The 121,896-nt window shown below is 35.0% G+C and overlaps 1 protein-coding gene across 1 annotated transcript; it reads right to left on the bottom strand.

Annotated features, from left to right (window-relative positions):
• Window positions 1–14,052: 14,052 nt before the first annotated feature.
• LOC118986735 (triadin-like) lies at window positions 14,053–112,336 on the bottom strand. The gene is made up of 8 exons (XM_037045833.1): window positions 112,045–112,336; window positions 69,961–70,170; window positions 52,184–52,348; window positions 50,842–50,874; window positions 33,520–33,579; window positions 23,530–23,589; window positions 18,776–18,835; window positions 14,053–15,324 (listed from the first exon to the last, which is right to left on the bottom strand). The coding sequence occupies exons 1-8, from the start codon at window positions 112,064–112,066 to the stop codon at window positions 15,077–15,079; spliced, it is 858 nt and encodes a 285-aa protein (XP_036901728.1). The 5' UTR covers window positions 112,067–112,336; the 3' UTR covers window positions 14,053–15,076.
• Between the last annotated feature and the right edge of the window lie 9,560 nt (window positions 112,337–121,896).

Raw genomic sequence — 121,896 nt, 5'->3', positions numbered from 1 at the left:
ATATATTATCCATCTTTCAAGTTCTGCAGGTGTGTTATTTTCCCTAATGTCAGGGAATCACAGATGTCTTTCCTCTGAAAATTGTAACAGTGTCTGTATAATGCAATCTAACTCAAGTTTAAATTTGTCTGTTGTATATTTGTTCTCTCTTCTTTTTCAAATGATCAGACACTCCAGTTGTTAAAGTCAAGCATCACCTTTCAGTATTCTTCTACTCTCTACTGTGCTGACACTGGGACTGCTGAACGTGAAAAAGATATTCAGCATTTGTACACTGATTTATTTCCCTCCTCCCATCTCCAATGCTGACAGCAACTCTATACTTGGTTCCCTAATTGCCTTCTTCAGAGTTTGCTTTAAGAATTAAATGCGTAAAGCCTGTGAAAATACCTGGCATTAACCTTGGCATTTAGCAGGTCCTTAAAAAATAATGTTTGGATGAGAATCTTTACATAGGCCCCTTTGCAACTGAATAACATCTGTGGCTTTAAGAATAGGTGATGCGTTCAAACCCCACGACCCCCTCTTCTCCAGCCCCACCTACTCCTGTGAGTTTTGACTCTGTTTCTTTACTCCCTATTTAGGGCATCATTTTGGTCTTCCAGGTCGATCATCTCTGAATAATCTCTTTTCTCTCTTTTGGTATCTGTACTAATGTGTAAATCCCACTATTCTGCATCTGTGATATCTTTGAACTCGTCATAATCCTCTCCATCCCATCTCCTAGAATCAAACTCTTCTTTCTCTCCTTGAACTTAGCCTAATTGGTCTTTTCAATTCCAATCTCTCCAAAACATCTCACACAACGTTTCCAATTCAGTTTCTCTTTCTAGGTTCCCTGAGTGCCAACCAAAGTGAACTGCTTGTGGTTTTCCTGTCTATGTCTGAAATGCAGGGAGATCTGATCTTATTCCTGAAGACTTGGGAATTTAGCAAGCTTGGGTTCGAATCTCCTCCCTGCAAGATGAAACACTTAAGCTCTCTACATCTCAAACCTCTCTTCCATAAGACAGACACTGTAATACACTCTTCCCAAAGTTTTATAAGAATTAAATAAGATTAGTTTAAAAGCTTAGCAGAGTAAACACTCAACAACTGATAGTCACAAAAGCACATTTCAAGATATTGTGATTATGCACCTTAATTGATAATCTCTTTAGTCTTTTATGTTTCTATCCTTAATTTTACATAGGCATATCCTATCAATATCTCAAGACCCATTTCAGTTTTTACTTTTTTCCATAAGATCTTCTCTGATAAGTCACACTAGAAGCACTATAGTTTTTTAGTAAACGTCAATAGTTAAAGAGAAAACAAAAAATTGTGGGGTGGGGCATGTACATATATTATTTTAGTCTGTAATTTTAACAACCTTAAGAAATAAATGTTGTGAAAAACTGAGATTCAAAAACAAAAATAAAAATGCAATCAACCTGCCCTGGCTCATGTGACCCTTTCTCTCCTGCTTCGCAGTCAGGCTCCGCTGGAGCCAGGCTCAGTTGTTGAGTTTCTTCTTTTGAGCAAATGTACTTGCTCATAGAGACAGATATGTCTTATCTTATTTTTTCTTATAGGCTGTCCAAGGAACAAATAAAATGTTATTTATTTTTAAAAACAGAATAAAACTCATTCTATCTTGTGATCACCATATAGCACCTTTGAGCAATTTAAAAATCCAAGACCTTGTATAAAATCTGCATGATCTTATTTTGCCTGTGTATCTTGGACATTTTCTATTTCATCAAATTAGGAATTATTTCATTATTACTAGTCAATTATTCCCAGCAATGCTAAAAAAGACTAAAATAGTAAAAAATAGAATAATGACATAATTGTCTAGAAGGATAATGCAATTATCAAATAAATACGTCATGTGTTGTTCCACAGGTTGAGTAAGCAGTGCATCATAGTTCAAGAAGGCACAAGAGGAGCTTGAAGGCATTTTTATGGTCTACTTCTAGTTTCACTGAACACAGCTTAAAATTTAGAATTTTTATTTTTCCATCCATAACCACAAAGTGAAGAAAATCAAGAGAGGAAGACATTTCAGTGATTTAGATGAATCAGAAGATGAACTCAAAAAGACTGATAGCAGTATGCTAAACTTTAATAATTAGGGTTAAACTGAAACTGATCACTCAAGTGAAATCTCAGATCACAAATCTTCAGATGACAGTATATTTTCTCAGATTCAAGAATCAAGTGAATAATACATTTCAAAAGTGAAAAAGGAAATGTGACATTCTCATTCAATTAGTCCTTCAACTAGAAGGACTTGATCATGCAACATTTTGTGGCAAGAAGCTGAACCATCTCATTTAGTTAAAAGGTATGTTGCAGGACTCTTTCATCTTTCATAAAATTGGTGTGCCAAAATTTACAGTTTTAAAGTATACAAATGCTAAAGAAATGTGAAGGCAGGTATAAGAAGAAAATCGATAATGTGTACATTTTAAAAATCATTAGATTTATCATTCTAATTACACATTTAAATATAAAATATATTGCAATTATAAAATAAAAAGGACATAATCTTTTTGAGAAGATTAGGAGCCATCAAAGATTTCAAAAATTCAACTGTTGCTTTTGATGATACAAGTAAGCATATGCTAGAACTTAATAAAGATGTATTGGAAATCTGGAATTGGTGTCTGTAAATAAATACAGTGCGAGTTTATCCATTATAGTTGATGAGCAATTAATTCACTCTATAAATATATCCAATTAGGAGTATATAAACCTTCAAAATCAGGGAATTGATGAAATAAACATTTAGCTTTGCTATGTTTAAGTTCTTATAAAAATTTTATCCTTGGTTAAAATTTCTAATCACCGAAGTTGAATGAATATTTATCCTTGGTTCTGTAACATTATTCTAAACAATTTAAAATATTTGAAAAGCCATTCAGAGGTCCAGGTGGTTATTGGATGTAACTATTTATCCTACTATACTGAGAATAGCATGCATATTTTCTGGGCCTATGTCACATACTTATCAAGTTATCCTTAGTCACGAAATTATTTATTCCGTCTCATCCTTTTTCTGGACTACCAGCTTGGCTAGGAAATTCAACAAACACTACTGAGTATACATCAACACTTCCAAATCTTTTGTTTTGAGAAAACAACTGGATGTCTGGAACTACTACAGTGATTATGTTTTTGTGAAGCAGTATTTTTTTAGAGGAGTGGGAAGTATGGCGGAATCTTGCTTTTATTTTCTCCAACACTGACACTTGAGCTCTGAAATACATTGGATTAAGCCATTAAGTAAGAGTAAATCTGATACAATTACATTTGAACTCCACTCAGCAGGATCAAACCAAAAATGCAGTTAAATGCCACTGCCGTTCAAGAAAATGTTCTTAATACAAGGTGAGTACAAATGAGGGTACTAATTCCTTGACGCTCTGTCTAGCTGTGGATTTAAAGCCCGTAGAATTGAAACGCCGGAACATAGGCTGCCAAACATACCTTACTGTAGTCAAAAAATTTTGATGGCTGAATATCTTCAGTTAGAAGAAAAACACAGAAAGTGGAATAAATTATCTTGACATAAAATAAACCTAGGCTTAAGTAAAAGTAAGATAGTAGCTGGGATTTCAATAGTTCGATAACTTCTTAGGAATAAACTTTAACTTATATTGAACTTTAATCATAATGGCTACAGACATAGAAAGCTGAAAAAAAAAAGTGTTACAATTACTAAACCAAAGCACTAGCCTTGGGCCTTGTGCTGGGAATTTAAATCGATTTATTTATCGATAGGAAGAGATAAAGAGATCTGTGAGCCATGTGAATTTTACTTAGAGAAATTTGTTTACTTTGTTGACTCTGCTGAGCAATGCAGGCAATTCGTTTGGTCCAGATAGAAGATGATGAAAAGAAAATATGAAAATGCCTAGCAAGATCATGATTTTCTTCTTAAAGACCTTACCTTAAAAAAAAACTGTTGGTATGGCTGTCACTTAAGAAAAAGGTGCATAGACACAAAGTATTAAAAAGAAAATTGGAGTCAAAAAGTCGATGAAGATAAATCTAAAAGAATATATCTTGACTATGTGTATTATTACTTCTAAAAATCAAAAGAAATTAAGACACACACACACAAAAAACCCTTAAATAAATAAAATATATTTTTAAAAAGCCCTGGCTGGTGTAGCTCAGTGGATTGAGCATGGGCCTGTGAAGCAAAGGGTACCTGGTTCGATTCCCAGTCAGGGCACATGCCTGGGTTGTGGGCCAGGTCCCAGGGGGACACATGAGAGGCAACCACACATTGATGTTTCTCTCCCACTCTTTCTCCTTCCCTTCACCTCTCTCTAAAAATAAATAAATAAGATATTTTTAAAAACCCACAGTGAATTGAGCCTCAGTATTGCAGCTAATGTCTACCTTAACCAGTTTTAATAGATCTCTCATAAGATAATGACAACTAGACATTAGGCCTAAAGTAAAAGTGGGAGTTACCAGCTTCAAGACAGCCACCGTAAGACGGCAGGGTCTCTCTTTCTCTCTTCTTCTCTCTCTCTTTCTCGTTCTCTCTCTCTCTCTCTTGTTCTCCCTAGCACTCTCAGCCACCTTGAAACAGGTTGGGGGTTATTCAAAACAAATCATGCTGTAACACTGACCATCTACCAGGGGTGTCCAACCTTTTTGTGTCTCTGGGCCACACTGGAAGAAGAAGAGTTGTCTTGGGCCACACATTAAGTACATTGAACACATAATCACAAAAAAATCTTATAATATTTTAAGTAAATTTATGATTTTGTGTTGGGCCACATTCATCCTGCAGGCCACAGGTTGGACACCCCTGAATAATCAAGAGATCTAATGATGGGTTGTTAGGTCATTAAAAGTTAGCATTTCTGGACAGAGGAGCTCTTCAGTGTCCACACAACTCCTAAAAGTATACATTTTAGTGAGCATAGGAGAGAAGGGAGGGAATTTCAGGGGAAAGGGGGGAGGATTTACAGGAACTAGCATAAAGGACACATGGACAACAACTAAGGGGGCGGAAATAGGAGGGAGGTGGGGAGCACTAGGGGGTGGACTGGGATGGGAGTAAAAGACAGAAAGCTGTACTTGAATAACAATTAAATAAATTAAAAAATAAAAATAAAAAACCAAAAAAATAAAAGTATACATTTTAGATATATGTCTATCTACTCCAATTGCCACAGGACCAGTCTTAATGGCACAAACTCACTTCTAGATTTAAATAGTTTTTTCTTATTTTTTTAACTTAATATAGAGTCAGTACAGTAGAATATTAGATATAATGAAATGATCAGATCCTTATACTTTATGCTGGTTTCGTAAATGATCCCCGTCATTGAAGTGCAGATTATTACTACAGAGAATCAAAAAGGGTAATTCAGCTCGCCTTCTGGTATACAGACAAAATCTTAGCTCTAAAAAAATGTTAAGACTATCTTAGAAGTATTCTATTTAACAAGATAAAAGGCAGGTCATGGGGACTTATGTCATAGTGTCAGCATACTTCATTCATGAGGTTTTTCAAATTTGAACAGTAATTTGGAATATTTTGAGGGTTCTACAATATTATGCAAAGGTAATACTATAACCCAGAGGGAAAAATTAAATTATATTGAAAAAACTCATTACCAATAATTAGTAATAAACTTTAGCTAAACAATAACAGGTGTTCCACAAACCCCAAACAGAAACAGATGGAAGCACAAATGTTTTATAAATACTTGATATGTGCAGAGCAATAAACTTGGCAGGAATTATGTTATTCTCTAATTGTCAGTCAGAGTCAAAGTCTTATCAGTTATATTTTTCTCAAATTAATATGCCTAGATTAAATCTTGTTTCTCATTTCTTATTTTTTAAAATGCAAGTCATTAAATACCTTTTCACTCTATCTTATGTGTTATCTCACCAGTGAAGATAACCTTACTAATTTTCCTTCTGTACATTAGTAACGCTTTACATTATTTGTTACATCAAACAAGAGGCTTACCATACCGGTGATACAGGTTTTCCTTCTCCAGGTTCTTCCTTTCCACATTCCCACCCCACAGAAAAATGCTGATCTGCATACTCTTTACTTTTTCATACATTATAGCAATAAATCTTCAAAACCATAATTGAAGGTAGGTGAGATGAATTAAGAAGGCAATTGGAAAGTCAATGCGTAGTATTAGGAAAACTAATCCTATAACACTTTGGAATTATTTGGGGGAGTTAAGGTAAGTAGCATGGCGCTAAGATCGGAATTCACAGCTGTTTAGAGAGTATTCACATGAGACTTCAGAAGGGCTCTCCCTGTAGTGTTTATAGGAAAATCCCCCTTAACTTTTGCAGAGATAGTTTCACTCTGACCATAATATGTTATTAAATTTTCAGAAAGAAATGATTGACATTGTGACTATTAAGCTGTCAGCATGTCTCACTGACTCTGGACATGTATGGTCTTTGTGTCCGGTGATTTGTTTGAGAAATTTTATCTTATGATCAATTAGTAGCTACTATAAAACATTTAGGTAGCACAAGAACACAATTTTTTCTCAGATAATGGAACTTAAATCCTTATGATCAACAATACAGATTCATCTGGTATGTAACTAAACAGTTAGTAAATCTTACAAAAGCAAAATATGTGTAGAACATAACTTTCTTAAACTATCACCGCTGAATAAATTGGGCAACAATTCTATTATTTAAAGTTGAATTAATAGTGTATGTAAACTGGTACTTGTCAAGGCTGAGAAGTTTTCCTCTATGTGGGATGCTCCCTTGGACAGGCAGTGGTGAGATGAATGAATTAAAAAACACAGTCATAGGAGTATTTTGTCATCGTCTATGAGACGCTTTGTCAACAGTCCCACAAGGTTGCTACTCTGATCTCAATTTAAAATGATGAACACTGGAGGTCAGGTGGAGTTCAATGATTTGCTCAAGGTCCAATGTTAAAAAAGGAAGGTGTCAAGAATTATGTCCATATTTGTGTACAAAGCCCTCTATTTTCATCACACTGAACTATCTTCCTGTGTTTACATCTAATTTTACTGTAACACTATGCATATATGTTAACACTAATCATTTTTACTGAGTGAGTTATGCTTTTCAGCGTTTTCCTTCTCATTTCAGTTTCTAACTCATTAAGAAAATAAAAAGAAAAAGAAAAGAAGAATAAGAAAATGAAGAGGAGGAGGAGGGGGAAGGAGAAATAAACTTGAATGTTACTGGAATTCAGTAATTTTTTTCCTGAGAGGGAAAGTTCTCATGATCTTCTAATTTTCTAGGACCTAGATGTATTGTATAGTTGTTCTAGACATGGTATGCCTATTTGCTAATATATGCACAAATTATAACAACACATTTTATAATGATTTCCATAAAAACACTTGGAAAACCAAGATACAGCTTTCTTTAAACAACCTGCTATAATTATGCTAATGTAAATTAGTTCTTTCCTTAACAATACCAACTTCTTAGAAATATTTCCATAGTATCATTAACTTTTAAAACTGCAAAAAGCATAGCACGAGTCAAGCCTCCTTCAACTTGGGGTGGTTAACACACTATGCAATATACAAATAATGTGTTCTAGAACTGTACAGCTGAAACCTATATAACTTTATTAACCAGTGTCAATAAATTTAATAAAATATTTTTAAAGACATAGCACACTCAAGTTACTCATTCTTAATTAAGATGTTAATAAAGAATTATTTGTTATACTCTGAGTAACAAAGATAGAAGAGATAATAGATAAATTTCTGTAAGTAAAAATATAGTTCTCCATTGCATTGATTATTGACTCCAAGGATGACTATCTCCATCAGCAGTAGTTCTCTGAAGTGACTAACTCAAGTTTATACATGTGTGAGATAACCAGTTTTGAAAAAAATTTTAAATGTTTAAAATGTGATGAGTTTTAATATGAATTTTGCTCACTACTAAATAAATATGGATTGTTTTATTGTCTTAGGTGTTTTCTTCTAAGTTTACCAGGTATAAAACAAGATGATTCACTTTTCACTCCAAGATATTATTAAAGATATTAGCATTTTTATATATAAAGATATTAGCACTTTATTTAGCTTTCAGTTGACTACAATAGGCCATGCAGTACTAGAAGCTAAAATTAAAAGCCCTAATGTGGGTTATTACTTCTTTTTATTGATTTTATTCTAGATCTAACCATGCATTTATTCAATATTTAAAAAAAAGAAAATACAGTTTAGTACATAAAAAAGCTGACAATCTTAGAAACAAAGACTATTAAAACAGACAAGTACAAGAATTGTTTGGAATACCTGGTTTTAAATCCCCATGGACAAACATGTCAATCATATATCGACAGAATGCATACTGATCTGACAAGAGTAGAAAGAAAAAGAACAATGAAAAAATGTCATCAACAACTTTCTTTCTTCCTAGGGAGAATTGAGTTAACAAAACAAACAAAATAGTACAATTCTATTTTGGTTACCACAATTCTGTAAAGGAATAATTTCCACTCCTAGGAACACACTGGGGGATAAGACATAATAAACATACAGTTCCATTTATTTCATACAAAAAGAATAATCTTAAAAATTGAAGCAGACTAGTTTAGGGTAATATTATAGTAGTTGTTTTTTCAAATCAAAACCTTTGTCACCAAATATATTACAAAAGCAATTATATTAAAACACAATTTTTCTCATCATTGTCCATATCCTCAAAAATGAAACAGAAGTTTTGCAAGAGGAAATTGTTTCCAACTTGGAATGTTTTACCAAATATTCACTCCCAGCCCTTCTGTTAACTGTCTAAATGAAGCAGCAGAATGTTTTCTAGAAAAGGCAAGCAGGAGGCCTAACCATTTTGCAATCTGCTACAGGTCCTCTGCATGAAAATGCTCTTCATTTAGGAGAAATATTATTTGGTGCAGATTTGCAGTATTAAATAATATCACTGTTAAGCTAATTAATTTAGTAATCCTTATTACAAGATCATTTGTGGTCTTGAAGAGTCTATGGTCTGGGGAAGTGGTGAGGAAGAGAAAGGCATGGGAATTGAGAATTTGGAACAGACTTGCTTAAAAGGATTTTAGACGTGAGTTTGTTTTCTTTTCCCTCTAAATTAAATACATTGTACTCAACTGTAAATTTTCACATAACTTCAGATTTTAATGAGGTCATGCCAACCCAAATCTCAGTTGATGAGTCATTTTATAAGTTTTACCACATCTTTTTTAAAGTTCACATATTCTGAATTGAATCTTGTTCAAGATGAAACAAATCCAAAGTCAGCTTTAGGACCAAGAGAGTTTATTGAATATATACAACATGATACACCCTTAAGTTCTCCAAATTGTGTATAGCAAACATGAAATAATAAACCTTGTTGCTGTATAAATACACATAAAAGGATTTTTGTAAATCTCACTCTTTTTAGAATATTAACTGCAGTTTTGAGTATTTCATTTTATTATTAACCTCTGCAGAATCTTTGGAAAAATAAATGCAGTTATTACAGTTGATGTAAAAATATAATTCTTTTTTTATGAATACCTAAACATGAGTAGGCCAAAACCCATTAGGTTTCAAACATGTGTATGTATTTTGACTGTTTAATTGGAGTATCCTTTCCCACACCTGAGGTCTAAAGTGGGAGGAAGGCTGCTTGTGGTGTAAGTCCAGGAATCTATTTGCTCCTGAAACATACTGAGGGTGATAACACAGGTTTCTGACCCCAGGTCCTGGAAACCCTGTGGTACAGGAGGGACGTGAGATGAAGGTAGGGAGTATTCATCTTTGCTGGACATAACTCTTTTCTTTAGCAAAATTCTGCAATGAGCAATTTATCTCTAAGTTAAAGCTAAAGCAAAAGTTTGTTTTCCTTAAATAGTGGATTTGAGGTTGAGCAAGTATGGATGCCCCGAAATAGCCACTTTTCCCTTTGTTTCAGTAGCATAAGTGACTGGATTCCTTTTAGATTTGTATTTCTTACAATTCAGAAGCAAGCCGACAGCGCTGGACGGGAGCTAGTTAGGGGGTGGAGGGACTGAGCAAAAAAGAGAAAGGACTCACGGACATGGACAATAGTGTGGTGATTGTGGCAGGGAAAGGGATGGAAGTGGGAAAATGATCATGAAAAAATACAATAAAAGAGGCAATGTAAATGTTAGAAAGATGGAGAATTTGCTTAAATGTAAATTTCCTAGCCCCATCACTCAAATATTTTTATCATTCTATCAGTCTGGACCCAAGGAATACACACTTTTAACAAACTTCTCAGAAGAGTCTAATTAGACCATACTTCCAGCATCACTGGCATAAAATCTCTGAACTTTTTTCTCACAGTGATTCCTAGCAGCACTACAGCAGTCAACAACAGCAATGGAGAATGCGTGTGCGTGGCAGAAGTTCAGAATGCAGGGACGACTTAGAATGCGATGGGATTGGACAACCCTCACTGATGAAATATTGTTCTCTGTCCCAAGTTGTGAGAGGGTGTTTATAACTTGTGGAATAGTATATTGAAATAGCTGCAATCTTTATGCTCCAGTGTTTTTCATTTTGCTGAATATTGACAGTATAATGAAAATAGCTTATATGTTAAATTACTAACAAAATAAAGTGCTTATATTAATTATACCAAGCATTTTATAGATCCAAATGCCATTTATTTAATTAATGCACCAACAGTCCCATGAGTTTTCAATTTGAAAAAGAAACTCCCTTATGAATTATAAGAATGTTTCTTTTTGAATCTAGAATAGTGTTTGAGTTACAACACTTAGGTGGTTTCTGTTATGTTTAAATGATGCTATAATTCTGCATTCTAATGCCAACATATCAATAGGAATATGAGAAAAACATTTTAAAACTATTTTAAATTAGAGATTTTTAATATTTTCAATTAGGATGCCTATTTCCACCTGTCTGTGGTGTTGAACTTAACAATACACAAGAATCATAGGCAATTATATTTTGGGTAGTGCCCAGTGTATCTGCTTCGCCCATCTCAGGATAGACTAAAATCACGCTTTTCCAACTTTGAAAGATTTATTTTATAAAAATGTTTTTACACATAATTCAAATATTGAAATGGAAAATTTTTTCTTTGAGAAAATCTGAAGTGTTCTATCATTCTATCTTCAAAGTTANAAATAAAGTGCTTATATTAATTATACCAAGCATTTTATAGATCCAAATGCCATTTATTTAATTAATGCACCAACAGTCCCATGAGTTTTCAATTTGAAAAAGAAACTCCCTTATGAATTATAAGAATGTTTCTTTTTGAATCTAGAATAGTGTTTGAGTTACAACACTTAGGTGGTTTCTGTTATGTTTAAATGATGCTATAATTCTGCATTCTAATGCCAACATATCAATAGGAATATGAGGAAAACATTTTAAAACTATTTTAAATTAGAGATTTTTAATATTTTCAATTAGGATGCCTATTTCCACCTGTCTGTGGTGTTGAACTTAACAATACACAAGAATTATAGGCAATTATATTTTGGGTAGTGCCCAGTGTATCTGCTTCGCCCATCTCAGGATAGACTAAAATCACGCTTCTCCAACTTTGAAAGATTTATTTTATAAAAATGTTTTTACACATAATTCAAATATTGAAATAGAAATTTTTTTCTTTGAGAAAATCTGAACTGTTCTATCATTCTGTCTTCAAAGTTAGGCAATAATAATTCACAAAAGGTAACGTCATATTTGATCACCAGTTCTTAGTATTTTTTTTCTGAAATGAATATCCGTCTAAGGATAACACACTGTCCATTTCTCTCCTTTCTGACTCTCAGGGAACAATGGTGGATGTCATTCACCTGCTGCCTCCTCAGTGCTCCCTGCAGAGTGGCAGCTGAGAAAAAGTGCATTTTGGGTGCAGAATGTCAGCAGGAAGCAAGTTTTTAAAAAATTCTAATGAGGACTGAGCCCATGTGGTCAGTGCTCTATAGAAATTCACATTAGCTATATTTTTCTTCCTGACACACAAATATCTAGATAGTAGTTCCGAAGGAAGGAGGGAAGGATGGAAGGAAGAAGAATGAGCATAGCAGTGGGGAGGTTTGATATTTCCTCCCGCCCAAATTTGCAACAGCCCATCAGAAAATCAGGGAGCAATGTTCGATCACGTCAACCCTTCTCATCTTACTTCAAACAGATTAAGATGGTTATAAAAATTAGATGACATGACATACAATTATGCAGATAAGTTTATGGTAGACATGTATATACTTACAAATCTTATTCCCATCATTTTAAATAGAAATATGTTGTTTATAGAAATAATACTAAGGGCAATCGCATATGAATATATTTGCATGTACACTACACAGGGGTAGGCAAAAGTAGGTTGACAGCTGTGAGTCCATGAAACACAGATTTGAGTCTTGCATTATTATTTATTAACTACTATATTACTTATTTATATTATGACTGTAAATCTACTTTTGTCCACCCTGTATAATTAAATAATTACCAATAAGTGTGTGTTCTCCATGTAGAAATCTCTTTCCAATAAGTAATCTCTTTCCTATATTTATTCAAAAAGAACTATTTAGAAATGTATATGAAAAGAATACCTCAAACTCATTAGGCTTAATTTAAGCTAAGGAAATCAATATTCTCTTTCCCAAAAGAGAACATATTCAACAATTTTACTAAATCATCAGTACAAGAGTCTCAAAATCAAAGCCACCTCACAAGTAGATTATTTTAAAAAGTCTTTATGTTTGGTTAAAATCATAATGTGATTAGATTTCATAAATAAATGCTCTTACATCTTTGCTTAATGTGTCTGAAGAGATATATCAGATGTTAAATTTTTGATGACTTACCTAATGATACATTTATTTAATTGATGGTAGCAGTTCTCAGTGAGAAGGTTCACTTTAGCAAATGCATTTGTTCAGCTGATAAAATCACATTTGTGCTTTTGTTTTTAATTTTAAGTAAAATTTGAATGTCTTTTTAATAGATAAATAGCTCTTCACATGGAAATAAAAAACAATAGATTGAAAGTGAAAATAGTAATATAATTTTATGTTTAATAATTCTTATTATTGATAGAAATAAAATACAATATATGTGACCAGGAAAATAAGTATTTATTTGAAATGTTATTATTTGAAAATGTTCTGGTGATGTGTCTCCATCAGTAATATACACCTCTCCCAAGCCAAATATGCTACAAATAAACATAAAAAACTGTATTCATATTTCTACTTAGTTCTTAGTGGCATTTTTGTCTTGTTTCATGTGATTATTTTCTTTTTTAAAAGACAATTTAAAATGCAATGCATTTTAGGATATTGATAATCATTTAAAATAATGTGTCGATAAATCAGAAGATTAATTTTTCTGTTTACCATCACAGTAAAATTATCCATTCAAAATATTTTTTATTTACTATGTATTTTTTTACTCAAATTATTTCATAAATAACATATAGCTTTAAGAGAGTCAATAATTACTATTTTTAATTTTTAAAAAATAGTATTATATTTAACATTGAAAAATGGTTTGGGGATCCCCAGTTTGAACTCCATTTCTATCTTTAAAAATTATATTGAAATAAATAAAAATTACCTAAGTTAAAAATTGTGTGAATAACTAAAAAATTATTTTTTAGGTTTTAACTTTTTTTTTTAAATATTGTATTTATTTATTTATTTATCTTTAGAGGGGAAGGAGAGAGGGAGAGAAACATCAATGTATAGTTGCCTTTCGTGCGTCCTCTGCTGGGAGTTGGCCTGCAGGGAACCAGACTGCAACCCAGGCATGTGCCCTGACTGGGAATCGAACCGCGATCTTCTGGTTCGCAGGCCTGAGCTCAATCCACTGAGCTACACCAGCCAGGGCCTAGGTTTTAACTTTTTTGTTCCTTCCTTCTATTCCCTTTTTGAATGCTTTTCTTCTTACTCAATATATAAATAAATATTTATGAATATTGCTTTTGAATTCAAGGATAAAATGAGCCAAAAATAAATACAAGAATGGATTGCAAAAACAAATACCATATAGCTGATTTTTATTTGGAATCTTTAAAAAAATGTGTGGATTGCAAATTTTATATCTTACACCTTATAATAGGAAAAGTTACTTTAAATTTCACTGTTCAACTAGCTTATTCAGTAAGTTATAAAATATGTTCATTAAAATATCCTAGAAACCATTTCTTAATTTTAGCCCACAAATAAAAGTATTCTAACCTATCAGAGTAAAGAAAAATATTACTTTGCAACACCCCTAAGAAACCTGCGTAGAAACAGTCACTACAGAGGAGATTCCACATTCTGCCCTGGGAGACTTGGGACCACGTAGCAGCAGCCAGTGCCAGGAATGGACTCAGGGAAGGACAGATTCAGGGAGGAACCGAACTGTGAGACAATAAGGCCTTCAGCTGCCCTTGTAAAACTCCACCCTTTCATGTTTCCCTAGCACCCTTCGATAAAACATGTTTGGGATTGTATTTCATCTCTACTTAAATGCTTTATTACTATCAATAGGGATGTAAGTCTGACATCACTCTTGCTGAGGACCAGCACGATATGTCAGATAGAAGCCTCACATGCATGTAGCCATAGAAGCTGGCAAAGAAATGTGAGAGTTCTTTTCCTTACACCTTCCTGCCTAGTAAATTAACTTAGTTTAATAATTTGATGTATATTCTAAATTATGTGCCCTTGCAGAAGCAACAGGAATGTATGGATACTTTTTATAATGTTTATTCAATACACAGATAAACATATAACCCCTGAAACACTCCATGAGAATGATTATTTTTCCTGATCTACTTTTCTCCAAAGAGTATACACTGACAATTTTTGTTCCACATCTTAATAAAAATCCCACTTTTCAAGAATTCAGTGTTTATCACCGATCTTTAAATAACTTCAGATATTAACTCAAATCCTCTTTTATAAATACTTAAAAGTTCATCTTTAAATATGTGGACACATTTGGGTAGTTCTATGAATAAATTTTAATTCCTAACTTATTATACTTCTTTCCAGGTATATTCATTTATACAAGTATTTCTCTCCCATTTGGTGTCTGATCTCAGTCTTTTTCAGATTACAATTTCACTGTATCTGCTTCTTGCCCATTGTTCCCTTAGAACCTGTAGCAGCCTCATCTGAATGTTTACCTTTCTGTTCATGCTTGGACACAGCTACAGTCTCTTTCTCGTCCTTTTCTTTGGGTTTGGGTGGTGCTTTCTGTACTTCTTTTACTTTGGCAGCTGTTTGCTTCACTTTCTCCTGTTTCCCACCTCTCAGTTCCTTTTTAGTCTTTTCTTCTGTCTTCTCCTTAGTCCTGGTTTTCTTCTCTTCTATGTAGGTGTAAGGAAAGTCGAATTACTTTTGTTCATTTACCAGCACAACATTTCACCCTTTGCTGGTTGTTAAAAACAATTTTAAAAGAAAGAGAGTAGAAAAATAGTACCTTGAGATAAATACTTGACATAAACACCATTATCTGACATTTTTATAGTTTTTATAGTTTTATAAAACTATATTTTTATAGTTTATGAAGTGCCATGCTAGAGAACCAAGTAGAAGGAAGAGGAGGAGGAGGAGGAGAAAATAATGTCGGACTCTTCCCTAATTTGTACATGAAGACATTGTTTTTTCAGGTAGTTAGGGACTTGGTATGGTAATAAGGAGGCATTTAAAATATACAGGGGATATATATACAGGTGTGCTCAATGAAAAACCATTCTCAAACCAAAAAGCTCAATTCAAGAGATCAGTTAAATGGATAGAATCATTTTCTTCCACAATTGAATATCTTAAAAGTCATTCAAGAGACTTAGCTGTCAATACAGTGTTTTTAAAAGATAACTATTAGGAATGCAAATGTAAAATTACTTGCACTGGTGGTGACTAATAGGAATAAAATGACAAAATCCTTTAAACGATGACTCCAAGACATTCATTTTCTAATGACTTGGTTTTAAAGAACAAAAAGGGAGCAAGAATTGACATTAAGTCCTGCCAATCCTAAGTCAGAAATAATAACTAATGACTTTTAAAGTACATAAATTATCTTAGTAAACATGAAGAGCTATAAATTGAAATAGGTATAGATATCTATGAATTAGATTACATATATGTATTTTCTATACAACCATATTTTTATTTTGATATCATGTATATTTGGAAGGAGGAAACTGGGAATACAAATCTCAATTATTTGTTTAAAGCAATAATAATATAGCACACATTTGTGGAAAGTTATTTACAATAGATTCTGCAGATTGGACATTATGTATTCTAAGGGATCACACATAATGAATAGATACCGAAATAAGTATACTACAATGCTGTCCTCTCATGTTATTTATCAGTGTGATAGTTAACCTTTATTGTCACTCATGTTGAAGAATTTGATGAAAATATTTAATCAAGTACCTTGACTTTAGTGCCCTAAACAATAATTTGGAACTAAGACAATATTGAGAGGTCTAGGGAAGAGCAAAGAGAACATTGATAATGCCTGATGATTGCCAAACCAGAATTGTCTGCAGTGCTATATATTATTAAATGGACCGACATACCCCAAAGCACTGTTCCTCAGAAATTTTTCAGGGAGATGTTGATACACATATACATACACATATATACATTTGCATGCATAGTCTGTTTACATCTATGACTTCATAAAAACATAACTATGTAAATAAAGTATTTATGATTTGTGGCAGGCCAGGTTGACTCAACTTAGCCCCAGTGATCCTCACCTCTTTATATTCATACCTTTATATAATCCTTTACCCCTGAAAATGGGTTGGCCTAAAAGTTCACTATTAACCAATAATATGTGACTCCACAATTAGTCTACATAAGATTGTTACCTCCCTCCTTTTGATATCGGTTTCTTTCTTGCTAGGTTTGATGAAGCCAGCTATCATACTAGTGAGACCCACATGACAAAAAACTAAGGATGGTCTCCAGTCCACAATCAGAAAGAACTGGGCCCCTCATTCAACAGGCCTTGAAGAACTGAATCCTGTCAATATATATGTAAATGAACCTGGAAACATTCATTTCCCCAGCTGAGACCTCAGTTGGGACTACTGCCCAGTCTAACACTGCAGTCCTGTGAGTCATTGTGAAGCCAAGACTGAGCTAACCCATGCACAGACTCTTGGGTCATAGAAACTGTGAAATTATATACTTATATTGACTTTAGCCTAAAAATATGTGCTTTTTTTCCTCACGGCAATACATAACTAATATAGTATTAAATACATATTTATTAAAGAAATAATTGAATCATTTATCTTATAATCTTTGGAGAGAATGTTTGATTTATACATAGGTCACTTGGATTTTGTCTTAGTGCTATTACATACTAGTTACATGATCAGGCCACATTGACCTTTTCCTGGAGGTCAGTTTCTTATATATATATTTGTAGATTTATAAATTTATATGAATTTATTTTCATTCAAATATGTCAACAAAGAGAACTAAATAGAATAAAATAACATCTATTTAGTTATAAATATCAACTTGAGACTAAATGCTACCTTCTAGGAAAAAAGTGTCAATTTGCAATTCTACCATCTTAACTTCTATAAAATGATACTTGGTTATCTCATTGAAAAATGAAATAAAATTGTATTTGCCTCAAATATCTAATTATTTAACACTGTATAGATAAACCCATTGAATTTTGAAAATAGATCTGAATTTTAATCTAAATGACTTGTCCCTCAAAAATGCTGGATTAAGATCTCTGTACTGATTACATAAAACTTGTATTTTAAAATATAAAGAGGAAATCAAAATTTAATAGACATTGAACTATCAGGTAGAATTTATATTTTTCTAGCAACAAACAGTTCGTAGACAAATTTAGAATAGTAAAAGCTGGTACATGCAATCCTCCACATACTCAACATTACATTGATATTCTAATTGATTGTTTTGGCTTATCATTAAGAAACTTGGGGTCTTGAATAGTGAAAATATTAATCAAGATGTATGCATTACTTTTTCTTTTTAAAAATTAAATCATAAATTCTAAATTTTAAAAATCAAGCTCAAGGTATAATACTGGTCAAAAGCTATAAAATATATATTGTCTCAATTTCCTATTGCTGTAGTAACAAATTATCAAAAACATCTTCTTCAAACAACTTTCATTTAATATCTATCGGTTTCCATGGTTCGAAAGTCTTGGCACAAGGTGGCTCAACTATATTCTCTATTTAGGTTCCACAAGGCTAAAACCAAGTTTTCAACAGAGCTGCATTTCTTTCCAGAGGCTCTGGGAAGAGTATTGTTGGCAGAATTCTGCTCACACTCTCCACATGCCCTCCTCACTTTTCAAGCCAGCCATGGGGGAAGTGCTTTTCACACTTCAAATCTTTCTTTTTTGCACCTTTGTTATGCTTTTAAATGTTCACAAGATTGCATTGAGCCCATCTGGATAATCCAGGAAAATCTCTGCATTTTAGATCAATCTTAACTATTTCTGCAAACTCCTGTTTGCCATGTACTATAACATAGCCACTGGCGTGACACCAGGGAATGACTGTCACGAGGGCTGACCACCTATGGGAAGGCTCTCTATTCTCCTTTCATATGTTGAGGTGCTCTGTTTTCTTAAGTATTCAATTCTATTCATCTTTCAATATTAAATTTAAAATGTAAGACCAAATTAGTTTTATGTAAGGAAACACTGAATGATTACAATCACCCTACTGTTACCCCAAAATGTAAACTTTAACAGGAAAATAATTTAATTACAGAAATAATAAAGGGAAAATTTACCTTTTGCCACTGTCTTTGTTTCTGGTCTTTCTTTTTTCTCAATTTTTTCCTTGTGAGTTGCTTAAACAGAAAAGTTTATATTAGATTTAGTAGATTTATAGACCAGCCTTTCTCTTTACCTCAGTTTCACAGCTACCAAAATCATGAACTATTTCAAAGACGTATACATTAGTGAGTCTAATTAGGGAATAAAGAGTCACCAACGCAATAATAACTGAATAGAGCCCAGTTTTAAAGAGTTAGCGTTAAGACTTAGAAAGCATTTTGAACACTACTCTCATTTTCCTTTTTAAATTCATTATTACAAACAGATAAAGTTTTCAAGAAAGACAAAATGAGAGAGAGCAATTTTATAAGTATTTGTTGAAAGATATTTTATCAGAAAGAAGTACTCTCTTTAGGATTAATAAAAAAGAAATATTTAAATCAAGACTAGAGCTTTGATTACGCACAGTATTCATCAACAAGGACGCCACTAAATAGATCTCACGAGGTTGGACTGTCTCGTGCATTGACAAAATGCTTAGCTTCTCTGGTCCTGGCTCACCAAATGCCATCCACCCTAAGGAGACTCTGACAACAAAAAATGTTTCCCAATACTTCTTGGGGATAGTAACTTTGGCTGATTTATCTCAATTAAAAAAATAAGTAATTATAAAGAATGAATGCAGCTTCTTAATTAAAGAATATTAAATATGACACCTGAAATATTATACATTTCATTATCTATGTAATGTATTAATAAACCAAGAAGAATTTATTTTATGAACTTAAAGTTTACTTCCATAGACTGGTAAAACTTTGTATCTTTCAATAGTTTAAGGGAAAGAGTCCTGAGAAGTATAATAGCACATGTAGCTTTTTCTTATAATTCAAATATATAAACCTATGTGGTTTGTCACTTACCCAAGTCACCACACATTCTCAACATTTACATACTATTTATTGAAGAAAATAATGATAATTAAATAAATCACAGAAGATTAAATGATAATATAGACTTAATTAAATAGGTGGGGTAAGGAAAGAGCCAAATTATTGCTTAAAAATTGAGCCCAAATTCTTTCCATTTCTCCAACAATATATAATAGTAATGTCTATCAGCTTCACTTATACTATAAAAATATGCTTAAAATATGTGTTTAAGAATTGTTCTTTTAAAGTATAGTCTATACTCTCAGACAATACCCTCAATAAAGGGCTAATACCCAAATACATAAAGAATAAAAAGAACTCAACAACAACAACAACACAATCCAATTTAAAATTGGACAGAGGACCTGACATACACTTTTCCCAAGAAGACACATAAATGGCCAACAGATATGAAAAAAATACTCAACTTCACCAGCTTTGAGGGAAATGAAAATCAAAACCACAATGAGATACCATCTCACAGCTGTTAGAATGGCTATTAACAAGACAAGGGCCCTGGCCGGTGTAGCTCAGTGGATTGAGCCCGGGCCTGCAAACCAGACAATCGCGGTTTGATTCCCAGTCAGGGTACATGCCTGGGTTGCAGGCCAGTTCCCGGCAGGGGACCCACGAGGGGCAACCATACATTGATGTTTCTCTCCCTCTCTCTTTCCCTTCCTCTCTAAAGATAAATAAAATCTTTAAAATAAAAAAAAACAGGACAAGAGATATTAAGTTTTGGAGAGGATATGGAGAATAGGAACCCTCAGACTGCTGGTGGGAATGTAAACTGGTACAGCCACTATTGAAAACAGTATGAAGCTTCCTTAAAACCTTAAGAATAGAGCTACTGTATGACCCAGCAATCCCTCTTCTGGGTATCTCCTCACAAAATTTGACAACATTTCTTCATAAGGATATATGTATTCCTATGTTAATTGAATCATTACTTATGGTGGCCAACCACAAGTATCCTTTAATAGATGATTATATGAAGAAGATATGGTATGTATATATACTATGGAATATTATTCAGCCATAAGAGAAGATGAAATACTGCCACTTGTGACAACATGGATAGATCTTGAGAATAGAATGTTAAGTAAAATAAGTTAGATGGAAAAGAACAAGAACCATATGATTTCACTCATTTGCAGGTTGGGAAAGAGAAAGCAACAGACAAATGAATAAACAAAGCAAAAAAAAATTCTAATTGATGCAGACAACAGTATGTGACTACCAAGAGGGAAGACGGGTTTGGAGGTACAAGAGGGTGAAGGTGATAAATAAATATATGATGATGGATGGAAACTAAAGTTTGGGTGGTAAGCACACAATGTAATATACAGATGATGTATTATAGTACTGTATACTTGAAACATATAATCTTGTTAACTAATGTTGCCTTGATAAATTTGATTAAATCAAATGAGATAGTGCATCTGCTGTAGTAAAAAATAATCACCCATGAATGGTTTTCCCTGAATCTTGCAGATTTAATACCAATCTCATAGCTTACAGCACAACGTCCATCTGAAGACTAAGTGATCCTGGCAGCTGCAGAGCTACCGAGATGGCGCTCGGCTTTCCCTTTGGGGTTTTAGCTGCTCCACCTCTTGGTTTGCACCACAGAAATCTCCAGTACCATTTGGAATTATGGGTAATGACTCGGGCAATAGCTGAAGGAGCGCTACGCCAGGCTAAGCAGGGCACAATTGACACAAGGTGATGGGGCTAAAACATAATAATATCATAAAAACAAACTCCTTTAGTTAGTATACAGTACATAAAAAGGCATTTACCATGGAGCATTTTGTTTCTGATTTTCAATTTAGACAATTTTCTTGCAGCACTTACAATTAAAGGGCAACATATTTTTTAACAAAAAAATTTAGCCACTGTGTAGGCTGAAAAACATCATAAGAAATATCACAGCATTTCATTTGGTTAGAGTACACAGAATCTGATTGTAATAACTCTGCATAACTCAATAGCAGATAGGAAATGGGCACCTATTTCTAGAAAAGAAAAGGTGAAAAGATGGCCCTACTGAAATATGTGGATATTATTAATAAGTGAACATTCATAAAATAACCTTCTAATTCAAATTTTCAATGGTAGGTATAAAGATTGAAGCATGTTTCAACTGATCTGATTCATAAATATCATAAAACATCCCAGCTAAATGGAATGTTCCACAAAACAAGATAATTTAGCAGGTGATACATATTGTGGATACATAAATCAACTGAAATCTAGCCCAAGTATACAAGACATAATCTACTCTAAAACAAAAATAAACAAGTAAAGGAGAATTTTACTTCATATCATACATTGAAATGGATTATTGATGAATTAAAATAAAATATGAAATATAAAAATAATTGTTGAAACTTAATGAAATTTTAATAGGTATTGATTTCATCTTCGGATAAAGATTTAAAAGCAGAAAAAATCCTAAAGAAAATATTAACTTTTTTAGCCACATAAAATTTTGACTTTCAACATATACACACTCATACATGTCTATTCACACAGACAGAAACCTTTACATTAACTATAAAACTGAGAAAAATATTTGAAAAAGTAACAGACCAGAGACATATACCAAAATGACATGCACGCATATCACCAGGAGGACTAGGTAATGAGTGTTATAGTTACAAAAAAAATTGCTAAAACATGTGCTTAACTCCTTAAATCTTCAGATAACAAGCAGTTAAAAATAAAGTGAAACAATGTTTGTTTAAATGCAGTTTTTTAAAAGAGAATGAGAAATTAACTATGTACTGATATTGGAAATTCTCTAGAACATATTGATAAATTTTAAAAACCAGAATAGAGGACATGCTAGGTTTTGTGTTAAAAAAAGGAGTACACAATATACTGTGTTATCTCATAAATGTATAAAAGTGGTTTACTATGTGTGTGTGTGTGTGTGTGTGTGTGTGTGTAGGAAGGATGGAATTGGAATTTGAAAGGTGGGAACAAGGCAGGAAGCTTTTCACAATGGATCTTCACATGATAAACTGTATCTTTATGAATCTGTACTGTGTGTTCTAAACAAATAAATAAAAACGAAAAAGGTTTTTTAAAACCTCTAATCTAATAGGTAATCAAAGGATGCAAGTTAAANCAGTTTTTTAAAAGAGAATGAGAAATTAACTATGTACTGATATTGGAAATTCTCTAGAACATATTGATAAATTTTAAAAACCAGAATAGAGGACATGCTAGGTTTTGTGTTAAAAAAAGGAGTACACAATATACTGTGTTATCTCATAAATGTATAAAAGTGGTTTACTGTGTGTGTGTGTGTGTGTGTGTGTGTGTGTAGGAAGGATGGAATTGGAATTTGAAAGGTCGGAACAAGGCAGGAAGCTTTTCACAATGGATCTTCACATGATAAACAATGTATCTTTATGAATCTGTACTGTGTGTTCTAAACAAATAAATAAAAATGAAAAAGGTTTTTTAAAACCTCTAATCTAATAGGTAATCAAAGGATGCAAGTTACATAATGAAGTATGCTTTCTTATGTATCAAATTGGCAAATATTTTCTCTAATGACATCCTCATTATTGGCTAAGGCAGTCTCAAAATTGCCAGAGGAAAAACTGATACAACTTTTCTAGACAGTAAATTGGTAACAGAGTTCAAGAGTCTTAAGTATTTTATTTTCTTTAATCCAGAAATTATTCTCTTCAGATTTTATTCTAAGGAAATTATAACAATATAAGTAAAAACATAAGTTTATGAGCATCTAAAATGAGATTTAAAGAAGCAGAGGCCAAATAGAAGGGACCAATATCTAAAAACAACACTGATAAAATCCGTACCTTTCTTTTCAGGTTTTTCTTTTTCTTTTCCTTTTACTTTGTCTTTTTCTCGGTGTGTAACTGGAAAGAAACAGAAAATGCTTTTTTTAAGTAAACAGAATAAATGATCAGATTATCTTTGATGTCAAAAACTTATTTTCTGCCTTTGAAAATCTTTCCTTAGCTGACAAGATTTTACACAGCTAGAGGTTTAAATGTTAAGATAATTATAGCATTTTTCTATTTTTATTTCACACCCAGAACAAACTTATGCCAAAACCCGATCTGATTGCAAAGATAAGAATATCCTTCAGCTTTTCCAAATCTTTAACTTCAACTTAATTAAATAGAAAAGGAGACTAGCTCAACTCTGGAGAAATGCCAAAAATAAGAGAACAAAATTATACAGGAGATAATCTTTTGAAGCTGAAGCGAAGTATAATCAACCTAAATAGTATGTGTTAATCATCTAAAGAAACAATTCATGGGGGGGTGGGATGGGATGGGAGTAATAGACAGAAAACTGTACTTGAAAAATAATTAAATAAATTTTAAAAAATTGAAAAAAAAAATAAAGAAACAATTCACAATAAAAGTTTTGGAAAATATAGTGAGATGAGAGTAGGATGGCACCCAATTCCTTAAAGAAAACAGAATTTAATTTAATATGAACTACAATCCAATGAATTGATCTAGCAGTGTTCCAATTTACGTCATAATTTTACCCCACAAGTTAGTCATGCGTCTTACTGATGGTACCTCCAATCATCTAAGGTAGAAAAATGTGACTGATCTGGGATTTCCTTTTATTTTCCATTTCTTTTCCTGTATCAAACTTTCACACTTGTTTCATACTTCTCTTCCCCATCTTCTTGTATCCAACATTACATTTTCTGCCTATCACTTCTGTACACGAAATACAGAAAGAGCAGCTGCCGAGTGCTAAAGATCCTGCTAGATAAGACGAACTCCATTCCTGTCATCCAAGGGTCACCAAGCTCATGGATGGTGGATGCTAAACAATCACAAAGATGGTTAATTGCAGTTAGAATAATTACTATGCAGCAAATACTCCCAGTGGTATGTCAGTGCACACGATGAGACCTAATCGAGTCCGTGCATATGGAGAGGCCCTTTGGTAGAAGTGATATTTACAGATATGGAAGACAAGGGGAAATTAACCTAGTAAAGGAGTGCAGAGAGAAAGAGAAAAGAGACAATTTCAAAAATTGAAGTAGGATATACTTACTAGGTATATTATTATTACCCATATTATTACAATAATATCCTGACTAGTCTCTTGACTTTTAGGTATAGATTTTTCTGTCTTAGAGTAACATTGATAACATCAATTCTGGTTATATCATTGACCAGTTAAAAGAGTATCTCCTTCATGACTTAAGAATGGAGTCCGTCACATAGCAGGTGTTATATCAAATACACAAATATCTTACTGCTCTAGTCGATCAGACATTCGCTAATCAACTCAATCTTATCCACCAGGAATTTTCCATTGGACTTTACATTCCACTTACAACAAGCTCTTAGAGTTCCACAAGCAGACCATGGGCCCCGTGGATGTCAAGCATCTGTGCCTGCTGGCCTTTCCCCTGGAATTCCCACACCCACATTCCCTCCCCTCCATGCACCCTTTCCATCCTGGCTCAAATGCCTTCACCTCTATGAAATGTTCTTTGATCTCTGCTTATGTCATATAGCAACTATACCATGGGGATAACTCTATTTTAACTATTACATAACAACACTGTAGTTGTTCATATATCTGATACCCAGTAAGTGAAACCTCTTTAAGGACTACAGTACTACAGCATATTATTTTATTTTTGCGTCTGTGTTTGACCATATATGGTGTCTGTCACATAGTGGACTCTTAGTAGGTCTTTTTGCATAACTGAAATTCTAAAATATTACAAAGAGTTAATTTTATTTTATAGGGCCATTCTATTCATAATGATGAAGTATAGATCGTAACAAGCACTGTTTGTTTCAAACAGTTTCACTTAAATTTTTTATGTGTTAAAAATTCCTTAAGTAATACAAACCCAATGAGAAACAGGAGAAAAATAAATCATAAAACATTGTTTTTCCACATTCAATGATTTTTTAGGTGTTTCTGAGTTAGTAAATTGAATACAAATATCTGACAAAATAAGGAGAAGACATCAGTATTCACACATAGCCACAAATAACTTAGTTTGATTTCTTTGGCTAACTATTAATTAAGCTCAAAACCAAAATAAAATCTTGGCAAATACAAAACCTCTTTTAAAGGTTCTCGAGGGGAGACCATGTTTGTGAGAGATAAGCTGTGCTTTTGGAATCCTGGCGGGCAAGATCCCCAGGAGGACGCCTGCCCTGGGTCACTGCCTCTGTGAAGGGCCTGACCTCACCCACCGTGGACAGCTGGCTGCCCCCAGCACCAGAGGATTTTCCAGTTGACATGTGCATGGGTGTAAATGGGAGCATTAATAGGAAATCAGATGAGCAAGGGGGCTGAATTCGGACTCAAAGTCCGAATTATTAATGACCCCTATTACCCTGTGGGAAAATCTGGTTCCTCACAGGCTAAGTTTTGATTTGCAGACCCAGTCCTGAATGCTGGCATCTCCTTATGCCCCTCAGAAATGGCACCGTAATACTGTTTCGTGCAGCAGCTGGACACCTGTGCTCCAGGGGACCTGTTCAGAATGGCAGACGGCCGCTAAATCTTGCATGGAAACTCCAAACTTTGGCAAGACTGGCCTCAAATACCAAGTTTTAAAATTCCTTTCACCAAAACAATGCAGCCACCAGTCACTGTCTTAACAATCGTTGTAAAATAGAAATCATCTGCTACATCAATGGCATTTTCTTGTGCATCTCTTTATTTACAACCACAGCTTGAAGTTTTAATACAGAAGAAGAATAGAGTACCTTTTTTTTGTTACAAGATCTGTTTGGCAGGTTCTTTCTTAGCTAGGACAGTTTTAGCTCGGGATAAAATAAGCTTGTTGCACCTGCTGGAGCTTAATTTGTTTGTCATCCTTATTTACAAGAAACAAAAGTCCCTTTGGTAGGCTGATAATTAAAAACAAGTGGAATCCACCAGTTGGAATGGCCCTGATGTTTGGCATCTGAGTTGGCATGGCCCTGCTGTTCCCGCACTTGCCCAGACTCTGACCTTTCCCTGACCAGAACATTCAGCTCAACTCAACTCTGAAGTGTGTCTCTCAAACCTCCCCATATGGTCCCACTCCAGCACTCTGCAAGCTGTGCTTTGTGCTTTCACAGCGCTTGGCTCTGGCAACCTGCCAGTCAGGCTCTGTGTCCTTTTCTGAAGTGTATCAGAGCTCACAGTGCTCCTGACCTTGAGGTTCTTATCCAGCAAAGCCTGCCTAGCAGCTAAGCAGAAGGAATTCAGGGCCAGATTCTTAGAGATCTTTGCTGATCTCTCTGCTTTTAGTTCAAAAACCAAAAGTTTGGGTGCCAAAAATGTTAAAGTACTGTTTTGTATACACTACTGTGTTCTTCAATGGATGGTTAGCAAATAAGTTTAATTAACCAAAACTCTGGAATTCTCAGAGCTACTGTTCAGGATGAATCTTGAATGCTCAGATCAAAAGAAACCAGGTGGAAAAGCAAGTAACCATTACACTTCCATATGGTAAAAGACTTTGGGGAACACGGTTAGCCGTAATAGATTTTGCTGATTTTTCTCTTAATTAATTTCTCTGTTTCTTAGCTTTCTAGTGTTTTTGTTGTGGAAGGTATTAGCACTGAAGCAGTGTATAAATTTTAAGTATGTCAAAGTTTCAAACAGCTTCACAAAATTCATATACATCCATGCTCAAATCCATCATTTCTTATAAAAGAGCAAAATACATATTAATTTCAACCCCCTAAAAAATTCTGCTTTAGCCACCACTAAACAAAAATGTCAGATGTATTCTTGGTTAGTGCATATGTCTCTGCATGTTTCACTTTTTTGTAACTGATTTGTATAATTTCCATCCTGAGTTCAGGCAAAATATCTACACATTTTAAATAATAATAACAAACTCAGTGGAAAAGTATTCTTTGGTGCAGAAAATTTTATAGATTTTATTATTCATCCCTCCTACAAGAAGAATTTGTCATTTTTAATTTTATATAAGCATACCACTTTAAAGCTGGTTGGAAGCTAAGGAGGTCGATGAGCCTGAGCTATCTGTCCCTAGGTGGGAGGTGGGGGAGGGAACACGGACGTCTAAGAGCAGCGTAGAAGTATAGTTATCACACTAGTATTCTTTCCCCCAAACTAGGTTTTTTGTGTATCTCAGAATTGCAAACTCATTCTAAGGGCCAAAGTGTGTTGACTGGATTCTTTAAGCATGTTATCTATCATCTACTCTACAATAGCATCTATACACTTTGTTCATAATAAAATGACATTTAGTTATATACCATTAAAGTGAAGATTAGGCAAATTACCCACATTTGTAAAACTTATCTGACACATATGCTTTAAGTCACAAAACATAATTTTAAATTCCAGAATGTAAGTTTTACTTTCCAATCTATTTTAATCGTATGACTAATGTCCCCTCCTCCTGGGACTACACGGCCAGAGTCAGAACCACAGTTCCTTCCTCATCAGTGAACAGTCACTGTGAAGGTGAGGCACAGCTTTGTGGAGAGCCCTCTGGTCTCTTTTTTCAGGTTTATCTTTCCCTGCTGCCGGAGAGGAAAAGAAAATATATTTTGTAAAATAAAAGTTTATACAATACAAACTAATTAAATTAATTTGTTGGCTTTGAAAGTGTTTTCATAGAGGGCTCCATAACATTTAGATGCATTTTAATGTCCTGTTCTTTTCAGCTTTTGCTCCTCAATCTTCAGCAAAATCTTTTGCCAACTTAGGATTCCCGCTCTGTAATGGTTTCCCAGAAGTGATCCTAAGCCAGTCAATCATCATTATTGTTATTAATTACCCTTTTAAAAATGGGACCACTCTGTAAAGTACATGATTTCCTAGTCACTGTGCTGTACATCAGAAACTAATACAGAATAATATTAAATGTGAGTTGTAGTAGAAAAATAAACACACACACACACATATATCCTGTCCAGAAAGTATCTATACTTGTACTATTAAATATAGAGACATTGACTGAAGAAGATACAAGAAACATTGTACACAGGACAATGATGCCTCAGTCCCCTTCAAAGCAGGTACCTTGGGACCTCACACAGTTCTTGTAGTGTCTCTTCCACTGTTCTAAACACTCCAGAATCTTTTGTTGGAATCACCATCAACTGCCCATCATATTTTCCTGAATCTCATTGATGGTCTGAAATCTCTTCCTTTTCAAAGATGATTTTAGTTTTGGGAAAAGCCCAAAGCCACAGGGCACCAAGTGGGTTGTAGGAGAGGTGAGTCACCTGGATGATTTGATGTTTTGCCAAACAATTCTGCATGAGTTGGCACATTGTTTTGACTAAGCTGCCGACCACCAGTTGCCCATAGCTGTGGATTTTTTCATAATGTTGCATCTCTCAACAAACAAAGAACGTTGAGGTAGTACTCCTTACTGATTATTGGGCCTGGAGGGGTCTACTCATGATGGACAACACCTTCCCAATCAAAACAACACAGTTAACATGGTGTTGTTCTCACCGAGATTTGGCTGCACCTTCTTTAGGTGTGGAGAACCAGGAGACTTCCATTGGGATGACTGGACCCTCATTTCCAGATCATAGTCATAGACCCACGATTCATCTCTGGTTATGACATTCTTGAGGAAATATGGTTCATTGATAGAGGTTTGAATCAAGTCATTAGCAACTGCAGCATGGTGTTGCTTCTGCTCTGGTAGCAGAAGCCACTGAAAAAGTTTTGCCATAACACATTTCATGCCATGATCCCACGCCAAAGTCTTGGACACAGTAGTTCTTGGAATCCCCAGATCAGCCTTTAGTTCTTTCACTGTCAGTCACTGATCTTTGGTGATTGCAGCCCATATGTATTCGACATTCTCAGGTGTTCTGCTTGTTGCAGGCTTCCTTCCAGAATGTGCATAACTTTCAACAGATTCTAGACCATCTTTTAAGCATTTGTGTGACACTTTCATTTGGCTGCACTCATTGCATCATCCCCAAAAGCCTTCTGAATCATCTGAATCGTTTCCAAGAAGGAATATTCAAGTCTAAAGCAAAATATGATGCATATTGTTGCCCTACTCACTCAGTTTTTAATGTGAGGGCCACACAGTACATGTGCTCACACAGCAGTGTGTACTACCCCTACTGACTAGTACACTGAAGTTTTCATTGTTCATGGAGGCACATTCCAGTCCACTTTCCTTGGCTACCAGGTTACGTCCATGTCATGCAAACCATTCTCATTATATAAACAATGGCCGGACTTTCTCTAGACAGACTATATCTATATATACATATATAGATATAGAGATACATACATACATATATATATATATACCCTGCAGTCAGTTCTGCACCTGAACACCTGCTAGTCCAGGTGAATGTAGCACAAACATACTGTTCTGAGTGCCTAAAGGGCCCTCCCTTTCTCTAGGAGATATCATGGACAAAGTTCTCTCTTCTACTTATATGTTTACCACCAGGTTCCAATCTTTTTAAGTTTGCTCTCTTCTATGAGTAAATTGAAATGCTTAGTAGTTATATAGAAGCTTAAATCTTATCTGAAAATAACCAGAAAATTTGCAATTGCAAAGAAACAAAGCAATATGCAATTAAAAAAACAACTAAATGTAGGAAGATAATGTTATCATTTATTTCTGTGTAATTAGGTTGCAGTTATTTTTCTTTCTTTTTCATTTTTATAATTGTCCAAATTAATCCATATTACCTTAGCCTATATTATTATATTATACATTCTATTGTGAGTGTTTTCTAATTACATCTCACAATTATTTTTTATTTTAATATGGAGCTCACTCTCAAATATGTCAATTATTTCTAACCAAATAAATTTGACATTAGAGTGGTGCAATTAAAGCTGAATAAGTATATATATATTTAAAAATAGAAATCTCAAAGGAAAATTGTTCATACAAATCAAGTGCAGATTAACAAAATAGGGAAAATAAATACTATATTAATTCATTCATTATTTCAACATTTACTGAGTGTGTTTCATGTGTTAGATTTTTTGCTAGATGTTAGAATAATTTTAATTTAATATTAGCACACATTCGGGGCTGGTAAGAACCTGAAAGACCATTGAGCCTGACTCTCTTTGTTCATAGATAAAGAAACACAGAATAATAGGAGTCAATGGGCCATAGGTATTAGCAACAGTTTGGTGCATGGCATGTTGGTAATCTAGGAAAAGTTAAATTATGGTTGTGAATTTTTTCTAAGTAAATATATTTTTTCACTGTATTTCTACATCAGCAGAGGGTCAAAAACACATACACTATTGTGATCACAAAATACGTTACTACCTCTTTTATGTGGAAAAATAACAAGGTTAATTCAAAGACAAACATCAACTAATATGTCAGAGCTTATACCTTAAAACCAGAATAAGTACTCATTGCCAGGTTATGAATCAAAGGGCTTACTCTTTAGCTTCCTAAAACTGTTCCCTTTTCTCCCTAACATAAAATATCAAACAAAATAAATAGATGGGCAAAATAGGAATAAAAGTTACTTTGTCCTCATTAATTAAAATCACTTAGATAATGTGGATGACTATAAAGAGCATATAATTTTCCCCTAATTGTATATGAATAAGAATCAGCATTAAAACAATAATTCTTTGACACTTTAAACATGAATTAGTTAACATATTTATATGAAATTATTTTGAAAGTGTATGTTCTCTGGGATTCAAATTTTTTTTCTTTCTCTATTCTAGTAGATGAGTAAAACATCTAGGTGTAGACTTCCATGGCTTTCCCGATAACTTCATATTCTTAAAACCTTTTAGAATACAATATAAATTCTTTTAAGGCAGAAGAAACATAATAGAGACAGTAGGAGGTGATGTAGCTTCTATCATCACCAATATGTTTATATCCCCCTAAAATGCACCAGCTTCAGCATAATGGATCTTTTTAAACTCACACATTTGCTGGGTTTTTTATAAATAACCATTGCAGACTACTATTTACTTGTATATACTGTGTCTCATCTTTCAAGGGTTCAACATGCTTTGATACCAATTTAAATTTTTAATTATCAATCACATCTAATCATAACAGACATGGAATGTGGCATATATAAACATATATCTATCTACATATGTGAATGGTTATAAAATCTCATTCACTTTTTTCATTGAACAGCTTGGAAAAAAAGACAGACATTATTCTACCTGGATGAGGAAACAAAGCAGTAAAATGAAATCTCTTGTTCATATTCACACAGAAGAATTGTGGAAAAAAAGAAACTATCCCTTAAGCCCGTTTCAGTGTTGAACAGCTGAAGTTCCAGGATGTATATTGAGGTACTAATCTCTAGCCAAGCTTTTGAGAAAGTTATTTTAAACCTCAGCCAAATTCACGGTTTTAATTATGCAAGACTCACTAGTTTAATAAACCTGCTCTACAGCCCACTGCTCGAAGTCTTTAACAGCAGAATTCTAATAGAGCCAGGGCCAACATGGAAATGGTGCCATCTGCATCACCACATCCGCTCCAGCGGCGCTGCTATTCAATGAACAGTACATTCTGCAAAATGAACAGGCAGAGACCCCATTCGGGGGGAACCAGTTGAGCTTCTGTTTCCACCTTTGGTGGACAGAAACACATAGCTAGTTCAATCATGGCTAGTTAATCTGCACTTAAGAGCTGTGTCCAATTTCCCTGGCCAAAGGAATCAAGAACCAAAAAAGGAAAGGGAAAAGTAAGAAGACATTAGTTTCCTAAGTGCAAATATAAATAGGTTTCAGTTGAGTAAGTTTCAATGTCCCTGATTGTATAAGAATTGGCTGACCAATCTGAAATGGATTCAAACATTAGAATTAAAGATATAATGTCTGCAGAATGATTTCAGGTCTTCACAATAGAAAATATAGTATTTTTTCAAATGACATTTTACATGTAGATTCGCATAGTGGATCTTTGTGGTGTAATTTTAGGTTAATTATTACTTCTATTATTGGAAACGTTCCTATTTTGCAAATTTTGATATTTCCTGAAGGTAATTTTGCATTAGCCAGTCTTCACATAACAAATATTAAGCAATATTCAATTTTTATCACAGGAAACTTCTTTCACCTTCTGTCTGTATCACACAATGATAGTAATTATAGGATTTTTATTTTTGCCAGCACCAGTGTAACCCACCCCCGCAAATGGTCAGTTTCACACAAAATCATGTGAAATGGACCATTGGAGAAACTTGAGCATATTTACAGATATGTTTTTTGCTTTTTATAAGTTTCTTTAAAGTTTTACGACTATGCGGGCTAACCCCCAGCCCCACAAATAAGATGCTTGCAAGATGAGCAAGATAAGGCTGGCCATGGAACACTGTAGTCACTGAATTCAGTTCACTAGAAAGGGACATTAAATATCATGTTGTCCCCTTCCATATACACTGCCGGCTATGTAAGGAAGTTGCAGGGCCTTGGCAGCACACAGTGATATAATATAGTGACTGCGTTTCTATACCAAAGGTTTTGAAGGGGATGCCTAGCCTAAAAAATTCAAGGTTAAGACAAATTGAACTCTGATTTATTATTTATCTTATTTTTAAAAAATATTTGCTATTAAGTCAAAAAACTTCTTTACGATACTACATCAGTAAAAATCAGTTGCAAATAACTTAAAGGTTTTGACGTTATTTGATTACAATTATGAAAAATCATTTATATATTTATACCTGAAGTTAAATGAAAAGTAAATGTATTTATTTAAATACTATCAAAAGTTAACATAAAAAGATATTAATTACAAAAACTTTTTATATAGCATATATGTATAAATATATACATATATGTCCTAAATAAAAATAAGAATAAACACAAAATTAAACATGTACCTTTCGTTTGTACTTTCCTTTCAGGCTTCTCCTCCTTTTCACTTTTTTCTTTGCGCATTTCTAGGGGAAAATAGAATTTATATAATTTAAAAACTCTTTTTGAAAATGTACAAAATATGAGCCATAACTATGACTCAAACTTTATAACTTTACCATGAAGTTTAAATTATATCTAACAAGCTTATGGGTGTTTAAATGAAAAAGGTTTGTTAGCATATTGCTATATAAATTACTCATTTATTTAAATAAAGAAAAATTTGAGTTACCTCAAATAAGAGTTATTTGAAAAAGCTTAAAAACTTATATCAATGGAAATATGTTGTCACTGCTTTCAGTGTGAAAATTGATCACATAAATTATTTTTTAAATATTTAATTTATTTATTTATAGACAGAGGGGAAGGGAGGGAGAAAGAGAGGAAGAGAAACATCAATGTATGGTTTCCTCTCGTTTGCTCCCTACTGGGGACCTGGCTTGAAACCCAGGCATGTGTCCTAGACTGGGAATCGAAGCAGCAACCCTTTGGTTTGCAGGCTGGTGCTCAATCCACTGAGCCACACCAGCCAGGGCTGATCACATAAATTATAATTATGTTTTATACCAGTTATTTTCAATACAAAGGAAGAATTTTTAGTAAGGATGTCATTCAGATCTGGATGATTTAGTTTTTACACATTAAATTAAAAATTTGAAAAATGAACTCTATCTACCTCATAAGAAGTGTATCTCAGAAGTAGTGACTCTGAGTTATACAAGATCTGTCCAGAAGGTATCCAGCCATGTAATATGAAAAATAGGCATTTACTGAAGAAAATACAAGATACAAGAAACATTGTACATAGGACAATGATGCCTCAGTCCCTTTCAAAGTGGGCACCTTGGGACTCTACACAGTTCTCCCAATTACCATTCGCTGCCCACTGTATTTTTTTAATCTTATTGACAGTCTGAAATTTTTTTCCTTTCAAAGGTGATTTTAGTTTTGGGAAAAGCCAGAGTTGCAGGTCAACAAATCTGGGCTGAAGAGGGGCGGAGTCACCTGGGTGATATGATGTTTCACCAAAAAACTCAGCAGGAGATGTGATGCATGAGTGGGCGTATTGTCATGAAGCTGCCAATCCCAAGTTTCCCATAGCTATGGCCTTCTGAATCACCCAGATATTTTCCACAGAGGACTGTTCAAGCTTAACACAAAATTTGATGCAAAACAGCATCTATCACCCCAACTAGTACAGTGAAGTTGTCATTGTTCACTCATGTGCATTCCAGTCCACTCTCCTTGGCTGCCAGGTAACACCAATGTCCCCCAAACTGTTCTCCTTATATTAAAAGTGGCTAGACTTTTTCTGGACAGACCTTGTATTTAAAATCAGAATTTGATATTGCATTTAACCAATACTTGTTGCAAGCACATATGACCCATTTCAGAAAATGCTAGTTGTTACATTTTTCTAAATATCAGGTTTTAATAAATACATTTAATTTGCTGCTGGCTTCATTACACATACATAGCAAGTTTGGAAAATGACATTAATTTTGATTTTGCAGTTAATTTGGATAGAAACAAATTTGAGATTAGAGTTTACAAATATGATTACTTCCTCTGAGAAGTTACTTAGTCTTAAATACCATGATTTTTCTTAGAAAAATGCTAATGAGGTTTACTCATTTATTTATTTATTACAACTTTATTCCACAAATTATCTGACTTGGTTCTGATTACTGTATACATTTAAAATTCTCCATTTATGAATTTGATTTTGTATTTTTATACAAGTTTAAAATCAATACTAATCATAAGGATATCCTGAATATCTTCAGAAAAGACAATAACTAACTTTCATGTACTTGTTAAGGAGGTAATCACCACTGTAAAGATTTTCTTCCCTCATTTTTCCCATTAATTCATCACCATACTATATGCAAGGTCACTGCTCTACTTTTATCCCATTTCTGACTTTGAGTATGGCAATGGAGATACAAAAGAGTTAAGGTATTCAATCACATCTCTGAAAAAGATTCACCAAGGTGCAAGGACATAGGAAACTCCACAGGGAACAGGAAACTTCCATCTTCCTGGATCTTGCAGTGTATTTTTATCTCTTCCTTATGCTTCTCCAAATCTTACTTCAAAGCAGGGGCTCTCATCTTAACATCACTGACTTCATGGGTTGTGTGAATCATTATTTGGTGTGCACTTGGTCTATTATGTGCTGGTTGTTAGCAGCATCCCTGGTCTCTGCCTATTAGATGCCCAGAGTCTCATCTCCAGCCATAACTATGAAATATGTCTTTAGACATTGCCCAGTGCCCCTGTAGGGCAATATCACCCCCAAGAATGTATTCAGATAGCTCAAAATTAGATAGTTCTTTTGTTTTCCCTATGCTTTGGGGTTCTATAATATTTTTATAATTACAAAACAAAAATAACGTTGCACTGTAATCTATCACACCAAGCTTCATGTGTGGGGACTTTTGATCAGCGTTTTAAGGAGTATATTCTGGTTGCAAAGGCACAATAAAAGTTGCATCTTACAGACTACAGGCAGAAAGGTTCACAATAAACCTCATTACACATACACAGGCGCTCCCACACAGAACTTGTATTTTTAGAACTGCTCCAAGCATGCAATATAATCAGGCTAATTACTGTTTGTCACTATTTAGACTTATAATCTCCAAAGCAGAACCACTAGACACATGTGTATACAGAGCAGGTGATACATGGTTAGTCCGAATTGAGATGTGATGTAAGTGTAAATATACACTGAATTATGAAGTCTTAGTATAAAGAAAAATGTCAAATATCTCATTAGTGATTTTATATTAGTTACATGTTGTAGTGATATTATTTGTGATATAGTGAGGTGATGGTTTTACTTATCTGTCACCTTGGCTAAATTGCTACCCCACGTCATTCAAATGAACACTAATCTAGAAGTTGCTGTGAAGGTATTTTGCAGAAGTAATCAAAATTCCTACCATGAGTACCCACAATTTTGTGTTTCTGAGCCATACTGGAAGAAGAAGAGTTATCTTAGGCCATGCATTAAAAACATTGCAGCAGATAACCACCAAAAATTTTTTCACAATATTTCAAGTAAATCTACAATTTTGTGTTGGGCTGCATTCATAGCCATCCTGAGCCATACGCCCCCAAGGGCTGGGTGTTGGACACCCCTGCCTAACCCACTGATGTTAAATAAGAAAATGATTCTGGATTATCTGGATGGGGTTGTCAGATTTCATTGAAAGGCCTTGAAAACAGGCCTGTGAATAACCAAGGAAAGAGAAGAAACTCTCTTCGTGGACTTCAGTTTTGGTTCTTGCCCAGGGGTTCAGTTTCCCTGTGATTTCCTTTCCTGACATTTGGCCAGTCCCCACAATCACATAAGCCAGTTCCTTGTAATAAATGTCTTAATATATAAATATATTGGCATGATTTCTTACTGATTCTGCTTTTCTGGCTTAGCCCTGATATTCCGACTGGATCAAGTATGTCATTAAAATTAATTTTTATTACCTTTTTTCTTTTTTTAATGTGGCTACTTAAAAATTTTAAATTACATGTGTGGTTCACAATTTAATACTATTGGACAGTGCTGGTCTATTCCTCATGTGTAGGCAAATGATCTTTTTAATACCGTGGGTCATCCACTGGGTTAAATCTTTTACAAGTGAATTGAAAAACTACATTCGGATTTCCCCCTGCCGAACCCATCCTGCCTCCTCTCTCCTATTCAGACCAACAAAGGCAGTGGAGAAAATTGGTCCCTTGTGTAATTTAGGCAGAAAAAAAGCATTATACTGTCAAAGACTGAGAGGGAGTGGTCTTTGGATATGCTAAGGAAGACAACTTTAAGATGTGATTTCTTACTCCACGTGGAGATATATTTGAATACAGAAAAGAGAGATGAAGTACTGTAAATTAAAATGTTACATGAAATGGTGCATTTATTATGATATGAGACCACCTTAAATGCTTATTTAGAATAATATTTTTCCTTGAGAGGTAGGGTATGTATGTGTGTTTGTATTACACAGACATCTGTTGACCACTGAGAGAATAAAAGGAAGATTATGGAATTCATACAGGAGGATCAGATCTGAGTTAGACTCTTCTGCAGACTTCAGAGCTGAAAGCATCCCACCTGGGTAATTCTGTCACAGCCCCCTAGCCTATCTTATTCTGGGGAAATCCACTGTTCGGACAGTAGTCTATGGCAGTAGACATTCTGTGTTGTTCCATGCCAGTTTTCCTTGCAGGGTAGGTGGAGGCTTGCACATCAGAGCAGAGGAAAGAAGCAGTAGCGCTGCCTCTTGCATGTGCAGCGGCATCCTGTCAAAGGGTAAGGGCTCTAGACAGCAACCAGAACTGAAATAGGCAGGAGTCTATCCTGGAGGTAACAAAATAATGAAAGAAGAGGAGTCTCACAAAGTTTGGGGTCATGAACACCAAACAGGAAAAGGCCGGGGAAACGTTTTTTCACCTTCCACCTTTTCCCAAATACATGAAAGGAAGATCACCCTAAAGTGGAAGGGAAATCCTGGCATGCTGGTTACACTCAAAATAAATTTTACATAAGGAAAAACAAACATAAATAAAACTAAAGAATTCAACTGAAAAAGTATCAATATATTTCAGAGCATTTATTGTTTTCTCTAGGGTAAATGATTGGACACGACCCAGTTATGTAACTCAGACCAATCTTAAAGATAAAGCCCCGTTTTTATTAGTTTTCTAATTCTACACTTCAGCCTGACACAAGCCAAGATAACCCCAATGCTCTGGGCATATCCACTCAGATTTTTTACAAGTAGAGGTTATAGATTAAAACACACACACACACACACACATCTCCATAGTTCAGAATGAACAGATATATGATCACTTATATAAGCACTTTTTCTGCAGGAACATAATCAACTGAGTTTCTTAACTGATGATCACTTAAAGACCATTACTATTTTTATAGAGGCAAGTGTAGGCAAGCACAGCTAACCCTGTACAGACACACACACGCCCCTACATGTCTTTTCTCAGAGAATACAACAGAAGTTCTTTTCTGATGATTCAAACTTAAAAATTAAATGTCTCTCTGCGAGTTTTATTGCCACACTGCATTTTCTCTGGGGATTGAATTCCAGCACTGGTGTCACTGTCTGTGGCTATCAGATGTCTGAAGAATCCAGCAAAGCCTGTCCACAATGTGCCAGTTCTCTCTCCTTACACTTCATCCAGGAAATGATGACCATGCAGACGCCTGTCCAGCTGAGTAACAACATGCTACCAATTTAGACTTCAGAATGATATTTTCCTCAGAAGCAAATGATGCCTGATACGTCACTCTCAATTGCTATTGTCAACTAAAAATCATTTGTATAAGGAAATAAAATTAAATTTAAAAGTATTAAGTCTGTAAAGTAGATTTTTATTGCCCCATGGTTTTCAGCAAACTTCTAAGAAAAATCAAATTTCTCATGCATATTAATACAAGCTTCTAGTTATTGAATAATTTTCATAGACAGGTGAATGCTTCCACTTTGTGTAAAATGACAGCAATGTGTGACATCATAAAATTGTGTTTCACATCATGACACTCTTTAAAATCAGTTCTCTTGAGCCCTGGCTGGTGTAGCTCAAGTGGATTGAGCGCTGGCCTGTGAACCAAAGAGTCGAAGGTTCAATTCCCAGTCAGGGCACATGCCTGGGTTGCAGGCCAGGTCCCCAGTGGGAGGTGTGTGAGAGGCAACCACACATTGATGTTTCTCTCCCTCTGTTTCTCCTTCCCTTCTCTTCTGTCTAAAAATAAATAAACAAATAAAAAAACAGTTCTCTTGAACATAAACCAATTCGGAACATGGGGACAAAGAAGGTCAAAGCAGTCACTATTTAACTCCAAATATGTGTGCCATGTGTGCTTTGTGATTAGGTCAGAGGCCAATGCTCCTAGAAATGTATAAGTCTCAGCACCTGATACTGGTCAGAATCACAAGCCATTATGGTAACAGTAAAGTTTAAATATTGTTTTGTGGCTTACAAGGTCCAAGATCCTCTTGGTGGCCTGAATTGGAACTTTTAGGTATAAGGGGGGATTTCCTGGGCTTATAATGAGTGATGCATATCCCACAGGAACATACATTACTCAGTGGACAAAGGGTTTTCAACTAGGGAGCCACAAGAAATTTTAGAGCATGCAATACCTGACTATTTAGTCAGGGGCACTTACCTCTTTTCCCTTAAACTGTCAAATGTAAAGAAAAAAAAGACAACAGCCAACACAACAATAACTATCCAGTGTGACTGAATCAAAATTATATTTAATTTTTTGTCACATTAGCAAAAAGGTATTTTTTGGTGTGCCTCAGAATTTTGGTAATTAGTTTAAATGTGCCATAAGATGTGAAAAGGGTTGAAAATAGCTACAGTAGACAAAATTTTTTAAATGTCTCCAAATTAGAAGTGAAGATTTATTTCATTGCCTTGGTTCTCCTTCCTCATCTTTGGGCTTGTTAATTCTACCCAAATGTGCTCATCTAAGCTCTCTGGCTCCCATGGGATCAACAGCAATCAGGGACTCACAGATTTTCCCAAATCTCTCTGAGCTCAGCTCTCATATGTAACTTGTAAGAGAGGCTGTGGGCACTAAAAATGAAAAGATTGCTAGCAACAGCAATCAAAGAGACTAAAATTAGTGAAAATAGACTGTGCTAAATGATTCTTCAAAGTAAGTTCACTTCATAGTGAAGTCTTTTTGAGTTATTTTATTATATTACATGCATTTTGCTTATGATAAGTAGTTTTTATCTACTTACAACCATAACAAAGTTTATTGGTGAGTAGGCAGTTTGTAATTTTAAGATTTGCATGGACAGTTTAAAGCATACACTTTTTCTCTATCAATACAATAAACTGTTAATAAATGAAAATTATTATCAATCAAGATTTTAAAATGACAGGCTCAAGAAGTTAAAAGGATAAGCTCTGTCACCAAGGCAACCATCCTGATTCTTTTTTATGATAACCCTGTTTATTAAATTGTTATGAGAGTTGTGAATTTCAAAGAATGCCTTTTATCATCATGTTTTCTACATATATCTCAGAGGCACCAGACAATATAAAATGCCCACTTATACGTTCCTCATTTCAATGTAAAAATTCAAATTATTTATTCACTTGAACATAGAATCTCTATTTGTAAGACTTTGCCAATTGTGATTAGGATACAAAAGTTTAATTATGATAAATAACCAAGCAAATATTTTTATCATTTTGGTGGATAGTTAAAAAATACTAAGTGGATATATTCTATTGAATTCCCACTGTTTTAGCTAATATACCAAATGGTATATTTGTATTTTCCATGATTTTCTGATAATTTTTGGAAATTATCAGAAATTTTTCCTCAAAATTTTGAGGAAAGTATACTCCTGACCAATTATGACTGAAGAAAACAAAGAGGAATATTTTCTTTCCTCAAAGCACCCTGTTTTCTTTGATTCAGAGGGCACACACTGCAAAAATACTGACGACAGTTTCCTTGAGGGCTATTACATACAATAGACATAAAAACGGTTTGGACCTTTATTTCGTTGGATTTGATTGCTTGGTAAATTTTATCACATAAGCTATACTCTTTCAAAAAATAGTAGTCTCGACACTGCATACTATTCACCTTACAAAAATTTTAAAATAAATATATCTGTTCAATCTCATGTTGCCATTGATTTAGTCATCTCAGATTAACCTGTTTTTCTCTTCAAATTTCATTTTCTCCATTATAAATAAGATGCTATTTCCTACAAGTTCCTCATCATACAGAGATGGAATAATTTCAGACGGTACCTTTTATAAGATAATCACTGGTGGAGTTTAAGGTTGAATACGGTCTTGACAGTGCGGTATTTGTGCTTCGTACTGGATGATATGCCTGGTGAGATCTATGTGGCTGAGCATCAGAATCGCCCGGGGAGATTTCACAATCTATTCCTGAGCTGCAGTCCGAACTTAATGCATTACTGTAGTCTCTCAGAGTGAGGACACGTTTAGAGCTCTTCAATTTAAATAAGCTCTCAGGTGGTTTTAGAACCACAGTCAGAACGACTGTCTAGACCGATGTTTCTCAAAATTGAATGTGCATTTGAGTCAGTCACCTGGGGATCTTCTGAACATGCAGATTCTGATCCAGTAGGTCTGGATGGAGCCTGGTTCTGCATTTCTAAATCACTCTCAGAAGATGCTAATGTGGCTGTTCCACGGAGCACTCTCTGTGTTGCGATACAAATCAAGGAGAGTCAACTACGTTGATTTTGCTGAAATACTTGAGAAAGAGCAAAGGCTTCTCTCCTGGGTTGCTAAAGTAGGTGGGGGGGGAGGCCTCAAGCATCAGGTGATGGTACTTCCCACCAGGAGAGGGTAATCTGTCTGAGAATTCAGTAAATGAAGCAGATGAACAAAACGAGGTCAGGAACAGGGAGAGAGTATATACTAATGAGGCTACAACTAAACCTGTATCTGGACGTCACTGAGGCCAGTTTCACTCTTGCATCTTCCAGTCATTTGAACCGATAGAGTGACTTTTCCACAAAGCTACTTGGAAATGGATTTTGGCCTTTTGTGAAGAAGATAATTCTAAGTAAGACATTATTTGAATCTGAGGCACAGGAGTTGAGAACTGTTGGTGAGTTTTGTGTTTTGTTTGTTTTTAAATTTATTTTCCAGCAAGATTTTCTAAATGAAAATACCTAATGTGGAATAAGTAACATACTAAGCCATCTGTATTCAACCAGCACCTTAGTTTATCATGATTTTGAGAAAGGAAACACAGAGCTGATGAAAAGAGTGTGGAACACATTAGACTTTAATAGCTTTTAATTCATACACATGTCAATTACTTATCCCATTTTACTTAAAGATAAGAACGTAGCCACACTGAGATTATTCTTGTTCTCACAAGAACTACTTAAAATGCTTGGGCCTGAGTTGACTTTTCTCAGACAGCCTCTTTATTCCCCTTGCGGTTGGTACCAAAATTTGATCTCTTGCCTTCTTTAGCTTATTCCTTCAGTCTCTAGTTTGCCCATTATTATCTGCATCACCTGGTTCTAGTTTCCTTGCCTTGATGGAGACAAGCTCCTTCTTAGTAGCACATGGTAACTGCAGTTGCCCGACACAGTGGATCCACAATTCATGACTGTAATTCCTTGGGAAATGCATCTCTGGATCATTCACCATATCTCCCTTTACCTATGCCTCATCAGCCTTTTTATTTTTATTCTTATTTATTCTATTACAGTTGTTCCAAATTTTGTTCCCCTTTGTCCCCCTCCATCCAGCCCACCCCTCTAGCCCACAGTCAGTCCCTGCTTCATTGTCCACATCCATGTGTTACTCATTCATGCTATTTGGCTAGTCCCTTCCCCTTTGTCCCCTCACTCCTCCCTCCCTCCTCCCCTCCTACAGCTATCAGTTTGTTCCATGTTTTCATCCTCAGCCTTTTTCAGTTTTGACTCCACCTCCAAGCCCACTTTCTGTTCTCCCTGGGCGATGCTATCCTGTTACCATTGATCAATAGTGGGAAAGACAAGAAGAGGATAAAGCACTGAGTTCATTGTGCAGCCTGAGGGCAATATGTACAACAGTATGGTTATGAAGTTGAGTTTTGTTCTAAACTTACTTAGGGAGGTCCAAACTAACATATCTTCTTAAAAATGTTACTAAGACCAACTGTATTTTGTTGTGTATAATGTGTATTTTTTTGCCCAAATTTTTGAGGGAAAAATGAGGATGCGCATTATGCATGGGTAGTACCTGAAATGCCTTGTATCTATCTGTGCTTGTGTTCTTGTAATTATTTGTTACATAAAATTTCTTGTACCATAATGTTGAGAAATTAATGCTAGAATTTCTTTGTAATACAAAAAACAAGTATCTAAATATAAATGAATAAAAATTGGATTAAAAATTAAAACAGAAGATTTTTTTCCTGAAAGTTTGGGCCAAAAAATGTGGGTATGCACTGTACATGGGACTGCATTATACATGGCAGTGCATTATACATGGCAGTGCATTTTACACGGGAGTGCATTATACATGGGAGTGCACTATACATGGGACTGCATTATACCTGGGACTGCATTATACATGACAGTGCATTATACACGGGAGTGCATTATACACGGGAGTGTATTATACATGGCAGTGCATTATACATGGGAGTGCATTATACATGGCAAAGCACAGTACCTAGTAACAAATATTCTGAGGCTGTGAATTTTAACAAGTTTAGTCACGTTTCCATTCTTTCTCCCTTTCCCAGTCAGTATATTTTTTGGACACTTAATATTCGGTGTGGTGTAACCCACCGAAGCTGCCAGCAAAGATGGATGCAATGAAATCTCTGGCATGTAAACTTATCCATCTATCTTACTCCTGATGACTTGATGCAATCTTTTCAATGGCCTAATCCGAGAGTCTTGAATATTTATGATGCTCAAATTTCTTGGCTCTTTCTTATTCACCCCGACTGCAAAGAGATATTGTGGATTTCAATAAAGTGAGAAAAATGCACAATGAAGGAACTGAGTTTAAATTTACTGGGCTCTTTTTGACCTAAGAAGCTTTAGGACAATTTTAAAACACTAAGTCTCTAAGGAGAGTGTAATTTGTTTTGCTCCAAGGGGAGAAAAGACTCTTTCTCCGCCATTGACGCACATCAGATAAAATCTTACAGAATACCAGCCTTTGTGTTTGGGTCCTGTTCAAGCTTAATGACAGATAGTTCCTTATTTCAAAGAGCAAGTAGTTAGGAAGCAAGGAAATTAAACATAATGCAGAATTCAAAGGGGTTCTTGGATCTTTCCTCTAAGGCAGGAGATGATTTGACATAGGAGGATATCATGCCCCTAATTGAAGACCTAGATTTCCCTCCCCAGAAACCGTGTGCTAACATCAGTGACTATGACTGTTCTTTAAGACTAGATGTCAGAAAAGAACATTATGAAATTAATTTTCTTATTAGGAGACTGTTATTGCCTTCTACACTTACACAGTTCAAAGGACATAAATGCCATAAGATCACTCTTATATAGACTGATAGACTGAGGTGTCAGGTAAATATATTGATTATGCTGCACTTGGAAATGTTAGTTCCAAAAATTAAAAAGCTATATACGCAGTAAAGAATTACACTTTCTGTGAATGTTTACATAAACTAAAAACTCAGCATTATTTAAATGTTAATGTAGAAAATTGAAAGCAAAATCAGATTCAATTTGTGAGAAATAAGGAATTTATTTGAAAAAGAAATAGAAAAATACTATGATGCTTATGCTGAATAGATGTTTAACTTTGCTTTAAGAACACTGGATTCTGTGTATGTGTGTGTGTGTGTGCGCGTGTGTGTGTATGTGTGTATATTTGGTGAACCTGGCTTTACCTTTGCCTTCAAGTGTTTATGAACAATTCAGTAAATTAAAATATTTTTAGGAAAAATAGTTTATATATTTGCAACTCATTTTTATTCAGTTCAGTTTGTATATGATCATCTCATATAAAGACTTACCCTCATCATTATTGAATATGTAGTGTCCAAACTCTCTTGTACCTTTATTATATCAACTGCTCATTTATTTTTCAAACTCTCAAATATGGTCTTTACAGCACTTTGTACTAAATAAGGAGATCTGTTACTCATTTGCAATTATTTTAGCTATACATTCCCCTATTACATTGATCCCAATATTAGTAAGAGATAATTAACCTTAGTAGCAATACCACATAAAACTTTATTACAATAAATTATTTACTAACTTATTTAAAAACTTGAATCATCAGCCTTTGAGAATATTGTAAGAAAAGACTCATAAATTGCTTGGCATATAGAAAACACTTAAAACTTTATTGAAAAATACATTTGTTGAAGAGATAAAACATATTAGTGTTCCGAAGTGGTGATTACCTAAGGGTTCGTAAATTGACCATAGTGGAATATCTTGGGTTTTGTTCTCATTCAGGATCCTAGAGTTATCCAGAAAACAAAGTGTTCATTCTCTATTTTTTTCTTTTTAAGATTTTATTTATTTATTTTTATAGGGAAGGGAAGGGAGGGAGAAAGAGAGAGAGAGAAACGTCAGTGTGTGATCGCCGCTCACGTGGCCTCCACTGGGGACCTGGCCATCAACCCACGCATGTGCCCTGACTGGGAATCCAACTGGTGATGCTTTGGTTTGTAGCCCATGCTCAATTCACTGAGCTGCATCAGCCAGGGCTCATTCTCTATTTTAATAATTTCAATTTTTTCCTTTTGACAATTCCTTAAAATTTTTTAGTAAACCTAGTATTTCCTTACATTTTTTATTTTTTAAGGAACACATAGCAATGTGTGTTCTTTTTTTAAAATTTATTTATTTATTTATCTTTAGAGGGAAAGAGAGAATATTAATGTATGGTTGCCTCTTGTGAGTCCCGTGCTGTGAACTGACCTGCAACCAGGCATGTGCCCTGACTGGGAATCGAACCACAATCGTGTGGTTTGCAGGCCCGTGCTCAATCCACTGAGCTACACCAGCCAGGGCTTTCCTTATATATTTTGAAGATAAATTCTAAAATATTTTTAAAATATTTTTTACATTTTATTTATTTATTTTTAGAGAGAGGGAAAGGGAAGGAGAAAGAGTGGGAGAGAAACATTAATGTGTGGTTGCCTCTCATGCGCCTCCTCTATCCACCTAGCTACACCAGCTGGTGCTAAATTCTAAAATATTTTATCATAATTTTAAAAGTTGCAAATAATTGGAAGATTATTGTAACAGACATTTAAAAATAAAATTGCTACATTTCTGTAAATATCAGAATTGATCTATTTTGAGACCCTTCATTACTGACTTAAAATATACACATGCCAACAAACTCTTTTTTAACATGTGGAAATCCTACATCTTTCATTTATCTCTTTTAATTAATATTTTTATTGCACTTCCCTCACAAAATTTCATTCAAGAACAATATATTTTTATATTTTTTTCTTGATTATACCATCATGCCATCTAGGGAAAAAGTGTGAGTATATTGAAATTTAAACTTTTTCTTCATGTCCTATTATAATAAGAATCTTAAATTTTTTCATATAAAATTATTAAAACTGAAAGATAAAATTTCATTAGAAATGCATCTCTTTATAAGACACATAAAGTTTTAAATAGTTCTTGTATTGGTAACTAAATTAATAAAGGGTATACAATGTTCTGAGTATTTTGTGTATAAATATATATTGAATTGGTTCTAAAAAATGTATTAAGTTAACTTTTGTCAATATGAGATTCAAAATATTAAACTTCTTTTAGCCTCACCTGTGGGCATGCTTATTGATTTTAGAAAGAGGGAAAGGAGGCCCTGGCTGGCGTAGCTCAGTGGATTGAGCACAGGCCTGCGAACCAGAGGATCGTGGTTCAATTCCCAGTCAGGGCACATGCCTGGGTTGCAGGCCAGTTCCCTGCAGGCCAACTCCCAGCAGGGGACGTACGAAAGGCAACCATACATTGATGTTTCTCTCCCTCTCTCCTTCCCCTCTAAAGATAAATAAATAAATAAAATCTTAAAAAAAAAAAAGAAAGAGGGAAAGGAAGGGAGAGAGAGAGAGGGAAACGCCGATGTCAGAAAAAAACTGACAGGTTGTCTCTCAGTGTGTCCCACTGGGGACAGAACCTAAAACCTTGGCATGTGTCCTGAGTTGGAACTGAACCCATCACCTTTGGGTTTAGGGGAGCACACTCCAACAAACTGAGCCACATAAGCCAGGGCTACATTTTTTTATATTAAACAAAATAGAATGAGGTTTGAATACAATGAAATTAATTATTTTATAATACAATCACATTAAGTGGCTTTTAAATTAATTTTTGAAAAAAATACATATTTAATCTGAAATGAATCACAGAAATTTGGCATCTATGGCTTTATTCATCATTGCATCTTTGAAAGTTTGGTTGTTTCAGAAAATACCAGTAACATTTAAAAGAATCAACATCACTAGCCTGTACTACTTTGGTTGTTTTAATGTGCTTTCTTTTAGACCAAAGATACTGCTTAGGAATAAGTATCTTGAGAATAACTAAAATGAACTATCTATTTAAAATTCTTAAAAGCCATTTTTACCTTTCATTTCCTATTGATATTCTTTTTTACTTTGGCCTTATAGTTTTCTCCCTCAAGAACAATGCACTCTTTCATATTAGTCACCTAAACATAAGGCAAAGTCATCAAATGAAACTTCTCACTGCGGTTTCATCAGCTCACTCTACTGTGTGTATGACTTCAGGACATCCCATCAGGACGCAAAACATTTGTGTACCATCATGTTTCTTTAGCAGATGTAAGCAGGACAAGGCAGGAAGGATTCTGTGATTGTTTTGGTTGGCATTCTAGCAGTTGGGGAATGGGTGAAGGATATTTATTTTGTAAAGTAGAAGTAGTATTATTACAAACTTAGATATGTTCTCAGACAGATCAAATTTAGGAAAGCAGAAAAATGTAATTTGATTCTTCTAGTGCTACCTGCACTTGTGTACCCCTCAGAGGGTGTGGTGTCAACATAATCATGATGTGTACCCTCATATGAAGAATGCTATTCAGCAAGATTATTCCAGATAAACAAAGCACATCCACCACACACAACACAAAATTGTCTCAGGAAGTAGGCTTTCCAATGGTTTTTGTTTATTATAGTTATAAATTTTAAATATTACATAATCAAAATATAAAATTTTATAATGCTTCTACACCTTGGAACCTTATCAGGGAATGTTTGGTAATAGAATTTAATATTTTAAGTTTTTTAAATTGTTCAATTACAGTTGTTCCTATTTTTCCCCATTGTTCTCCTAGGCCCTCCCTAGCAACTCCCCACATATAATTCTCCCCCACATTGTCCTTGTCCATGGGTCCTTTATACATGTTCCTTGACTTGACCTTTCCCCATCTTTCCCCTTAGACAAGCTTAAATATATATGTAAAAAGAATATAAAGAAACTAGGTACTATAGCTAATATCCTAAAGTTAAATTATATATACAACAGTGTAAGCTAAGAATAACAGATTCAAAAATTTCATTCATATTGATAATCTACTTAATAATCAATCCCACAACCCTGAGATTATTCCATTATTCCACATCAAATTAGAACTGTAAACTTCACTTATAGATAACCACATAGTTAAATTTTTATTTTGGTAAAAATAGCTATAACTGTACAAATTCAACTAACACTTTAAGTGCACTTAAATAAAATGTCATATAGAAACAAGGACAGTTGAATAAACAATGCCATGGCCTGAAAATTTAGTTATACATGGCTAAAAATTATTTGGTATATCAGAATGGGAAAGAATGTTAATAAAGACATTGATGAAGAGTAATTTAGATTAATAAAGAACAAATGTTCTTAGAGACTACCATTCTAGATTTTAAAATACTTCTTAAATCACAATTTTTAAATATGGAAATGTATAAAATAGCATCATAAAATGGGGATAAACTTGTCACAAGTCTTTCCTAATAACAATATAAAATGTTTTAAATGCATAATAAGTATTAAAATATTTTATAAAATATTACTTTTTTAAAACTCACATTGCCTCCATGACTCTACAAAAGTTTATAAATAAAATATTATAACTGTAATGAAATATATTATCTTTAGTCCACTTCAGCTATAATTACATAGCTCTGTACCCAAGGTAGGATATGTAAGATGTTTCCTTAAATGTCCATTTTTCTGAAGTAACTTTCTAAGTAGTATTATTAAGAAAATATATTCAGATAATTTTCAAATCAATTGTCCTTCTAGTAATCCTTCAAGAAGACATGAGTATATATGGTTTTAAGAACATATATTCCTTAGAGTATTTTAACTAATGAGTGTTATTGACATTTTTAAAAATAGTATCTTAAATAATTATTTATTTTTTGCTGTTGATTTGATGAATCAAGGCAGTAACTCAAACAATAATTAAACAACTTTGCAGGAATTTGTAATTTATGTTAATCCTTACATGAAACTTAATTTTAAAATAATTACAGAGAGAAATTAAAGTCAAAAGAAAAGAATAATTTTTTATTAAATGCTTGATACTGACTTATGGGAAATAGGACATTCCAGTAGAATTTAATTTATAAGTATAACAAAATATTATTTATTTGATTTTTCCTCTTTTGTTTCTACTTGCTGACTATTAACTGATTAGCTTAAACTTTGACTATGTTTATTCTAGGTACTATTAGTTGGATATAAGATGTAAAAAGACTATATTTCTGATCTCAAAAACTTAAACTAATGTATAATCTTTAACCCTGAATTTGATAGGTAAAATCTGTCTTGTGTTCTTGAATTCTTATCCTGTGAATCAGGAAATCCGCCTTTTCTTTTTTTTATAGTTCAATGAACACCCTTATTTTTGAATGGCTCTGTCACAGTCATATTTCACTGGCTTACCTCTCTTTGGATTTGTATTTTCCAAATTAATATACACTAGGTAGATTCTGCCCAACGTAGTGAGGTGATCATTATCTGTTCAGGCAAGGCTGAAGCTACAAATTTGGATCCCACTGTTTATATCCACAGTTGTTCTAGGGAGATAGCACCAGGAGCCAGCAAGATCTCCTCTAGAATAAAATTTTCCAAGACATTGCGGCTAAGCATGCACAGCAATAATTAAAATATTTCAATTGGGTTGAGTGTGACTTATGTGTTATGTTAGCGTTTTCTTGATCACACAAAACATACCTCAGGATGGTATCCCTCTCTCCCTATTTTCTTTTGCAGACACAATTTTTACTCTTTCATGTAAAAATCTCTGCCCTTCTGGGGCTCTTACCTCAAAACTATACAATTTCTTCCTAGTTATTACTTAAAAATTAAAAACATGTAATAAAAAGTAAGAAGAAAAATTTAGAATCAATAAATCTGGCCATAACAAGGATTAAGCTCATGGACATCTTCTTGGGCCATTTTCAAGGCTACAGAATTCATTCCTCACTCCCACAATTTGAACTCACATTGATCTGTATGTAGATAGGTTCGCATATCTACTGAAGAAGCCATCAATTAAACAATCAACTGAAAAGCAGTGAGATCAGCTTCATTGGAAAGAATCAAGGGTTTCCTTTCTGAACCATAAATCTTGATCTAATCATGAAGTAAATACTCTGTATTAAAAATATATTAAGGCTAAATCTCAAGTAAAATATATTTGAGTCATACTGAAAATCAGTGTTACCAAAAGAGAAGAAAAATTTGCTTTAAAGATGGAAAAAGAAAACCAACCTTTTTTTTTCAAGGGAGGCTCCTCTATTTCTCCTAAACCAAGACAAAAATAGTAATTAGAAAAACCTGTAGCATAGCATAATATTGTTTCTATTTTTCCTATTTTTCATTTCTTAAAAACATGTATTCATTTTTTAAATTTTTTTACTGTTGTTTCCCATTATAGTTGTCCCCATTTTCCCCGTTGTTCTCCCCTCCCCATCCAAATCCCGCTCCCAAAGACAATCTCTACCCCTTTGTCTTTGTCCATGGGTCCTTTGTACACATTCCTTGACTTGATCCTTCCCCTTCCTTACCCTGTTATTCACCTCCCCCCCATCCCTCTGGTCACTGTCAGTTTGTTCTTTATTTCCATGTCTCTGGTTCTTTTTTGCTCATTTGTTTGTTTTGCTGATTAGGTTCCACTCATAGGTAAGATCATATGGTAACTATTATTCACTGCCTGGATTTTTTCACTCATCATTAATAGTCCTCATATGACTTTGTGTCCCAAATTCCAGTATTTAAATGTACACTTTGCTTATGTACACTTATTAGACATAGTTTTCCTTTTATGTGTTCAATCAACTTGTGGCAGTGATCCAAATCACACACTATGCTTCATATATCATGTTAATCCCAGATCTCTATTGTTCTTCAACTCTCACTGGGGCCAAACATAAATCCAGACAAAGCCATAGAAAAGGCTACAATAATAAGAGCTTTCCTGGTAGTCAAGTCTGAATACATGATGTCTGATGTCTAAAACTGTCCTTAAAAGTGTCACTAAAAAGCAGAATCAAAGTGTTTTGTTCTTTCAAGTCTACTCAATAGTAGTTTATGTATAATTTGAATTTATTTCTTTTTACTCATTTATGTGAAAGAGTACATAACTTAATTGCATAATTGTTGTGATTTTAGTAGGATTACTTTTTACTCTTTGAATGTAAATATTATTTATGTATATAAAACATTTATATAAATATTTAGTTTTACTGTTATTTTAATTTTTCTAAGGATAAGTTTGAGAAATAGCTACTATTTTCCTCCAAAGAAGTATATGAATGTGTTTCTATTGTAAGTGTGTGGTAGCACATAATAAAACACTCTAGTACAATGCGATTCTAATAGTAGTGTTCAATTTTGGCATCTTTACCATAATGGTAGATAAGCTATAAGGTAAAAACCAAATGAGACCAATTTGCTGAGGCTGACATCCTGTTGATTTTCTATCAGCACTCAGAAGTCTATTCATTTGGTTTAGACTGACCCAAGTTCTTATTCGTGCTTAAACTTCAGCACATCACTGTAATGCACACCTAATATTGGTCATAGAAATCAGGTGTCTCTACGCTCTTTGTACCTTTATCAGTGTCCTCATCCCCATCATCATCTTCTTCTTCATCACCCTCAGACGAGATGATGTCAGACAACAAAGAAAAGAAGCCATAGACCCAGTCCGTGGTTTCCTCCACAGCGTGATGTGCATATTTCAGAGGATCTGAGGCGATCTTGGAAATAGAGCTTGCTAAAAGTAGTTTTAAAAAAGAAAAATTAATAATTGTTTCCATAAAGAAACTAAGAAACTTTTTCCTGATTTTTTCTTTAGCCTAGATAAGTGTGTCAATTTTATGGATTTAAATATCTCTAGGCTACAATTTTTCTGCTCAGAAATATTGGGTTGGGCAGAAGTTTGTTAGTTTTTTCCCATACAATGGCTCTAGTAGTGCTTAGTTGTCTTTAACTTCATTCAAAACAATTTTGTTAGAATGTATTTTGACAGCTGTCCTATCAGCATGCATTAAAAAAAACATCAAAATTGGTAAATTTTGGTGCAGCCATATTAGTGCTGAAGAGGGAAGAAGATGTGTAACATTTTTGGCATACTATGCTTTATTATTTCAAAAAAGGTTAAAATGCAACTGAAATGTACAAAAAAATTGTGCAGTATGTGGAGAAGGTGCTGTGATTGATCAAACATGTCAAAAGCAGTTTGTGAAGTTTCTTGGTACTATTGACATTTTGGGCAAATAATTATTTGCTATGGGGCTGTCTTATGCATTGGAAGATGTTTAGCAGCACCCCTGGCTTCTACCCACTAGATGCCAATAGCAGGAGATAGCCAACATACTCAAAATATCTAAATCAATAAAGTTATTGGTGAAAATGAAAAGTGTGTAGTTTATTTTATGGAAAGAACTAAATGAGCTTTTTGGCCAACCCAATATAAACTGCATTTTGTTATAGCATGCATTTGTATTCAATTAAAAAGACAAGTTATTGTGTTACTATAGTCCATATACAATGGGGTAAAGAAGAATGAAATTGCCCTTGAGAAGTTGTTAACCTAAGTAAGTGTTCAAAGTGAGGAAACATAGGAATAAATTAAGCAATATATTCTTCATTTATCCAAATTGCAATATGAACTATAAATTATAGATAGATAGTTAGAAGCAGAAGAAATTATGGCATCATATGTTCTGATTTCTTTTTTTGTTTATTTTATTTAATTTTGTTTTTTCACATTTTTTATTGTTGTTCAAGTACAGTTGTCTCCATTTCCCCCACCAGCCATCCCCACATCACACCCTTGATCCCCTCCCCCTTTGGTTTAGTCCATGTGTCCTTTATACATGTTCCTGAAAACCCTTCCCTCCCCGCCCCAACACTTTTCCCCTCCCACCTCCCCTCTGGATACTGCCAGTTTATTCTTAATTTCTTTCTGCTGAAAAAATGCTCTGACTGTCAGGGGTGTTCTGTGTTTTCATAAGTATTTTAGAATTATCTTTTCTGTTTCTGTATAGAATGCCATTAGGATTTTGATAAGGATTCTATGGAATATGTAGGTCACTTTGGATAATATACAACTTTTAATAATATTAAGTCTTTCAATTCATGAACATGGGATATCATTCCTTTTTTATGTCTGCTTAAATTCTTTCCTCAGTTTTTATAGTTTTCAGTATACAAGTTTTTCACCTCTTTGGTTAAATTTATTCCTAAATATATTATTATTTTGATGTTATTATAGATGAAATTATTTTACTAATTTTATTTTTTAGAGAATTTGTCGCTTGTGTATAAAAATGCAGCTGATTTTTATATGTTGATTTTGTATTCTGCAACTTTATTAAACTCATTTGTTAGTTACAACAAAAAAAAGAAAGAAATCATGGTTGGCCCATATTGTTCTGAAAGGCATCATAGAGAAAATGGCTCTAAATTTTCAGTTAAACTGTGAGTTCCAAGTTGACTGAAGTAGCTGTGACTAAAATAAGACTGGTAGGTCATTTATTATAATTTATGATACAGCAGGAAAATATGGAATTGCCAAAGTAATGATCATATGGCGCTCCAGCTAGATTCAATTGGTTTATCCACGTTCGATATCCCAGCACCAAAAAATAAAGTGTTTGAATTCTAGTAACTTTAATGGATAGAACTAGAAAAGAAAGTGGAGTCTGTAAATCTTTCTCTTTTTATGTCCTAGGAGATATGAAGTGTTTGTGGACTGAAATATTAGATAATAAAAATACAACCAACTAGCATTTTAAGGATTTCTACAATGTTGGTCTTCTCATTCAAATTACATGCAAACTTCTCTGAAGCAATAAAAATGGTTTTTAGGATTTGAGTGAAGAGGTGATCTATTTGAAAATATCATGTAAGTTGTCCCTACTTTTTCATTAGTCTGTAATTAAATTTCAGATTTATGTTTTTCTTCATTTTAAAAACTCTTTTAGCTTACCAGAGACTCTTATTCCTTTGATATTTTAAGAGACTAGAAACATATTAATATATTATATTATGCAAAGGTTAAACACTCCAAAATTTGTCTTTTACTCTGGTTGTGATAGACAGTCATTGGAGAAGGATAAAGTGATTTGACCTATGTAATGTCATTTGCTGTGTTGAGTATTGAAAGACTGCCAGGTTGGATATAGGAAGATCAGACAGAAGTAAAATGAAGTAATGTAGGAGGAAATTTATAGTGATTTCTATCAGTGTTTTAACAGTGTGTGTGGTGAGCTGTGGTCAGATTCTGAATCAATGGGCTGGCCAAAAAAAGTCTATTTAGTTTTTTCCATAAAATAAAAATCCCATTCTTCATTCTCACCAATAACTTTATTGATTTGGATATTTTGAGTATGTTGGCTATCTCCTGCTATTGGCTTCTAGTGGGTAGAAGCCAGGGGTGCTGCTAAACATCTTCCAATGCACAAAACAGACTTATTTGTTTACCCACAGCAAAGACTTATTTGCACAAAATGTCAATAGCACCAAAAACTTCACAAACTGCTTTTGACATGTTTGATCAATCACAGCACCTTCTCCACATACTGCACAATTTTTTTGTACATTTCAGTTGCATTTTAACCTTTTCTGAAATAATAAAGCATANAAAATCCCATTCTTCATTCTCACCAATAACTTTATTGATTTGGATATTTTGAGTATGTTGGCTATCTCCTGCTATTGGCTTCTAGTGGGTAGAAGCCAGGGGTGCTGCTAAACATCTTCCAATGCACAAAACAGACTTATTTGTTTACCCACAGCAAAGACTTATTTGCACAAAATGTCAATAGTACCAAAAACTTCACAAACTGCTTTTGACATGTTTGATCAATCACAGCACCTTCTCCACATACTGCACAATTTTTTTGTACATTTCAGTTGCAGTTTAACCTTTTCTGAAATAATAAAGCATAATATGCCAAAAATGTTGCTCATCTTCTTCCCTCTTCAGCACTAATATGGCTGCACCAAAATTTACCAATTTTGATATGTTTTTTAATGCATGCTGATAGGACAGCTGTCAAAATACATTCTAACAAAATTGTTTTGAATGAAGTTAAAGATAACTAAGCACTACTAGTACCATTACACTGAAAAAAAACCTAAACAAACTTTTCGGCCAAGCCAATATTTAAAAGCTAGAATTAATAGTACAGACTCACAGTTTGGCTGTGGAATATGAGAGAGAGGGATGCAGAATAACTTCAAGGTTGTTGGCATGAAAAAACAGAACAATAGAAACGCCATTCACTAAAGTGGGGGGACTGGAGAGAAGTAGGGGTTTTGGTGGGATTGTACATATAGCTGAGTTTTAAGACTTGTCAAACTTGAGTTTCCTTTTACACATATATGTGGCAATGTGTCATACAGTACAGCTCACTATGACCTACACAAGCAGAGTCCTTACAGAAGACAGAAACTTGGGAGTTGAATAGAGAATAGAAGGTATTCAAAGCCATCACACCGAATGTGATCAATAAGAGAATGTGATCAATACACTCTAACATTTAGAGCGTAGGAATAAATCAGAGATAGGGAAGAACCAGCAATGGAGTCTGAGAAGGAGATTGAAGGAGGGAGGGAGAGAAGAAGGAAAAGAATGGGACAGAGAGGGAAGAAAACAGGAAAAAAGAGTATAATGTGCTAAATGTTCTATGTAGACATCAAGTGAGAAAATTGTTTTAAGGATAGAATTATCAATTGGCTAATGTAGCTGATGGGTCAAGTGAGAATAACTTTTAGCTTTAATGCTGAGGGTGTCATTGGTAATCTTCAAAGGGCAACTTCAGTGGAATTTATTCAGATCAAATGGGAGGAATTGTAGAGGCAGGGAGTGTACTTTGCTGTAAAGAAAATGACAAATTCGGAAATGATAGAGGGAGGATTAGAATCATAGTGGGTTTTCTGTTTTTTGTTTTGACACTGTTATAGTAGGAAGAAATATTCCATTTTTATGCTGATGTGTAAGATCCCACAGAGAGGGGAAACATCATTTGAGAGAAGATTTCTGGGGAAATTTTAAATTGTATGTTCTATTTCGGGAAATTCCGAACCCATCCAAGGTAGCAGGTGATAAAATGCTGGTCCGGGATTCTTGTAACCTCACTCCTGAGTCTTTATTTTGCCACATTCTGACGAGTTTCCTGTCAGTACGACATGGTAGTCTGAATGGTAAGATGAAACCTTAGAGAAAGGAAGTGAATGGATTCTGTAATTGCTCTTGAGAATTTTTAAAGAATTATATGTAAGGAACTGGATTGTACTGGCATCGTTAAAGACATTTTAGCGCTGGTATATTTTATATCTAATGGAAGACTACTGCAAATGGGGTTTTTATGATCTGAATAGATTGAGACCATTTCTCCATTCCCCTTCTTTCTAAGTGTTCACTGAAAAACATAACAATAAAATCCAATGTGATAGATATCTGTTTAATTATCCTTCTACTTAAATGCATTATATAAACTCTGCAGACATATATGCTGCCTGGTTCTAAAATAGTCAAATAAGGCTACTTTCATGAAGTCAGTGTTGCTGGTTTGAGATCAGCTTCTGAATTTTAGCCATATGGGCAACTTTAAAAAGCTGACAGATTTATAGATATAGATATATCTCAAATAAGATAGTGGTCTTCAAGTCAATTCTTATTCCTTCTCTGAGACAATACATCCAAATAATATTAATGGGAGTAATATAAAATACAACTAAACCTTTTATTAATATTGTCTTTTTAACATGATATATTTTTTATTTAAGATGACATGAATTATCCACTAACCAAATGCATAGTTGTTTCTGTATAGTCCTAAGTTAGAGAAATTTTTACCTTACAATTATTCCTTATATATTGTAGATATAAGACATTAACAACTTTTGGTTTGTTTGTTTGCTTGCTTTGTATTACTTTAAGAAGAAACATAGAGGATATCTTCCTTTTTAAGAATACTCATATGTAATTTTATTTTCTTACCTCTCCTGTTTCTATGGGTTTAACTATATGTAACACAGTGAGGATCATCATAAAAATGATAGTAGCTAACACTTATAAAATTCATATTACCTGCAGGATAAAATTTGAAGAACTTTACATATATTAACCCACTTTTTCCTTTTGATAATGCAATGTGGTAGCTATATATCATATTATATTATCTGGATAAATCATGGGTCTATGCAGAAATGAAAGCCATATCTCCATTTTAAATATACAAAGAATGAGACACAGATCATTTAAAGAATATGCCTAAGGTTATACAGGTAGTAAATGATGAAGCCTGATTTTACAACATGTTCTTGATGAAGCTCAAGAGCATGACTTTCAACTGTTACGTTATATTGCTATAAAAAACAGCCATAAATTCATAATTGGTTCTAGAATAAGATTTTAGATGAGAGATTCTGGGAAGGGTTTGAATATTGTTCAAAGGGGCAACAAGAAATTCGTTGCGCAGCATCAGAGACTGGAGCTGCCACCGCCACCTTATAACCAAGAGGAAGGACTGTGGCTGGCTCGATGATAAAGGCAAAGGTTAAAAGTAGAAGAACTTGAGTCCATGCCATTGCTGAAGCATCGGATTATCCAGTCTTAGAATAATCACCCATCTTCCAGCAATTCTGTTATATGAGATAAGAAATGATTCTCAGGGTTCAAGTCAGTCCTAATTACATCTTCTATTTCTTACACAAATATATACCACCAGATGAAGGGGGAAAGGCTTTAGGCTCCTCACGGTCAGTAATTGAATCCTTGGCACTCATAAAAGGGTGCCAAGAGAGGCAAGGAAAAATTTAAAGGTAAATAAGATTTTTGATTTGGTCTCTGTCTTTGAAGGCAAACTATAGAGATTCTTGTTTCTAAACATACTAGGGAAATTAAATTAGTCATTTTTTTCTGCTCTACTCTTAAAAAAACAATTCTTTGTTTTCACCATTGGTCATCAGTCTTATATTCTTTCAGTTATATTCAACTCTTCTTTATTTTTCATCCCCTGAAGAACATCAGCAAACAATGGTTACAAACAGAGACCCTGAGCTCAGACTGATAGCATTCAAGTTCAAGCCCCCAACCTCACCTTCTGCCAATCACACTGGAGCCAGAGACAAAAGGAAAATTCAGTAAAAATGATCCTGTCCTCATTTAAAATTTTGATATTTTGTCATCACAAATCTTTGCATTGATTTAGAATATTTAACATTGCATTAAAACATTATGTGTTTTAATTACTGAGTTTTTTAGAACACTTAAATTTTGCATCTAAGGTTAGTTCTTTATTCATTTCAGGCTGGTCCTGGTGCTTATCTCACATAATAGCTGTGTGACATTCAGAAAATCGACATTCACCATGTCTGTACAATTCATTGAAGCCTCTGCTTTTCCAAAGTCACTATACTAAATCAGGGCCCCACCTCCTCGTGCTGGTTGTCTCGATACTCAGTCTGCTCATACTCCAATTTATAATATATACAGTTATGAAAAACAGCATATATGGTGAGGAAAAAAACCCAAAGAATTCTGTTTCTGTTTTCTGGACTGTGAAATGACAATAGGAGTAACAATACATCACAAGGTGTTATGAGTATTATATGAGATAATACATGACCTGCCCAGAAAATTTCCAGTCATTATTAATATAATGAGAACAGTTTTTATGACATTGATATAGCCTGGCAGCCAAGGAGAGTGGACTGGAATGTGTGTGCATGAACAATAATGACTTTACTGTACTAGTCAGTGGGGGCAGTAGATGCCACTGAGTGAGCATGCGTACTGTGTGATTGTCGCATTCAAAATGACTGAGTGAATAGAGAAACTAATCTGCATCAAATTTTGTGTTGAGCTTGAACATTCCTCCAAGGAAACTATTCAGATGATTCAGAAGGCTTTTGGGAATAATGCAATGGGTGCATCCCAAGTAAAAGTGTGTCATAAATGCTTCAAAGATTGTCAGGAATCTGTTCTGGAAGGCCTGCAACAAGAACACCTAAGGATGTTGACCGTGTATGGACTGAAATCAATAAAGATTGGTGACTGACAGTGTGAGAACTGGAAGCTGATCTGGGGATTCCAAAAACTACTGTGTCTGAAATTTTGATGCAGGATCTTGGCATGAAATCCATTGTGGCAAAATTCATTCTGTGGCTTCTGCTACCAGAGCAGAAGGAACATTGTGCTGCAGTTGCTGATGACTTGATTCAAACCACTACCAATGAACCACATTTCCTCGAGAAGGTCATAACCAGAGATGAATCCTGGGTCTACCCAGAATTGAAAGTCTGGTCATCTCAGTAGAAGTCTCCTGGTTCTCCACCCCCAAAAAAGGTGAGGCAAAGTTGCAGCAAGATCAAGACCATCTTAACTGTGTTTTCTATTCAAAAGATGTTGTCCAACATGAATAGTCCCCTCCAGGTCAAACAATGAATAAATACTACCTCAATGTTTTTTGGTGGTTGATAGATGTTATATGACTAAAAACAGCCACAGCCATGGGCAACTAGTGATTGGCAGCTTCACCACAACAATGTATCTGCTCATGCATCATGTCTGGTGCAGAGTTTTTTTGGCAAAACTTCAAATCATCCAGGTGTCTCAGCCCTTCTACAGCCTAGATTTGGCACCCTGCAACTTCTGGCTTTTCCCAAAACTAAAATCACATTTGAAAGGGAAGAGATTTCACACAATTGATGAGATTCAGGAAAATACAACAGGGTAACTGATAGCGATTCCAACAAGGATTTTTGCAGAGTGTCTGGAACAGCGGAAGAGACACAGGGAGAACTGTGTGAGGTCCCAAGGTGCCCACTTTGAAGGGGACTGAAGCATCACTGAAGCATCATTGAAACATACAATGTTTCTTGTATCTTGTATCTTCTTCAAAACGTGTCTCTATTTTTTATATTGTATGGCTGGATACTGTCTGGACCAACCTCAAACATACAAATCACATAGCATATTGCATGGTAATTAATAAATGTCAATGTGGAGAAACAAAGACTGTCTTTGAATCTTGAATGATTCAAAGGCTTTTCCCAGTTTGCTAACTTTTACTAGCGGCTTCCCCAACCCTCAGCAGCAACCTCTATGTAGGGACTCACCTGATCTCAGAGTCTCCAAATGCTGTACAACTGCTATTTCTGGTAAGTCCTTGGGTATTTGGTGCCTAAATTCTGACTGTATGGTATCCAGATAAAAGGCTGCTCTCATGCATTCCTTACCAAACAAACGAGCAGCTAAGGAAAGGTCTCTACATCTGACTGTCAGCATCTGTCTGCACTCCATGGGTCCATGGGACGGCAGAAGAACAGTCATCTTCTGATTCTGCTAATGAGTCTCTGACCGCACAGAGAAGTAATTTCCTGCAAGGTTATTTACACAGCTACTCGTTGTTGGCCCTCATATTCTAACCCACGATTCCAGCCCCCAGTGCCTGCATTCAACTACTTTGGTTCTTTTCTCGCAGATCATGTATTTGTCTGTTTTTCTTGTTTTGTATTTTTCTCATTTGTTTGTTTTTTGCTTACTATTTATGCTTAGCAAATAACTTCTGTTTAGATCATACAAATTTACTGAGTGATATGTGTCAGGCAGTAAGCCAGGCAATAGAAATATTAAGATGAATAAGACTTTTTACCTTTGAGATACTTATGGTTTGATCAAGAAGACAGAAGTTTCAAAAGTACAGTATAATAAATGTAAATCTTAACACTGTCAATATCATCATAAACTAATATTTTATAAAGAAATACTATGTTCGTTATTTAACATTCCAAGTTTAAAATATTCTACCACTCTTTCCTGTATTTATTTACTTATTTATTCATTCATTATTTCACCTTAATGTTTATTCAAATGTTTATTGAGCTTACTTTATGCTAAAAAATTATAAGCATTAGAAAATAAGTAAAATAGAAAAGCTATTCTTACAAATTTAGCAAATCACTAAAGAGAGATATTAAATAATCACATCTAATTATATATATGCATATATATATATACACACACACAACTTTGAGGAAATATGAGTAAAGAGTAAAAAGGGTAATGTAGAACTGTAATAGAATAACTTAATTTTCATTGAAAGTTCAAGAAAGGTTTTTTTAAAAAATAAATTTAAGTTATCATTGAAAGATATATAGTAGCTGGGTAACAAAAAGCGAGAATTAACATATATGATTTATAATTATATCTATGTATGTAGGCAAATTTGTAAATACCAGTATAATGTCTAATTTGCTTAGGTTCAAATGAGTGGTATAGAGCACCAATATCATACTTTTAGATTTTTTCACCTTGAATCGACCACCAAGAAAACCTGGGGTCCAATTCAGATTAACCAACTTTTTATTTTGTAAAAAAATAAATAAATAAGTAAAAACAGTAACAGAAACAATATCTCTGTTATCATAATGTAGAAATAATTCTAAGACCAAAAATGTAAGAACAATATAATTAATAACATTTCTTTTAAATTAATAATTTTTTTCTCTATTTTTCTCATTTCATAAGAAATCCAAAACCTTTAATTAAGGTCTGGGAATTAGTGGACTACAGAATCTTCTGCTTCCTTGAGATATTTATAAGCACGTTGGAATTATATAATGAAATGTACCCTTTTAGGTTTAGTGACCAAGAGGACCAAACAGTCCTGGAATACTGAACAGAAAATGTGGAATATGAGATAAGGCTTGAATCAGAAGTACACAAGTGCCAGCTATTCTTGAAAACTCAGTGTACATGGGAACTGATAAAGTCTAAAATGGTGCAGTTAGTGCTCAGTATATCAAGTCTCCCGAAATGTGATAACATATTCATATATATACAGTCACACAGATATCTCCATACACACAGACACACACATCCATATAAGTATGCATATATACATAACTATTAAATGTTAAATTTATACATTCTGATTGACTTTGGGTCTTCCTTGAATCATTTTACCCCTCTAAACTTAGCCTGACAAACAGTGCACCTGTGTAACTGGGCTAAGCGCCAGGAAAAAAATCAGGGAAATTAATTTCCAAGAGCAGTAGATAAATGGCATACCTCATTAGAAAATCTATTTAAAAGGCACATCAGGAGATGTCTGCAAGACTTTCATAAGAAATTGATGCTTCCTACCATCATCTCCTTGCTGGCTCTCTTCTCAAATTACTGATCTTACTTCCTGGTAATAAGATTCAAATTCAAGCTACATTTAATGAGTGCCTCCTATGTGCCGGGCATGTATGTTTTATATAGATTAGCTTACCCAATTCTTATGAAATTGTTTTGAAATAAGTATGCTTTTTGTGGAATGCATGCAAAAATTATCAAATGTGCTTTGAGACCACCTGATAAGGCCATATATTGATTGTTTTCCTTCTTATAAATAAGGATGCTAATAAATTACAATCTTCATTCTTAGTCAAGAAAAGCCAACGGTTATAATAATTTCCCCCTGTACATTCTGATTCTGACCTAGAGAGAATTCAGAACATCCACTAATGCCTAAGTTTGTAGCCATTTCTTTAGAAATATTATGTGTTTGCATGCATTGCTTTGAAAAAAAATGGTCTCTTTATAAACAAAACAAAGAAGGTGTAAGGAATTTCAAACAAATCACACAGTTTTGATCCTGAAGAGTTATTAAATTATCAGGGCACCCCTCTGATTTCTGGAAGGGCTTTCTAGTGAGTTGCAGAAGCTTGGGGACAAGACCCCCAGCAACTTTTGTGACCCCCTAGACTCAATATTAAAAATGCAATGTTGTACTGCCCCTCCCTTTCCACCCCTGCCACTCTTAATTTGGAGTTTCCAAAGACATTTATCTTCCTGGTGAGAACTAAATGCAGAGTGGTAATATCTGGGCGATCAGACCTCTTGCATGGTGCCTGTTGCCCTGAAATAAATATTAGTAACTATTTACTTCACTTTCACAGTATATCTGTTTTGAATAATAAACTATAGTCATCCTACATGTTAGCTTTGTGTGCTGTCAAATCACTAAGCTGGAACTACATGTCCCAGAATTCCTTTACAAGTCCTTCCAGGTTAGTTGGGCTCAGGGGAAATCTGTAGTAGTTTTGGAAGGTAGAAAGTGATTAGCCGTTGTTTATTCTCCAAAGGTTGATGTGGGGCAGGGGCTGTTGCAGCGCATGCACATTATCTCAGACACGCTGGCTGGCCCTGACAAGTGGCAGCAGCCAGCAGCAGGTCTTCCAGTTTCCGCTGGACTGCCTCCTTCAGTCTACCCCAGTCCTGGCCAGGGGCCTGTGAGGATTCCTTGGTGAAGGCACCGATTTATCCTGCAGCTCGTCCACATCATCGTAATTTGAGGTGGCGAGAGTCAAATGAGGATTCCAGTTGGTCCCATGGCGTTCTAGTTTTCCCTTAGTCTCCCCTATTCTATTTCCATCTGCCCTTTCCAACGACTGGGTTCAAATGCCATATCCCAAAATTTGGCCCCTTGGCATGTTGAATATATTCAGCTGAAGGAATTTTAGAACTGGTACGTACTAGAAATATTTTCGGACCTTCCCTGAAACAGGTCATAAAACCCTCATTCGAGAGGTACCCTCCTTCTACCTAGAGCAAAAGGGCATTCTTATCCCCCGGAAATGCCCAGAGGAATCAAAGGATTTGCTGTTTGTCCTAATTTACTACATGTACCTCATACCCTTTTTTGTTCTATCACATTTATCCACCACTTTTTACTGTTTATCAAATCCAGAATAAAAATGCTCAGGTTTAACTGTCTCTTAAGGTCTTCTTTTGCTTATGAAGTTTCCAGTGTAACATAACATATATCAAACGAATCTGAATGTTTTTCTCTTTTGTTAAAGGTGATCTAAGCCAAAATGTAGAAACGTAGAAGAAAAAGGTACGTGTCCTTTCCTACACCAAATTCCATCTTGCTGATTTCCAACCCAGCCCAGACACATTACAACAGCCTTCGTAAGCCGTATAATAAAATCCCCTATTCATCATTACTCATAGTGGTTCTACTTTGAACCAGCTCAGACAGATATATCATAGCATTGTTTAAACATTATATTTAATAAGATAAAAGGTAGGTGAACTCTTTCTAGTATCTGTTTTGGTGTCCTAAAATGTGTCTAATTTGATAAGAATCAAAGTCACAAATTTTGCAGGCCAGAAAGCAAAGTGCTATCTGCATTTTACAGACAAGGGAATAGAAGTTCCTACTCATGGTAGCTTATCGGCTATAGAGCTGTAGCGTGACCCCAAGTCTTCCGAAAGAAGCATGTCAAAGCCAGTTGTACAAGGGCCTCACAAGCAGATCATGTACAGGTTAAGTTAGATTGATTCAGAGGAGAAGGAATGGTGAAAGTCACTCAGAGGAGAATCATTCTTATCAATCCAATATAGTGTGTGTTTATAAACTCTATTTTTATTTCTCTATGAGCAATTTGTAATGCCTTCAAAGACTTTATCTGCTTTTCTAAAGTGCTGGGAGTGATTTAGAGGCCAAGGACCGCTGCCTTTACTCTTTGGTCACTAGGGGTATTTCCAGTGTGACTTCCTCTTCCACTAGCCTTGTTTTTTAAATGTTAGCAATGTAGATTTCAAAGGCTATTATGTACTACAAAATACCATCATTATAATAATATCAATTCCTAACAAATGTTTGAAGTGTATCAATTAAAAATAGTATTAGAAACATAAAAGTACCATTTATATTTGAAACTCTTATTGAAGCAAGTGGTTTTTTTTTTCTGTGAAGAATCAACATAAAAAATGCAGGCTTGAACTAAATAGAGCAAAGAAATTAGAATTTAAATATGAATGGATGTGTCCCATCCAACCAAAGATTAATATGAGTTTTTCGTATTACAATTATACAAATTATTTGAACTTATATTCTTTAGGTTCCAGAAATTGATCATTCAAATTTCACTCAGCTAAAAGTATTCAAACTTCTTATTTAAAGAATTTATACATTTCTTCTTTAAAATTTTAGCTTTGGGATTATTTTTTTATTTCAAATCTATTAGTGAATAATTTATCTTCCTAGATGTGGCTTCATGAGTTATCTCAACACATCTCTTTCTCTTTGCAACTATTGTAATTGCAATAACTTTGTTAGCTGGAGTATTGTACAGCACTTCCTTATAGGTAAGCACTTTAACTAAAGATGTGAAATTAGTGAAGTCATTTTTTAAGGTGAAATGCATAGTAGCCAGCCTCCAAAATGTCTCTCAATGATCCTTGCATGCTTTTATTCATACCCTAGTATAGTCTCTTTCAAGATTAAATAAGACTAACCAGTGTAACCAAAAAGATAGAAATGAAAGTGTGTGAATTCTAAGTCTAGGTCATAAGAGGCATTGAGGCGGCTCCCTGCCTCTCTCTGGAATCACTCTCTGGAGGAAGCAGCTGCCGTGCTGTGAGGACACGGCAGCACTAATTAACAGCTATGTGAGTCATTTTGCCAATGGTTCCACTACCCCACAAAATCTTTCAGATGTCTTGCAGCCCCAGCAAATATCTTCCCTGAAACCTCAGGATAGACCCTAAGCTGGAACAAGGCAGCCAAGCCATTCCCAAGTTCCTGACCCACCGAAACTATGTGTAGTAAAAAATCATTATTTTTGTTTTAAACCACATACTTTTGAAGTAATGTATCATATAACAATGCATAATAGTATGAAACATAACAAATAGCATTTCATCTTATAGATGTATTTTATTTTTACATCCTAATTTTATTAAACTTAATAATTTATAAAGTTGTTTGAAATTGCTGGACTAGTTGAAATTAAAATTTTATGGCATATTGTTTCTTCATAATATAAGAAATTATTTCAAAACCCACATGTCAGTATTATTCATTTCTGCATGCAATGTCTAGCAGGAAACTTACTCTGTGGCAGCACTCATGTAGAGAAATATGGAAGACAGTCCCTTCCTGGGGTAGTTAAGTTTCAGAGTGAGGTAGATAAGTGGGCAGATTACAAATACAATGTGTTAACTGGTGTAATACAGGTGTCCATAAGGTATGAAGGAATATAAACACAGTACAGAGAATTCTTCTTAGGAAGCCTGAGAATGTTTTACAAAAGAAAAGGTAGATCTTGAAAGCTGAATGAAAATTCTCTAAATAGAAAGTTGAGAAAAGAGTCTTTACTGGGATAGTCATATTTATACAGTGTTTGTGCTAAACTATATTTTGTTCTAAGTACTTGAAATATAATCACTTATATAATTCTCTTTATCTTATTACTATTATTACTTCTTCTTTGTAGGTAATGAAACTGAGACAGAAGGAGACTAAGTGACTTCTCCATATCGCACAGCTAAAAAGTGGTAACATCTGGATTTAATACCAGGGAAATCCAACCCCAGAGTTCACATTTTTAACTGCTTTAGCACAGTTTTGGCTATCTAGGTGGGGCTAGGAGAGAGGAACTGTATAAGCAGAGGCATTGAGAAGTTGAGAGTATGTTTTTCTAGAGAAAGAAAAACAGGGATGAACAGTAGTGATATGACTGAGAAAACAAGAATTAAATATAGAGCTAAGTCAAGGACTTAAATATCATACTAATCATTTTGTACTCAGGCAATAAGAAGTCGTTGATGGAATTTATGTTGTATGCAGATACCTCTGGAGCAATGTTAAATGTGAGAGACTAGAGGAAGGAGACCAGAAGAAATGTCATTAATCCCCTAAAAAGAGAATCAAGGTCTAACGTATAGAGATGGAGATGGTGGTAATAAGAGAAGGANTCTTAGGAAGCCTGAGAATGTTTTACAAAAGAAAAGGTAGATCTTGAAAGCTGAATGAAAATTCTCTAAATAGAAAGTTGAGAAAAGAGTCTTTACTGGGATAGTCATATTTATACAGTGTTTGTGCTAAACTATATTTTGTTCTAAGTACTTGAAATATAATCACTTATTTAATTCTCTTTATCTTATTACTATTATTACTTCTTCTTTGTAGGTAATGAAACTGAGACAGAAGGAGACTAAGTGACTTCTCCATATCGCACAGCTAAAAAGTGGTAACATCTGGATTTAATACCAGGGAAATCCAACCCCAGAGTTCACATTTTTAACTGCTTTAGCACAGTTTTGGCTATCTAGGTGGGGCTAGGAGAGAGGAACTGTATAAGCAGAGGCATTGAGAAGTTGAGAGTATGTTTTTCTAGAGAAAGAAAAACAGGGATGAACAGTAGTGATATGACTGAGAAAACAAGAATTAAATATAGAGCTAAGTCAAGGACTTAAATATCATACTAATCATTTTGTACTCAGGCAATAAGAAGTCGTTGATGGAATTTATGTTGTATGCAGGTACCTCTGGAGCAATGTTAAATGTGAGAGACTAGAGGAAGGAGACCAGAAGAAATGTCATTAATCCCCTAAAAAGAGAATCAAGGTCTAACGTATAGAGATAGAGATGGTAGTAATAAGAGAAGGACTAAGCTGTCACGGAGCACGGTGACTAATCAAGTGCCCAGCAGATTTAAAAGATGACTTGCAGGTTTCTTTTTGTTGAGAATGGACAGTTGGTTAGGTCATTGCTAGAAATAGAAAACTGGAAGAGGAAACCTCACATAGAAGATGTGCTTAATAAACACTTCCTAAGACATAAAGTAGTAGCAATACAGAGGCTATTTTTTTCCTAATCAGGTGAACTGCCAGTAACATAGGCATTATTCATCGCACTTAATTACAGGATCCAAGAAAGAACCCCCTACTGTGAATTAGAAGTTTATTTTATACTTAAGAAATCTAATCTGGAAGTCTAATGGGTAGCTGTTCATTTTGTAAAGTAAGAACAAATCCATTTCAACAGAAATTTCTGTAATGCACTTTTAAGTTATTTACTTTACCAATATTAAATTTACATGTAGTTATTAACATCTATTGTAAACATTACAGAACTATATTTTATGATGATATTTGGTTCTAAAATTTAAGTAAATTAAAGTCTAAGAAAGGAAAGGTAAAATATCACAGTCAATATGGTCTAAAGGGAAATAAAATCTTCTAGAGTAACATAACTAATTGTTTTTCATTTAAAATTCTAAGTAACAATTTTATATTATGGACATTTCTAGTATACATTCTTTTAAGAGTATACATTACACAATATTTAGTACAGACTATTTGGAGCAGCGGTTTATGGCTCCGAATGAATAGCCTTTTTTGCTTTGGTTGATACCATGAACATATTTCTACCCGTTAGCATAGATCATTCAGCCTAGCTGCTAACGGTGCAAGTGGGCAGCATCATTCCAACTGCATCTCCTAGTCAATAAACCCAAGTGATGCAATTTTATAACTTTTCAAACTTATATTTGTATTTCTTTTAACAGCCATTGTTTGGCACATAGAGTAGATCCTCGATATACAATTGTTTAATGCATAAAATACCATAATGAAAAACAGAGGGATGGTGAGTATATAGAATAGAACTTAGAGTAATTACAGTTTCTGGGTGTGACTGATTCCACCACTACTGAAGAAAGAAAGTGAGGGGGCTAGGTAGGGGACGGGCGGTACAAATACAAAGAAGCCCTTTAATAGGTTAATGAAATGTTTTTACTTCTGGTAAAAAGCAATAAGCAAAAACTCATTCATCTATTCATTTAATATTTATTGAATGCCTGACTAATTCCTTCCTTTAAGGAATGCACAGTCAATAGAGCATGTCAGATGAGAAAATTGATAAATATAATTTTTAAATGTGAAAATATTTTAAACAAAAGGATGAAAAATACACTCAGAGATTGAATTGCCATAATGAAAATCTACCTTCACGTGTGTTTGTCCAATTTTACTCCAAAACACAAGGACATTCAAGATATAATAGCTCATTATAAGTCATTTTTGGAAACTCCTTTAAATAACACTCTTATTTTCGGGAACTCAAAATAGGATGTTTTGATAGGAGGAACAAGGAGTATGTCTGAAAAGGAAGTTTGAAGCCAGATGGCATATGGACTTAAAAATACTTTACCCTATTTTCCCTGTGTCCAAAAGCTTTTCATTTCATTTTATATTACCTACTGTAAAACTACAAATTACCCTTTATTAGTGGTTAATAAAGTTGCAGTTCCAAAACAAAGTATCTGCCCAGTCTTTTTAATCATTATGAAATTGTAACCTTTAGCCTCTGTTCAGTTCTACAAATAAGAAAATCTATTTTATTTGAAATACAGGCAAAGAGGAAAAGTAGAAGGAAAAGCAAAGAAGGAAACTAGATTCAGTGACCTAAAATCATGTCCGTTGGGTGCTTGATGTACCACATTAAGAGAGGGTAAAGAGAGAGACAAAGCCAGACTGGGGGAAACTCTGTTTCCACTCATTTAAAAGCCAAATTTCATAGATCTTACCTGAAAAGTTTTTGTAGTCCACTAAATCAAACATAACAACAGCAACAGCTGACCACGTGATTATCAGAGCAACGACCAGAAGCCAGGCTGCCGGGGAGCTGAACGTGGTCACTATGTCTTCTGTGACTGTCCTCTTCAGCACTTTCCCAGGGGATTTGGGCACAGATCCATTTTTGTTGTCTATAACAGTGGTAGTCGTGGATGCGTTTCCTAACCAAATAAATAGAAAGAAGAATTACAAGTTAGAAATTCACACCAAATGTTAGTGACAAAATACTTACATGTTGACAGATTCTGTAAGTATTTGTAAGTTGTTTAGGCTATTTTCTACGATAGGACACACCTCTTGAGTGGCAGGGCCACACCTCACTGCCCACGGACACATTACCTCTTCCGAGCATTTTTCCTCCTCCCTGAAACCCACACACTCCTTTATGGCCAGCACCCCATAAATGCGGCCATTTAGACCACAAGCCTTGCCATCAGCTTGAATTTATTTTTGTTTCTCCCTTACCTTCTCCCGTGTCCATTGCCATCATGGGCAATGAGTTTTGGGGGTAAGTTGCTCTTTTATACCCTTTTTCTTTATTTAGGCTCATTGTTAGGCTGAATGCAAACAAAAGAATCTACTCTGGGAACCAAAACAGTAACAAAATAGTTCAAATGGATGAAATTCCTTCTAGATATCCTGGTTTTACTGCATAACTAACGTTTTTACTGAGGCCATTCTTTATTATTGGTGAAGGGGCACAGAGATCTAAGAAAATAATGTGTATTATATCCAGTAACTTTTTATTGCTGCTTTCAGGAGTCTGCATGTTCATGACTGAAGACATTTTAAATAGAAAGAATAGTAAAATAGATAAATAGGCAATCTTTTATAATTTCACTACCCAGAAACAACTAATACACCTTTTTTAGATTAAAATGGTAAACCTGAGTGCATGTTTTTAAAAGACTAAAATGCTAATTGGTAATATCAGTAGTATAATGACTTGATTAAGATTTTTAAATGACTTTAGGTAAAAATTCACAATACTGACAATGAATCTCCTTTCTTCTCTGAAAAACTATGTGAATATATATCCCAAGTTCATGAACTCAATTTAGTTGAAGTGATAGCAAGATGGAAAAATACCTTTGAAAATAGGTTTCACAGACTGTTTTTGAGATGGTGTTCCAAGAAGGAAAAATTAGAAAGCACTCATATCATATCCTCTCATTGATTTTTGTACCAAATTCCCATCACTTCTAATGGCAGTTCCGAAAATGGATGAATGATAGGACTCTCTGAAATGTGATTTAAGACCCAGTGAATCAAACCTCTGGAATAGGGATTTGCAAAAGAGTAAGTGAATTTTAAGTGGTTAGGAGAGGCCCACCTGAAAGTTGATATGTTGCTAATCTCCAGTTTTTGTGGGTTGTTTTGTTTTTTAACCTCTGGAAGACTTCCAACTGTCACTATACAGAGAACACTGTAAGAATTACAGATTCACTTCAGTGAACTGAGTATTAGAGAGTATTTCTGTAGACAATATTATACACACCTGCATGGTATCTTGAAACTGAAGGAATAAATTTACTGAGATTTGATACAAATTAACTGAATTCTGGTCACATTTTTAAAAGACAGAAAATTTAAAAAAATAGAATTTCTAAATAGTTTTCCATTTCTTGATCAGAAAGTAATGAAAATTTAGAGTTTAAATATTACTTTATATCTTTAAAGACTTGACTACATATATGAATTCCAAATTTTATTTCACCTTGTAGTCCTGCCAGAGCAATTATGTTAGCACATTTTAAATAGATAAAAATGAGAGTTAACTGTAAATGATTTAAAAAATATTTTCATACTTTCTTTATCTTCATATCCTGAAAGGTTCTACTTAGGAATAAATCAAGAAGACTCAAAGGTGATAAAAATATATTCTGAGTCTCAACTGCAAAACCACAAGCAATTTGAAAGTCACCTTGCTTAAAGTAAACTATGTATTGCCTTTGGTATGAAATATACTAAGTCGTACCTTTCATTTTCCATTCAAATTTACTATGCAAGTCATGGAGCCAAAAAGAATAAAACTGAAGAAAAAGAAATTATCTTCTCTGATAACTGGTCAAGATGAATGCAAAGAACAGCATATGTAATCTGAGATTATTTAATGTTTGACAAGCACTTGGGGGATGACAAGAGCTAGTAATTGACATGGCGGGGAAAACGGGAGGAAAATACCACTGAGTCATCTAACACAGGCCATGCTTCTGGAAAGTTGATGTCTCAGAATTGGAGCAGAGAAGCTAGGATATTCAACAGCACTTTCCAACCCTGCTTTTTAATTTCATTGGTTCTGATTTCATAAAAAGTATTTTGCCAGCCAGAAAGACAGAATCAGCTTTGAAAGAAGCTGAGATCTGGCTGAAAGGCCTTGTGATTCTGTCCCAGAAAGTACAATGAATGGCTCATGTAGTGGTTCCAAAGACCAGCTTTGCAGTCGGGTTATGCCTGGGAGAATAGATCACGAGCATCCTGAGAGGAGTCACTTGGCCTCACCATGCCTTATTAATCAGATGAGGGAGCTGCCAGGTGCACTTTCCCATTAGGATTCCTGTGGGACACTGGCAATACTCTCTCTTCCAGGATGTTCAAAGAGAGCACCTATATTCTAGATTGGGATAAGTAAAGTACTGTACCCCATTACATAAAAGCATTAATTCTGAATTTTGTTTTTCACTAGGCAATATGGTTTGTGGAGTACCCTAAAAGTATATCTTTACCTTCAAGAATTAGAGAACAAAGGAGACTGTATATTATTATGATATTATAAAATATGTTTTTATTCCAAAAGTGTATTAAGAATCTAAGTCTCAATTATAAGGAAGAATACTCTTTGGTAAATACTTTGAAGTATGCCAAAAGATCCATGCAAAATAAGAATTTTGAAGAAAGTACTGAAATATCTTTTGACAAATATAGTTAAACAGTAAAAAATCCATCTTTGATTTACATATTTTATTATCCTAGTTTTTGCACAATGCAAATGTATTATTTACATAGATATTTATGACAATTAAACTATGTTTTTCTACAAGTGTATGTAAAATTAATGAAAATAGATTTTGGGAAGCAAGATAAATCATGGCAATTCGCAAAAATAAATAACCCTAGATACCCTAATGAATAGATAAGATAAGGTACCTAGATAGAACATAAGAAATGACCTAGAGTAATTTTTAGAAGACTCTAGATTCTACACACATTTTTAAAACAATACTACTCATTTTCAAGGTAAAAATTGGTTTTGTCTCAAACCTGAAACTGATCCCTCTCCAATTTTAATGAAAGCTCTAAATTATTACTTTTTCTCCCAGATTTTGTGGGGTGTGATTATTTTAATATTTCATAGAAAAATTTGGCCATCTAATCTACCTGCTGAGGTAAAAAAGATATATACCTATTTTGTACGTTATTTAACATTTACTTCTGCTCATCCACTCTGCCTACTTTTCTAGCATGTGAATTTTTTTTCTAGTGGTGAGACTAGAAGGTGAACAATGCCCTAGTTCCCAGCAGTAGGAATGGGCCTTCAAGACAAGCCTAGTCATTCATAACACTACCTTTTGCCTGTGACAATGAGGGGATGGGGCAATCAGGGACTTCCACATCTTTTATGGGACTGATTGAGGATACTCTCTTTCTACAGGGGTTGCTAAGCTGGTGGGGTCCATTAGTGGCCATCTGGCCCACTAGCTGGACAGTCTGCTATGAAACAAAAAGCGGCAGGATCGAGGTACCTATAGGTAGGTCCATGTGGCCAGCTGTGTTGAGAGTCAGGTTTATCTCTGGACTTCCCAATTATGAGAGTATATAAACTGCTTTGATTTGGTTGAGTTTGCACTACCAGCCATCATGAGCTCTGACTGGCCCTCTTGCTAGAAAAGTAAAAAATATTTTCCTTCAACCGTTGTATCATGAGGAATGATCAGCCAGAGTGATCTAATATACAGCTTCTTTTAAAAATTATTTTCATTTTAGAAATAAAATCTCAAATTTTATTCTTTTTTCTTAAGTGGCTGCATTGTCATGATTCTAAAAAAAAACAGATGCATTTGGGATTTGCAAAGTGAATTGTTGACATTGAGGTGCTCTTACTGGAAAGAGCTTGCTCTTGCTCTTGCTCTTGCTCTTGCTCTTGCTCTGGGTGAATGAGAGTCAGAAACTCTCTCCCTGGATGGTGGTGCCACTCTGTGATCTGCTATCCACTTTCTAGTAGTCCTTACTGCAAAGTAATAGATGTCTCTTCTAGTATCACCTCCTCTAAGCACAGTTTTCCTCCACCTTTTCAACTTTCATTTTCAACTTAGTAGTTATTCCCCATTCAGATACTAGTTTTCCTACAAAGAGCAAACTGAATTTAAAGGTGGAGAACAATAAGGGGTGTATAACTAGAATTTATTTTTTAAAACAAAATGTATTGAACTAACATAGTACATGTAAAATGTGTTGTTTTGCCAATCTAAACTTGGCAAGGATTCCTGATTATTTTTCCATTAAAAAGATAGTTCTGTTAAAACTTCATTGTTAAAAATCCAATTCCTCTTTCAAGAATCACCTGAAATGCCAACTCTATAATGATATATTCTTAATCTTTTTAAATGAACACTGTTGATCTTACCAGTGATGCTGCCACATTGTTTCGATGATACAAATCCACAGACAAAATAGACTTTTGTGAAGTCCTCTGCTTGTTTTCTCAACAAAGCTCTATGTCAGAAGCAAATCATCTATTCTTTCATAGTACTTAGCAAAACACCTTTTACACAGAGAAACCCAGTAAATACTTACTCTAAAGTGAAACTTCATAATGTTTATTAAGGGGGGTCAGCTAAAAACAGTGTTATATTAGATAACCTCAGTATTTCTGTATATAGAAGGTTGTTCATTGCATAGTAACATCTAACCAGAAAAAGAAATTAAATATAAAACAAAATGTATTTTTATGATATGCAAAAAATGTTGAGATGAGAGCTATGTTATATCTGTTCAGGTACACCTCAATAACTAGTGGGAAGCTTAGCTAGTCAGCATAATTAAGGCTACCACAGAGGAGGAAAGAATAGTAGGATAGAGAGAAAGGTATGCAATGTCTTTGACTGAAGAAAGCATATATTTGCTAAATAAGGTCAATAATTTAGCTGAGATACTCCTCACTAATGAAACAGTCAAAACTAACCCCTCAGATGTTATTAAGGCAGTTAAATCTCCAAAAGTTTTTTAAAAAATCTGTCAGCCAGGTTTCTATGGCCAGATTAGGCAGAGTAACTGAGTAGATGAATATGAGCGCTGATGATCAATTTGCAAATATGTGATGATGCATTGCCTTAGTTGGCTTGGGCTGGGCTGCCATAACCAACAACCACGGACTCATTGTCTTAAACAATGGGCATTTACGTTTCACAGTTCTGGAGGCTGCAAGTTCCAGCTCAGAGTGCCAGCACAGTGGATTCTGATAAGGACTTTTTGGGGCTTGCATATGGTTAGCTTCTTGTGTCCTCACATGGCAAAGAGAGAGCTAGCAAGTTTCCTGCTGTCTCACTTTACAAGGGAACTGATTCAGGGTGAGGACCTGCCCTCATGACTTCATTTAAATTAAACCTAATTATTTCCCAAAGACCCCCTCTCACAAGTGTTATCTCGATGGGAATTAGAGCTTCAACATGTGAGGTTGGGAGGGCGTAATCCTGTTCGAAGAATGCATATATCTATTTGATTATTTTAAATTGCTCAAAAATAATATTAATCTATTTTAAGCTCAATAAGCATAGCTTTTTTTAATAGAGCTATTGCTTTCCTGTTAACAAATAAATGAAAATCATGGCCATGGTTCCTTCCCAGTACATGCTTAAATAGCAAATCAAAATGTCAGTGGGAACTACATATAAAGAAATAGTTTAGGGATGAAAATTAATCAACAAGACTCATGAGATAACTCTTTCATGACAACAATTTTGACAGATTCAATCAGATTTTTTTTTTTTTAGGAAAATAATCCATTCTCACTGCACGAACCCAGGAAGTCTCAAGCAAGATTTTGTGAATTTGCTGTTTGGGGATGGAATCTACAGAACATCTCCCAAAGTCCATGGATTCAGCTTCAGGCAAGTAGAAGTTAGACTCTGGTTCCTAGCCAATGTGATGTAAATTGGGCAGACACAGATTCATGGACAAAATTCAGCTTCATTGTACATAATTTTTCAGTATTTTTGTTTGGATTGACACATTTTTATCCTGGACCAAATATGCATAAATGAAACCCTGTACCTCTCCTCAGCAGCCCTTCTTCTGAACCTGCCTTCCTGACATTGAGTCACAAACCTTCTAGAACAGAAAAGGCTGGAGTAATGACATGATATTTTGATTTGGAAAAGAAAAAATACTGAACTGAATGCTCCAAAATTATTACCTTTCCATGATTTGTTGACTCTAATTTGTTGACTCTTTTTTACTTTTTTCCTTAAGAATTAATCATCTTCTGCCATACTGCCCCATACAGCGTCATAATCCGACCATTCTGGTGTCACCATAGTTTCCACTTAAGAAAGTATGACAGTCACACTCCCCCTAAAACACTCAATGTATTCACACTTTTTATGTAAATGTATTCAGTAATAATAAGGAATTCATGTAAAGTATCTTCTTAAAATTATACTCATAAAATGATGGTTTTCTCACATTGCCATCATCTACTTCCAGGAAATTTAAGAAAATTCAAGAACTAAGACTTAATTTTTTAAAATATGCTCTGGATAACATTTAGGCAAATGTTTTCTGAATCAACCTTGTTTATTTCTTGATATATTTAAGTATAAAGAAAACCAGGCCTGCATTTCCTTTTCATAAGGAAATTTCCATCCATTTGTTGGAAAAGATGTGATAATTCAAAAATTTAATATTTTTCATATGTATATGCATAAGAGCAAGGAGGGATGTGACTAATTTTATTGAGTATTCCAGGGGTAAATGAAATAAAACTTACAATGAAATATCCTATTTATCTTTGTATGTCTTTAATTATTAATAATATGAATTGACACTTTTATGGTTACTCCAGAATTAATATTATTGCTGTAATTGGATTGAAAACAAGTCCGTATAATTTTTATTTCTAATGAAATAAAATAAAATAAAATATAATATTTAAGAAGTTTGCTGACAAAAATATATCTACTTAGATTTGGGCACCATTATAATAGGATAGGGCTATACTTTGTTTAAGTTGAACCCAAATCTTCTTCGTTAAGCTATTTGTTTAGAACAGATCAGAGTAGTGTAGGCCTAACCTTCATCTTTCTAAATTGAATTCACACATCCCATGAAGAGAATACACATAGTGTATGAGGAAAATGCAGCCTGAAATTTAGAGAAATAAGATTTCCTGTGCTTTTTCAATAATTTAACCTATAGAGGAAAGAAAAGCAGCTTCCTCTGCCTTTCAAAGGGCTTCTAAATGAGCTTGAAGTTCCTTTATGCACTGCTGAAAAGAATGTTAAGGTATCCAGGGCCATATTTTAAAAATGCAAGAAATTAGGTAACCACAAATAATACTTTATACAAATATTTCTTCTAAGGAGTTCTCCGAGTTTTAGGGACAGCTGAGAAAGCTGCACACACCTACAGAGCCAGTCAAGAATTTTACTCCTCTTTGGTATAAAACAAGGAGTTAAAGAGAACAGTTTTCTGAGGTCTATTCATTATCAGAGTTTTCAAAGTATGTATATTGCTTAGTCAGTAACATTTTCATTCTTTGAATTGTTTGATAAATAGACCTAAAATTGGTCTTAAATTTTCTGTGAGAAAGATGCCACTCATTGGCAACTAACAAAAGGCTTTTTCTCTGGACAATTACAATTCTGATACAAAACAATTTTTAAAAGCAAAGATACAAACGAAACAATGAGTGACTGAACTCTTCTCATCTAGCTCCTTCACTGGCTGATTCTTACTAGGCAGAACAGCATCTTATTGAGTATTATGGAGATAAAATTATATTCTCAGTACCTCAAGAAAGAAGAAATAAATGGAAAATTAGGCTCTTGTGTTCTAAGAACCTACTTGGAACTTAATGTGAGGTGAATGTAACTTTTGCTATTTGTGTTGCAGACTGGGAAACAGGGCCACTTTCCTTACAGTCAGTCCAGGGTCAACTCTAGGAATCGGGACTGTCAGAACTACATGGAACAGTAAAATCCCCTATTCTATCATTTTACATAGCTCCTAAGAAAGGATTTTTCCATTGGCAGGCCCACATTCTGACATTTAGGTTGTTCAGAGCAGTTATTTCTATGGAGAGAGAATTTTCATAAGCTTTATTTGACTAAGCTTATTGAAGCAATACAACTGCATTAGGATCACCAAGCCATAGTGGATTCAGTAAAATAAGCTTTATAAAATTGTTCTTGCCCTAAAGCATGAGATTTTAGAAACTACTAAACAGCCTTCCCTTGAGTAAGAAACATAGTAACATCTATAAGATGTTTACCATCCAATGTTTATTTCTGTCTGAGCAGAAGAGAAATGAAAAACAGTTTAAAGATCTTTTCTTGCACTAAAAAGATCACTTTCCTATTTTTATTTCATAAAAAAGGAAAACACATAACCACTCAACTTTGCATATTTAACCCTATGGTTCTAAAACCTAGAGGTTTTTCTAAATATTCCATTAATTTTTTCCACATCGTACTTCTGATTAAATGTGCCTCTTGTAAATGATTCCACATATCATAAAAGGATTCAGATTATACAAAAGTTTTCTAAGGCAATTTTCAGTGAAAATTATAATTGTTAACATCCCAGCCCCCAAACCAATCACAATTACATTGCCTTAGGCTTACGTAGCATGTCCACTCCAGGGCAATTAAAAATTATCACATAAGACAGAAATTTTGGGAAAAACTCAGTCATTTCAGAAGTCACAGTGACTCTAAAAGAGCATTTGGGTAGAAGTGGAGGACATCATATGAGTAAAGTTACTCAAAACTTAAAGTAGTAAAAGGTTGATTTGTTATTTGGCAAAAAAGTCAAACACTAGCAATTTTCTAGGGCTGCCATAACAGAGGACCACAAATTGGATGACTTGAACAAAAGGAAATTCATTGCCTCAAAGCTCCAGAAACCAGAGGTTCAAAATTACTAAAGTGTTGGCAAGGTTGTTTCCTTCAGAGGGCTTAAGGGAAGGATCTGTCCCAGGGCACCATCTTTGGCTTGCGGATGGCTGTCTTCTGTTTGTGGGGCATCCTCACTGTAGGCATGTCTGTCTCCAGATTTCCCTGTTCCATACACATCAGTCAAATTGGATTAGAATTCAGGCTATGGACCTAATTTTAATTTGATTATCTTTGTAAAAACCCAGTCTTCAGAAGAAAAGTCACAGTCTGAGGTACAGGTAGTTAGGACTTCAACACAAATGAGGAGCAGGACTTGGGGGGTACACAATTCAACCCCTAAAAAATATTACATGGTCTCTTCACCATACCAAACAATTATCTTTTGAGAGTTAAGGTTATCTTATGAAATTACTATTAGCTTCAGTACAATAAAGCTTTGAATTAATCAAATTATTGAGGAATTCTGGGACTCCTCAAAATGACAATGTAACTTGAAACCATGAAATTATTCAAGAGACAGCATCCGGTAGTAATGCTCTTGCTTATTTTTCTTGTGCAGCTGGAGTGGGGCTGATTGGGAGACTTCATGGATTTCACCTCATTGGTGTGTGAGTCAGGCAGTCTCTGCAAATGTAAATCATGTGTGGTGATTTACACACATGGTCCCTCCCCCCTACGAGAACCATGGCCAGCTGAAAATGAAAGCATGTGATAATCTTCAAGTAAAACCACAGTGCTCAGAAAATGTACTTATAAAGGAAGGCGCTCTATAGCAAAGTCCCGGGAATAAATTTTGGATTTAAAAAATTCATATAGTTCCATGTATTTAAAAATATGTATGTACACATAAAAACACAAGCACAATAGGCTAGTGAGGCACATGCTATCAACTTATTTTTATGAAATAATAGAATATCACATTTCAAAATTACTGCAATTAGGTCAGATATTTAACACAACTACTTATCCAAAGTATTCTTCTTTCACTAAATTGAAGCATTAGATTCTTTTAACTAGATATTTAAAATTTAAATAATCCCATTTTGTAGCTTTATTAATTTATAAACTATACTGTAAAGACCACATACTTATTGCTAAAGGAATCAACATTTATGAATGTTTTGTTTTCAGACAAAACTTTATTATAAGTTGTAGCTTTTGTGTCATTTAATTATGTGTCATAAAAATGATGATTGTTAAATTAAAATATTTACAATAAAAATAATTCTCTAAAGAAAATCTGCTTCCTTCACTTATTTCACAAAAAGAAACATCACCTCTAATAATTAAGAAATGATGAAAGCATGAATGTTATTGAACAGAATGAAACGCTGGCTGGAATATTAATTAAGAAATGATGAAAGCATGAATGTTATTGAACAGAATGAAACGCTGGCTGGAATATTTGTTGATTGATCCTAAGAACATATACTCAACAATTTCAAGGCCTGATAATTGAAACAAAAACCTAAAAGCAGACAAGAAAAACTAAGTCACATGTTTCAAACCCAGAAAATGCTTCTGTGATACAGAAACAACATTAGGTTAAACTGTCTGTATTAACCACAATTTCTTATTCATAAAATAATGACCATTTTGAATCCTTGGACTCCATAGTACCACTGAAGTGCACGGTATAGCAAATTAGCAATGTTTCCTGGTGTTCTGCAAATTGTTTCACATGAAACTCAGAATAATCTATAATATCTAAGCCTTAATTATGTAAAGCAGAACATTTTAATGAAATCACTTATTAATTTATTCCATTGTTCATTTGTACTTCTCATAGATCTGATGAATAAAAGTCTTTTTAAAAACTCATTATTCTAGTAGTGTTCCCTAGGAAAGAGTATTTCCCCCCCATGGCAGTTTCTATAGTCACATCCTCCCCAGATTTTATGACCTAAAGCAAGCCTATTTGTGAAGGGGACAAAATCAGTTTGCCTTGCAATTGATCCTTATGAAAGAGTGAATAGCCACTAAGGGAACTTTCCATGAGTAGATTTGCAAACCTAAATGAGAAATTAAAGAGTAGACAAGCATTCTTTTTATCTTCCCTTAAAGATAGTGTTGATTCTTCTGAAAGGAAAGAGTAATCAGAAAAGGCCTTCTCAGATGATTTTTTAGAAGATGTTAAAAATATGCTACAGGTTGATAGCAAAAATCTGGGGATGGAACAGTACACTGTGAGCTGGAGTAGGGATGACTAAGGGACTTCATGGGTGCCACCTCATCTGTTTGTGAGCCAGTCTCTCTGAATGTAAATCGGGGACTGCCCCACCCTTCCTACAGTGGCCAAGACCAATTCAACATGAAAGCATGTGCTAATCTTCAAGGAACACAGTAGTGCTAAGTAAGCACCAATAAGGGATCTGCCCTCCAGCGAGGTTCTGGGTGCAGCAAAAGTGCTCTCCTGCAGGTAACACAAAACCCACAGATCACGTAACTGTCACCTCCACGGTTGAGGCTCTGTTATCTACCTAGACCTCCCTCTGACAACAACAGAAACCAGCAGGATGAAGTTTCCACCAAGTCTTAGGTAACCCAGGCTTTCGTCACTCATACCTTCCAATTAGATACTCTAAAAACCCCAAATCTCTGGTAGACCCAGGGCACACCACGTCCTCTCACTCCTCTGTACGTGTGACTTATCTGTAACCTAAATCTGAAACAACTTCACCACATTGTCCATCTTGCCCCTTACTCGGTCTTCAAGACTCAGTTGTACTGGAGTGTAACCACACCTATTCATTTATGTATTGTCTCTTGTCTGTTGGCAACATTTTCCTGCCACAGTAGCAGACTAAGCACTTGCAACCCACCACGTCTAAAATATTTACTCTCTCTGGCCCTTTATAGGAAAAGTTTGCTAGTTCTGCCCTTCGTTCTAGAAGAGTAACTGAACAATTAAAAATGTAAAATATATATGAATAATGGTTTTAAAATTGGGAAATGATCATTTAAGCTAGAACTTTATAAATATTAATGAGACATAGAGGAGTCACATGGCACAGTGACATAAAAGTAGGGTATAGGTGGGATTGCGCTGGGACTGAATCCTTGCTTTGCTCCTCATTAGTAACTACACCTCAGTGTTCACCTATGAAATCAAAAGCATTGAAACTATCTTATAGGGTTATTCTATGAGAATAGGATAAAGGAATAAAGTGTTTAGCAGTTTCAGGTACAATAACAAACTCTTTCCCCTCTATTACCAACTTTCTCAATTTATTAATTGCAAACAGTGATATTTTCCACATAAATATAACTTCTTAAAACATCTTTCTTGATGCATGCTGTCCTGCCCTGCTCCTGGGAGCAAGCCTGTGCCTTTCCTTTCTTCCTCTTCTTCCCCCACAGGCGTGAATCTGCTGAACTCTCAGGGTCCCCATGAGACTTACAACCAGAGGAGCAACGGGCAGCAGCAGCACGCCCTGGCCTGGAACTCTGAACCCGGCTCCAAGGCTCCTTTTCTCTGACTCCCCAGTGAGCCAAAGCAGCCCCACCACCCCGCCCCCAGCCCAGGGCTCTCTCCTGTTGCTTCTTCTGTCCTAAGCCCTTCCTTGTTTTACTATCCCCAGATTTAATAAACATACTCTCACAAATCTAAGTAAATAAAGTATTAATTAATTTTTTAAATGTTTGTCCTGGGGGGCATTACTTCAGCTCCATCCTGTCTGTCTTTTTTGCTCTGCACATGGAATTCAGAAGTAATGAAATAGAATTTCTTCATGTATGTGGTAATTTGGGTTATATAACTGAAAACATAAACACTGAGAGCTTAGAAGTTCATTTCTCTGAAGACACTTTACTTTGCAAAGTACACAACTGGTGTGCAACTCATTTATAATTACCACTAAAGCCAAGAGCTGTAAACAATTCAGAAATGTATTTCTCCAATGAACGTTTGGAATGCCTGATGGGTGAAATCTTGCATTTTCATTCATATGAAAAACTCAAAGTGTTTTTAATGCACTCACTACCAATTACAAAAAGCACAGTAATGCCATTTTTGTTAATCTCTTGCACAATTGGATGCTATTCTTTATTTTAAACAGGCATTAGGTCCAGAAGGATTTTTTCATAAGGTGGTCATTTGAAGCAAAAATGTATATCCCCATTTTAATTTTAAAAAATAAAAATAATATTAAAGAGCTACAAAAGCACAACTTACTTATTTTGTGAGTTTAATATAAAGATTATTTTATTTTCTCATGGTGGTACAGGAAGAAAAATAACACTGAAGGATACCAAATCTTTTGACAATACCATAGTATATAACTGTGTATAAACTACATAAATATGTTAACTACAAAATAGCATTAAAATATTTTAGCATAAATAAAAATAAAAATAAAAATAAAAATGTTTTAAGGCTTGGTTACAGTCTCAGTATGTCCATAGAAACCTATTTAATATTATGCAGCTGAATTGTTACACAAATAAAACTGTAGACATTCTTATGCTTTTTTGTGTGTTTGTATATTATCTCTGCAAGGGATAGGAGCGAGTCCCATTCAGCTTAAGCTTCAGCTCTTTCAGGAAGCTAGGGCATTTTAAACAGCCCTCCTGGACACTTCCAGACCACCCTCTTAGCATATTTACCTTGGATCTGTCGTATTATACTACAATTGCCCGTTCATGTTTTTGGATCTCCCTCTAGAATGTAAGCTCTCTGAAGCTTCTTGTCTTCATTTGCATACTTCTGGTGTCCAGGACAATGACTCATCTTAGGTAAATGTCGTAAAACTAGTGTGCTGACCAGAATATCAAATGCCTCATGGTGTTTTTCGTGCAGTAGACATTGCAAACACGTGTGCTGTGTTAGAGGAGGCTGTGAGAACACTCTTCTGTGCTCTAGGTGTAGTCTCAGGTTGTTGTTACAAGAGCACATTTTTCATCTGCCTCAGGTTATCACAGCATGTGAAACTTTGTTACCATGTAAAGAAATAGTGCTCTCCCTTGCCCTTAACCTTCACAGGGTCCTCATGTGGGACACCACTGACTCTCAGCCTTTGACTCCAGTAACCTCCAGAAGACGGAATCGAGAATGCTGCTGTGTTGTTCTGGGAGTGGCACCTGAGTTGGGTATGCGAAGGGAAGGGATTTAGGACTCCACAAGGGGGGGTGGGGTGAAACCTAATTGAGCCATCAATGGAGTAAATGGCTGAAAGGTCCTGGCACTGGCTACAGGGAGAGGCAGGAAGCTTTGCTATGAGAAAATAAGGGAGGGATGGAAACAAAGTTTTGATGATATACAGTGGTGTAAGCTGATTTCAGTTTTCAGGGTTCTAAGTTTTGTCTCAGTGAAGACATACAAGAATGGGAAGAAAATTCAGAGTTCCGTGTTAGAAAATATTAGCAACTCTGGTTATAGGTGGCAAAGGAAGATAGCTAAGGAAGGAAAACTACCACCATCATATTCACAGATAATTATAAGTGTTCCTGGGAAATGTTCACGAATAAAGAACTAACTGTATTATTCTCTTTGTGCTTTCTAATTTTAAACTCTGGAGAGCAGGATTTTTAGTTCAGATAGTTGTATATATTGCATATATTGTTTGTATTTAGTGCTCCTTGTAAATTTTTAAAGACTGAAATAAATTATTATTTGTATTACACTTATTAGTTGAGTAATTGAACATACTGAAAAGTTTGAAATGTGAAAATATTTTTAAGTAAAAATATTTTTAAAAACTGCTTCACCCACCTGATTTCTCATCCTTTCCTCATTCGCTTTGCCAACCATATTTTACAGTATTTGTATTAGTATACAAAGCTAACTGAAAAGACTATGTAAAGCATAGCTCAATCAAATGTGAGATTATCAATATAAAATATTTGCATATAAAGTTCTAATAAGATTCTTGTATTAAAGTTTTATATTTTCCTAAATGTACAACAAGACAGAATTCTCATTTGGTAGGTAAGGAAATGTGTTGCCATTGACAATTCAGACTTTTTCAGGGCCAAACTCAATCAACTCTTATGAAAAAATATAATACTTTGGCCTAAAACAGGTTAAAGAAGCCTACAGTGATGAGGCTTCATCAACCGTGTTGCTCGACATTGCTGCATGTCTAGCCATATGGACTTAAGAGTAAAGTTTCAACCTTTTTTGTAACTTGAGAAGCGGGTTTCCTGCTTCACGGCAGGGTCTATATTTCTTCAACACTGGATCAAGTATACCTGAGAGTCAAGGCAAAGTGGTCTTCTCCAAAGCTCTAGCTACTCCAAATGCCTCATTAGTGCTAATCAATAGAAGGTGTCCCCTCTAAACAATCACAGCAGTGATACCAGAGATCAGGGCTTGTTGGGTTAGAGAACGTGCTAGATTCTATCTTGCTTCTTTAGCCAGGCAACTTTCTAAAAGGTACAACCTTTGGCAATCCCAGTCTTGATCTATGTGGACTGGGGAATGTTAGGTCTGTAGGAAGCCACTAGTAAGTTCAACAGGTTTTGTTGGTGTGTTGGGCTAACAATATCATATTACGCATTTGTATAATATTTCAGTATTTGTAATATGAGGTTCACATATATCAAATAACTTTCTTGAGGCATGCTCGCAGCTAACCCCATTTCTGCTTTGGAGAAAATGGATACTTAAAGAGATTATGTGATAAGCACTGGAAAATAATCATGCCAAGAGGAAAATCCAGAGTGGTAGAGTTAGGCAATTCTCTGAGCTGGAACTAGAGCATCGAGAATAGTGCCAAACACCTACTGAGGTACTTGCCCGACCTCAGTCAAAATAAAGGAGAAGGAATAAAGACTCTGTTGGCAACATAGAGAAACCTGAGCTCCACAGAAATCATAACACTGACCATAAGTTTATCCCCTCCCTGAGTTTCCAAAGGTAAACTGGGGAAAGAGTGGTTTTCAAAACAGCACTCTCATTATTTCCTTGTGCCCTACAGACTGGCAACCACAGCCCAGGATAAAATCTCAAAATAGTGACAAAGGCAAAACTTAATCATGATGTTATTCCCCCCTAACAATGACTTCATTCTATTACTCTAACCAGTGGACAGTGGTGATATTCAAAATAAGTGTGTAATTTTGATTTATAAAATTATAAAGCACTATAAAATCACATTTTAGCTTTAGAATATGTTATTTAATCTAGCATCAGTTCTTATTTAAATTTCAAATATTAGATATCAGGTATTTGTTATTCCAAAGGCTAATGTACAACAATAGATCCTGTATCTATTCAAATCCAATCACAATCATAATACTACTCATTTTGACTTTTTTTCTGTATTTTCACTTTTAAACATAATCAACACAAAAGAAATTAGAAAGGCATTATAGAAAAGAAGCAGAGAACGGTGAAAATTAAAACCACAATGAAATACCATTTCATAGCAATCAGAATGGCCATCACAAACAAATCCACAAACAAGTACTGGCGAGGTTGTGGAGAAAAGGGAACCCTCATACACTATTGGTGGGAATGTAGACTGGTGCAGCCGCTGTGGAAAACAGCATGGCATTTCCTCAGAAAACTAACAATGGAACTGCCATTCGAACCAGCAATTTCAGTGCTGTTATCATACCCTAAGAGTCCTGAAAACACCAGTTCAAAAGAACCTATGCACCCCAAAATTCATAGCAGCATTATTTATAATGACCAAGTGCTGGAAACAGTGTAAGTGTCCATTTGTAAATGAGTGGATCACAAAACTGTGGTACATTTACACAATGGAATAGTATGGAGGAGAGAGAAAGAAAGAACTCCTACCCTTTGTAACAGCATGGATGGAACTGGAGAATATTATGCTAAGTGAAATAAGCCAGGTGGTGAAAGAAAAATGCCATATGATCTCACCTGTAAATGTAACCTAATCAAAACAAACAAGCAACTAAAATAGAACCAGAGACATGGAAATAAAGAACAAACTGACAGTAACCAGAGGGGATGAGGGAGGAGGGTAGAAGGGAAGAATGGGAGGGAGGGGTCAAATCAAGTAACATGCATAAAGGATCCATAGACAAAGACTATGGGGCAGCGGGGAGGTTGAATGTGGGAGAGGGGGGAGGACACAGCAAGGGAGAACAATGGGGGAAAATTGGGACAAGTGTAATAAAAAATATAAACAAGTTTTTAAAAGAAAAGAAGCATGTTTGTGTTCCTGCCCAACTTTCTTCTTTCATGAATTGTTAACATATTCTAAACTAAGATCACCAATGCACAATTAAAATTGGAAAAGAGTGGCCTGATTCAGTCTCATCTGAGATTCCATTAGAAAAAAAGGTAAACACCTGCTTTTGTCTTTCTAATCAAAGTCAATCCACATCTCAGTTTTTACTGGAACTTTCGTACAATAAAATACGTTATTTTCCTTCCTTTCAGAATTTCTCTCTTTCTTTACATCTGCTTTCTTTCTGCATTCAGGTCTGTCATGACTTTTCGAGCCACCTTATTTTGTTATTACAGTTGTTTTTTAACCCCATGGTACAACATTATAATGAGCTAAATTTACTCACAATCACTTATTCAATTATTTCACCAAGATTCATACACTCATTCAGCAGATATTTACTGAGTGTTTACCTTGTCCTAATGACTGTTCTATGTTTCTGTTACCTAACAGCAAGTGGGATCCTGCTGCTTGCTGCCACCCTCTAGGCAAAATTCCAGAGGCAAAGACTTGGTGATAAAGACAAGAAGTCTTTATTCAAAAGCTAAACAATTTTGGAATAACAGATTTCAGCATGCATTACTCACTTAAGCCTATCAATTAAGGCTAAAATCTTTAACTCTAATCATTCCTCCATTCGTTTTAAATTACCTTATTTATGGGATTAGGTTACAAACCTATACAACATGAGATACAAAAGCTACACAATTTTGGAAGAATTTCAGTCTTCTGCCTCAAAGCCTGTCCCCTCTAGATCACTCAAAGAAGAATAACACTGCTACCCTGTGCCAGGCTAGCCCTATCTTAGGCTGTACCCAGGATTCCTTCTCCCATCCAAAATACTGTCCTTTGGGAAACCCAGGAATCCTGGCAGAAGAGAGTCAAAGAGCAAGTCTTTGTCCTCCTTTTATTTTAGATCTTCTGGCCCATAATTCCATGTGCTCTGGCATCAGCTTCTCAGCCAATTTCATCCTAGGCTGTTTACCATTGCCTTGGAAAAACTCCTACAATCTTCCTTATTCCTCCCAGTGATCGGATTAGATCTCTCTCTGTCATTATGAGAATGAAAATGATGGACCCAGATTCTGTTCTCCCTAACTTTTAAAGATTGAGATTCTTTATACTTTTCTTACTGCCATTGTTCATTTTCCGCAGACCCTGGAATTTTTGCTGATGGTAACTGGCAACTCCCTTGTATATTTACTCTGCAACATTTTTAAATGAATCCTTTCATAAATTTCTATTTTGAAGCATGCATTTTTGAAAGTACCATCAGGGTTAAACTGAAGTTATTAGCTCAAATGCACCACTTTTTTCAAATGCATCAACTTCACTAATGTATCTACCCCTACTAATATTCTCCTGTATTTTCCTAAGGAAAATAATCCTAGAATTAATATTGTTATCAAAAGAATTAACAGTGCATCTTTCTGAAATAAATCACTGAGTTCTCAGAAGATTGCTAAAATAAAGTTAACCATTGAGTGGTACAAATTTTTTTCCCTTTTCATTCACTTCATAAATGTATATTGAGTATTCACCACTACAGTCTAGTGCTGGAGATCAAATTAGACAAAACCTGGTCCAAATCTCCAGGAACTTAGAGACTCTTGAAGACAGATGTGGATATTTGCTAATTGTGTGAAGGTGTCCTAGACAGATGGCCGTAGCCATACAGTGTGAGAGGACATCTAATCCAGACCGAAGCATGGTGTGTGTGAAAGCTCAGAGGATCACAGGAGACTGCATTCAAGGGCTGCAGGTTTATTCATGTGGATCAGGCAAAGCCTCTTGTAGCAAAATAGAGGTGGAAGAAGACAGAGATAGGTAGGCAGAAAATACAACTATAATGTACTTAACTGCTGGAATGAGGAAGTTGTGAGCTAGGCTAGAAAGCCAGGAGAAGTGAATAGAGAAACTGGGATATATCATTAAAGAGCCAAGCAGTGTACAATCATCTAGCAAATTGCAATATCCTATCTTCCGTAACCAAGGACACTTAAGAGTAAATGGTTTCCATTTTTCTTCCCCAACCAGAGGGTAAATAGCTTAAATCTCCCTATTCAGGGAGATAAATAGCAGTCGTCCAATTAGTTCCATCTGTGCCAACCACACCCAAGGAGGACAGGTCAAGTGCTTCCTTATTTCACTGTCCTTGGCTTTAATAAATGTACTCTCAAAGTCACTTGGACTCCTGTTCTGAAATCTTTCCTGCACAAAGTCAAGAACTTACACACTACAGGCAGCTGGATACAGACCCGCTCTGAGCCTGGTCCCTTTCCAGTAACAGTTGGATTTTATAACTAATAACATGGCAAGCTAGAACTCAATTTTACACACAGTAAGTTTGATCACACTTGCATTTGGGAAAGTTTATTTAAATAGGAGGGATAAGAGTTGAGGCAAGACTAAGACACTAAATTTGAAAATTTTGTAGAAATCCAGGTTTCTGTAATAAGGTGCTGAACTCTGAGGATGCCATGATAGATGGCAAAAATTAATAAAAGTAAGAAATATTCAGGATACAGTATCTGCAGGATTTGAATGATTTGGTGATGAGTCCTGAGTTATATCAGGATTAGAGAGTGAGAATGATCAATGATTTGATTATTATAGTTCTAGATAAAAAATGTAAGTACTTGTTATCATTTACCAAGGGAGAATATTGAGGAGAAGAAGCAGGTTTGCTGGGGAAAATAATGCATTTATAGTCACCAGCATAGTTGGATATCTATAAGGAGAAAGAATTAATCACTACTTAATTCTTAACATTTTGTAATTATTAACAAAATGTCAAACATTTACACACACACATACTTCAGTGCATGAGTAAGATATGTGATTATGTATCATTGTTGACTATATTCATAAAGTCACTTGTTTACAAAGTAAATGTTTAATTTGACCAAGAAGATGTCATGACCATGCCTTGTAACAGAGTAGTTGGTCGGTATGCTGCTTTCTATCCCAGTTTCATTCTAACAGACCCTTTGTTCAAATAAAGATTTTAATAATTATTTCTGTTAAAGCTATGTGTATAATATATAACATATATACTAGAGAAGAATATATTAGAGAAGGATCAGTGATATTTTAGAAAAAGAGCATAAAATTAACATAATACATTGGACATATAAGACTATTAGTACAATTCAAGACCTGTAAATGATAATAGACAAAAAAATATTTGAAAGAAAAGACTGCATTCCAAAGAAATGAATACTTATCAATGTTAATCATATTTTAAATCTACTTTTGTACCACAACATATTTTAAACTTCCTATTTAAATTTTGGTAATTCATGTCCTAGATAAAGCTTTCAATTTTAACGTTCAGTGGCAGAGGGCCAATGGGCTTATCATCATTGTGAAAAAGAAAGCTCAGATGAAGTTCATTATTGGAAAACATATTCTTTCCAAGGTCATGATTGTCAGTCAATACAACCAAACTGAGGTTTATCATCATGCTTCTCATGAATAAACAATTTGCTGAATATACTTATAATGCAAGCAAAATAAAAATACACTTTATAAAATTATAAAGATCAAAATGAATTAATATAGTAGAATAGAAAAATATTTTAATAGTTTAAACATTTCCTTTATTATTTCCAGCATAATAAAACACCACTTAATTATTTTCATATATCTGAAAATATTTTAATTTAATAATTTGTACACAGCTAACATGAATTTTACACAGTCATACATACATCTGACAAAATATAGACTTTAAAAAATATATTATGCTTTGTTTTGTTTGTTTTTGCTTTTTTCTTATTTTGTTTATGATATTATTTGTTTCAGTTTCACATGTATATAAGATGAATGTCCTCATCTTTTAAAATTTAGATTTTAGATTTTCAGTCTTAAGAAGTTCCTCATCACTATGCTTTACATAAAGTTTTCTAGGCATTTAATGAAGAAGTTTTTGTTGTATTTTGTACATTTATGTCTTTAATTTACCTAAAATTTATTCTTGTATATAGGATAGTCAGTTGATATTTTCCTGAATGTATAGCTATGGCCCTTGCATTGTTTATTAAGTAATTTATTTGTACTTTAATTGAAATATTTTTGTTATATATTAGATATATTATTTATGAATATTTTTATTTTATTATTTTATTTTTGATTCATTTGAGAAAGGAAAAAAGAGAGAGAGATAAACATCGACTTTGCTTTTCCACTTATTTATGAATTGATTGGTTGGTTCTTGTATGTGCTATGACTGGTGATCACACCTCAGTGTATTGGGATGACTCTCTAACCAACTGAGCTACCCAGTCAGGGCAGAAATATTTTTATTTATATAACACAATTTTTGAAAAAAAATGTAGCTTCACCTAGCAAATAAAGTCTGTAAATTGTATCATATGTGCTATTTGGTTGTAATAAATATTATAATAAATTCATGACTATTATTAAAATAGAAATACTAGTATTTACAGAACATTCAATCCTCCTAAATGTCATTAGTGATACAGGTAGCACAGACTGGGAAGCATTTGACTTGATACTAAGATGCCCTGGAACCTTGGAGTCTTTAGGAGTGCCCCACCCCCATCGGATGAGCTTGGGCTCTGCTTCTGCCTCTAGTGAAGTGGTCTGGAAGATTCTCTTCTTACAGAATGATTTCAAAGCTCTGAAAAGCTTTCGGAAACAGTCACCTGTGGTTTTTGAAAAACTAACTGAATTTCATACTACCCAAAACAATCTATACATTCAACAAAATTCCTATCAAGATACTAATTGCATATTTCATAAAACTAGAACAAATATTCCAACAAATTTATATAGAAGTACAAAAGTCACAGAATATCCACCGTGATCTTGAGAAGGAAGAACCAAGTTGGAGGAATCCTGCTACCTAATGTCAAATTTTACTATAATGCCCAAATAATCAAAACAGCATGATCCTGCTATAAAAACAGATGTATAGATGAGTGGAACAGAATAGAGAGCCCAGAAAAAAATGCCTTTTATTAGAAGGTTAAAACCACATATCTTTGAATTAGTATTTTAAATTATTAGAAAAAATTAATCATGCTGAGCAAAGATGTGACCATTTACATGTTTTTATATTTATAAAAAATGGAAACAATATGAATACTAAACAAAATGATTGGTGAAATGAACTACATAATGAGATATAAAGCAGCCATGCAAATGCTGATGATAATGTACATTTACTGAAAGAAACAGATATAAAAGAAATTTTAATGAAAGAAATCAAATTATAAAGCATTACTCAAGGCATAATCTCATTTCAAATTATATTTTACAATCATATCATATATATATGAAAAGACATTAGAAGATCATTGTACAGTTATAGTAAAAGTGATAGGATTGTGAATATCTTTTTCTTCTTTCTGCTTATCTGTTTTTATTACTTTTATATCTAAAATATATATTATTTGTGCTCCACCAAAGTAACTGGTTTATGAACCTTGAATTATTAATTACATTAGAGGATTTAAAAAGTTGATAAGACAGAGGAAAATTAGGAAATCAGTCACCTCCCTCTTATCTTTTCTCATAGCTAACTTGTAGCTGGTTCTTTTAGATTTCACTCAAGTATCTCCTTTCTCTAAAATTCTTTCATAAGAATTTTCACTCCTAGGTCCCTAAGGAATGCTATGGGGCTGGTATACTACTTGTGTTCTATCATATTCATATGCAAAATATATACATAATCAAATTCATAGCATATGCATAAATTCTATGAATACATTATCATTGTTTGTGGTGATATTGTTACCTAGTACCTGTTACTTAATAAAAGGGGCCCACTAGCTGAATTAACCCTGGAAAGACCTTATTTACTTTTGTTATAATATTTGTACAAATTCTTAGCATTGGAAGAACCAATTAAATTGTTTAAGAATTTTATAATTCTTATACAATATTAAAATGAGATTAGCATGTAAAAAACTTGAAAAGTAAAAACTCAATGTACAACAATAAGGTTTTACCGTAAATTCAAAATCTGAAAAATGCAAAGGCCAATAGTTTTAGAATAACCAAGAGAATCAGGCTGGTTAGAACAAAAATTACACTATATTCACAAGATGTGAGAGGAGAAAAAAATAATAAAACAATTGCTCTCACTCTGTGAAAGTTAGAATGTTGTAATCTTCATTACATGAGAAAAATAAAATAATTTTATGTATTATTGATTATATGTACTCATATGCCTGATTCATACATATATACACCCACAGAAATATGTAATTCTTTTGACCAACATAAGAGAAAAGGGATAAATTAATACTTATGTTGTCCTAGTACTTGTCAGGTCATTTTGGGCACTTTCACACATACATACTAGGAGCTGTCATTTTAACCTGTTATAGACAAGGAAACTGCATTTTAGAAAGATAATGTGAGACAGCCTCACTGTGAGTACACAGAAGGACAGGAGTTTAAATCTATGACTGTCTGATCTTACATAGGTTTTTGGTTTTGTTTCTGTTTTTATCATCAGACACTCTCCATACACAGAGTTGGCAGTCAGTAATCACAAGCTTAGAATCAAGACTGACATCCCCTCTGATTGGTTTGCTGGGGAGTGTTTTGCTTCTTTTCAGTCAGTGCCTGCGTGCTACGTGTTGATAAGTGTTTGAAATATCATACCTACATCTTCTCAAAATACATTATTATTTAAAATATGCAGGTTCAAATTAATATAATTAAAAGGCTAAAAAAGTAGTGAACATCATATGGAAAAGCATTTTTGTGGCTCTTTCAACTTGTTAAGCACAAACATAAGAACAGCTTCAGATTAGTGTTCTAGAAGACTAGGCATCACTGTTAAGAGAATAGTGGCCTCCTATTTCAAGTTTGCAAATTGAAGTGGAAATTGTGTTGAATCTTAACAGGAGAGATTTAGGGAGGACAGCTTGACATAAATATTGTCAGACAAACAGTTTTCTAAGAAAAACATTGAGTATCTTTGCATGGAAATATTTAACCATTAAATAGATATTCATTTTCCTTGACATTTATTACAGAGAAAGTATAGTTGTGTTTAGGGACAGAGAAAAACTAGAAATAGTTTTCAGACACATACTTTTATAATATGAATAACATATTTAATGTGAAATTGCTTGAAATGACCCTGAAACCTGTTTCAGCTTTACTTCCTAAAGTTCTACCCATTTTATATCATATTTCTCTCTCATCATATAAATAAAATATCAATAACTGAATATACTACAAAGGTAAAATTGTGTGCACTAAATAACAAGAGAAAGTCATACAGTTAGTGAATAATGGCCTAAAAAAAGTGTGAAATGCATTTTCATTATCCTTCAATTGCAAAAGTATTGGAAAATTTCACACACTGACTAAATCTGAAGTTCATGATGTGCCAACATGTGTTCCAGAAAAAATATTTAATTTGGGGACAGTCAACTTATGACAGAGTTTATATGAGCAAAATTCCAACTTAAGTTCATACCTAGAAACATGTCTAGTTCCAATTGAAATAACCTTAGAGATTTCTCAGAAGTTTAATACAAAATTAAACATTGAATTTATCTTTGAATTAACATCAGAAGGGTCAATATAAAGTTCTTTAAAAATAGCTAACCATTGTTTTATGGTAACACTGTTATGTTCTTTGAATGGTGGAGAGAAAGCTTGAGGTCGGAAGTGATTTAGGCATCCTTAGATCAATGCCTTCCAAACTTTGATGTGCATATACATGACCTAGGGATTTTGTTAAATGGAAGATTCTGATTCAGTGGGTTCGGTGTGGTGCCTGGAAATCTGCATTTATAATGAGTTCCCAGATGATGAGGATGCTACAAGTCCATGGACCACACTTTCAGTAAGAATGTCCTAGAGCATTTCAAAGGGTGCTGACAGGAGAATTCTGCTTTTTGGTTTTAGTCTCTGCTTTTTCAAGTAAAATGTATAAACCTCAAGCAGATCATTTTTAGCTGACATGACTGTGGCTTTCAAGAAATTAATCTCTGACCTGATTTTATTTAAATGCAGTCGTGTCAGCTTTCTATTAACATGCTCGTATCAAGCAGAAAATATCCATAGCTTCCCAGGGTGTACAGACCTAGGGAGGTGAAGGGTACCAATTCCCAAGAGAGACAGGTGTCCTGGTTTAAAAGAGACTTTTAAAGAAGTTCACTTTGTAATCATTCACACTGTGGATAATATGTAGTAGATATTGTGTGTAGATATATAAGTGTATATGTAAATAGTATTGATTATAGAACAACGCGTAATTTCTGTTTCAGAAATGCTCATAGAATTGAATGAAAATAGATTAATCATAGAGATATTAAGAAAGAATAAATATTGCACAAATACTGCTCAAATAACAGCCCTCTTTTTAAAATTTTATTTATTTATCTTTAGAGAGGAAGGGAAGGAGAGGAGAGAAATATTAATGTATGGCTGCCTCTCATGAGTTCCCTGCTGGGAATTGGCCTGCAACCCAGGCATGTGCCCTGACTGGGAATCAAACCTTGATCATGTGGTTCACAGGCCCGCGCTCAATCCACTGAGCTACACCAGCCAGGGCTAATTGCCCTCTTAAGATTTGCAATTATCTCTTCATGGGAATACAAACAAAAATGAAGTGTCTCTCTAACTTCACTGAATACCAGGGGGGAAGGTTAATAGAAACCTCCATTTATTGGAAGGAAAGTCAGCATACATTTTTATAAAAAGAATAACCTAGTCATTATGCAATGAGGAATGAATACACTGTACTTGTATAAAGCTACCTTTATAAATCTCAGTAAATATTAAACCCAGCTTATTACTCTAACCTGATTTTTCTCTCAAAACTAGAGTTTACATGTTAAAAGTTTATTTTCTAAGAATACTTTACTAGAATCAACAGGTTCAGTTGCTGTGTAAATCTAAGAAACAGCTTGATCTCAGAGTCCCGCTAGGCTGACAAAGGCCAGATGGTCAACCCAAGGACACTGACCATCAAGATCCATATTGGGACCAACTAGGACACTTCTTGCATGTCCACAACCCCTCCCCTTAGGCTCTTTGTTCTGCTTTCCATCCCCTCTCTCCCCATAAAAGCTTCTGATTTTGCTAAATTGTTAAATTGCAACCATGACCTAATGTCTCCCAACTAGTAATCAAAGTTTTCCTTGCAGTTATAAATGACAGGTGTCCAGGGAAGGGAGGACTGTTCCTGCAAATTGAAAGATAACTGCAGAACGAAAGGAGTAAACCTGGGCAGGAGCTGCTGGGCTCCACTTTCAGCTGTCTCCCCTCACTCCTGCTTCTCTGCCTCACCAGCACCAGCACACCCTCACACCCCCTGGAAAGTTCTAGCCCCCCGCAATTATCACCAACTCCTTACAAAAAATGCTGGCTTGATCAGAGATGTTCAGATGGGGTTTTGAGGACAGTAGTCTGCCCATCTTCTCAAGGTGCGGGCATTTGAATAAACCTTTCTTCTCACCAGCACCTGTCTCACAAGTTTAGCTTTCATGGTAGCAGACTGCCAAACCTGGATTTTGTTACAATTCATCTATTATTAATTGTCTCAATAATGAGCTCTGTGACCTTGAAAATGGTATTTCCTTTTAGCCTCAGTTTTCTTATATAGAAGACATATTCATTTAAAATTGGCTGGTGTAGCTCAGTGGATTGAGTGCAGGCTGCGAACCAAAGGGTCGCAGGTTCGATTTCCAGTCAGGGCACATGCCTGGGTTGTGGGCCAGGTCCCCAGTGGGGGCCACAGGAGAGGCAACCACACATTGATGTTTCTCTCTCTCTCTCTCTTTCTCCCTCCCCTTCCCTTTCTAAAAATAAATAAATAAAAATCTTAAAAAAATAAAATTGATTTGTGTGAAAATATTACATGGAAAATAAAATTGCAATTCTTTGATGTCAAATTTATATGAGCCCTCTGAAAATTTGTCTTTCATAAATAAAAGAGATTTACAGTAACCAGATAGGCCATGGTATACTAGTTTGCTACTGCTGCCATAACAAATTACCACAAACTCAGCGACTTGAAATAACACAAGTTTAGTATCTCACATTCTGTGACTCAGAGGCCCAGCATGGGTCTCAGTGAGCTAAAATCAAGGTGTCTGCTCGGCAACATCTTTTCTGGAGGCTCTAGGGAAGAACTGGTCTCCTTTATCTTTCTAGCTTCTGCAGACTATTGTATCCTTTAACTCACGACTTTTTCCTCTACCTTTAAAACTAGTAGTGACTTGTCAACTCCCAACATCACATCTCCCTCTGACCATAGCAAGGAAGGTTCTCCATTTTCAAAGACATTTTTCATTAAAATAGACCTACTCAGATAATCCAAGATAATCGCTCTATCCCCACGGCCTTAATTTAATCACATCTAAAATTCCCCTTTGCATAGTAAAATAGCCATATTTACAGATCTTGGGATTGGTGTATGTATATCGCTGGGGGCCATTTATTAGGCATACCAAAACTATGTTTTCTTTACTGTTTATCAGTAGACATTACATGAACACATCTCTATGCAAAGTGTTGTCTGGACCTGCTCAGCTGAACAAAGAACTGTGTGGGGATCTCACATATTAAAAGTTGTTTCAATCCCCTGGCCCATGACCAGTGCATCTTTCAAGCACACTAACCAAAAATAACGTCCACTCATATTTGGAAAACACCCAGGTGGAGTGGTAATTGAGAATCGACTTTAATGAGTTTATTGAAATCAGAAAATTCTCCTTCATCTCCTCTTCCTCTTTTTCCCTTTCTCCATGCTCTTCTTCTTTTCCTCCTCCCCTCTCCATTCTAATTCCACTTGTCCTCCTCCTCCTCCTCATCATTCTTCTTCTTTTTATTCATGAGCATATCTCTATTCATCAGAGCACTTTAATGTAATAGTTAAGAGTCTTTAAACATTGTTCAATAAATAAAGGAATAAGTATGTGGATAAATGAATGACAATGTTTGGGAGTTAAAACAATTGTAAATTGACTAACATCATGTTGAATCTGGTGAAGCAAATGGTAACTGAATAAGTTCCATTTCCACTACTTAAATGGAAATATATCTTTATGGATTTGGTAATCACATGCAAGGTGGATTAGAGGTGAGGAGATTACATAGATAGTTAATTATATAGTGTATCAGTTATTCGTTGCTGTATAACAAAACATCACAAAACATGTTGGCTTAAACAACTATAATTATTTTTCTTAGAAATATGTAATTTGATTAGAGTTCAGCTGGCATGGCTTATCTGTTTCACTAGCATTGCCAAGGGTCGTTCGCCTAGGAACTGGAGAATCTTGTTAAAGATGGCTCACTCACATGGCCACAAAGTTGGTGCTGGCTATTAGAAGCTGAGCTCATTTTATCAACCAAGGGCTTAGTTTCACTTAATATGGGCCTCCCTTTTCTACAGCATGATTTAAAAAGTAATTACCCTATGTGAGCAAGATTCACATGCCTGGCGTTTTTAGGATCTATCCTCGGAAGTCATATAGCTTTGCTTCTATTGTATTTTATCTGTTGAAGTTGCCACATGGGTCTACCTGGGTTCAAGAAGAGGGAAAACAGACCTCACTTCTCAGTAGAAGAGCCAAAGTTACATTATAAGAAGAGCATGTGCTGTGGGAAATACCGCTGCTGCCACTCGTGAAAAATACAATGAAGGAGCCAGAGGGGCCCAAACATAAAGCGAGGGGATTTAAATTAAAGCAAGAACAGTGGGAATAGAGAAGAAAAAATGGAATTAAAAAATGAGAAACCCAAAAGTTATAGACTGAGCAAATGGGAAAAAAAAACAAAACAAATCTGTAGAGTCAGAGGAATAGCTGATTTGGAACAAGTTACTGAGTTCCAGTATGACATGTTGGGCTTTTGACCTTCATATGCCCTCCTTCTCTCTCAGGTAAATAGTTCCACTTTCTTTGACTTTTTCCTCCATCTTCATCAGACTTACAGTTGCACTTGAAAAGGATCTTATTATTCCATGTGAGCATAAATTTATCATAAAAGAACCCTCAATTATTGTATATTAATTTTGAGGCACTATACTATCTGCATGATTTAGATATTTATTGCTAACATAATTGAAAGTATGAGGAATTTGTTTAAAACTCTCTATATATTTAACTGGGGAGGTAGTTCTCAAACCTAAGCATGTGTCATTAATGATGTGAAATAAGGAGGCATATTTGTTTAACACCCCTTTTTTCTGTTAGGTTATGTCGGGTTTACATTGCAATTTTGAGCTGCTGCCTATACAGTCTCAGATAACGGTTCTTCTACTAGATCTGTCCAGAATGTATGCAGCCATGTATGAAAAAATAGAGACATGTACTGAAGAAGACACAAGATACAAGAAACAGTGTACAGAGGACAATGACATCTCAATCCCCTTCAAAGTAGGCACCTTGGGACTTCACACAGTTCTTGCAGTTGCCATTAGCTGTCCCATTACATTTTCCTGAATCTCATCAATGGTCTGAAATCTCTTCCCTTTCAGAAGTGATGTTAGTTTTGGAAAAAGCCAGAAGGCACAGGGCATTAGGTCTGGGCTATAGGGCGGCTGAGTCACCTGATTTGATATTTTGTCAAAAAAACTACACAAGGTGTGTTGCATGAGCAGGCATGTTGTTGTGAGGAAGCTGCCAATCACCGGTTGCCCATAGCTGTGGCCTTCAGAATCATCTGAATAGTTTCCATGGAGGAATGTTCAAACTTAACACAAAATTTGGTGAAGATTCCTTGTTCTACTTGCTTAGTCATTTTGAAAAGACGGCCACAAAGTACACATATCACTTCACAGCATCTACCTATACTCCACCCCCCACTACAATGAAGTGGGCATTATTCACGCATGCGCAACACAGTCCACTGTCCTTGGCTGCCAGAGTGTATTGATGTGGAGCAAACTGTTCTTGTTATATTAACAATGGACTTTTTCCAGACAGACCTTCTATATTGGGAATTATTTCTTTATCTCTAAGTACTCCTTACTATTCATTTTGTTCCTGCTCCTTTTAATACCCATTTTATATTTCTCATGGAGCTAGGTTGATTTCTTCTGAAAAACAAGTTGGGCAGTTCTAGAAGATAGTCACCGTGGTCACCTTTTGTGAATGTTTTTCAATTAGATTTGAATAATCTTATACTCCAATTTGATTAACAAAGTATATTCTCCATGCTGAATGTAACTTTTTAGCACATTGTGTCATAAAATAAATATATATTGATGATAGGATATTAAACTGAAAAAAGGAGGAATGATCATAGCAGTATGTTTCATAACAGCCTCTCAATGAAAAAAATTCTAATGATAAATGAATTATGCCAGTAATACAATAAAATACTGTATAGTGAGAAAAATAAATGAGTGGCATACAATGAAATAGATGAATCTTATAATGTGCTGAATTAATGCACAAGACAAAGAATAATATATACTGTGTGATTCCATAGAGAGAGAACAAACCCAGCAGAAATAATTATATCATTTTTAGATATGAAGGTCATAAAACTAGAATACAAAGCAAGAAGACAATTACCCAAAAAGTTGGGATATTTGTTCCCTGTAGGGGAAATGTTGGATAATAGGAATCTTGATTAAGAAGCAAAATCAAAGAGAGAGGTGGACAGATGGAAATATGCTTTCCATGTGATAGAAATATTGTTTCCTGATCTGGGTGTTGGTTATGGGGAAGCCAACCCTATTACTGTCCAGTAAATGATATGTAAATATTTATGACTTATATAGCTTTCAGTGCTTATATTTTATGAAAAGGATTTATAGAATAATTAAAACATTTTGAAAACTGTGACAATTCATAACATATTTCTTTTAACACTGAACTGATAAGACGACTGGTCTCTTGAAATCCAAATGAGATGGTGTTATTCAAAAGTGCCATAATTATCTAATTCATTTTTCACTTGTAGAGTTCTTGCAGATTTTGGCTTGTACGTAGGTCAGTGTTATCTATCAAGTTAATTATAAGTGAGTCCCTACATGATTAGAGAACATATTTGTCATTTTGGTAGGGATGCAGAATTTTTTTTTAAAGATCGGAGGTACTCTAAGCAGACATGTAGAATTCAACATGCCACAATATAGGGTGACTATCCAGTAAAGAAATGTAATTCACCCTAAAATTTATTATTCAGCTTCTATAAGACTATTTAAGGCAAGTTTGCAGAGTTCTGTCTTTCAGTTTACCCATCAGAGATGCTTCCACCAGCGTGTCTCCTCCAATTATGTTGCCGTGTTAACTCATTAGCTCAAGGATGCAGACCACAGGCCATCACCTTTCACTGAATTTTCTCGTGGGGAAATTATGTTGTTCCATTTAACTTGTGAATCTCTTTACCCCACACTTCTTTAAAATTATTGTCTTTTTTTCTTTCTACTATAGAATTATAAATAGCAAATCCAGGCAACCAGATATAATTATATTTCAGTAAGGATTTTATTCTATTCCAAGTAACTTCCTAATCATTGGACTAGACGGCTATATTTAGTATACTAACTCTTGGTAACTAACTGGATAATATTAACAAGAAATTCCCACCAATTGAAATCCCCTCTATAGACCTAAAAATAATCTTCTGTGTAAGATTAGAAAATAACTAAGCCAGGAATTTCTCATAGTCGAGCATTCTGGTCCAACTTCTCTCACGACCAATAGCACCAATGCTCACTTTTATCTTAGGTTCTTAGGTTTTTGTTAGTTTGTTAACTGGGGTTTTAGTTTAAGATCCCTACAAGAAAATTTGTGATTTTTGTAGAGTCAAAATTGTGGTGAGCAGTGCTACTGTATGCTGATTATCCTGCAATGTCTGGGAAAGACCTTTCTGACAAATATTCTTGCCCCAAATGCCTACAGAATGTGTCTCCTGTACCTAAGATTCCCCAATATAGAGCATGAGGCCAAGATGTTAGTTTAGTGAAAACATGTCAAATAATGATTTGTTAAACAAATTAACCTAAACTTTCAGGATCTGGGGATGTTGATAAAATGCTATTTTTTGCCTTTCTGTTCCCATCATTTTATTTGGAAATATCCTTCAAGTTTTAACATAAGTTCTACTTCTTTATAACAGTCTCTCATCAGCCAAATTCATGTTTTCTTTTTTAGATTTCTCTGACAATCATATTTCATAAGAGTTGATTGGTTTATTTCTTATGTATTCATTCCTTTAGTTGTTTCATGTGTGTGAATGTTGTCTACTTTAGACTTACTTGAGTGGTGAGAAACCAAGGAATCTATCTCACAATTCTTACATATAATTTTGACTGTTACTTCTTTTAGGAAACTTGAAACTTCTTAGGAAACAGTCTTGTATTATATACTTATTTACACAATTATTTTATTTTTCCTTGAGGATGAATTCTATATATATATATCTCTCACATTTCATTCTCAGATTTAACACAATTACTGGCAAAGACAAATAGCCAAAATACCTACAAGTAAGTGTTTGTTAAGTGAATAAATACTGTTCAGGGTATCAGCAGTTTTACCCTTCTTCATCCACAGGTGAATGCCGTAGTGGTGGAGAAAGATAGGATACCATATTCCTAAACACCTGGGTTTTGAGAGCCTATGCCATTCAAAAACAGGGATCCAGGTGAGATGGTGGTTAAAATGAGTCACTCATTCTAGACAGGACCTACAAGGCATTTCACATCTAGAGAAAATGGAAAGAAACTCAGTAATTAAACCAGGTCTTCTGGCAACTGTCAAAACTATTACTTCTGATATAACTAGACACTATGAATAAAGTCTCTATCAGGATGTCCAAGCCAAGCCATGCGTCCCAGAACGGCTATGAATGCAGCCCAAAACAAAATTGTAAATTTACCTAAAACCTTTTGTTTTTGTTTATTAGTTTTCTTTAGTGTTTGTGTACTTAGTATGTGGCCCAGGAGAACTCTTCTTCTTCCAGTGTGGCCCAGAGATGCCAAAAGTTTGGACAACTCTAGTAGAGGATTCTGCTGATTTGTTGCTTTACTCTAGTTATTTCTGCTCTCCTAGGTACATTCTTGTTATATCTTCTGAACCTTAGACCAAGAACCATACCTCTTCAACCTATCCTTGATAAAGGCCCTCCCCCAGTATCCTGAAAACACCTGGTTTGCTCAGTGCTACCTGTTATAGGACACCTTTACAAGGCCACTGGCCTGTAACACTAGTTATTAGAGTATTTACTTGGAATAACACTGACCACAGAATTAATTTTTATTTAAAAGCTTACTTCTCATTATTAATCCTAAGAAACTTATTTAGTGAGCATCTGTTTGGCAATATTATTTCATCATTTCTTCAGGAATTGGAGATGGTACTCCATAAACACAAACTAAGCTTAAAGTGGAGTATTTAGGGATGAAAAGTAGCAATGGAAATAGAAATAGTGGGAGAATTCTCATGTAAGAAGGAGAAAAATGAAAAATCATAATAAATAGCCAGTTCAAGATAAATCAAGAACATAAGACATCCAACCTTTTCAATATTACATCAATAGGATGCCTTAACAAAACTGGAATATTTAAACCCAGATTTTTAACCAGTTTCATAGCCAGATAACTCTGTATCTTGGTCATTCCAGAGCTTCATCTGAAAGACCCCTAATTCTCACCTACAACTTACACTCATCTCTCCATTGGTCAAACCTCCTCATGATCTCCTTATTTTTTGGCAGGCCATTTCACCTTCCCAACAATGTCAAGTGCCCTGAGGATTATCAGAGTCAACAATGGGGTACTCTTTACCATTCCAAAGTTATTTTCAGCAAGTTTCAATGTGTTCATTAATCATAAACATTATGAATGATAACACGACTTTATTCAACTAAATTAAACACCCATCATTCACAAATCCAACTGTAGTTGTATGTTTTAAAATATGCCCAGTCTTCATTTCCCTGACTTTCTAATTTTTTTTCATCCTTGTTTTTCAATCTACTATATTAGAGTCAGGGACCTTGTGTTATTTATCTTCATGTCCCTATTGTCTGGCATTCAGCCTAATACATAATAGATGCTAAAATATTAATTACAACTGAAACTCCGACCTCTGACAGGACCTACTGCTTTATAAATTGGTTACTAGTTAATGCCACAGAGTCCAAATTTTTGTTATACTTCAAATAGATTTCTTTTGTTTTTCTCTAAATGAGACATTTAACACTTCTGCAAATTCACATTCCCAAGCTGGTTTTTTGCCATAGTATGAAAACTGGTAGATGTATAGAACACTCTTTTTTCCCAGGTAAAGATACTTAAGTTAAATAAGAATAACAAGGAACAAAAATAATAGCTACAGCACTGAATGTCAAAGAAACAACAATTTGCATTTATTTATTTTTCTTGACATTGTACCAAATGTCACCACAGAAAAGTCTCCTAATCACATGATGCTTTTATTTTAAAAGTCCAAAATAAATTTCCAGGGAAGCCTTGATAAAAACGTATTTTGAAAGTATCAATAAGTGGAAACTGATTCTCTTACATCCACACTTTTCACCGATGTTCTACAACCTTTTATAAACTAAGTTCTAAATATTAAGAGCTCTTTCTTTTGTTTTTCTCAACATTTCAGTATCAGTAGCCTGTGACGGGGATAGAACAAAGCAGCAAATGAGCATGAAGGATTAAACCAGTCCATCACAACGAGTTCAAGCCTCATGCCACATAAATAAAACCAGGTTTCCCCTGTAAAAAGCAAGTTGACAAATATAAATTATCTTTGTTCTTCTAGGATAAAAGATTGTATCTTTAACTTGTTTAAGTGAAGACCACAAGCCCCTGCCTCCGCCATAAGTACCAAATTAGAAAATATCTAAACCATATACATTCAAATGCAAATTTTAAGTACATTGTGAGAGGGACTCCGTGCATAGTTGATGAGGACACAGCTTATTTACATAACAAAGAATCTCTGAAAATCTGTGCGCCCGTTGACAGCTTGCTCTGGCAAGATGTGGAAAGTTTGATGTTCAGAGAATATAACTTGCTCAGAGAGAAGAACTTTACTCATTACACTTATGCCAAAAACATTCTTTTTAACTTCCTTTGAAGATGGAAACATAGTACCTTTTTGCATCAGGAAGTTCATGCGTCTCTGAATACCCCTCATGTGGGGCAACACATATTTATGTGACAGCCAAGTAAACGTTTCCCAGCATCAACTCTGCACAGCACTCAGATTATCCAGGGATAGTGGCCACAGAGGAGAGCAAAAAACTTAACTTTGACAAATCTTCCTAGAACTTTCAGTTGAACAGAACCTAAACTCCAAAAACTTGGAATTAGCGTGTGGTGTTGACACTAGTGAGCAAATAAAGGTTTTTCTCTAATTTGCTCATTTTAATTGTATTACTTTACAAAAGATGCATTTTTAAATATATGAAGCGTGTCCCCAAAGGTCTTCTTTTTATTTGATGAAAGAAAAGGAAGTACTGTTTTAAACTACGTAACTGCAAAACCAAAAGCTTAACTGGAAAATCTTAACCATCTGTGCGTTCTCTTTTCAAATTGATATATTCAACCCAAAGGTCAATGTAGATGATTTAAAAATCGCTTAGTTGCACCGTTTCATGTTTCTCTCATATGAAATATTGTTAACTGATTAAAAATTAATGCAAACAGCATTGAAGGTTTTAAGTCTCTTAGTATTCCTAAGCCCTTGGAATAGCTGAGTAGGCTCAATTCATTTTGCATTATAAAAGTAGCATGATTTAAAAATTATAGTCACAACAATGATGACCAAAAATGAATCAGAAAAAAAACGAGAAACATTTAAGGTGGCAAACAGAACATTTTCCATGGGTATTATGTGCTTAAGGTGGGGGTGGGGCAAAAAAAAAGAAACGCCATTATAAATAATTTAAAAAGCTACGACTAAAACAGACCCCTAATAGAACCCAGCTAGGTCTGACACTACAAAGATGTATTTTCTGTTTACTTTCACTGCAGATTTTGAATCATCGATACTTTGCACAGTTAAAAAGACAAGCTTAATTTGCCACATGGCAAGATAAAAAGTTGACACATTCTCTGGCCACTTGATTGACATTAATGAAGATGCACCTACTAGCTTATGGCCCTGGCTCCATGAGGCCCCTCCCGCTCCCCAGGCCACTCGTGGTTAAATAGTAGAGCTCATACTTGAACCCAGGTTTCTGACCTGAAACCCCACACACTTTCTACTCTGTCACACTGCCTTTAGTTACTTTAATTCTGCCTTCTCTCAACTCTACCCTGCTTTTTTCCCCCTGGTTTTCAATGAGCTATAAAGCCTACTGGTTTTCACAATCTGCTTTTTTCTCTTTTTCTAGATTCACCTTGAGCAGTAAAGAAGATCAAGTAGTTTTAAGTCAGACTGATCATGTTTACCTGATGTCTGCCTTCTAGCCTTTCAGAGTCTCCGTGGTGTTTAAAGGGGATATTCACATAAGACCTCGGCACTTAATACCTTGCCAATACAGATGTTTCTGATCAAAGCATTTCTTAGAACTATTTTTACTTACATCATATCGACTTTTCAGGTTTTTACAAGGATCATCTAAAAATGATCTGTTACTAATTAATGTCATTAATAATTTTGAAAAATGATATGAAAGTAACCTACGGATTCCCACATTTCCTTGTCTGATGTTACAAATGCAATGTTCCATTTCTGAACCCCTCTGTCTAATACAAGCATATGTGATTTCCATTTCAATAACAACTGACTATTCATTTTAGACAGTAATTTGCACTTATAAATAAATTTGGTGGTCAATGAATCAACTTGCATGTATATTACAAAAAAATATTCGTATTAACTGGTTTCCCTTACTAAAAGCGTTCACTTTTTTCTTTCTAATTCTTCATTAAAAAGAGACTTAAATGTTCACAAAAGTAAACAATGTTGTAATAAAACTCCACATACCCATCACCAGTACAAACATAATTAATTCACGACCAATTTTATACTACCCATAATCCCACCTACCTTTCTACATTTCTGTATTATTTACAAACTAATTCTAAACATTGCATGATCTCATCAGTATATATTTGAACATGATTTCCAAATAAATTTAAAGCATAATCATGATATGATTATTCCACTAAAATACCATAATTTATTAATATCATCTAATATCCAGACTGTGTCAGATTTTCAATTACTTTATTAGTTTTTTTAAGGTTGTTTCAATCACTGCGTTGTACACATTGTGATGGGTTGCTCTATTTTTACATTTCTTTTAACCTATAAGCTTCCTTGGCATCTCTTTTTGTTCCTGGGAACTTATTTGAAGGAACTGGATTGTTTGCACTATAGGCTCCCACACCCAGATTTTGCTTACTTCATGTTATGGTATAGGGTACAGCACATTCTTCACCCCTCTGTTTGTTGAAAATTGGAGGCTATATTCCTTTCATTGCTTTTTCTTTCTTTCTTTTCCATTTTTCACTTTTTCGTTAATTCTAGCCATCATTTGATGGTCGGTTAAGTTTTACCTTACATGTTGCCAACTGTTTGCCTTATTGTGGTTCCCAGACTTTTATCCAGGGGTCCTGGAATGTTCCTCTAGTGCTATGTAATAAAACAATTCCAGTCTTGTACATGAATGGCCAGTGCACATGTCTTTTCATTTAACTGTGCTTCTTACCATCACAGCTCTCCTCCAAATACATTGGCATATTAATTTCAACTTTAAGAAGTGTTCTGGGATTTAAAAATGATATTCTATTGCTTTTCTTGAACCTAACCTGGAAGTAATTAGACTTGAACCTAGTGCTTTATTCTCCTCCCCCGGCCCTCCCGACAAGTCATCTCCACTTAGGCCTCTTGATTTTGGCAAGATAAACACAGATCTCTTCCTTTTCTTAATTTCATTATCTGTTGCCCTAGATGATATAACTTGTGTACATTCTTGTTAACTAGTCTGGCTGTGAATTATTGATCTTTTTCCTTGAGAGCAATAGTGAGTTTTCATGTATAGGCTTTGTCAAAGCAGTGCATTGTGTAAAATTAATGAACATTTATCAAGTTCTCGTAAAGGCTTATTAAAGAAGCAGTGAAAATATGGTTGGACTATGCATGCATAGTAAAATAACCGCCCTCCTGAATCTTGAAATTATATAATAGTTTAAAAGTTGAGAGAATGACGTGTTACAACTAAAAAAAAAAAGAATTTTCCTCAGTTGAATGTCTTAGTAATGCTAAGTTAATTATATATAAACTTCTTTGACTAGAATCCATTATGTAAATATTTTATACCCTTATATTTTGGGGGTCCTTGGACCCAAAGAACACAAGTTTGTGTTATTGTAAAGCATAATTTGACTATGTATTAGTTAACTGGCAATTTAAAAACATTACATATTTCATTAACTTTTCGACAAAGCTATTAAGAATTAATTAAACTTCACTTAATTATCAAATTGTTCAAATGGTATTTTTGCATAGTTATTTATACTGCCGTATAGATGCTGAAATTGGTAGTTAAAAGTTCGTATGAACCTCTCCAAAGGGGAACTAACTTTGGCACTTGTCTAGGAATAATTGAGCCTCTGGAAAGAAAATAGAAAGTTATTTATAGTCTTCAACCTTAGTGCTGTTTGAGTCTGATCCAGTCTGCGGCCACCTTTAACCTACCCAAAGCAGCATGGGCCAAACCAGAACAAGGGCTTAGTGTTGGCCCCCATTAGCCTCCAGATTAATAGCAGGCTAACCATTAATCTCAAATAGCAAGAGGAAGTATTCAACATGACTCTATAGTCATGACTCATGACTCTACATGACTCACACTCACAGAGATGTGGGTGTGAATCCTAGCTATACCATATATATCCATGTGAATTTAGGCAAATTTTTAACATCCTTAAACCTGAGGTTCCTATCTATAAATAACAATAATTAAGTATCTATTTCATTTGGCTATCCTGGGGATTAAATGATCATATAACAAGCTTCATACTGTGATTGATATATAATGTCTTCTGAATAAATGTGAATTGTTATTGTCATTGTCATTATAATTATCTTTATTAATTTATCATGACCAGAATTAAAAACTGTCATGTTCCTAAAATCATTTGGGGTTCAACTTTTCCTAGTTCTGGTTCATCTATTGCTCTGTACCCAAAAGACAATTCTATATGTTGCATTATTTCTTTTGTCACATGATATGATCCAGCTTGGGAAATGCAGTGGAAATCTGCATGAAGAGCTCAGTCAAGTGTAGAGATGTGCCCTGCATTGTGGTTGAAGAAGCACTGGGATTAATCAAAGGACACGTGAATTGTGCCCTCAGACCTCCTCTAATTATTAATAACCATGAGAGAGCCATATAAGCCTCAGATTTTCAAAAATTCAGCGGCTAACAATGGACTACAGCTCTCTCAGGGGCTACTTTAGCTCTAACTTTTTAAATGCTACAAGATGTTTACTTGCTTTGTGATAAGTGAATCAGAAGAGTAATCAGAAGAGTAGATGTCACAAGGCTACTAATGCAGTGCATACATTTCAGTAATGTGTCCAAAAGTGGTGCAAAAGAAATATAGAAGATGAGAAGAAAGAATGGCCCAGGTTGCACCTCTAAAAGAAGGCTGGATGAGACACAACAAATAGGAATCATGAAGACAAGATGAAAAGGGTATAGGAGAGAGCAGCATGCAAGAAGCTGTGTACATAACCTCCGAGAATGACTGTGGTACTAAACTTAGAAGTTAAGCTCATTGGAGTTGGCAGTCTAATTATCATTTAAGAAATATGATTAGTAAATCACTCTAGAAAATGATAAAAGCACAAAATTGATGTTCAAATGACATAAATCCTATGAACTGTTAAGGCCAGAGAGTAGGAAGTGGTCATTACCCAGGAGCTAGGTAGCATTTTTACATTTTTAATTTGTTACTAATTCAATGAATTTTAATAGGTGACCCCAGGAGGTCTTCCATAAACACTTTAAACTCTCCCACAGAAACAAAAGTTCTATTTCATATTCTGGAATTCTCCTGTAAAAAGTTTTATAAATTAAGTGTAAAGGTCTACAGAGCATAATCTACAGACAAGCCAAAATGTTTTGGCCAAGTGACCTCCCGAATCAACTGGCAGTCCTGTGCAGACATAGAGAAATATATTCCTGGGTATATTAATAACTCCTGCAGGGCTAAGCAAGAAGTTTTATAGAAAGCACACTTTAAGACAAACTAAAGGCCATATGACTCAGAATATCTAAGAAATAGGAAAAATGCTATTTATATTTAGTTAGCAAATTCTCAACTAAAATTGGTGAAAAGTAAACTGGATATTCTCTTACAGAAAAGCGAACACATAAACTAGGTTTCAGGGAACTGCTTCTAATCTTGGCAATATTGTGGTCTTGAGTAAGTCACCGAACATCTGAGCTACAGTTTCTATTTCTGCAAAATGGAGATAATAATGCTGACTTAATTGAATTGTATGAGGTTTAAATAAGTAAACACACATTAAGTCCTGAGCAAAATAACTGATATACATAGAAATTTCTCAATAACTGTTTTTGTTAATTTTGGGTGCCAGACTAAATTTCTCAATGGAAGGTACGAGTAAGATATTTCTCCTTATAGATATAGAGAAATCCCCAACTCTAAAAATCACTGTGTGTCTATAGTAATGTCTACCCAAAGGGCCAAAACCTCATTTTCTATTTTTCGGTTGTCTGATTAAAAACAAACCAGCACAGCATTCAACTTGGAAGCCACTGAGAACACCACCTGTCAGATTTTCTTACAGCTGTCTCCCAGAAGCAAGTTTCAGACCCACCTCCCAGATTTTTACCCCAGCTAGAATCGGGTTTAACATGCCTTAGTTCTTTTAAAGGGTCTTTTTATTATACGAAAAAATATATAATACACATACATATATGTACAAACATATGTTTTATGTTTAGATATTACATATTACATATCTAAAACAATTAGATATGTTGTTTTAGATATTACATATCTAAAACAATTACTACCATGGTGAAATAATAAAAATTACATGCTTTATTTATACTATGTACCTTTTCAGAATAAGCATTGAAAAAGCAAACATTTATTTTAATATAAAGATAAAATTTATCATTTGGGGGAAAAACATGAGTAAGTAAAAAATAGTTGGGATCTGGCCCCTTTTAAATTGCTTTTTAAAAAAAATCATATTGATCTATAGTGATTTTGTACAATTCCAAACTTTGTACATCTGAATATCCAGCAATAGTAAAATATAAACAAACTTTGCAGGAGGGCTTATGTCTTAAGTTGCATACAAATCTGTGTGTGTGTGTGTGTGTGTGTATTTGTACACTCTGGTTAGAAAGGAAAAACAAATTTAAGCTCTGCATGTTAAAATATCATTAGGCAAAATGCTGGAAATCATTTTTCTAAGTTTAAACATTACATGTAAGATTTCAAGTTCAAGTGGTCGCCATCCTTGCAAGTCTTGTAATTTGTGCTAGGTAAGGTATCAGCCGTGATACATGACCAAAGCTATTTATAGAGTTGCGGGTGACACTAATAAGTAGTGGGGACTTTGGCACTGCAAAGAAGTTTCCACATGCAAAATTTCAGAGAAACCTTTTCTCATTCCCTCAACACACAGATCTGTCCGCTTTCAGTTTCCGAATCCACTTCTCTGGTCCCATATCGAATCATTTGATCAAGACAATTAATTAAAAACAACATTTTAACGTCTAGTCAACACACTGATTGTCAGTGTGTCTGTCAATTTCTACCTTTTTAAAAAGAATTTTAGTTGATACTATTGGAAAATGGTAGCAATACCTTCAGCAGTAATCTCAGTCATGGTGGCTCCAGAAAGGAAAAGGCCGGCCAAACGTCCCGGTCGAGTGGCACTTTGCAGAACACTTCAGGGTTTGAGAACTCTGATGGGGGTGTTCTGTGGGACAGCCGGGGGGGCTCTTCGTTTTCCTGGCTGTTTCTGCTGCTCCGTTGTTGTCTTGCTGAACTTTGTCTCTGCTGAGCTCTCCCCCTGGAAACAACCTGAGCCCTTTCCAAGCAGCACTTGTGGCTCATGCAGAAGTATCAGCTTCGAATAAAAATAGCCTCATCTCCCTAGGACTCTTCTGCACTTTTTCTTTTTTTTCCTTTGGTACTAGGGAAACACACACACACACACACACACGCACATGCACACACACACCCCAGTTCCCCAGCCCCAAAGAGAAACAGCCCCCCCACACCCCCCAAAAAGGCAAATGAACTAAAAAAGTATTGTCTAAGCCCTGGCAGTTTTCTTAAGATAATTACAGATCTTGGGGTCTATGTCAGGAAACATAAAATAACGAGTTGAAAGTAATCTTACCCATGATAGCTCAGGTTTATTCTTAGTGCCCTTAATGCTCAGAACATTCCTCTTCCCCTTATTTGGTGTGGGGAGGGTCCTGTAACGTCTAGCAGAGGCAAAGGGGAGGGTAGTCTTAAGTCATCTTCTTCACCTCCATTCCCCATCAGCCTAAACCCACTAGGCAAGTGCAGTGATTTGTATAGGGCTACGCTTAAAGTTGTAACTATTACGTCCTGAAGCTTCCTTGAAGGATATGAAGATTTTCCAAGCGGTAGCCAATAAGAAATATATCGTATGAAGTTGTATTGAAACTTGAGAGCAGAGGAATTTGTAGATTTTTAATTAACTGTAATACCTTACTAAAAACAAAATATCTGAATTTAATTATTCAGTAAAAGAAAGGGAAGGTGACACAAAGTATAAAAATCCAAAAGCCGAAAAGATTTCGGCTTTTCCCTACCTCAACTTCAAAATAAATAAATAAGTAAATAAAAAGGATCATAGCAGCTAACAATTAGCCAGATTCGCTGATTGGCATTTCACTCTTCCACTCCTAGCCAGATGATAATGAGAAGAGAAATATTCAACAGCTGGTGGCTGAAAGGAGAAGGAGAATCAAAGGGCACCCCAAATCACAAATTTTAGCTAATCTGTGACCATTGAAGGGCTGACTGGCCTTATCTTCTATTTTATTCTCATATTCAACCTAACAAATGTTTGTGGTTTAAACTTTGAGCCCTAACTTGCTGCCTTTGGTTGTCGGAACCCCTTGAATTTGCATGGTGCTTTAGAGATCATAAAGCAAAGTCACGTGTGTTGTTTTAACATCTGAGACTCCAAAGATGGCTGCAAGGGCTATTTCTATAGACAGCGACTTCCTCCCTGCCAGCAGTTCTGCCTTTGCTGCCCCCATTCCTTGCACAATGGGAAGTGTTCATGTGCCTCCTGAATGAAGAGGTAACTAAGTAAACAAACTTAGTTCACAAAAAAAGGAAACAATTTCAAGTAACACTTGTGATTTAATACAAGATCTTACACCAAGGAGTGAGCTTAGAGGCTTTTGACTACAAGTTTGACACCTTGCCCAAGAGGCGAGACTTTGCTACAGATACTACCAATTCTAGCTAAAGGGGATCCTTACAAATTAGGCTCCCCGGCTCTGGGAGGGTGCAAATTCCTCCCTGCATGATCACGGAGCCATGAGCTTGTGCCTACTTTCTATGATAGGGAGGATACAAGCTAAAAGCAGACTTTTCCTCACTTGGACCCCAAAGTAGTCTCCATTCAACTCCACAGTGCTTCCGATTGTAAGAAAACATGGAGCGTTGCCCTGGCTGGTGTGGCTCAGTTTGCTGGCGCACAGGCCCATAACCCAAAGTTTGCGGGCTTGATTCCTGGTCAGGGCCCATGCCTATGCTGCGGATGGGTTCCCTGATTATGTTTCTCTCTTGCACAGATGTCTCTCTTCCTTTCTCTCTCTCTAAAAGCAATGAAAAAACACCCTCCAGTGAAGATTTAAAAAGAAGAAAGAAAAGATAACTGCATTCCATTTTCATCTGTCAGAAACTTTCATAGTCTTTCACTGCAGTTAAATAAAAAAATAATAATTCTTTAGGTAACTCATTAAGAATTTACATGGGTCAAGGCCTAAACAAAATTAGTTAAGTCAGAGGAGTAACCACACACACACACAATCTCAAACTCTTTTTTAATAAAAGTTGAAATAAGATGACAGTGTAAGAGTACAAAAACCCCAGTGTTTGATGTTATTCAAATTTCCAGCTACTAAGTGCATGTTATACATACTACAAGGAAAAAAGAAGAGTAAAAAATATTCTAGCCAGTAAACATGTTTGCAGGATAGTAAGTTTTTATAAACACATTTGTTGGATGGGTTAAAAATCTTATTAGACATTAAGAAATCAGTTTATATCTCATTTTCAAAGTTATTAGAACTACTTCATGTTATTTTAATCTCAATTCATGAGCTCCGCCTTTGAGTTTTACATGGAACTCTATGAAGTTTTTTGAACCAAGCAACTGACATTCTTCTAAGGGTATGCACCCCATTTTAGGACACTCAAAAAATAAAATTTTAAAAGCAATACATTTGTATTTCTTCATTTTTGTCTTTATTGTAAGTGGCATTAATTTTAGAGACTTTTTCTATTCATTGGGCTCGTTCACCATGATACAAAAGTAATGGTTCTCTCTTCTCATAGTACCTCTGATGTACTCTTGTATTTTCTATTTCTGTAGAATTGGCACAGGTAATCCTGGTTTTGCACACAAGAATACCCTTCATGTGAAACTAGGGTCCTTATGACTTTGATTACACTTAGCTTTAAATCCCAGCTCTAGAATACACCTCTCTCTCTCCACACACGCACGCACACACATGCACACATGCACACACACACCTCTCAGAGACCTAGCCTTTCTCACAGATAATCAGCAACTCCTGAGGCAGCAGAGACAGTAACCTGGAACTGACTAATGACCACAAGGTCAGAACCTCTGGCAAGCTAGAGATGACATGTTAACCTAAGTTATGTTTCAGCTCCTGAGCCCTAAGGTAGAACAATTCCTTGGCTACTTTCTCATGAGACCAGATAATGAGGTACAGGCCAAGACCTCAGAACTGTCCTCAAGACCTAAAGAAATGATTTATTACCCTCACTTTACCAATCTGCTCCCAGCATGACCCTGATCTTACATAATCTGTAACCTACCTGCCATTGAGGTGTTTGAGCATTTGAGTATTAGCTTCCTGTTCTCCTGGGTGGCATCATTCATAATAAAACAGCCAATATCCTCCACTGCAATTCTCATTGTGTTGTGTCTGGCTCTGCTAGCGCCAGGTAAACCAGCTCTTTCTATTCCGTAACATATGCACGCAACACAACTGTTCCTGTCATTAACTGATCAAGTCTATGCAAATCATGAAAGTTTGTTCTCTTGTTAGATGTTCATTTGATCCAGCTCCCTCTCCAACATGACTATACTGATCATCACTCTGTGATTTTTACTAGGTGCTCTAAATATTCAAGTTAAGAAATAAAACTATTCCTACTTAGAGAAATTTAAAAAAAATTGGCTACTCTAACAGCTATTGCCATAAACTAACAGTCAGTAAAGTGTATACTGCATTTGGCTATGAACAAAATATTGTCATCGACATTGAATTTCAGAATGTAAATGATTCAGGAGGCAACCAAAGAAGCTCTGATGACTTTTGGTTTTCACTAGAAAATCATAAAATAAAAGAATAATTTTTAAAATTTTAAAATAGAGTGATGAAAGAGATACAATTTGGAGTCAATAGCTTTTTACTATAAGCCTCTATTTCTCAAGGACTGAAGGTTACTGAGAGAAAATAAACTTTTAGGGTTACTTCTCAGGATCTTCTGTTTCTCAATTTACAGAAACAAACAGCTTATATTTGGATAACCTATACATACACTGGTGATAAATAGAAATAAAGAAATAAAAAAATTGTACAATATTATACATTGAGATTGCAAGTAAATTTGTGGAACAATTAACTGAGATAGAAAATGTTCATTATTTAGATCTTAAAATAATAATATGCATAACTTTTATGTGAGCTTAAATTTCCAGGTTCATTTTAATAGGAGATAAAAATTAATAACCAACTGGAATGATAAACAAAGCAATAAACAACAAATGTTGGAGAGGGTGTGGGGAAAAGGGGACTCTGGTCCACTGTTGGTGGGATTGCAAACTGGTACAACCATTATGGAAAACAGTATGGAATTTTCTCAGAAAACTAAAATTGGACTTGCCTTTTGACCCAACAATTCCACTGCTGGGATTGTATCCTAAGAACCCTAAAACACCAATCCCAAAGAACCTATGCACCCCAATGTTCATAGCAGCACAATTTACAATAGCCAAGAGCTGGAAGCAACCTAGGTGCCCGTCAGTAAATGAATGGATCAAAAAACTATGGTACATGTACACAATGGAATTTTATGCTGCAGAAAGAAAGAAGGAGCTCCTACCTTTTGCAACAACATGGATGGAACTGGAAAGCATTATGCTGAGTGAAATAAGCCAGGTGTTGAAGGACAAATACCATATGATCTCACCTCTAACAGGAAGCTAAACAACAAAGCAAACAAGCAAGCAAAATATAACCAAAGACACTGAAATAGAGAACAGGCTGACAGTGACCAGAGGGGAGAGGGGAGGGAATTTCAGGGGAAATAAGGGAGGGATTTAGAGGAACCTATATAAAGGATACATGGACAACGACTGAGAAGGGTGGAAATGGGAGGGAGGGGGGAGGATGGGGGGTGGGATGGGATGGGAGTAATAGACAGAAAACTGTACTTGAAAAATAATTAAATAAAAAAATTAAAAAAAAACAACAAACACACACACACACACACACACACAAATAACCAACTGGAATGATTTGGGGAAAAAGGGGGAATAGTAGCAAAATTATAAGCTACTATTTCACTGCCTGGGCTAAAGTAACTTACCGGGAGACAAAAACAAAGAGAATATGCTTTACTTTTAGCCCTATAGGTGAATGAAAAGTTGTCAAAAAACAAATTGATGCAGAAAAAATAAATATCGACTGCTTTAAACTTCAGAATAAAGAAATATAGAAGAAACTGGAAACACTGAAAGTGAACTTAAGGGCCATTTCATTGTATTTGCTTTCATCTGACCTTGAAATCTCATCACATGACCTAGAAATTCCTCTGAGGCTCCTTTGATAAGCTTAGTCTTCAGAATCACAAGAAGAGCCTCAAATGAACTATTAGTTCATTAATCTTTGTTAATCTCAGCACCGCTGTTGAGTTCATTTTCAATTGTTTTGTGTTCTATTTGTGTCATGGAAAATCTTGTTCTGTCCTTATGACCTTCTCTAAGTGACCTGTACTCATTTCCTTAATCAAAGGTTGAAAGTCATTCCATAGGTTTGGCTTACCATCTGATTATTTAGAAACTGTGTAGTCCAGCTCAGTTCAAATGACAGAAGACATTCCAGGGCAATTAAAAACTTTCCTCTCTTTAACTCTGACTCATGAATAGCCGAGTGTCCAATATCAGGCTTCTTTCCTCACACACATTTGACATTGTCAAACATTCTCTAAGAAATTTGCCTACGTCAATCCAGTCTCCAATTTAAAAAGGCTTTGAATGCCTCTTCCTTCTCAGAGATTCCATTCCCCGAGGAGCTGGCTTCTGTCCGCCACCACTGTCCTCTTTATGGGGACCTGCAATGTCCTGTAGGAGAAGGTCCCTGTGAGGCCCATAATTTCGATCATTGCTTTATGCTCTGAAATCCATCATTTATGACCAGTTTGAGGGCCTGGTTGCTATTCAAAAGCAATTTATTATTTATACCTTTTTATTTTCTTATGAAAGAATAAATACCTTTCTTATATAAAATATCTGCTGACCAGTTCTTAGATACAAATTTCTTCCTCTTGAAAAATAATTTAAATGGGCATTTCCACATGATAATCTTAAAAAATCCACAGTCATCATTTTTGTTCTGTACATTTTGATGTTTGGACTACCGACAATATAATCTGTTGTTCCTGGTGTATCATTACTGAGTACCACCACCTGAAGTCACTAACTTTGTGAGCTTACTTAAAACTAAGGAAATAACTTATAATCACTGCATTGCTCAATAAATCTATATTAGCCTTTTATTCTGCCACCAGCACTACACTAGGTTCTAGTGATACCAAGATGAAGAAGGATTTCACCTCCAAGGAGCTCACAGTCTTGTAGACGAGTAAGTAAGTCATACCAAGCATAAGAATGCAGTGTGATAAGTTCTAGAGCAAACACTATGCATTGGGCAACAGAAAAGGAGATTTAATGTAGCAAGTAAGGCTTTATGAGGGAGGAACTACTAGAGGTGGATCTTGAAGTATAATACATTACTTAAATAAATGCTCAATTGAATACATATTTCCCAAATACAGAAAAAATATAAAGATTTAAACATAATTAAGATTATGTTTAAATTAATCTTACTAGTTCAGTAAGATTTAGTCACAGGGTGCTTGACAGGAAGCTACAGAAGAAATGGGAGAATAAATAAGAGACAGAGACTGAAGTATTTTATAAGGCATACTAAGGTGTTCAGACTTAACTCTCACTTAGAATAACATTGAAATGTTTTAAGCAAGAATATAAAACAATCGAATTCACCTTTTAAAATACCGGATTCAGCAAAGTGATTATCACATTTTTCCTAAGATAGTTCAAGGGAGCCTAGGAAATAGGAGCCAGATTACAGAATGTGGGGTATATGAGAGACCAAAATGAAAAGAGAACTAAAATATACTTCAAGGAAGCTCATATGAAAAGCAAAAGAGTAATATGAATGGAGGATTACAGGGGACACTGGGTAGAGGAGGAAAATTTTTTTAAGATCTAAGTGTCTTGGTCACATTTATCATTTGAGGGAAGGGATACAGGAATGAGGGAGGAGAGATTAATAATATAGGAGACAGTAAAACTATGCACAATAGAGAAAGTTTTAGGCAGATTAAATAGTAAAATTATAGATAATGTGGAGAGTACTTTTGAAAAAATAAAAATTCTTAATAAAGTGAAAAGAACTAAGATGGAGACAAATATGGATAAGTTTTGAATTGGGAAAGGGGGAAGTTAAAAACATTCATGCCCGATGGCATCCTTTTTCTCTACGAGTCAATGTTACCTACTGAGGAAGCAAGGATTGGAGGTTAGGATGGCATTTTGAAGAGAGGCCTGCAGGTTTTAACCAGCTGCAGATGCAAAGAGAGTGGCAGCTTCTTAAGAATTGCAGTGTTCTGACTTCCGGCCAAGATGGAGGCATAGGTAGACACACTGTGCCTCCTTGCACAACTAAAATAAGGACAACAATTTAGAAACAAAATAACAATCAGAACTGACAGAAAATTGAACTGTATGGAAGTCCGACAACCAAGGAGATAAAATAGACACTTTCATCCAGACGGGTAAGTGGGGCGGAGGTGGATTGTGGCAAAAAAAAAAGCTGTGACACCAGGCACGCAAGGCAGCAACCAACAAACCCTGGGTGCGTAAGATGGCAGCAGGCAGACCCAGTGAGATGGCGATTGTGAAGCGAGGCACAGCGCGCAAGGCAGCTGGCTGACTGGACGGTCCCACATTCGCATGCTGATAAACCAGGAGAAACTGGGAAGCGAGACATACCGTGCAACCTAGGGTCCCAGTGTGGGGAAATAAAGCTTCAAAACGCTGATTGAAAATACCTGTGGGAGTTGAGGCACAGGGAGAGGCTCCAAGCTTCACAGGAGAGTTTGTTGGAGAGACCCACAGGGTCCGAGAATGCACATAAACCCACCCACATGGGAATCAGCACCAGAAAGGCCCAATTCCCTTGTGAGAAGCAGCAGAAAAGACTGAAATCTGAGAGAGAGCTGAGCAAGCCCCATTGTGTCCTCTCAGACCCCGCCCCCATATACAGCATCACAACCCAGCCACTGGGTTGCTCCACCCTGGTGAACACCTATGGCTCTGCCCCTCACTATGTAAAGCATGATAAGACAAAAAACAAACAAACAAACAAAACAATGTTCCAAACGGAAGAACAGATCAAAGCTGAAGGGCAAATACAACTAAGCGACCAAGAGACTGCCAACCTATCAGATGCACAGTTCAAAGTACTGGTGATCAGGATGCTCACAGAATTGGTTGACTTTGGTCACAAATTAGATGAAAAAATTAAGGCTATGCTAAATGAAATGAAGGAAAATACACAGGGAAACCATAATGATAGGCAGAAAACTGGGACTCAAATCAATGGAGTGGACCAGAAGGAAGAAAGAAACAACCAAATAGAAAAGAATGAAGAAATAATAATTTTTAAAAAATGAGGACAGGCTTAGAAACCTCCAGGACATCTTTAAACGTTCCAGCATCTGAATTATATGGGGTACCAGAAAGGGAAGAGGAAGAGCAACAAGTGGAAAGCTAGAAAAGTTGAACAAATAATAAAGGAGAACTTCCCCAGTCTGGCAAAGGAAATAGACTTCCAGGAAATCCAGGAAGCTCAGAGAATCCCAAAGAAGTTGGACCCAAGGAGGAGCACAACAAGGAGCATCAAAATTACATTAGCCAAGATTAAAATGAAGGAGAGAATCCTAGAAGCAGCAAAAGATAAGGAGACAGTCACCTACAAAAGAGTTCCCACCAGACTGTCAGCTGATTTCTCTAAAGAGAACTTGCAGGTAAGAAGGGTCTGGAAAGAAGTATTCCAAGTCACGAAAGGTAAGGACCTACATCCAAGATTGCTCTATCCAGCAAAGCTTTCATTTAGAATGGAAGGGCAAATAAAGTGCTTCTCAGATAAGGTCAAGTTCAAGGAGTTCGTCATCACTAAGCCCTTATTATATGGAGTGTTAAAGGGACTTATCTAAGAAAAAGAAGACAAAAAAAAACCACGTACAGTAAAATGACAGCAAACTCACAATTATTAACAACCACACCTAAAACAAAAGCAAACTAAGCACAAAACTAGAAAAGGAACAGACTCATAGAAATGGAGATCACATGGAAGATTAGCAACAGGTGAGTGGGAGGAGGAGAGAGGGGGAAAAGGTACAGAGAATAAGTAGCATAGATGGTAGGTGGAAAACAGACAGGGAGAAGGCAAAAATAGTATGGGAAGTGTAGAAGCTAAAGAACTTATGACACATGAACATGAATTAAAGGGGAGGAATGTGGGTGGGAGAGGGTGTGTAGGATGAAGGGGAATGAGAGGGAAAAATGGGACAACTGTAATAGCATAATCAATAAAATATATATTTAAAAAAAGAACTGTAGCGTTCTACAAAGAGGCCAGGTGGGTTTGGAACCATAAGTTTATAGCAGCAAACTTAGACTTATATTAGCTAGGAAAACTTTTTTTAAAAAGGCAAAAACAAAAAAAAAGAAAGAAAGAAAAGGCATCCAGGTATACCTCTCAAGCAAAACAAAACTTACATCCTTCTCAGGTTTAAAATCCAGGAAGGTATTCCAGGTAAGTAGGCAGGTATTCTACACAGGGTCACTTAGAGATCCAGGAAAATAGCAATTCTGACACATTTATGTGACTTTCAAAATTGTTCTTGTCATTATTACTGCAGTCAGCCAAAGGCAGAAAGGTTCACAAGGCTGCATGGGTCAGGCCCAGAAGCAACGTGGAGCACTACTGCATCTTTTCCATGATGAGATTTTTGGCGATCGTTAATTGCAAGGGAGGAGTTAGGGATAGAGGTGACATCGTACTAAAACACCATTACTAGGGATGAAATCACCACAGG

This window comes from Sturnira hondurensis, unplaced genomic scaffold, assembly GCF_014824575.4.
Source record: "Sturnira hondurensis isolate 20B ecotype Veracruz unplaced genomic scaffold, ASM1482457v3 Scaffold0004474, whole genome shotgun sequence".
NCBI lineage: Eukaryota > Metazoa > Chordata > Mammalia > Chiroptera > Phyllostomidae > Sturnira > Sturnira hondurensis.
Note: the sequence above shows the minus strand (reverse complement) of the source record. Positions and strands in the feature narration are given on the sequence as shown.

Excerpts from the sequence above, each read along its gene's own strand:
- LOC118986735 (XM_037045833.1), bottom strand. The coding sequence starts at position 112,066 with ATGACTGAGATTACTGCTGAAG. Across the intron at positions 52,349-69,960 it reads GGACTACAAAAACTTTTCAG|CAAGCTCTATTTCCAAGATC; the intron begins GTAAGATCTATG and ends AACTACTTTTAG. Across the intron at positions 18,836-23,529 it reads AGAAAAACCTGAAAAGAAAG|CAACTCACAAGGAAAAAATT; the intron begins GTACGGATTTTA and ends TTTCTGTTTAAG.